General features: G+C 38.3%; 2 protein-coding genes and 1 pseudogene across 12 annotated transcripts; 1 reads left to right on the forward strand and 2 right to left on the reverse strand.

Moving 5' to 3' along the window:
- Window positions 1-18,581: 18,581 nt before the first annotated feature.
- Window positions 18,582-19,532, reverse strand: LOC125167396 (olfactory receptor 5AU1). Its single transcript, XM_047861489.1, has one exon. It carries the CDS (start codon window positions 19,515-19,517, stop codon window positions 18,582-18,584), a length of 936 nt encoding a protein of 311 aa, XP_047717445.1. The 5' UTR covers window positions 19,518-19,532.
- Window positions 19,533-31,335: 11,803 nt separating this feature from the next.
- LOC125167421 (small nuclear ribonucleoprotein G-like) lies at window positions 31,336-31,563 on the forward strand (annotated as a pseudogene).
- Window positions 31,564-45,641: 14,078 nt separating this feature from the next.
- Window positions 45,642-101,326, reverse strand: HNRNPC (heterogeneous nuclear ribonucleoprotein C). Of its 11 annotated transcripts, XM_047861503.1 has the most exons (11): window positions 101,173-101,325; window positions 100,500-100,545; window positions 96,984-97,147; window positions 96,628-96,653; window positions 74,455-74,732; window positions 68,879-68,993; window positions 68,235-68,282; window positions 47,168-47,328; window positions 46,514-46,627; window positions 46,111-46,271; window positions 45,642-46,011 (listed from the first exon to the last, which is right to left on the reverse strand). In XM_047861503.1, exons 5-11 carry the CDS (start codon window positions 74,693-74,695, stop codon window positions 45,928-45,930), a joined length of 924 nt encoding a protein of 307 aa, XP_047717459.1. In that variant the 5' UTR covers window positions 74,696-74,732; window positions 96,628-96,653; window positions 96,984-97,147; window positions 100,500-100,545; window positions 101,173-101,325; the 3' UTR covers window positions 45,642-45,927. The 11 variants fall into 11 exon arrangements, with proteins under 11 accessions (XP_047717459.1, XP_047717468.1, XP_047717466.1 ...); XM_047861512.1 differs by lacking the exon at window positions 96,984-97,147 and having other exon boundaries at window positions 46,111-46,268; window positions 68,918-68,993; window positions 101,173-101,326; XM_047861510.1 differs by lacking the exon at window positions 96,984-97,147 and having other exon boundaries at window positions 46,111-46,268; window positions 101,173-101,326.
- Window positions 101,327-118,983: the final 17,657 nt, after the last annotated feature.

A 118,983-nucleotide genomic window follows, 5' to 3' on the forward strand; every position in this document is an offset into this window, starting at 1 on the left:
AGCGCAGACCCCGATGTGGGATCTGAACCCATGAACCGTGAGATCATGACCTGATCCAAAATCGGACGCTCAACCGACTGAGCCATCCAGGTGCCCCCAGTGCATATATTTCTTTCTTACCTGCGTTATTCAAGCTGTTGTACCTAGTCCTAGCCCTACAACAGCCCTTCACAACAGCTACTGATCCTTAAAGACTCAGTTCCATACTCACCTACTTTGGGAAGCTTCCCTGACCTCTCCCACTAGCACCCAGACTATACTGTTCAATACTGCCTTAGTGCTCTATGCATAGTTCTATACTTACAACATTTTATTGTGAAGGGGATCAGAATATGCCACATCGGCATAAGGATTGTTTGGAGCTGAAGGCAAATAAGAAGCAGCAAACTCAGAAAGAACTCTCTGCCTTCCCCCATCTGCCTTAAAGTGGGATATAAAGTTCCCTTTGTGAAGGTCTTCCCCTCCCCTCTCTCCGAGCAGGAGGAGGAAAGACTAGCATTATCACTGCAGACGGAGTGCCACCACTGTGATGGGTCTGCACAAACAAACCTTACTAAGATAACCCTTATCTTCCATCAATTTCCCCCATATATTTGCTTTTCTACAATTTACCTCCCCTCGAAGCCCAAACCCCTTTCCTTTGTCTTGTCAATTATAATCTCAAACTTTTTTTTTAAAGTTCTATTTATTTACGTAATCTCTATATCCAACGTGCAGCTCGCACTCACAACCCCGAGGTAGAGTCCCATGCTTTTCCGACTGAGCCAGCCAGGATCCCCTAATTTCTGACTCTTTATTAAAATGGTATGTAATGGGGCGCCTGGGTGGCTCAGTCGGTTGAGCGTCCGACTTCAGCTCAGGTCATGATCTCTTGGTCCAAGAGTTCAAGCCCCGTGTCAGGCTCTGTGCTGACAGCTCAGAGCCTGGAGCCTGCTTTGGATTCTGTGTCTCCCTCTCTCTGTGACCCTCCCCCATTCATGCTCTGCCTCTGTCTCAAAAATAAATAAACATTAAAAAAAATTAAAAAAAAAAATTAAAATGGTATGTAATGCTTTGTATCTAATCTCCTCTTTGGGTCTCCATCTCTTCTCTATGAAAGCCCTCTGTGCACATAAAAATTAAAATATTAACATAAAAATTTGTATGACTTTTATCCTGTAAATTTGACTTATGTCAATCTAATTTGCAAACTCCAGCTACTAAACCTAAGAGGATAGAGAAGTTTTTTCTTCCCCTACAATTGAAAGTATCATTTATGTGTCCACCTTTGAAGTGAGAAACATTTTGTTTGTCCTTAAGACCTCAGAACTTAGCCAAGTGAATGACGTATAGGAGACATTCAATATTTACTGAATAAATAGACTAAGCCAGAAGGAACCTTAAAAGGCATTCTACTCAACATACAAGCTCCTGTGAAATATTCTGACTTATTCAGTCTGCTGAAACATTAACAATAATAATGCCATTGCAGAAAATCATTCAAATGTGGCAGCTGGTGCCACAACAAATTCGTGATCTCAAACTGCAACTAGATCTTAAAGGCTACACCATAATACTACTATTGGCAGCTGTCAGTTTCCACAGCCGCTACTTCAAGTTTTTCACTTTGTTCTCAATGGTTGCTGTAAAGTGCTTCTAGAAGAATAAACAAATGATCATGAAAAGAAGGAAGGAAGAGAGGAAAGGAAAGAGAAAGCTTCTAACAAAAAGTAATAAGGTGAGACCTGGTCTATCAGCTATTAATATATATTATAAAGATAAGGGGCGCCTGGGTGGCTCAGTCGGTTGAGCGGCCGACTTCGGCTCAGGTCATGATCTCGGGGTCCGTGGGTTCAAGCCCCATGTCAGGCTCTGTGCTGACAGTTCAGAGCCTGGAGCCTGTTTCAGATTCTGTGTCTCCCTCTCTCTGACCCTCCCCTGTTCATGCTCTGTCTCTCCCTGTCTCAAAAATAAAATAAAACATAAAAAAAAAAGATTAAAAACATTAAAACAGTGTGGTATTGGCGCCAGAATAGACAGATAGATGAATGGAACAGAATAGAGTAAAAAAAAAAAAAAAAAAAAAAAAAAAGAGCTCAAGTGGGTGTGCCTGGCTAGCTCAGTTGGTTGAGTATGAAACTCTTGATTTCAAGTCCCATGTTGGGTATAGAACTTACTTAAAAATATATATTTAAAAAGAGAGCTCAGGTATATACAGAGATTTAATATATTTTAATGGCACTATTTCTCAACAGTCAGTTAATTACAAACTGATTTTTCTCAGGGCACCTGGCTGGCTCAGTCAGTGGAGCATGGGACTCTTGATCTCAGGGTTGTAAGTGCAAGCCCCGCACTGGGTGTAGAGATTACTTAAAAATAAAATCTTAAAAGAAATGATTTTTTTCAATAAGTGATGTTGGAACAAATGAATACCCATTTGCAAATACATTAAGTTATACTTCTATCATCGACTTTACGCCAAAATAAACTCTAGATGATTAACAACTTAAATGAAAAAAATCAAAACCATAAAAATATGAGAAGAAATATAGGTATATATTTATATAATCTGGGCAGATGAGATCTTTCTTTTAAAAAATTTTAAAAGTTATTTACTTATTTTTGAGAGAGAGAGAGAGAGCATGAGCAGGGGAGGGGCAAAGAGAGAGGGAGACACAGAATCCCAAGCAGGCTCCTCACCATCAGCACAGAGGCCAACATGGGGCTCCATCTCATGAACTGTGAGATCATGACCTGAGCCAAAACCAAGAGTCAGACATTTAACTGACTGAGCCACCCAGGCACCTCCAAAAGGTAAAGTTTTAAAGGTAAATAACACCAAAGAATCTGGAAACTATTACACTGAAAATGGAAGAGAATATTCAGAAACAAGTAAGTACGTGCTTAGAAAGAAAAAAAATAAATAAACCTCTTGCATAGCTAACTCACAGACTCAAAAATGTCATTATTGTGAGGGAGAAGTACCTTTCAAAAAGGCAAAGGCAAAAAGAACGAGGATGCAACCAAATCATATTCAGTGCTGCAGAGGAGAAATTTCTTTTGGAGCAATGTGTGACAGACAGCACCCGGGAATTTCAAAACAAGTCAGAGAAGCAGTTAGAAACCTGTGGTCAAACTGTGACCTCTGACTACAGCTGGCCACTGGGTTGCAGGACAGAAGGGCTGCAAATGTGGTCTGTGTTCATGAAAAGGCCTTTGGAAGGGGCCTGAGAAAATAACAGTTATGAGCAATTATGTAGCATTTATACTACTGCTACTACTAATGATACCTAATACCTTCATTTCTTTTTTTTTTTTTCAGAGAGAGAAAGCAAGAATGGGGGAGAGGGGCAGAAACAGAGACAGAGAAAGAGAAGCAGAGAAGTCTAAGCAGTTTCCACACTTAAGGCAGAGGGCAATGTGTGTCTCAATCCCACAATCCTGGGATCGTGACCTGAGCAGAAATCAAGAGTTGGTCACTCAACCGACTGAGCCACCCAGGTGCCCGACCTACATTTCTAATAATAATATTCACATGTACCTTTGTCATGCTTACTACGTGCTTGACACTGTCTTAAGCACTTACAGTGTTTTAACTCACCTAATTCCCATAACATCGCTAAGAAGCAGGCACTATTATCCCTATTTTACAGATAAGGAAAATGAAGCACAGGAAGGTCGAGTAGTGTCACACACTGATGTCACCAGCTGGTAAGTGAAAGAGCCAATCATATCCAGCAGTCCTTACTCTAGAGTTCATGCACTTAACCACCATGTTATACCGCCTTGATGGTTAAAACATCCCTTCCAGCAGTCGTTCACTGAAAGTAGTCCTTTCAGGAAATCCTGGAGGTCAAAACTGTTTTCATAATAACCCTAATATTTTTTTTCTCATTCTTTTATGAGTACCTAGAGTTTTCCAGAGGCTGCAGGAAGTGCGATGACATCATCCACTTTAATAGCCAATAGAATATGTATTTGTAAAGTCTTGCATTTTTCTGGGATTTTCTAAGGCAAGTTCTTTGGGATCCTGACATCAAAATGTTTGAGAACCATTGCCTGACATAAGGTAAAGGGAACGTGGTTTCTGAAGGAATAATCACAGCCTCTTGCTGTAATTCATTCATTCACTCATTCACTCACTCCTTCATTCATTCACTCACTCATTCATTCATTCATTCGATAATTGTTGAGTACTACATTGCACGTATTGTGCCGAGTGTGGATATTACAGTGGTGGACAAGAGTAGCATGGTCCCTTGGCTCATGGATTTTAGTGCAATGGTCCTAAAACATCAGAGTGCATGGAACCCATTGCTAAATTAATTAAAAGTGCAAATTCTGGGGGCGCCTGGATGGCTCAGTCGATTAAGCATCCAACTTCAGGTCAGGTCATGATCTCAGGTCAGGTCATGATCTCGGAGTTTGCGAGTTCAAGCCAGGCATCCGGCTCTGTGTTGCCAGCTCAGAGCCTGGAGCTTATTTAGGATTCTGTGTCTCCGGCTTTCTCTGCCCCTCCCCTGTTCATGTTTTGTCTCTCAAAAATAAATGTTAAAAAAAAATTTTTTTTAAGTGCAAATTCTGGGGCTTTACCCCAAGAGATACCAATTCAGTCTTTAGAAGTTAGGACTCAAGAATTTTCTTTTTTTTAAGCTGTAAAGTTGATTCTGAAGTAAAATATCCACTAACCACATATTGAAAAACACTGGCTTAGTGGTTGTTTAGCCTGCAAAGAAAACTTGCAGAGATGAAAGTGATCACCATATATGAAGACCGGTGTGACTCCGGAAGTACCAGTGGTTCAAAGAATACCAGTGGTTCAAAGCTAATCTGGAGACAGGTTTTCATCTAATATTAGGTAGGAATGGTCAATCGGGGGAGGCAGAGTTCCCAGTCCACTGCAGGGTTGAGTTGGCTAGAGTGCCACACTGCTGACTAAGGATTCTCACATCCGGTGTGACTTTTTCTATATGACCTCTAAGCATGAGAGAACTTTATGAGAACTGGAAGGGAGGGTTGATAAAAGACCTAACTGATTTGGTGCACTATTTCAGTCACTTATTTTCCCCAACAAATTACGTCAACTCAGATGATAATACAAATTACAAAGTGACCACTTAGACTAGAACAGACAATGAGGGTTGGCCAAACTTCAAGGACTTTGAGGATGAGAGAATGAGGAAAAAGTTGGAGCAGATTCCCAGACCTTCCCTTGTTTCTCATGGGGCTGTGCCCAAAGTTCAGTGACCTCAACCGTAAGGGCCAGGAACAACAGAACTTTCTTCCATTTTGAAACTTGGGAGAGAATGTCAGGGCTCATCACCCCAACTAACACCTGAGTTCCAGGTTCATATAATCCATTCTATGCCCTAGAAATATAACCTAGTCACAAAATCCATAGGAAGCATTAGTTACTTCCAAGTGTCATTTCTTTTTTTTTTTTTATTTCCAATGTTTATTTATTTTTGAGAGAGAGAGAGAAAGAGCACAAGCATGAGGGGGGAGGGACAGAGAGAGGAGGACAAAGGATCCAAAGCTGGCTCTGTACTGACAGCAGTGAGCCCAATGTGGCACTCGAACTCACAAACCGTGAGATCGTGACCTGAGCCGAAGTTGGACACTTAACCGACTGAGCCACCCAGTCACCCCTCGAGTGTCATTTCTTGCTGTGCAATTAGGCCTCCTGGAGATTTCAGTACAGCAAACCTAGCCGTGACCTATATACTGTATGTGACCTAAATACATGAACATTAACCCTTGGAAGCAAGCAGTATTATCTCCATTTTACAGATAAACTATTATTAAAGTAACTTCATGACTCACTTCATATTTTATTGAGAAAATAGAAGAATCCAGTTGAAAACTACTTCCTCTTCCTCACCAAAGCTATCAAACTGCCTGGGCCTGTACTTGTCTGTCTTCTCTCCTTATACAATCTCAGGCCAATCCCCTCATCTGTGTATGGGACTCCAACTCCTTTTCCTTCCTCACTTGCTTTGCTCCTCTAATTATACCTTCTCTCTTCTACATCATCTTTTCTTCCTCTGTATAATTATTCCTATCAGCCTAGAAATATGTTATAGTATGTCCCCCCCTTTTTTTAAATAACTTTGTTTCTGTAGGGACATTGCCTCTTTTCTTTGCTCTCCTATGTCAGTGTGAATTAGGATTAGTCTCATATAACAGGAAACCTAAATTGGAGTCATATATAAAATAAGGTTTGGGGCGCCTGGGTGACTCAGTTGGTTAAGTGTCTGACTCATGATTTCGGTCATGATCTCACAGTTTGTGGGATCGAGTCCCATGTCGGGCTCTGTGCTGACAGCACAGATCCTGCTTGGGATTCTCTCTCCCTCTCTCTTTGCCCCTCCCCTGTTCGCACATGCACTCTCTCTCTCTCTCTCTCAAAATAAACATTTTTTAAAAAAAGGTAAGTTTTGTGTTCCTTTATGTGATGGAGGCTCAGTGGTAGATAGTATGGTTCCATGTTGTCACTAGGGACCCAGGGGCCCTTTGTCTTCCTGCTCCGAGATCTTTAGCACAAAACTTCCATTCTCAAGTGCATATAACGACCCAACAGGGCTACAGTAGCGTCAGGCATTTTATCTGCATTCCAGGTAGGAAGAAAGAGAAAGTTGGAGGGAGGGAAAAAGGAAGTAAAGCCCGGGCTTTTCTCCACACAACCGTATGAAAATGCCTTTGTCAAGTTCACTAATTATTTCTATCTTTTCATATCTTATATTAAATTTTCTGGATCCTCCTTCTCTTCCCAATATCTAAATATCAGTTGCCTCAGGCTTCATTTCATGGCCATCTTCTTTATATATACAATTTCCCTAATGATTCCATCCAGTCCTATGACTTTAAATACTCTATTTGCTGCTGATCCCATAAGCTTGTAGCTCCAGATGTGATTCTGTGTAGAACCCCAGGCTCGTATATCATCTCCGCGTGGACGTCTAACAGGAATCTGGAGTGGAGCATGACCGAAGCAGAACTTCCAATTTGTACCCTTAGGAAAACGTTCTCCCTAGGTCTTTCCCACTTCAATTAAATGGCACTACCAATCACAGAGCTGTGCTAGCCAAAAACCCAGGAGTCATCCTTGGTTACCTTATTTTCTTCCTCTTCCTTATCCAATCCTTTAGAAAATTCTGTCTCCTTTATATCCAAAATATATTCCCTATCCAATAATCTCTTATTCCTCCAACATTCTTCCCCACACCTTCATCACCTGGTTTATAATAATGACCTCCTAACTCTTTCCTTCCTTCCAGACTTGTTTCCACTAACAGTCAGGGTTAATAGTTACAAATATCAGAAACTAACTGGCTGAATTAAACAGAAAATGAAATAACTTGAGGGGCACCTGAGTGGCTCAGTCAGATGAGTGACAATTTGAACTCAGGTCATGATCTTTCAGTTCATGGGTTGGACCCCTGCATCAGGCTCAGTGCTATCAGCTCAGAGCCTGCTTTGGATCCTCTGTTCCCCTCTCTCCGTGGTCAACCCTGCTTGTGCTCTCTCTCTCTCTGTCAAAAATACAGTAAAACCTTATTTTATGAGCATAATTCACTCAGGAAACATGTTTGTAATCCAAAGCACTTGTATATCAAAGCCAATGTCAAGAACCATTGGCTCAGTTGTGACCATGTGACGTTTGACATCACATACTACTTGTATTGCAAGACATTGCTCGTTTATCAAGTTAAAATTTATTAAAAATGTTTGCTCCTCTTGTGGAACACTCAGGGAACAAGTCACTTGCAATCCAAGGTTTTACTGTAAATAAAACATTAAAAGAAAGAAAGAAAGAAAGAAAGAATTTGAAGGACTAGAATAGTAGCAGGGAATTTGGAGGCAAACTGGTGTGCAGCCCTGGTAGAATGGATAACAGAATAACAGATAAAATCATGGAGTATTGTGCAGTTCTTAGAGACAGCCCCATGAGTACCACCCTCAACGGTCTAGCATGTTGCTGTGAAGGGGCAGGAATGATTGTCAATCTCAAAACAACCCTGCAAAAAGACAAGAGAGAGCTTTTTTTTTTTTTAGCAAGCAAATATTTTAAAATTTATTATTGGACTATAGCTGACATACAATGTTATATTCGTTCCAGGTGTGCAACATAATGATTCAACAAGTCTATACATTACTCTGTGCTCACCACAGTAAGTGCAGTCACCACACAACCTTATCACCGTATTATTGACTATGTTTCCTCTGCTGTACTTTTTTTTTCCTCTCTGTGACTTATTTTATTTTATGTGTTAAAGTTTATTTATTTATTTTGAGAGAGAGAATGTGTGGGAGGGGCAGAGAGAGAAGGAGAAAGAGAGAGAATCCCAAGCAGGACTTGGTGCAAAACTCATACTCACAAACCGTGAGCTCCTGACCTGAGCTGAAATCAAGAGTCGGACACTTAACAGACTGAGCCACCCAGGTGCCCCATGACTTATTTTATTTTCTAACGGAAAGTTTGTACCAGAGAGCAGACTTTAGGAGGCTTTGCTCCACCTAATCTCTCACTGCTTCCCAGAGCATAGCCTGCTGACTCTATTACTCTCTTCCCCCTCATCTTCTCCCATCTCTTTGCACACATTCCAGTTCAAGACACTGTGGCTTCCCCAGCAGTGTCTCATAGAGGGTGTAGTTATGGTGGTTCGTTCCTGGATCCTGTGCTTTCCTCTTTATATTTTCTTCAGGATTGATTTTAGAGGAAAGAGCCAGGAACCTGAGCTAATTTGCCATCTGAGTAGTTACTAGTGTGCTCTGGCTCCCGTAGTTATTGGAGGCGGTTACTACATTGTTATTGAAAGGAGGGATTGGCATAGAGATATTTTTAACCTCCAAACTGCGCAACTTATAGAAGTCTGATTTACTGTCATCGATGCAATAATTAGCACCCTGGGAAGGGATCTGGAATGCATTGTTGATTAAGGTTCATCTTAATTAACTCAACAAATACTTGGGTGGTTAAGCCAGACATGGTGTTATGTACTAGAAATAAAAGTGAAAAGAAATTGTCACTACATTCTAGTAGAGAATAAACATTATTTTATTATAATTATAATATCGTAAATGATGATAATCACATCCCTTAGTAGAGATATGTACAAGGTTATTGAGAGTATAGGGTCCTTGGCAAAAGGAGCCTTCACAGAAAGGTGACATTTGAGTAAAGAACTTGAAGAATGTGTAGGATTTTCCCAAGAAAGCAAAGGGAAGGAAAATATTACAGGCAAAGAGCACAAGTATGAGGCCAAGAAAAAAGGTTTGAGGAAGCATGGTGTACTCTGGGATATTCAAATAGGTCATATTTCTAGAGCATAAACTGTGAATGGAAACAGGCACTCTAATTCATTGCTGATGGGTATATACATTAGTTCTTCAAGGGGTACCTGAGTGGCTCAGCTGGTTAAGCATTCGACTCTTGGTTTCAGCTCAGATCGTGATCTCACAGTTCATGGGATGGAGCCCTGTGTTGGACTCTGTGCTGACATTGTACAGCCTGCTTGGGATTCTCTTTCTCCTTCTCTCTCTGCCCCTCTCTCACTCATGTGCACATGCACTCCCTCTCAAAATAAACTTAAAAAAATTTAAAAAACAATAAATAAATTGGTTCTTCAACTTTTTAGGAAGGCCATTTGGCAATAACTACCAAAACTTAAAGTGTGTATACTTTTTGGTCAGGAACTGCATATCTCCCAGCATTGTTTGTAATGGCAAAAGATTTGCAACAACCTAAATATCCATGAAAGAGGGAGCTGGTAAAATAAATGATGGGATATCCAAACAATGAAAGTATAAAAAAGAACAAGAGATCTATAACGACTAATATGGACTAGGTTTTATTTTAATTATTTATTTACTTATTTATTTATTTTTAATTTCATTTATTTTTTAAATTTACATCCAAGTTAGTTAGCATATAGTGCAACAGTGATTTCAGGAGTATATTCCTTAATGCCCCTTACCCATTTAGCCCATCCCCCCCTCCCCACAACCCCTCCAGTAACCCTCAGTTTGTTCTCCATATTTAGGAGTCTCTTTTGTTTTGTCCCCATCTCTGTTTTTATATTATTTATATTTCCCTTCCTTTATGTTCATCTGTTTTGTATCTTAAAGTCCTCATATGAGTGAAGTCATATGATATTTGTCTTTCTCTGACTAATTTTGCTTACATAATACCCTCTAGTTCCATCCACATAGTTGCAAATGGCAAGATTTCATTCTTTTTGATTGCCGAGTAGTACTCCATTGTGTGTGTGTGTGTGTGTGTGTGTGTGTGTGTGTATATATATATATATATATATATATATATATACCACTTCTTCCTTATCCATTCTTCAGTCAATGGACATTTGGGCTCTTTCCATACTTTGGCTATTGTTGATAGTGCTGCTATAAACACTGGGGTGCATGTGCCCCTTTGAAACAACATATCTGTATCCCTTGGATAAATACCACATAGTGCAATTGCTGAGTCGTAGGGTATTTCTATTTTTAATATTTTGGGGAACCTTCATATTGTTTTCCAGAGTGGCTGCACCAGTTTGGATTCCCATCAGCAGTGCAGAAGAGATCCTCTTTCTCCACATCCTTACCAACATCTGTTGTTGCCTGAGTTGTTAATGTTAGCCATTCTGACTGGTGTGAGGTGATATCTCATTGTGGTTTTAATTTGTATTTTCCTGATGATGAGTGATGTTGAGCATTTTTTCATGTTGGTTGGCCATCTGGATGTCTTCTTTGGAGAAGTGTCTATACATGTCTTTTGCCCATTTCTTCACTGGATTATTTGTTTTTTGGGTGTTGAGTTTGAAAACTTCTTTATAGATTTTAGATATGAATCCTTTATGCAATATGTCATTTGCAAATATCTTCTCCCATTCCGTTGGTTGCCTTTTAGTTTTGCTGATTGTTTCCTTTGCTGTGCAGAAGTTTTTATTTTGAGGAGGTCTCAATAGTTCACTTTTGCTTTTGTTTCCCTTGCCTCTGGAGTTTTGTTGAGTAAGAAGTTGCTGTGGCCGAGGTGATGGAGGTTCTTGCCTGCTTTCTCCAAGGATTTTGATGGCTTCCTGTCTTACATTTAGGTCTTTCGTCCATTTTGAGTTTATTTTTGTGTATGGTGTAAGAAACTGGTCCAGGTTCATTCTTCTGCATGTCACTGTCCAGTTTTCCGACCACCAGTTGCTGAAGAGACTGTCTTTATTCCATTGGATATTCTTTCTTGCTTTGTCAACAATTAGTTGGCCATATGTTTGTGGGTCCATTTCTGGGTTCTCTATTCTGTTCCATTGGTCTGAGTGTCTGTTTTTGTGCCAGTACCATACTGTCTTGATGATTACAGCTTTGTAATACATCTTGAATCCCGGGATTGTGATGCCTCCTGCTTTGGTTTTCTTTTTCAAGATTACATTGGCTATTGGGGGTCCTTTATGGTTCTATACAAATGTTAGTATTGTTTGTTCTAGCTCTGTGAAAAATGCTGTTGTTATTTTGATAGGGATTACATTGAATATGTAGATTGCTTTGGGTAGTATTGACATTTTAAGAATATTTGTTCTTCCTATCTAGGAGCATGAAGTATTTTTCCATTTTTTTGTGTCTTCAATTTCTTTCATAAGCTTTCTATAGTTTTCGGTGTATAGATTTTTCACCTCTATGGTTAGATTTATTCCTAGGTATTCTATGGGTTTTGGTGCAACTGTAAATGGGATTGATTCCTTGATTTCTCTTTCTGTTGTTTCATTGTTGGTGTATAGGAATGCAACCGATTTCTGTGCATTGATTTTATATCCTGCAACTTCGCTGAATCCATGGATCAATTCTAGTAGCTTTTTGGTGGAATCATTTGGGATTTCCATATAGAGTAACATGTCATCTGCGAACAGTGAAAATTTGACCTCCTCCTGGCCTATTTGGATGCCTTTTATTTCTTTGTGTTGTCTCTTGAGGCTAAGACTTCCAGTACTATGTTGAATAACAGTGGCGAGAGTGGACATCCCTGTCTTGTTCCTGACCTTGGGGGGAAAGCTCTCAGTTTTTCCCCATTGAGGATGATATTAGCGTTGGGTCTTTCATATATGGCTTTTATGATCTTGAAGTATGATCCTTCTATCCCTAGTTTCTTGAGGGTTTTTATCAAGAAAAGATAGTGTGTTTGTCAAATGCTTTCTCTGCATCTATTGAGAGGATCATGTGGTTCTTGTCCTTTCTTTTATTGATGTGATGAATCACATTGATTGTTTTTGCAGATATTGAACCAGCCCTGCATACTAGGTATAAATCCCACTTGGTCGTGGTGAATTATTATTTTAATGTGTTGTTGGATCCGGTTGGCTAGTATCTTGTTGAGGATTTTGCGTCCATGTTCATCAGGGAAATTGGTCTATAGTTCTCCTTTTTAGTGTGGTCTTTGTCTAGTTATGGAATCAAGGTAATGCTAGCTTCATAGGAAGAGTTTGGAAGTTTTCCTTCCATTTCTATTTTTTGGAAGTGCTTCAAGAGAATAGATGTTAACTCTTCCTAAAATGTTGGTAGAATTCCCCTGGAAAGCCATCTGGCCCTGGAGAATCTTTTTGGGAGATTTTTGATTCCCAGTTCGATTTCTTTACTGGTTATGGGTCTGTTCAAATTTTCTATTTCTTCCTGTTTCAGGTTTGGTAGTTTATATATGTCTACGAATTTGTCCATTTCTTCCAGATTGCTCATTTTTTTGGGCATATAATTGCTCATAATATTCTCTTATTATTGTTTTTATTTCTGCTGTGTAGGTTGTGATCTTTCCTCTTTCATTCTTGATTTTATTTATTTGGGTCTTTTTCTTTTTGATCAAACTGGCTAGTGGTTTATCAATTTTGTTGATTCTTTCAAAGAATCAGCTTTTGGTTTCATTGATCTGTTCTACTGGGTTTTTTGTTTTGTTTTGTTTTGATTTCTGCTCTAATCTTTATTATTTCCCGTTTTCTGCTGGTTTGGGGTTTACTTGCTGTTCTTTTTCCAACTCTTTAAGGTGTAAGGTTAGGTTGTGTATCTGAGACCTTTCTTCCTTCTTTAGGAAGGCCTGGATTGCTATATGCTTCCCTCTTATGACTACCTTTGGTGTATTTCAAAGGTTTTGGGCTGTGGTGTTATCATTTTCATTGGCTTCCATGTACTTTTTAATTTCCCCTTTAACTTCTTAGTTAGCCCATTCATTCTTTAGTAGAATGTTCTTTAGTCTCCAAGTATTTGTTACATTTCCAAATTTTTTCTTGTGGTTGATCTTGAGTTTCATAGTGTTGTGGTCTGAAAATATGCATAGTATGATCTCAATCTTTTTGTATTTGTTGAAGGCTAATTTGTGTCCCAGTATGTGATCTACTCTGGAGAATGTACCATGTGCACTGGAGAAGAATGTGTGTTCCACTGCTTTAGGATGAAATGTTCTGAATATATCTGTTAAGTCCATCTGGTCCAGTGTGTCATTCAAAGTCATTGTTTCCTTGTTGATTTTCTGTTTAGATGATCTATCCATTGTTGTAAGTGGGGTGTTGAAGTTCCCTACTGTTATGGTATTATCAATGAGTTTCTTTATGTTAGTGATTAATTGATTTATATATTTGGGTGTTTCACATTTGGAGCATAAATGTTTACAATTGTTAGATCTTCTTGGTGGATAGACCCCTTGATTATGATATAATGCCCTTCTTCATCTCTTGTTACAGTATTTATTTTAAAGTCTAGATTGACTGATATATGTATGGCTACTCTGGCTTTCTTTTGTCGACCATTAGCATCATAAATGCTTCTCCACCCCCTTACTTTCAATCTGAAGGTGTCTTTAGGTCTAAAGTTGGTCTCTTGTAAACAGCATATAGTTGGGTCTTGTTTTCTTATCCATTCTGTTAACCTATGTCTTTTGATTGGAGCATTTAGTCCATTGACATTTAGAGTGAGTACTGAAAGATATGAATTTTTTGCCATTATGTTCCTTGTAGAGTTGGAGTTCCTCAGGATTTTCTCTGGTCCTTTCTAGTCTTTGTTTCTTTTGGTCTTTTTTTTTTTTCTTTTCTCCCCTCAGAGATTTCCCCTTAAAATTTCTTGCAGGGCTGGTTTAGTGGTCACAAACTCCTTTAATTTTTGTTTGTCTGGGAAACTTTTATCTCTCCTTCTATTTTGAATGGCAGCCTTACTGGATAAAGAATTCTTGTTTGCATATTTTTCTGAGTCAGACATTGAATATATCCTGCCACTCCTTTCTGGCCTGCCAAGTTTCTGTGGATAGGTCTGCTGCAAACTTGATCTGTCTTCCCTTGTAGGTTAAGGACTTTCTGTCTCTTGCTGCTTTCATGATTCTCTCCTTGCCTGAGTATTTTGTGAATTTGACTATGATATGCCTTGTTGATGGTTGGTTTTTGTTGAATCTGATGGGAGTCCTCTGTGCTTCCTGGATTTTGCTGTCTGTGTCTTTCCCCAGGTTAGGAAAGTTTTCCACTATGATTTGCTCACATAACCCTTCTACCCTTTTTCCTTCTCTTCATCTACTGGGACCCCCTATGATTCTGATATTGTTCCTTTTTAATGAGTCACTGATTTCTCTGATTCTTAAATCATGGTCTTTTGCCTTAGTCCTCCTCTTTTTTATCCGCTTCATTATTCTCCGTAACTTTGTCATCTATATTGCTGATTCTCTGCTCTGCCTCATCCATCCTTGCCGCCACAGCATCCATCTGTGATTGCAGCTTAGTTATAGCATTTTTGATTTCATCCTGACTAGCTTTTACTTCTTTTATCTCCTCAGAAGGGGATTCTAATCTATTTTTGATCCCAGCTCGTATTCTTATTATCATGATTCTAAATTTTGTTCAGACATCTTGCTTGTATCTGTGTTGATTAAGTCCCTGGCTGTTGTTTCTTCCTGCTCTTTCTTTTGGGGTGAATTCCTTCATTTCATCATTTTGAAGGAAGAAAAGGAATTAATAAGGTAAAAAATTAACATTAAAAAATTAGAAACAACACACACACACACACACACACACACACACACACATACACACACACACACAAATCAAATAAAATGATTCTAGATCCTAGGTGTGTTTTGATTTGGGTGTTGAAAGGAGCTTGATAGATTAAAGAAAAAGGAATTTAAAAAAAGGAAAACTTTTGAAAATTTGAAAAAAGGAATACAAAGAAATAGAATGAAATGAAATGATGGAAGTAAAATAGAATTTGAAAAATTTACAAAAAAAGTAAAAACTATAGTAGAAAAAATTTAAAGAAAAATATAAAAAAAATTTTTTTAAATGTTTATTTATTTTTGACAGAGAGAGAGAGACAGAGCATGAGCGAGGGAGGGGTAGGGAGAGAGGGAGACACAGAATCCAAAGCAGGCTTCAGGCTCCAAGCTGTCAGCACAGAGCCTGACGTGGGGCTTGAACTTACAAACCGTGAGATTGTGACCTGAGCCAAAGTCAGACGCTCAACCGACTGAGCCACCCCGGTGCCCCTAAGGAAAAATATTTTTAATAAAAATCAAAAACAGAAATAAATATTTTCTCTTTCTGCATTAAAGAAAAAGAAAAGAAAAGAAAAAGAAAAAAAAACAAAAATTGAATAGACAGACCAGCGAACAGACTTAAATATGATTGAAATTACATTGTTTTCCCCTAGAAGTCAAACTATGAAGCACTTTATAGTCCGTAAATGAAGCAGGCAGAGAGACGTGTTCCGAAGAGAGGTTGGCCCAGTTGGGTTGGGCTTAGTGTAACGGCTCCATTCTCCACTAGATGGCGCTGCTTAGCTTACTGGGGCAGTTTGTTGCGGCGCTTGTAGGTGCGTATGCGCATGCGCGGGAGTGGTCAAAATGGCGTCACGCAACTACTCGGTCTCTAGTATTTGAACTCCGTTCTCCCCGACCAGCAATCGCACAACTGTCCTTTGTCTCTGGCTTTCGTCCACTCCCCGCTTTTACACTGTACATGACCAAGCCGTCAGGTTGCTAGGCAGCACCTCCCTCCTGAGTTTTATCTCAGATGTGGCTGTGTTTCCCGACCCCTCACTTCTGAGGGACTGCAGTTTTGACCCGTTCTGCCCCTCTGTAGGAGGGTGTCAACGAGCAATGGCCAGTGCCGGCTGCACCCAGGAACATTTATGGGACTGTGCTGCTGCTGATGCCCAGAGACTAAGGCTGGGCTCCAGCCCGCCCCAGAAAAAGTTCACGCGATCGTGTAGCAGCAGCATTTCAGGGATTATGGAAAATCACAACACGCATCTGGCACCAGGCTTCACCGCCAACGACCTTGTTCAGCACCGGTGAATGTGGTTGTTCTCCCAGGCCCACTGGGGCCTTTTCCTGTGGGGGGCCACACATCTACCAGATGTCCTCCCAGCAGGGGAACCGCCTCTCCCCATGTGGCCTGAAGACCATTGGACTTCACTCTGCTCCTGGGGATTCGTCCTTCCCACCAGAGCACCACCAGGTATTGAGCTGTGGAGTTTCAGGCTCTGCACTCCCCGTTTATAGAGTCTTAATGGAACTTAAACCCTCTCCTTTCTCCTTTCTCCCTTTTCGGTCCCTGCGGCTGTTTCCACTTTTCCACTTTCTCTCCAGCTGATTTTGAGGGAGGTGATTTTCCTGTAATCTCCCGGGCGTCTCCATCCTCGATCTGCATGCAAAAACGCTCCCTGCCCCTGCAGCTTCTCTCCAGTTCATCTCTCTGTGCTGCATACCTGCTGATTTCTGTAGTTCAGGTTGTGCAGATTGTTGTGTTAATCCTCAAATCAGTTTTCTAGGTGTTCAGGATGGTTTAGTGTTGATCTGGGTGTATTTCATGGATGCAGGACACACACACACACACACACACACACACACACACAAAACTTCCATGCTGTTCTGCCATCTGGGCTCTGGACTAGGTTTTAAAACAGATACATTGTTAGGGGAACCTGGGTGGCTGAGTTGGTTAAGCATTCGACTTAGGCTCAGGTCATAATCTCATGGTTCATGAGTTCAAGCCTCACATCAGGCTCTGTGCTGACAACTTGGATTCTAGAGCCTGCTTCACATTCTATGTCTCCTGCTCTCTCTGCCCCTCCCCCACTTGTGCTCTGTCTGTCTCTCTCTAAAATAAATAAGCATTTAAAACAATCCATACATGTTGTTAAATGAAAAAATCTGGATGCTGAGCACCGGCTATACAATATTATCATTTTTGAGTGTGTGTTGGGGGTGTGATTTCCCAGAGATGCATAGAATATTTCTGGATGGGTTTGCAAGAAACAGGTAAGAGGAGCTGCCCCCTGCTTCTCCCCACTGCCCCCAGAATAGGCTCTGAGGCTGACAGCATGGAGCCTGCTTGGGATTCTCTCTTTGCCCCTCCCATGCTTATGCTCTCTTTTTCTTGAAGTAAATAAACTTTAAAAAATACTAGATATAAGTTACATAGATAAGCAAAGATATGAGGTCTCTGGATAGGGAGAAATTATGAACAAAGTCATAAAGCATTAATAAAAGACACTAAAGAAACCTAATAAGTACAAGGATAAAGCATGTTCATAAAAAAAATTCAGTATCCTAAAGATGTGACTTCTCCCAAACAAATCTATACATTTGGTACAACTGGAATTGGTACAATCTATACATTTGGGGCTCCTGGGTGGCTAAGTCGGTTAAGTGTCTGACTTCAACTTAGGTCATGATGTCACAGCTCGTGGGTTCGAGCCCCGCGTGGGGCTCTGTACTGACAGCTCAGAGCCTGGAGCCTGTTTCAGATTCTGTGTCTCCCTCTCTCTCTGCCCCTCCCCCACTCACATTCTGTCTCTGTCTCTCAAAACTAAAACATTAAAAAAAAAGTCAGTTTTTACAAAGAGGAGATGGTAAAGGAGGGGAGGAGTCAAAGTCTTCAACTTAGTTAAGGAGAGACTTTATTATGAGGAATATAAACATCAGTTTCTAATAATAAAGTACTCACACACGGAAATATGAGTGAAGCATCTGAACAAAGTCATGACTAAGTCTTGCCAATGGTCCAGTTATGCAACAAGCTGACACCCTCAGCTGTGTTTAGTCTCTATGATATCAACAATTCTTTGTGTGGAAGGTAGATGCAGAAGCACCGGCTGACCAGAGTGTATGCCGGTCATTCATAGCAGGGAGTGAGCAAATGTGCACAGGTTGGCACCACAACTGCCGACTGGTAAAGTTCCCTTGGCTTGCTTGCTTGCTTTTTTTTTTTTTTTTTTTTTGAGAGAGAGAGAGAGAGAGAGAGCAGGTGAGTGAGTGGCAGAGAGAGAGAATCCCACAAGAGGCAGAGAGAGAAAGAGAAAGAGAAGTGGGGCTCACCAGAAGCAGGGTGCTTGATGTGGAACCTGGACTCACAAACCATGAGATCATGACCTGAGCCAAAGTCAGATGCTTATTGGCTGAGCCACCTAGACTCCCTCCCTTGGCTTTCTAAAGGTATGTGGGAAAGAGAGAAAGAGACAGAGAGGGAGGGAGGAAGGAAGGAAGGAAGGAAGGGGGGAAGGAAAGAAAGAAAGAAAGGAAGAAAGAAAGAAAGAAAGAAAGAAAGAAGGAAGGAAAGAAGGAAGGATGTGGTAATGAGTTGAGAAGATCATTCCATTATTTTCCTGCCCCAAACCTTTCTTAAAGCTTCCTTAACATCTTTGTTTCTCAAAGAATAAATAAGGGGGTTCAACATTGGGATTACCACTGTGTAGATCACGGCCACCATGCGGTCTTGAGTCAAGGAGTAGCTGGACCTGGGGCGCAGGTACATAAAAAGTGTTGTGCCATAGAAGAGGCACACAGCAGTGAGGTGGGAAGCACAGGTGGAAAAGGCCTTGAACCTGTCCTGGGCTGAGTTCATTCTCAGGATGGTGATGAGGATTAGGAGGTAGGAGACCAAGATGGTGAGGGTGCAGCTCAAAAGGTTGAAACCAGCAAAAATGAAAAGCAAGATCTCACACAGTGAGGTGTCCACACAAGACAGAGACAAGATAGGTGGTCCATCACAGAAGAAGTGAGTGACCACATGGGCACCACAGAATTTCAGACTAAAGATACAGCTTGTGTGGATAAGAGAATTGAGAAATCCTGCACCGTAGGAGCCCACAATGAGAGACAGGCAGATCTCAGGAGACATAGTGAGTGGGTAGAGTAGGGGGTTACAAATAGCAGCATAGCGGTCATAGGCCATGGCAGCAATGAGATAGCACTCACTGGTGGCGAAACCTGCATAGAAGAACATCTGAGCCATGCAGCCAAAATAGGAAATCACCTTCCTCTTGGCCAAGAAGTTCACCAGGGTCTGAGGGACAACCGTGGAGGAGTAGCAGAAGTCCAAGAAGGAGAGGCTCTTCAAGAGAGAGTACATAGGTGTATGCAGAGGGGTGCTCACGTGAATCAGAAGGAACATGATCAGATTTCCCAGCAGAGTGATGGTGTACATGCCCAGGAATACCGTGAAGAGCAACCTTTGGAGTTGGGGGTCCCTGGTGAGGCCCAAGAGCTCAAACTCAATCTCTTGGCTCAGGTTTGCCCCTTCCATATTTCTCCAGTCCTCTGGTGTGTAAAGAGGGGACTACCAGAAATGATGTGGAACCCTCAGGGGCTCTCACTGGATTTAGTTCTGCTTTGGCTAAGGGCAGCCTTCTGAAGACTGGTCTCGCTGAAAAAGTCCTTTGTAGCTGGAACTCAGTCATAGAGAGGGTCTTCTGTACTTGGTTGATTGGATAGTCTGTAAGCATTACTAGAGCAGCAATGAAAAATAGAAAAGCAACATATACCATTTGGTCTCTCAGCGACCTTAAGAAGTTCTCAATAATGAAGCAGTTACTTACCAAATATTTGTTGACAGTCTTCCATATGCTTAGCTCTGTGTTCTTCTTGTCAGCAATACAAAAGTGTCTGACTTTAGGGAGCTTATATTCTAGAGATAGTATATTTTGTGTTAAAGCACTCAGGCTCTGGCATCAGACTGCCAAGTTTCCATGCTGGGACCTCACCACTAACTAGCTGTGTAATCTTGGGAATGTTACTTAACCTCTCTGATTTCAGTTTTCTCATCTGTAAAATAGGGATAATGGCACTAATCTTAAAAGACTGTTGAAAGAATCCAATGAACTAATCCATGCAAAGGCACTTGAACAAAGCCTGGCAGGCTAAGAAAGTTCAAAGAATGTTAGCTTTGATTATTCTCACAAGAGAGACAGACCTAGCACATAACTAAATATGATAAATAAAATGAAACAATGACAAAATTTGGTAAGAAACCCACCACCAAACAATACAAGACAGAGACACTTGTACTAAGCAGGAGTGACTGAACAGGCCTTCAGAGGATCCTGAATATTCTAGGGGAGTTAGGGGTGATTTCTTGGCTCAGCTATAAAATTGCCTCTGTGAACTTGGCACAAGCCAAACCCTACTGTGAGTTCTCACAGTGATGAGCGTTGGGGATGTGGAGACATGGGGATGACGTAGGGCTCTGAAGAGCAAACTGAGACTTTGCTCTTGGGAGCGTCCTTTACAAAGTCACCAGTCATTGCCAGGAAACAGGTTCATCCTGGACTCAGAAGCCTTTGGAGCCAGAGGGGAAGGAACAGCTCTGTAAAGCTCTGTAAATAAAATGCATTTCCTACTCAGAGAATGAACGAGGCCATGGGTGCACTACCTAAATAAACACCATATTATTTTCCCCTCCATTGGCTGCTCTGCCACCATGTTCCTGAATTACCTTTGGGTTCTGGAGTCAGTTAAGTCAGTTAAGAGCTCCATGGTCTTAGGTGAGGACACTCAGCTGTGAAGACTTTGAAGCCAGATGTAATTGGGTAAGACAGAAAAGTGCTTAAGTGAGCCCCCTCCTCCTGCCCTGAGGAGTGTATGTGAATGACACCACGGAAGATATTGGGAGGATTTGGGAGAGGAGAGCTGAATTCAGCAGGCAAAGATTCTAGTTTATCCCACTAGCAGAGTTCCCAGAATCATCAAACTACCAGGGCAGGAGAAGATTCTAAACATATGAACAACTAACTTTGACTGTCAAGTAGGTAATGAAGGCACTGTGGCCATTGATAGAGTACTGTGAATGGTGACAAGAAAGTATTGTAATGCCCAAAGAGGTCACACACTCTACTAAAGCTGAGATGCTCAAAATATAAGAGGGCAAATTTGAACACAGAGCATTGGTAACTTCTTTTAAAGCACATGGAGCATAACTCCATGATAGATTTGATGTCACTGAGGTGTAACATTCAGCCATTCTTAACCCAATAGCTGCTAGTTTGTAATATACCCCATTATTTCAGGAATGTGCGCAGCCCTAGATTTGGGTTGCAAATGTCACTGGCTCCATTGGTTTCAAAAGCCAACCCAGCTTCAAGGCAAATTACAAGGACTTCAGAGAAGTGACTAAAAATCTCAGGATGGAATAACTTACAGGAACTTCAAGGAAGTTGAGAGGTGGTTAAGAGTGGAATAGGACTTCTTGAGATCCAGCTTTGCATCTTTCCTCAATAGACTGTTTCAGTGTGGGTAACTGGTCAAGTATCTCTGATTCTGTGATTAAAAGGATGGACAAAAGCTAAGTCAAGTAGGAATGTGACCAATTATCAGGAGAGCATAGATGAGGTCCAGAGGTGGGATGGGATGGGGTAGGGTGGTAGGTAATACAAGGGATAGCTGATCAGAGGCTCCAGGTTTATTACTCGCTTTAAGTCCACTCTCTCTCTTCCCCTCTGCTTTCCCCTCTTATCTCTCTTCTCCACTCTGCACTAAATTCAAAATTATTCTGAACATAGAGAGTACACCAAGCGAGGGATTGTGAAGAAATTGACATCTCTGACAGTTTTTCAAAGGATGCTGTAATAGCCTCTATTTCTGTTGGCTACAGTTTGTACCTGTGAATGAAAACTAGGAAGAAAACTTAAGGGTGGTCTTATCATATGGAAATAGGCTGGGGAGGGGAGTGTCTAGGAGTGAGAACCAATACCTTGGGCCTGTAGGTGAGGGAGGAGTAGGCAAGAGGCTTTATTTACTTTTGCCTCTTTGCCCTCCTCCCTGGGATAGCAGAGCAGGAGCACAGATAGAGAAAAGGCTGCCAAAGGAAACAGCTAGTGCGTCTCTTTGAGCAATGATGACCCCAAACAGTGGTTCTTAAACATTAAGGTGCCCTTCCCAAGGTTCACTGGAGGAGCTTGCTATATGTGCAGATCCAGGTCCCAACCTCAGAAAATTTGATCCTGTGGGCCCAAATCTGGTGATTCTGAAACAGGTGATCTCTGAACCACACTTCAAGAAACACTAAACCATAGGGTACCTGCAGGAACAGACAGATCCTCCTGAGCCACATATAAATATCCTTTTCTAACCTACTGGAATCCTCTGTGTCCTGGAAAATCAGCCCGTGGGTAGGATAGTTGTCTTGGTCATTTTCTTCCTAAATGTGTATCAATAGTCATCAATTTCCAGAAATCGAAGTATTACCTGATGATAATCAAACACCAGAAGAATTTCCTCCTTCAAAGTTGCTTGACATGTTCTTAAGCAAATACTTTATTTCAAGTAAAGCATATGACTTGATGGCAAAGCTATTAATGCTCTGGGGGTCAGAACACAAGCCTTCAGTAGAAAAACCATAAAGACAAAACCAGATTTACTGGGTACATAGACTGAATCTGGAGATCAGAGATGCTACTGACTTTAACCTCTCACGTGGTGATGGGAGGAAGACAGCCCTGTTCCCCAAGGCATCCCCTCAACTGATCCTGTCCTGAGGAGAGACATCCCTTCCCCTGGGCAGCCTAGTAGCTCACAGCTGGGGAGGATGATGTGTTCACCAATGAGGGTTTAGGAGGCAGCTGAGGAAGTGAGAATAATTGGCCCCAGGTAGACCCATTACTGTGTTGGCAAAGTTAGTAACCTCTCCAAGAGCCTCTATCCTGAGGAATAATAAGGTGATTGGGAAACTGGGAATGGAGAGAATGGATCCACACGAGATCCCTACCAATATGTTCATCATTAGCCCCCAAAGACTGTTCTCTATTGACCCTAAACTTAACTCTTATGTAATTATTATCTGTACTTCCAGTACAGTGGAAGATGAAGTATTCTTGGTGTTCTTGTATGCCATTTTACCAATGTATACTGTAACCTAGACTACGGCTGAGGACCTTCCTGCCCAAGATCATAGTAAAATTAAAGATGTATACTAGTTTCCAAATATTTGGGGATTTTCCAGGGATCTTCCCATTATTGATTTCTAATTTAGTAGCATGTGGTCAAAGAACATACTTTGTATAACTTGAATGCCTGTGAATTTATTGTGACTCATTTTATGGCCCAGAATATGTTCCATCTTGGTGAACACTCCATGTTCACTTGAAAAGAATGTATATTCTGCTGTTCTTGGGTAGAGTGTTCTATAATCATCAGGTCAGCTTGCTTGATAGAGTTGTTCAAGTCTACTATATCCTTTTGGATTTTCTGCCTACTTGTTCAGTCAAGGATTGAAACGGGAGTATATTGAAATCTCTAACTATAATTGTGAGTTTGTTTATTTTTCCTTATTCTTTACTTTTTGCTTCAGGTATTTTGAAGTTTCTTTATTAGGTAAATAAACATTTAAGATTGTTATGTCCTCTTGATAAATTTACCCACTTATTATAAAATTACTTTCTTTGTGCCTGCTGATACTTTTTGCTGTGAAATACACTTTTTCCGATAGAAAAACTGTCACTACAGTTTTGATTACTACTAGAATGGTATATCTTTTTCATTACCTTTACTCTTTTTATTTGCAACTTTTCTGTGCCATTATATTTGCAGAATTTCCCCAAGCAGACCTGAAATCTGGGTCTTTCTAGGATGATGATATGCCTGGAAAACTGATTTCAGATGTACCTTGTCACACAGTAAACATTCAGTAATGTTTTCAGGCTTTACCAGAAAAGCTGGTATGGACTAGGCAAAAATCAAACAAACCCCCTCAAAGGCAACTTTGTGAAGAATGGGGTAAGATCCTCACCCCAATCAGATGCTATCATAGGCAGCTGAATACCTTAATGGAGACCTGAAAGCCAAGGATACTTGTCCCATTGATAGAGTGCTTCTGTGTCTTCTCTATGCAGGTATCATTTAATTCATTTCTCATATCCTTTATTTATGGTTAAGGAAGTTGTGTCCTTTATTTGAGTCTGTTGGCTTGTCACTCATTAAAATCATTTTGAGAACCAACACTCAAAGTTTTAGGTGTGGCCTTTGTAAACATCATATATCTGGAATTTTTTCTTTTAGCCATTCAGAGTATCTCTGTCTTTTTGTTGGTGAGATTGGGGGGTTTTGGTTTTTGTCTTTTTTTTTAGTTTTGGGGGCTTTTTGATATACATTGAATTTATTTTTACATCTCACTTTGATTTTTCTGTTTATCATACTTTTTCCAATTTGCTTCCCTCTCCCATTCTCTGACCTTATTTTTATTTCCTTTTGGGTTAAATTTTATTTAGTTTTTCAAGGTTTATTTTTATGTTTGAGAAAGAGAGAGAGCATGCGTGCAAGTGAGGGAGGAGCAGAGAGAGTGGGGGGCAGAGGATCTGAAGCAGGATCCACACTGATAGCAGGAAGCCCAATGCAAGACTCTAACTCACAAACTGAGATCATGACCTGAGCCAAAGTCAGACTTTCAACTGAATGAGCCCCAAGTGCCCCTCTTTGTTTTTCAGTGTACTTTTTCCCCCTTCCACTGATTCTTCTCTTTCTATTAGTAGCTATTCTTAAGTATTTAACAATAATATTTAGCAGTCTATCAGATATGCTTAAACCCATGAGTTTATAATGATATGTAAGTAAATTGGTTGATCACTGGGTTAGTTACCTATTGCCATACAACAAATTTTCCCCCAACTTAGTTAAATCAATAAATTTATTATTTTATGCTACTTGGGAGTGATATACTGTAATTTCCACAATATCCTATTGGTTACACTGGTTGGCCCTATTCACTGTGGGAGTGGACAACACAGGGGTATCAATACCAGGACGTGAAAATCTTTGGGGCCATCTTGAAGACTGGCTATCACAATCTGCCCTCTGGCCCTCAATGATTCATGTCCACCTTACATGCAAAATACACTCATCTGCTCTCAAGGCCCTCCACAGTCACATCTCATTACAGTGTTAGCTCAAGTCCATGATCACATCATCCAAATCAGGTACAGGTATGGATGAAATTCATTAGGTAGAGTTACACAGCATTTCTCCTGTACAATTCCTCTCAGTCATAAGACTGATGAGCTAAACACACAAGTTACATCTGGCTTCTACACTCACAACATATAATGGCAGGACAGAGATGGGATAACTACTATAGAATAAAGATGGGGGGTAAGGGAAGGTAGGTACACAAAAGTCATTGAGTCATAGAAATTCTGAAAGCCAGTAGGCACTTGTTGGCAATTCCTTGATTAGGATTCAAGTCCTGGGAAATTCTCTGTGGTTCCTGGCTCCACCTCTGAGATCACGGTTCTGCTCACTGAACTCTCCTATATATGAAAACTAGCCTGTGTTTGTGGCTGAGTAGTTTTCGTGGTTTGCTTCCTGGCTGAAGAAGTTTGGCAAATCAAAACACTTCGTTTTATTTTCTACTGTTCTACAGCTCAAGCTGGTAGTGGTTCTGCCACTATTATTCTCTTAAAAACTTCTCTGAATCTTACTAGGATTTGTCTGCTAGACAAAAATCGCATTAATACATGTCTTTGAGATAACTCTCTTCCTTGAGCCTCTGCTGAGACTGCTGAGGCACAATATCTGTGAGCTTTTTAGAAACCCTATTGTTTGACTGAACTAATCTCTGAGGTACCACCACCTTGGATCTTTATATGGTCTTTTTTTTCATTTAAGATAAAAAAATTTGTTATTATTTTTTCAGCTTATTTATTTATTTTGAGAGGGAGAGCGAGCAGGGGAGGGGCAAAGTGAGAGGGAGAGAGAGAATCCCAAGCAGGCTCTGCACTGTTAGTGCAGAGCCCAATGTGGGACTTGAACTCACAAACCATGAGATCATGACCTGAGCTGAAATCAAGGGTTGGATGCTTAACTGACTAAGCCACCCAGGCGTCCTGTATCTTTATATGGTCTTAAAATTTACTGTCTTCTTCAACTTCATCTTGAGACAATGCCGTCCTGAGAATGTCTTAAGTTTTACGTTTCCCACTTGCCATTTGTTAGTGTTAACTTTAAATCCTAAATAGGTATGGACCAAACAATAGAGGTCCAAATGCACAAATCAAAATCTGATAGATATGAAATAAGTAGATAAGTCCACAATCATAGTTGGAAATTTCAATATCCCTCTCTAAACACTGTATATATCTACTAGATTATAAACACGGACATGGAGGGACACCTTGCTGGCTCAGTTGATAGAGCATGTAACTCTTGATCTCAGGGTCATGAGTTTGACCACCACCTTGGGCTTAGTGCCTACTTAAAAAAAAAAAAGATATGGAAAATCTGGATCACACCATCAGCCAATAGGATCTTATTGAAATTTATACAGCACTCCACTAAACAACAGAATAGGCATACTTTTTAAGCATCCGAACATACACCAAGATGGATCATATCCTGCGTCATAAAACAAACTTCAGCAACTCTAAAATACTTGAGAGGTGTCTGGTGGCTCAGTCAGTTAAATGTCCAACTCCTGATTTTGGCTCAGGTCATGATCCCAGGGGCATGGGATCAAGCCTCATGTTGGGCTCCATGCTCAGCATGCAGCCTGCTTAGGATATTCTCTCTCTCTCTCTCTCTCTCTCACTCTCTTTCTCTCTATCCTCCCTGCCATTCTCCCCCACTCCTGTTCTCACTCTCTCTCTTTCTCAAATAAATCAAACAAACAAAATAATCAAAATAGTACAGAATATGTCCTCTAATCCTAATTGCAACAAACCAGAAATAAATAAGAGAACAGGAAATAGGAAAATATGCAAACACCTGAACTTTAAACAAAACAAATATGAATAATTTATGGATAAAAAAGAAGTCTCAAGGAGAATCAAAATTACATTGAACTGAATAAAAATTAAAATACAACATATTAAAATTTGTGGGAAACAGCTAAAGCAGAGCAGAAAAATACAGTTTTAGTAATAAATGCTTATATCTTAAAAAACTAAAAAAGAGCAAAACAAACCCAAAGCAAGCAGAAGGGAAATTATATGGGGAAAAACAGAGCTTTCCCCCTAAGGTCAGGAAAAAGATAGGGATGTCCACTCTCACCACTGTTATTCAACATAGTATTGGAAGTCTTAGCCTCAACAGACAACACAAAGAAATAAAAGGCATCCAAATTGGCTGGGAGGAAGTCAAACTTTCACTCTTCACAGATGACATGATACTCTATATGGAAAACCCCAAACATTCCACCAAAAAACCAAATGCACAGAAATCGGTTGCATTCCTATACACCAACAATGAAGCAACAGAAAGAGAAATCAAGGAATCAATTCCATTTACAATTGCACCCAAACCCATAAAATACCTAGGAATAAATGTAACCATAGAGGTGAAAAATCTATACACTGAAAACTGTAGAAAGCTTATGAAAGAAATTGAAGAAGATACAAAAAATGGAAAAAGATTCCATGCTCCTGGATAGGAAGAACAAATATTGTTAAAATGTCAATACTACCCAAAGCAATCTACATATTCAGTGTAATCCCTATCAAAATAACACCAGCATTCTTCACAGAGCTAGAACAAACAATACTAAAATTTGTATGAAACCAGAAAACACCCCAAATAGCCAATGTAATCTTGAAAAAGAAAACCAAAGCAGGAGGCATCACAATCCCGGACTTCAAGATGAATTACAAAGCTGTAATCATCAAGACAGTATGGTACTGGCATAAAAACAGACGCTCAGATCAATGGAACAGAGTAGAGAACCCAGAAATGGACCCACAAACATATGGCCAACTAAGCTTTAACAAAGCAGGAAAGAATATCCAATGGAATAAAGACAGTCTCTTCAGCAACTGGTGCTGGGAAAACTGGGCAGCGACATGCAGAAAAATGAACCTGGACCACTTTCTAACACCATACATAAAAATAAACTCAAAATTGGAGCACCTGGGTGGCTCAGTCAGTTAAGCGTCTGACTTCAGCTCAGGTCATGATCTCACAGGTCATGAGTTCGAGCGTCACCTTAGGCTCTGTGCTGACATCTCAAAGCCTGGAGCCTGCTTTGGATTCTGTGTCTCCCTTTCTTTCTGCTCTCCCCCTGCTCACATGCTGTCTCTTTCTCAAAAATAAATAAAGATTAAAAAAATAAACTCAAAACGGATGAAAGACCTAAATGTAAGATAGGAAGCCATCAAAATTCTTGAAGAAAAAGCAGGCAAAAACCTCTCTGACCTCAGCTGCAGCAACTTCTTACTCAACACGTCTCCAGAGGCAAGGGAAACCAAAGCAAAAATGAACCATTGGGACCTCATCAAAATAAAAAGCTTCTGCACAGCAAAGGAAACAACCAGCAAAACTAAAAGGCAACCAACGGAATGGGAGAAGATATTTGCAAACGACATATCAGATAAAGCGTTAGTATCCAAAATCTATAAAGAACTTATCAAACTCAACACCCAAAAAACAAATAATCCAGTGAAGAAATGGACAAAAGACATGAGTAGACACTTCTCCAAAGAAGACATCCAGATGGCCAACCGACACATGAAAAAATGATCAACATCACTCATCATCAGGGAAATGCAAATCAAAACCACAATGAGATACCACCTTACACCTGCCAGAATGGCTAACATTAACAACTCGGGCAACAACAGATGTTGGTGAGGATGCGGAGAAAGAGGATCTCTTTTGCATTGATGGTGGGAATGCAAGCTGGTGTAGCCACTCTGGAAAACAGTATGAAGGTTCCTCAAAAAACCAAAAATAGAACTACTTACAACCCAGCAATTGCACTACTAGGTATTTATCCAAGGGATACAAGTATGCTGTTTCAAAGGGACACATGCACTCCCAAGTTTATAGCAGCACTATCAACAATAGCCAAAGTATGGCAAGAGCCCAAATGCCCATTGAAGAAGATGTGGTGTGTGTGTGTGTGTGTATGTGTATATATATATATATGTATGTATATATATATATATATGTATATATATATACATACATATATATATATATATATATACATACATATATATATATACATACACACACAATGGAGTATTACTTGGCAATTAAAAAGAATGCAATCTTGCCGCTTGCAACTATGTGGATGGAACTAGAGGGTCTGACTTCAGCTCAGGTCAAAATGCTAAGCGAAATTAGAGAAAGGCAGATATCATATGACTTCACTCATATGAGGACTTTAAGATACAAAACAGATGAACATAAGGGAAGGGAAACAAAAATAATACAAAGACAGGGAGGGGGACAAAACAAAAAAGACTCATAAATATGGAGAACAAACTGAGGGTTACAGGAGGGGTTGTGGGAGGGGGGATGGGCTAAATGGGTAAGGGGCATTAAGCAATCTACTCCTGAAATCATTGTTGCACTATATGCTAACTAATTTGGATGTAAATTTAAAAAATAATATTAAAAAAATAAAAAAAGAGGAATAATAAAGATAAGAGCAGAAAAAATGAAATTGAAAATAGAAAACTATAAAAATCTGAACAAAATGTGGCTCTTTGAACAAATCAACCATCTTAATAAACCTCTATCAAGACTGACAAATTAAAAAGACACAAGTTACCAATATCAAGATTGAAACAGTAGATAATCACTACAGAGCCCACAGACATGAAAAGAATCATAAGAGCATAGGTCAAACAACTCTACCCATATAAATTCAACAACTTAGATAAGATGGATCAATTCCTAAAAAATAAAAACAATTATAAAAATCACTCAATACAAAATAGATAATAGGTAATTGGGTTCCTAGTGTTAAAAATCCTTACAAATAAATCTCTAGATCTAGATGGTTTCAGTGGCTAGTTCCACCAAATGTTTAGAAAAGAGTTACACCAGTTCTACATAATCTCTTCAAGAAAATAGAATCCTTTCCAAATCATTTAATGGAGCCAGTATTACCATGATATCAAAGCACACCAAACCCAAACCAAAAACCAGAACAACACACACACACACACACACACACACACACACACACACACCCTCATGAATATAGACACAAAAGTCTGCAACAAAATATTAGCAAACAAAATCTAACCATGTATATAAAAAGAATTATGCACCATGACTAAATGGGATTGATTCTGGGGATGCAAGATTGGTTCAACATTTGGAAAGTAGTCAATAGAATCCACCATATTAATAGGCTAAAGAAGAAAGTCACACAATATCATCTAATGCACAAAAAACACTTGACAAAATTCAACACTCATTCATGGGAGGAAAAAAAACAACTTCTCAAAAAGTTAGGAGTAGAGGAAAATTAGCCTAATAAAACCTACAGCTAACATCATACTTATGGTAAAAGACTGAATACTTTTCCCTTTAAAAGTAGGAACAAGGCAGGATATCTGCTCTTACCATCCTTATACATCATTGTACTAGAAATCCTAGCCAGTGTAAGAATGAAAGAAAAGGAAACAAAAGGCATCCGTACTGGAAAGGAAGAATTATAACTATCCCTTTTTCCAGTTGACATGACTATCTAGGCAGATGAATCCACAAAATTCTCAGTGAACTGAGAAATTTCCTTTCTCAAAGAAGCTACCAACAAATTAACCAACAAAACTCCTAGAATAAGAGTTCAGTGAGGCTGCAAGATACAAGATCAAGATATAAAAATAATAAAGTGGAAGGAATCATTCTAACCAATTTTAAGACAGTTTGACCCAATTTTACAGTTAACAAAAACATGGTATGGACAGGTGGATAAATACATCGATCAATGGGACAAAATAAATAACCCAGAAATAGAACTTACACAAATATGCCCAACTGATTTTTGACAAAGGTGCAAAAACAAGTCACTGGTAGAATGATAGTCTTTTCAACAAATGGTGCTGGAGCAATTGAATAACCATAGGTAAAAAATAAATTAAAAAAAAAAAAACTTCAATCTAAACCCTACATCTTATACAAAAAATAACAAAGTGGATCATAGATGTAAAAGAGGGGTGCCTGGATGGTTCAGTCGGTTATTTGTCCAACTCTGGGTTTTGGCTCAGGTAATGATCTCACAGTTTGTGAGTCTGCACTGACAGCATGGAGCCTGCTAGGGATTCCCTGTCTCCCTCTTTTTGTCCCTCTCCTGCTCAATATAAATAAACTTTAAAAAATGTAAATGAGGAGGCATCTTTGAGGTAGACACCATGAGCAAAGCTCACGCTCCCATGTTGGAAAAATTGATAGACAAGAAATTATCATTGAAATTAAATGGTGGCAAATGTCCAAGGAATATTGCTGGGGTTCGATCCCTTTACGAATCTTGTGATAGATCAGTGTGTGGAGATGAAACTAGTGGATAACAGAACAATATTGGAATGGTGGTAATTCAAAGAAATAGTATTATCATGTTAGAAGTCTTGGGACAAGTATAAACAATGGGTGTGTTTACCGGAAGAAACCAACTGCTTCCAAATGTCCCCTCTCCTAGCACCTGTTTTACTACAAAATAAAAATCAGGCTATGCATTTTCTTATTGAACTTTTTTTTTTGATAAATAAACGTTCATAATAGTAAAAAAATGTAAATGATAAAACTATAAAGTTTATCAGAGAAAACATAGAAGAAAATCATCAGGACCTAGTTCTTGGTAAAGAGTTATTAGAAATGACACTTAAAAGCATGATTGGGGTGCCTGGGTGGCTCAGTCAGTTAAGTATCCAACTTCAGCCCAGGTCATGATTTCACTGTTCATGAGTTCGAGCCCCGCGTTGGGCTCTACTGGCAGCTCAGAGCCTGGAGCTTGCTTTGGATTATGTGTCTCCCTCTTTCTGCCCCTCCCCTACTAGTGCTCTCTCTCTCTCAAAAAATTTTTTTTAAAAAGCATGATCCATAAAAGACAAAAATTGATAAACTGGGCTTCATCAAATTTAAAAACATTTGCTCTACAAAAGGCTCTGCTAAGATGAAAAAACAAACACAACTGCTATAAAAACAAAACAAAACAAAAACACCAGCAATCTTCACAGAGCTAGAACAAACAATCCTAAAATTTGTATGGAATCAGAAAAGACCCCAAATAGCTAAAGCAATCCTAAAGAAAACCAAAGCAAGAGGCATCACAATCCCAGACCTCAAGATATATTACAGAGCTGTAATCATCGAGACAGTATAGTACTGGCACAAAAACAGACACTCAGATCAATGGAACAGAATAGAGAACCCAGAAATGGACCCACAAACATATGGCCAACTAATTGTTGACAAAGCAAGAAAGAATATCCAATGGAATAAAGACAGTCTCTTCAGCAACTGGTGCTGGGAAAACTGGACAGCGACATGCAGAAAAATGAACCTGGACCACTTTCTTACACCATACACAAAAATAAACTCAAAATGGATGAAAGACCTAAATGTAAAACAGGAAGCCATCAAAATCCTAGAAGTCCTAGAGGGGAAAAACAGGCAAAGACCTCTTTGACCTCGGCTGCAGCAACTTCTTACTCAACACGTCTCCAGAGGCAAGGGAAACCAAAGCAAAAATGAATCATTGGGACCTCATCAAAATAAAAAGCTTCTGCACAGCAAAGGAAACAATCAGCAAAACTAAAAGGCAACTGACAGAATGGGAGAAGATATTTGCAAACGACATATCAGATAAAGCGTTAGTATCCAAAATCTATAAAGATCAAACTCAACACCCAAAAAACAAATAATCCAGTGAAGAAATGGACAAAAGACGTGTATAGTCACTTCTCCAAAGAAGACATCCAGATGGCTAACAGACACATGAAAAATGCTCAACATCACTCATCATCAGGGAAATACAAATCAAAACCACAATGAGATACCACCTTACACCTGCCAGAATGGCTAACATTAACAACTCAGGCAACAACAGATGTTGGCAAGGATGCGGAGAAGGAGGATCTCTTTTGCACTGCTGGTGGGAATGCAAACTGGTGCAGCCACTCTGGAAAACAGTATGGAGGTTCCTCAAAAAACTAAAAATAGAACTCCTCTATAACCCAGCAATTGCACTACTAGGTATTTATCCAAGGGATACAGGTATGCTGTTTCAAAGGGACACATGCACTCAAATGTTGATAGCAGCACTGTCAAACAAGATGTGGTATATAGATACAATGGAGTATTACTCGGCAATCAAAAAGAATGAAATCTTGATGTTTGCAGCTATGTGGATGGAACTAGAGGGTATTGTGCTAAGTTAAAATAGTCAAAGACAAATATATGACTTCACTCATATGAGGGCTTTAAGAGACAAAATAGATGAACATAAGGGAAGGGAAGCAAAAATAATATAAAAAGGAGGGGGACAAAACATAAGAGACTCGTAAGTACGGAGAACAAACTGAGGGTTGCTGAAGGGATTGTGGGTGGGAGAATGGGCTAAATGGGTAAGGGGCATTAAGGAAGACACTTGTTGGGATGAGCACTGGTTGTTATACATAGGGGATGAATCACTGGAATCTACTCCTGAAATCATTATTGCACTGTATGCTAACTTGGATGTAAACTTAAAATAATATAGAATAAAATAATAAAAAGATAAAAAAATTACAGAATGAGAGGAAATATTTGCAAACCATTTGACAAAGGATCTGTCTCTAGAATATATAAATAACTCTCCAAATTCAGCAGTTTTTTTTTTTAAGTTTATTTTTGAGAGAGAGAGAGAGAGCGAGAGAGCAAGAGAGTGCACACACACAAGTAGGGGAGGGGCATAGAGAGGGAGACACAGAGGCACCCCTCAGAAGTTTTTTTTTTTTTTTTAATTTTTTTTTTCAACGTTTTTTTATTTATTTTTGCGACAGAGAGAGACAGAGCATGAACGGGGGAGGGGCAGAGAGAGAGGGAGACACAGAATCAGAAACAGGCTCCAGGCTCCGAGCCATCAGCCCAAGAGCCCGACACGGGGCTCGAACTCACGGACCGCGAGATCGTGACCTGGCTGAAGTCGGATGCTTAACCGACTGCGCCACCCAGGCGCCCCAGAAGTTTCTTTTTTTAAGTAAGCTCTGTACCCAGTGTGGGGCTTGAACTCATGACTGAGATCAAGAGGCACATGCTTTACTGACTGAGCCAACCAGGAACCCCTCAAGATTCAGCAGTGTAAAAAAAAAACAAACCAATTATAACATAGAAAAAAGCCATTCACAGACAGTTCACCAAAGAGGATATGTGGATGGCAGACAACCACGTGAAAAATGGTCAATATCATAGCCATTAGGGAAATGCAAACAAGTAAACAAAAACTACAAAAAAATGAAAACAAATCCCCACTACATACCTATTGAAAAAGTGAAAATAGGGGCACCTGGGTGGGTCAGTCAGTGAAACGTCCACATTTTGGTTTCAGCTCAGGTTTTGTGAGTTTGAGCCCCGCATTGGGCTCTGCACTGAGGTGCAGATCCTGCCTGGGATTCTCTCTCTCTCTCTCTCTCTCTCTCTCTCTCTCTCTCCCCCTCCCATGCTCACGCTGTCTTTGTCTCTTTCACAATAAGTAAATAAGCCTGAAAAAAAAGTGAAAATAAAAACTAGCAACAATCCTGGGTCGTCTGAGTCAGTGGAGCATGTGACTCTTACTCTCAGGGTTGAGTTTGAGCCCACATTGGGTATAGAGATTACTTTTTTAAAAAAGCAAGTAGTGACAATCTCAAATCTTGCCAAGAATGCAGAGAAACTAAATCTCTTGTACTTGTTGGTGGGAATGTAAAATAACACAGCAACTCCGGGAAATAGTTTAGCAATTTCTCATAAGATTAAACATATACTTACCATGCCACTCATCAATCACCACACCCCTGGGCATTTATCCCAGAGAAATGAAAACTTATGTCCACAAAAAATGATACACAAATATTTATAGCAACTTTTATTTGTAATAGCCCCAAACTGGAAGCATTGCAAATGTCCTTTGACAGATGAATGGGTTAAACAAATTGGTACATCCACAGCAATAAAAAGGAACAAACTATTGTTACATGTAACAACTTGGATGAAATTCGAGGGCACTGTGCTGTGGGTGTCTGTGGGACAGCCCTTCTCAAAAGGTTACATAGTATGATGTCATTTATAGAACTTCTTGAAATGGCAAAATTATAATGATGAAGAACAGATTAGTGGTTTACAAGGGATAGGAACAGTTGTAGGAGGATGGGGGACACATAAATAGTATAAGAGTTCTTTTGTGGTGATGGGACAGTTCTGCATATTGAATGTGGTGGTGATTACATGAATTATATAGGTGATAAAATTGTGCAGAACCGCCCCCCGCCACCAACATGAGTGAATGTAGTAACTGCTGAAATCTGAATAAGGTCTGGAGTTTAATAGTAATGTGCCAGTGTTGGTTTCTTAATTTTGAAAAATGTACCATGGTAGCATTAAGATGTTAACATTAGGCAAAACTGGAGGGTGGGTAGACAAAAAGCTCTCTGTACTCTTTGCAACTTTTCTGTAAACCAAATGTTACTCCAACATTAGAAGCTTATTTTTTCTTAAACCTTTATTTATTTAAATAATCTCTACACCCAACATGGGTCTTGAACTCTGGGCCCTGAGATCAAGAGTCACATGCTCTTCTGACTGAGCCAGCCAGGTGCCTCTAGAAGCTGATTTTTTAAAAAGGAAAGAAAAAAAAAATTAAGAAAAAAATTTTTTAAATATTTTTTAATGTTTATTTAGAGAGAGAGTGTGAGTGGGAGAGAGGCAGAGAGAGAGGAGAGACAGAATCCCAAGCAGCCTCTACACTGTCAGTGCAGAGCCCAATGCGAGGGTTGAACCCATGAACCATGAGATCAAGACTGAAATCAAGAGTTGGATGCTTAACAGACTGAGCCACCCAGGAGCCCCAAGGGCGGAAAAAATTAATGTGACACTGCTAGGATACCTACTAGAATGGCTAAAATTGGAAAATAGCAGATAGGCAAGGGTATGGGATAATATTCTTTATTCTAGTGATTTCATTATTAGTTTTATACCCAGCAGAAATAGACACATTTGTTCAAAAAAAGACATGCTCTAGGATGTTCATAGCAGCTTTATTCATAATAGCCCAAACTGAAAACAGTCTAAATGCCTACTCACAGAATGAATAAATTGCAGTATATTTGTATAATATAATATTATACAACAGTATGAACGAACCACCTACAACATGCAACAATATAGATGAATTGAAAAGACATAATGTTGACTCAAAGAAGATAGACAAAAAAAACCCCACATAATATATTATTTCTCTTATTTGAAGCTCAAAAACAGCCAAAAAGAATCTATGGTGTCAGGATAATAGATGTCCTTTGGGATGGTGGTATAAGTTGCCAGGAGAGGGCATGCATGCATGGGACTTCTGTAGTGCTGGTGATTTTTCAATTCTTGATTTCTTGCTATTTTTTGTGAATGTGTTCCGTGTGTAACAAGTAACAGCTGTACACATGATTTGTGCACTTTTCTGTATGTAAATTATACAATAAAAAGTTTACCAAAGAGCAAACTGAGGCACACTCACACTCATTAAAAAAAAACTAGAATTATAAGGACTAACAATACCAAGTGCTGATAAGGATGTGGAGCAACGAAAAATTTCATTTACAGCTAGTGAAAATATCAATTAGTACAATCACATTGGAAAGCTGTTTGGCAATATCTATTAAAGCTGCATACACACATAACCTATGCCCCAATACCACCCGATTATATATATACCCAACAGAAATATGTACAAATGTGTACATGTGTTCTCATAAGACAGGTACAAGAATGTTCATGGCAATATTACTCAAACCAAAACAATCCAAATGTCCTTCATTGCTTTTGGAGCTGATTAAGATCAGTTACAGCCCAAAATTGCAGAGAAGTGAACCCCTGCTGTGGCATCCCTCTGTCAATGGGGAACAGGAGCCAGTGGATAAATATTCCAGCCTCCTGTTACCCCATCCTTCAGAAAACTCTGAGCATTATGTACCTAATCTCAGTAACACACCTTTATATTGGCTTTTTCTTCTTAACTGTCTCACTCTTCCACTTCCTCAGGAGTCATGTCTCCTGGAGTCATTCCCCACATAAACTACATCCAAGTGTTTCTCCCAGGGGAGCCCAAACTTCAACAGTACTATTCCATCTATGTATAGTTCACAAACAACACCTATCTATGGTGATAGAAGTCAAAATAGTGGTTACCTAGTGGGGTAATGGTTGGAGGGGGCATGAAGGTTGCTTCTGGGGTGCTGGTAATGTTCCATATCCTGATCAAGGTGGTGTTTAATTAAACAGGCATGTTCATTTTGTAAATCCTCATGAAGCTGTATGCTTAAAATGCATGCATTTTATATATGTATAGTTTAAAAAATTAAAGAATACAGGTGTTGGGTCAGAGAGCAACTCATTAAGGGTACAGTGGTCTTTGTAAGGGCAACTGGACTTACAGGTATTAAAAGAGGTTAATTTCAATTAGCATATGCATCTTTCTTGGATAATGCACTCTCTCATATCCTTGGCAACCAGACATGGATTATTAGGGATTTACTGGAGGCACAGGGAAAGGATTGTGAAATATTACAGTGAAAGCAGGGGCACTGAAATTCACCTGCAAGAATGCATCTCCTTGGGACAGGCCCAAGGCATCACAACATTCTTTCAGGTGTGTTGTACAGTCAGTTCTTCAACCTTGCTTGGCATTCAGGCTGTGTTTCCAATACTGCCCTACCCAGAGCTAACCTTCCCCCACTTCACGTTTCCACTTCCCGTTTTCATTCATTGAGCCTATTTCTAAGTTTCAGACACAGTGAAACACTTGAGATATATTGGTGAACAGTAACAGATGTGGTTCCTGCTCTGAGTGCCACTCTAATAAGAAAGCCGTACTAATTAAGAAATCACACACATTGATGAGTGTGACTGTAATTTGTGCTACCAAGAGATTACTGGTTCTCTGAGAGCCTACTGGTCTACTTAAGGCAGGGGAGGATTCCTGGAGGAAGCAACACTTGAGTTGAACTCTAAGGATGAAAAGAAGTTAACTAGGGACCCAAATGGACAAAGGTGTGGGGAGTGACCATGGGGAGTAAGAGGCACAAAAGAAAATTTGGACAAGGTAGGTAAGGAAGCACATGGTAGAGAGGCTGGACAGATGGCCAAGGGAGGACCATTTATGCCTGTGTAGACTGTAAGAAGTTTTACTGTTATTGTAAGGCAAGTGAAGCCAGAAGGGCTTTTAAACCAAGAAGTGCCATGATTATAGGTGTGTTTTGAAAAGATCGCTATGGCTGTTGTGCGGAAGTGACTGGAAAAGGATCACAGTGGCTGTGGGTATACAGGAGGGTACTGCAGTAAACCAGAGGCAAGGTGATGGTAGCTTGGACTGGAATGATGGTAGGTGAAGGTGGAGAGAAAGGAAAATGGATTGAACAGACATTTATGAGGCACATGAGTTTTACCAGTAGCAATAAAATACGGCATTTATTTCTAAACAGCAAATAGAACCATGTGTTTACCTCAGCTGGATACAGGGATATGCATTTTGTTAAACTTGGTTATTTTTGTTTCACTAGCATATTTCTTCTTAGGAAAAGTGGTATGTGATCATGTTGCAACTGAATTGTGCCTAGGAGATTCTGAAGCTGCTGTTATTCTGAAGCCAAGTACAACTATTCCTCAAGGGGAGGACTGAAGACTACCAAAGTTGCAAGAGGGCAGGAGTGGGGAAATGTGGTAATGAAACCAGTGACATCCAACGGGCATTGCAAGGAAGGCAAGAAAAATTAGTGTATAAAGGGCAGGCAGGAGGCTGCCGTCTTGGGTGGGAAAAGTTAAAACAGGACTCCTCAGATACACCAAAGCTGAGACAAAGCCTCCCAAGGTCTGTAGAGATCGAAGGAAAATAAACCTTTGAGCCATTTGTGTGAAGACTGCAGACTCCTTCACAAAGTGAGGGACTGTGCTGGAGGGTTAATATTTTAAAAGGGAAGATGTGTATCCTTACACTTAGGTGAGTGCTTAAGAGGACAAGACAGGTTAAGCTTCAGAGAGGTAGGGAGATGGCAAGGCCCTGGGTATGTAGCCAGGTAGTTCCTGGGTCCCACCAGGGGAATGAATCAGGATTGTTTGCCCAGGTGAGAGGGAATGAAAACACTGACAGCAAACACTGAAGCTATCTCCACAGGTGGTCAAATAACAGTGAGCAAGTGAGGATGCTTCTAGACTTCCCACAAGGGAGTAGATTCTAAGAGCTGCTCCTCCTTCCCAAGACACTGAGAATCTATCTGGAAAAAACGCTGAGGGTCAGTCCAGGATGAAGGACCTGCTAAGGACAGAGCAGACCACTGCAGTATTTCCAGCAGTTAAGCAGACAACCTTCTGGCAACTACACCCCGGCAGCTTCCAGGACCCTGTGAATGACCTAGCTGCCACTATAGAACAGCTTCTGTGGAGTCCAAGTAAAGTTCTGGGGAAAGGGCAGGTTTGACCGGATGAGGAAACTAACAAAATGTAGTATCATGGGTTCTGAGTAGGGAGAGGAATACTGTGAGAGAGGGTGGGCTGGCAGCTGGCTCTAGCTCATCTAGCAGACCACCTGGCTCCACTACAAGCCCTCTGGTAAATCCCTCCAGGAGGGCCAAGAGGGTCTTTAAGTGTCTCATCTCTCTCTAAAGCAAGTATCCTTTAGGGCAGGGACAAAATAGGCAAAAGGTTATCAGACTCCAAGACTTTATGATCCATGGGAAGATTTTTTAAGTCTGGATGGGAACTAGTAAAGCTGTTAACCAAGCTGGAAATGGGCACGGGGTTTCTGAGTCATTGAACTCGACAGGTAGATTCTCAGGCTCAAACTTTTGCCAGGCGGGGGAAGGGGGTCCCTTATGTCCCAAATTCACACCAGGAACTCATTATTGTGGCTTATAAGTTTGCAGCGGTACCTCAGCCTGTGTCACTGAACACCATTTCACATTAATAAATCTTTTGGGGTAAAGATCAAGCCTTTTTTTAAGGACACTCTTGCAATGACACTGCCAGGTGCTTCTAATGGACCTTGCAGGCATAAAGATACAGGGTCAAAGTTGTATAATCAGAGTGTTATCCTGAAGAAAATAATTTTTACAAGATATTTGTAAAGTTTGTTGCTTGAGATAGAATAGTTTAAAATAGTGCCTCTGGGTTACCCAAGAAGAGCTAAGGAAAACGGGTGAGAGAGACCATATTCTTAGCCAGGTGTTTTTCAATAAGACGTGTTGTAATTGTTAGGTCTATGAATCCCTCCTAGTATTCAGTGTACAGAATCGAGAGAAAAATTGTAAGGATATTTTTCTTCTTTTGTTAAATTTAAGAAAGGGAGTGCTGGGATCCTAAAGTCTGTTATCCTGGTTTGGTAACAGTTGTCAGTTTTTGGGATTCAGGATGTAAGCTCAAAGATACCATTTCCTCTCCTAAGGCCCAAAATCCTTGGTCAAGTCAGATCACAGGTCGAAATGTTGGCGCTAACATAATTATGGGGCATTCAACAAGGCACTTAATCCGAAACTCTGAATTACTTCTATATATATATATATATATGGAATATAATCCTATATATATTGGATTATATAATCTAATCTAATGGGATTGTGTGAAAATCAGTAAGACTGTGTTAAATGCTTGCCCAGCATCATGCTTGGATGGATGCCTTGGGCCCCCCTGACAAGATTATATCTTGCGAGAAGCATTGCTAAATGAAGTTGGCAGACTAAACTTGTAGCTGTGGATGTCCTCATACTCTTGAATACTGTAGGGCTTAGGGCCTAGAAATATCTTCAATGAACTCAGGGCATGAAACAACTTGGAAAGTCACATTTGTTCACTAAGTCATCTGTACTTGTTTGAAAACTGCTCAGTATTCTCTAGCACTACACTATCCAATAAACTGGCCACATGCTACCTGTGGCTATTTAAATTAAAAATGAATAAAATTTGGGGCGCCTGGGTGGCTCAGTGGGTTGAGCATCCGACTCTGACTTCAGCTCAGGTCATGGTCTCAGGGTTGTGGGATCAAGCCCCTTAAGATTTTTGCTTTCTCTCTCTCTGCCCATACCCTGCATTGTGCTAATAAAAAAGTAAAAATCAGAATCCAATTAGTCACACTACCTACATTTCAAGGGTGGCAGCCACAGGGCTAGCATATTGGTCAATGCATTATGAAATAATTCCATTACAGAAAGTTCTACTGGACAGTGCAATAGTTTTAAGAATGGTGGATGGATAAAATTGGGCTTACTTTAACATGTGTCTCTCTTCCGGCCCTAGCTTTTCTCAACTTATAACCCTACCCAGACACCTCCCCCTCTTCAGTGATTTCTATGCTTTGGCCACAGATTTCAATGCAGGTACACTCTCACCCCTTCACCTGACACTTTCATTTTTTAAAATAATGCGTTGCCACCATACTTACTGTAAGCACTTCTCTTAATCCACTTAAGTCCCACCTGAAGAGATTTAATTGGTCTGGAATGCACACCTGGGTGTCAGGATTTTAAAAGCTCCCTTGGTAATTTTAATGCACAACCAAGGTTGAGATCCACTCAATAATTATTTTAAAACTGTTTGTGAAGAGGCCAGCCTGCAGGAGTCATTTTGCACAATCAAATCTTGGGCTTCTATTATGTAACTGCTTTGCCTTTTTGCACTCCATTATACTGTCCCTTCTTTCTATTGTAGTTCTGACTTAAGTGCGGGGTGGGGGAGGCTGACTAGCTCTCAACAGGGCTTTAAACAGGTTTGCTTTTCCAAATTGGGATTTTAAGTTTTTGGATTAACTTGAAAGTTACTTATGAACCATATATTGTTTTGAGGCCTTCTTTATTAGGACTAATTTGATTAAAATTCAAATAGGTATTTCCCAACACTCCTACTTTAGTCTCCCCTCTAAATATTTGGAATTGTCATCCCAGTCACCATATATAGCTAAAATCTAGCCTTTCCTGTACAGAAAAGCTGGGCAGATTTTCACTTTATCCTAAGTTCTTTCCAAACACTAAAAATTCTCCAACATAATGCCCCATTTGTCAAACACAGTGTAAATGATACCTGTTCTCTATGAGATTCAGCATTGATAAGGCAAATGAAGTTCTTTATAGTTACTTACCAGCCCATACTCTGCACATTATATGTAGCTCATTTACTGGTCGCTCTCATTTTATGTCTTATCTGTGTGTCTACTATTGTTAACTGGCTTCAACTCATCACAGTGTCTTTTTTCCTTAAATCTATCTAGAACTCCACTGAATTGCAATTTTTGGTGTGATCTGAACCAGGGTCCAGAAACTCAAACCCCATTTGACACTGGTGCAGCTGAATTTCCCTCACATTCAATAAAAAGGTCAACGGATAGGGCTAAATCCTTCATTCTCCTAGGCCACACAATGATGAGGCTTTCTGGTTTTCCTAAAAATAATATTCATTAGTTCATCATTAGTCAGTCAATGCTGTCACAGGTCAGCTACATGTGCTCAGAACTAAGTATAGCTTTCAATTGATCTCATTAAATACACAGCTATTTCCTATTTCCCAACTACTTCCATAACATACCTCATCTAGGTTGTCTAAAACCATGTCTCATCAGTTCTGTTTCTTTACTTTGCATATCATATCCATGGGCTTTACTTCTCCTAGCTACTTATTCTTTTGAATAAATCTGCTAGAAGTCATCCAGTAGACTCCTTTTTGCGACCTTCTGGTTACTGTATGGCTGGAATGATGCCTATTTTTCTATTCCTTCCATTACATTTTTAATATTCACTTGACTTGTTTATTCCCTGGTTCCAATTTACCATAATCCTGTTGTTCTTGTTTACATTTTCCTATTTTGTTATGCCTAGTTCCCTCTGTAAAACAGAGGCTTTAAAACAAGTACTGAATAGTACTAATAATCCTTGCAGTTTTCAGATGAAACTTGAAACTACCTTAGCCAGTCAACTCCAAAGAAGTTTCTCCATTAAAAATTGGGTATCAGGTATGTTTCAAAGCCTAGGGGGCTCAGTTAAGCATCTAACTCTTGATTTTAGTCATGAGATAGAGCCCCACATTGGGGTCCAGACTGGGTGTGGAGCCTGCTTGGGATCCTCTCTCTTCCTTCCCCTGCTTGTTCTCTCTAAAAAAAATTAAAACTCTTAAAAAAAAAAAAAAGTTTCAAAGATTTCATTTTAAGTCATCTACCTTCTTAATCCATTCCTGGCTGGCAACCATTCTTAAAAGCTTCCAAGCTATTTTTTCTTTTATTTCTTGGCATATTGGGGGAAAAAAGGAAAACATTATTCTGAATTTTATACCCAACAAATACATCACCATATTTTACGGTTTTAAATCTTACTTCTACTGAATAGCTTAAGGTCCTGGAATTTGAGATTGTCGTTACCCAGAATTCCCTCTAAACAACAATTAGCTGAGTCTGAAACTCAAGCTTTTCATCCTTACCTGCACTGCTAACCAAGCCCACCACTTGCTCTGCCTAGATTTCTATTAAAACTACTCCAATCTCTTTCCTGGGGCCCAAAGTTAAGTAACATAACAGTGACTATAAACCTTCATTAGATCGGTGGTAAGATGATGGCCTCTTTTTTTAAAAAACAAGTTTGTAATCTATCCATTTCATCAGATTGCAAGATATAGAACTATATGCTATTTCAATCATGTTTCCTTTACTTTCGTACAGTTTTGGACTTGGAGCCTGAATTTCAAAGTATTACAAAAGTACACCTATGACTATAGAATTCTACAGTATTGTTCTAAGAGAATCTTCAAGTATGAAATGATTCTTCCCCATCAAGATAAACTAGAGGTCTCTTGGCATTATATCAATAACCCTATGTGTATATGTTTTCTAACAGCATATGATCATTTCTCTAAGCTTTCTGCAGTTTCTTTCAATATTTGGTTTCATACAAAATTATAAAAGTAGGTATTTTTAGGCCTGGCCTGACTAGTCTATTATCTTTTAAGTACTGATGGCTAACATTATAACCTTAAACAGGTTTTATTAACATTTTAGAACCGTGTCCCTTTCTTCTAAGCATCCAATTTATTTTCTTGTTGGGAGTTATGTGCCGAAAGGGAGTTTGTGTAACATGAAATCATGTCAGATCAGAAACAGGGTGGGTAAAAAGCTACTTTCATACTGTGGACATGAGGTCCAAAGGCAGTCCATAGTTCAGCTCTTCTTTCTTTTCTGCTTTGTCACCTGTTACATAAAACGATTTATGGAATTCTAATAAATAGGACAGGACTTCTGGTAGGCTGGATACAAATGCCTTGTTGCAACAACTTTTCTGGGGAATCCAAGGTTTGTGTGAATGATAGTAGCCTAAACTAACCATGTTTTTGTCCTGTTCGGCTGGAAACTGAAGTATAAAACATAAATAAAAACTGGACCTTTCAGGATTAGGCAAACATCACAAATCTAGAAGCTGTTTAATAAATCTGTCCTTAGAAGTTTGGGTGCTAATTAGTATCGTGACTAAAAATCACAACAATTTAATCATATTGGCAAAGGCGCAAAAATTACTTACAGGGATTAAACCAATTTAAAGTAAAATACATGTTCTCAGTAACCTTGCAAGGTTATTATATACTATAGAAGAGAAGTAAAGAAAGAACTTTCCTATTTTTAGTAACAGTGAGGCACAGACTCAATCCAGGAAGCAACTGGGACTATATCAATTAAAAGGATAAAATGGGAGAAAAAAAGAAACTTCGTTCTCCAGTTGTTTCAATTTTCCAAAAATCTTGACATGTCTGAGCCTCATGTATTTAAGGAGAAAACAATTTAGCACACAACAAAAATCTCAAAAAGGGTGCCAACTGGACCACAAAACATTGATGAAAAGGCTTAATGTAGTTCCCAAACCTTTTCATTTGGAAAGAAGAGCCATTCTGCAAAAGAATTTAAGTAACTTGTCTCCTTAACACAATACCCACCCCAATGATACATCGTTTGAGTAGTGTATGTTGGTATGCATAATGACTATGACTCAAAGAAAAATATATTTAGTACATTTTAAGGGTTTTGTGGAAGCCGCTGTGAAACAAAGAATTGGAAGTAAACAATTATCAACTACAAAAATAAAAAACCAGGTTCTTTTTTTTCTCCAAATTCCTGGTTTAATAAGGACTTGTTTATTTTGAGAAAAAAGGGTCCCAAACATCAGGCTGTTCACAAAAATAACCCACAGTATCAACTTTAGAAAACAAATCTTAAGACTATTACACTAATTTTTCTAGAGGATGCATTTGACATGCCAACTCTCATTCACAAAAATACATTGTTACATTTGTGTTGAACATCCCCACATAAGCACTCTTATGTGGGGTATAACACACATACCTCTAACTCAAAGCTGCTCTCAGGTGCTACTCAACTAAAGCGATTGCCTTTGCAGTTAGGGAAGCACAACTACTGAGCTCATGTATGAATGGAAATAACTGCACTCCCTGCATAACAAGAGATTATTTTGGAGACAGTTGATAAAAACCACACATCCTTTTTATTGTTAAGTCATAAAGAGGTATCAAAATTAAAAGCAAAAATTACAGGGTAAGACTTAACATAACTACTAGGAGCGTCAAAGGAAGTGAAAATGGGACTAGGCGCAGGGCAATATGAATTAATGAACATGGGAAGGACAAGGATGGGGAGAACAGTGAGCATGTGCTGAAGATACTAGGGGAGAGGATCTGGTGAAAATTTTGATCTTAGACAAGCGCCTAGGTAAAGAAATAATGGGACAAGATTTCTAAACCCCACTATGTGCTTAAGAGTCATCCTCGCCATTGGCGCTGTCTCTGTCATCCTCTCCTTCCTCAGCCTCTTTTTCATCATCCTTGATCAACTCCAGCTGTGAGAAACAGACACAAATAGGATGGAGTTAGAGGCACTCCATGTGTCCCTGATCCCCCCTCCACCACCTCTTTCTTTCCTTTCCCGTGGTTTTCACCTGGTCATCCCCCCGATCTTCATTATCATCATCATCCAGTAGGTCCCCCTCCTCAGCAGAGTCATCTGCACCCCCCTCAGACTCCATCTTCACATTAGTCTCATCTTTCTTCAGGGAGCTGCTGCTCTGCTCCTCTTCTGACTTATCATTCTTCATCTCTACTGGGGATGAGAAGGACAAGTCTGTCTAGGGGCAAGTAATGTCCACAGGATGTAGACAATCCCCACTAATGATCATAGAACTGCAGCACAAACCTAAATCCTCCCACACAAATGCCCTTCCCAATTCAAACTCCCCAAGTTTCATATTCAATTGCTTTATATCCCACTACTCCAACATATACCTTCAACTATCTTAGGTGGCTAACCCAACTTTATACCCAACAAGCAGGAAAACCATTTACCTCCTTGTTTGCTCTGTTCTTTCTCAATTTTTTCCAGGCTTTCCAGTAGAGAATCCACTTTTTGCTTTATCTGGGTCAACTCCTTCTTAATGGTCTGAAGGTCATCGCCTTTCACTTTAATACAAACAAAACTCTAGATTAGAATCAACTATACCAGAAAGCTACCTGTTGCCAAACTCACCCCCAGCTAAACCATATGGCCGTAGCCACCAGAAGATCACTGGGGAGAAATGGAGCCAGGACCATATTCTCCCGGTAATGTGGGGACCCTCGGTTTTATAGCTGGTAGCTAAAAACTAAATCTAATGTGCCTGCTCACTTAGCAGCAGAATCTTACTTTTGTAGGCCCGCTAAAGACCTCAATTATATTTGAAAGCATTTTTTGTACTGTTTTTACTGACCTACACATTTCATAAATTTATAAATGCTTAGTTAGCTCCCTAAAGTCTAACAACTTTTTTCAAATTACCAAGGCCTTGTAATTTATGTAACTTATAGAACGCAGTCTAAATTAGCCCCTGAATCACTGCCTTCTCCTCTTCCACTGTTTTGATAATGCGGAGCTATTTGTATAAAAATTGACTATTGGCTGCACTAATTTCCCTATTTCAACACAAGAAAATAGCAGAATCACAAAACTGCAGTAATACATACACTTTCCAGACTTGGACGAAGATCCTCGCTGTCCACTCTTAGAATTAAAGCCACTTTTGCCTCTTCGTGAGGTGTTTCCTGATACACGCTGGCGTTTTGAGGGAACTACAGCCCGAGCAATAGGAGGAGGAGGAGGAACGCGTGCCGGGTAACTATACATCCTATTGGATAAAAAGAAAACAGAATTCCTTCACAACTAAAATTAAGTCAGCAAGACCCAACAGTGATCTTATACAAGAATAATATTCATTGTCTGTTTCTTTTGGCTAATTTCATTCAAAAGTCCACTTCAAACCTTTCTTCTTTGCTGCTTTGAATACTGCAGCTACTCCAAGAAGATGCATACCCAAGGATAGTTGGTTGATCTTAAGGGATGGACATAAAAATCTCCTTTGTACTAGGGCAGTATCAGTAAAGCACTGCTTTTTATAATGAATAGTCTATATTGATCTTTTTATACGTGTTACAATACATAGTAAAACAACACATAATATATAACTCAAAAAACAAACATAAAAACAATCCCAAATAAAGTTCTCACAAGAAGGGATTGCAATTACTGGTGTCTGCCAACAGTGTTATATTTACTGTTAGCTAAATCCCTGATTTTTATTATCCACAGAATTATACAGATAAATCATTACTGCTAACTAGTTTGTGATAATAGACTGAACCACACAAAACTGCCAAGATTAACCAGCTTAGGACTATAAAAACAAAGAGCCATTCAAATGTGTTTGTTGTGTATAAAAAGCCATGATCAATTCTAACAACATTTAAACATAAGATGTACTCATAGTTACAAAAAGATGGAGAATACTGTCTGTCTTATTTGCTATTCACTAGTGCCTAAATCCAATGCCCAGCATGCATTCAGCTCTCAAATACAGACACTGGTTGCTCAGTTGGTTCTTCCATTGGGGAAGTATGGCTCTACAATTTGTAAAGAGAAAATTCAAAGCACAACAAAAAGCTTCTTCCATGGGTATCAGTTTTAGAAAATCTCTACATTCCATGTCATTTTTACAAAATACTGTGGCAGCATAAGAAGGTAAGACATAGCAGTAGGAAAAAAAATCTTACAATTCTAGTTCTGCACCTTTTTAGGAGCTAACTTAATTTCAAGGCCCAGTTTTCTACGAAAACTACCCACACCAAGTGCTGCTCTGCCTAACTTCCAAAGTTTTAAGGAGCAAATGTGATGTATTAAAATTATGTAATTTATGTATGTGGACTCTCCCTCTAATATACTTCATTAGTAGCTAATCTCTGAATCTCTAAGGTTTCAATCCTCCTGGTAGTGAAAACAGTGATTTTATATGGTCTCTCAGAGAATTTTCTTCTCCTCAACCCAATTTAATATAAAATGTTTCCACTATACTTTAACATAGTAGTATTTTAGTTTTTCCTAGGAGTAGCTATCACAGGAACATTTTCCTAAATTAAGAAAGAGCACATGTACATTGCCAAACAAGTGAGGGCACAACTAAATTTTCACTTAAGCAGTTTTCAGTCAAGACCACCCTTGAAACACAGCAGTTATTGATTTGCCAAGTGAAAAATGATGTTAAGAGTTACTGAAGTGCTCATAATTGTTTTTAAGCTCTATTAAAAAATTTTTTTATTCGAGAGAGAACGTGAGTGTGAAAGAAGACGAGTGGGAGAGAGGATCTTAAGCAGGCTCCACACTTAGTGCAGAGCAGAGTGCAGGGCTCAATTCCAAGACCCTGGGATCATGACCTGAGCTGAAACCAAGAGTGGGATGCTCAATTGACTGAGCCACTCAGGCACCCCTTAAGGATCACTTTTATGTTTGAGCTCCAGGAAATAAGAAAATGTATGATTTAGAAGGTAGGGAGGTATTGGTGCTTCTACAGAGGTTGTTGCTCAGTAGACAATTTTGTTAATGAGGAAGAAGATACTTTAAAAGCAGTTTCAGTCAATGATGGTGAGTTAATCCATTATCTTTGGGCATGGAACAACTCATGGCCCAATCCTGTTGGATTCAGAGATCTAACCTACCCCTCCTAACCAACCCACTCACTGTCATTGGCACAAGTCTCCAAACCAAAGACCTTGCCAGTTCACATTCCTTATACTTCACCGCACTGGAAATACACAATTTCACTCAATGCAGGTAAATGGATAATGAAAATAAGGCAAGAAATGCAGTTTTCAAGTCAAATGCTCCAATTTTCAGAACAAAAGTGTATTTTGGAAGATAAACTGTTAGTGCTGAATGGCTTTTAGTGCCATGGAACTTAACTGCTACTCAAACAAAAATGAACTCTTGAAAAACTCTAAGGAAGAAGTTTAAGTAGACCTTCCTTGTAAAATCTCAAAGTGTATGACTGAAAACATGAGAAGAAAACCATACCTACTATGATAACCCTCAAGGTCAAAGGGATAGGAAATACAAAGCTGAGTATGACACCTTCAAAAACCAGCTACAAATTTAAGTAACCATTTTCCCCACAAGAAAACCTTATTAAGATGAACATCATGTGCTGATCCCCTACTGATAATTGATAAAGCCCAAGTCCTTAAAAAGCCTTCACACAAGTTTCACTATTACCAAAGGAAAAAGCACTAGAAACCCTAAACGGGTTATGACTGCCCCATAAACCAGCAATCTGGACATTAAGTGTTGGTATAAAATCTAGCCAGAGGGGCGCCTGGGTGGCGCAGTCGGTTAAGCATCCGACTTCAGCCAGGTCACGATCTCGCGGTCCGTGAGTTCGAGCCCCGCGTCGGGCTCTGGGCTGATGGCTCAGAGCCTGGAGCCTGTTTCCGATTCTCTGTCTCCCTCTCTCTCTGCCCCTCCCCCGTTCATGCTCTGTCTCTCTCTGTCCCAAAAATAAATAAACGTTGAAAAAAAAAAAATTTTAAAATCTAGCCAGAATAAAAAGGTAATTAAAATACCGTAAAAAAAAAAAAAAACAAAACAAAAAACCTAAATTACTTCTGATCACACACGAGCCAGCTAATTATCTGAACAGATAAGACAAAGGAACTCTGTCCTAATCTCTAAGCAAAACATACGCCTAACAAGTCATTTATTAAAAATAAAAGTTTAGGGATGCCTGGGTGGCTCAGTTAGTTAAGTGTCTTGACTCTTGATTTGGGCACAGGTCATAATCTCCGTTCATGAGTTCAAGCCCTGGATTGGGCTCTAGGCTGGGATTCTCTCTCTTCCCCCTTCCCTACTCTCTCAAAAATAAATAAATAAACTTTAGAAGTTTACAGAGGCGCCTGGGTGGCTCAGTTGGTTAAGTGTCAGACTTTTTGTTTTGGCTCAGGTCATGGCCCCAGGTCCAGCCAGCTCTGTGCTGGCAGCATGGAGTCTGTTTGGGATTCTCTCTCTCTCTCTGCCCCTCTCCTGCTCGCTCTTGCTCTTTCAAAATAAATAAACTTTAAAGAAATAAAATAAAAATAAAAGTTTATAGAGGCGCCTGGCTGGCTTAGTCTAGCGTGTGACTCTTGATTTTGGGGTTAAGTTCAAGCCCATGTTGGATGTAGAGATTACTTAAAAATAAAAGTCTTAAATAAATAAAGTTTAGAGAGTCAAGCTTGTTAAATGCTTAGATGTAAAAGTGATCTTTGGGTCTCAAAAACCCTGATTAATAGTATTAAATTTCAATCACTACCAAAGCAGAAACAACTAGAATATATTAGTAAATATCTATATTCTCCTGAATTTATTTAATGTACCATACCTGCCTTCAGGTCTTAAAAATTTAGATAGATTAAAAATGATGGTTTAGGTTAATATTAATTATCAAATGATCAATTCTGGAAATAACTGCCAGATATCTTAGGCCCACAAATATGTTAAAAAAGTCATTCAAGTGTTAGGTATTTTCTTCTGCTTCATTATGATCTATAATGGGATTTCAAGATGGTGCTTCTTCCTGCTTACCTTTGATTTTCCTAGGATTGATTTTATAGGCTACCATGTTGTTTGGGCTTTGGAATGTGTAAGCATCTCTGAAACTGCTAAAATTCTACAAATGTACCTATTCCCAATAAGGTTAAAAATCACTGAGGCAGAATTGAGAGGAATCTTCCATTCTACTTAAGCAAATCAGGACCAAATCTAAAATGACTGCTCATTTCTAAGAAATGTGCTCTAATTCACTAAAAATTTTTTTAGGTAATCTACACCACACATGGAGCTCAAAATCATGAGCCCAAGAGTCATAACGCTCCACTGAGCTAGCTAGACACCTCAAAACGTGCTTTAATTTAGAGAAATACAGGGGAAATTATGTACAATCCATGTTATACAAAAGGCATGATCTTAAGAAAGTGACAGGAACAAAATCCTGATGAATAAATAGAAGTAATCTATTGGATAGATCTAGATGAAACCATGGAAATCAATGTGACACAATAGCAAATATTATGTATAGAGTTTAAGAGCCAAAAGAGATTTTTTCCATCCTAGTTCCAGTAATTACTAGTTGATGACAGATACCTCAAACTCTGTACCCACAATGACTCTACACAGAAACTAGCACACAACAATTCACTTAGTTTTTTTTAAACTAAAGCCCTAAGTGAAGACCTATTAACTGTCCTGAGTTTGATTCTTGTCAGTGTACTCTCCTATGACAATCTACAACTTTAACTACAGGTTTCCCAACGATTTATCCAGGGTAAACCTTCAGAATACACACCTTACATTACATTCTGCATGGTTTTGTAGAAAAGGACTTTACAAATTTTACTTTATCTTTGGATGGTGTAGACTGAAGCTAAGCGTTGCACTACACAAGACGACTGATACTAATGAATACCAGAATCTTAAAAACTATTCAAGAACCAAAGCCTTCAGCAATTGGTATCTTTGAGAATTTGAAAAGAATATTTCTTTCTCACTTTTTTTCTTAAAAATTTTTAAATGTTTTACTTTGAGAGCACCCAAGCAAGCAGGGGAAGGTCAGATAGAGAGGGAAACACAGAATCTGAAGCAGTTTCCAAGATGTCAGCAGAGACCTACCCAGGGCTCAAACTCACGAACCATAAGATCATGACCTGAGCGTAAATTAGACACTTAACCAACTAAGCCATCCAGGCACCTCTATTTCCTACTTTTTATAAAAGCTTCTATGGGGGCGCCTGGGTGGCTCAGTCGGTTGAGCGTCCGACTTCAGCTCACGTCATGATCTCACGGTCCGTTGAGTTTGAGCCCCGCGTCGGGCTCTGGGCTGATGGCTCAGAGACTGGAGCCTGCTTCCGATTCTGTGTCTCCCTTTCTCTCTGCCCCTCCCCGGTTCATGCTCTGTCTCTGTCTCAAAAATAAACGTTAAAAAAAAAAAAAAGAGCTTCTATGAGAACATATTTGAATGATTTAGGTTAACTATTTTCCATTATCTTTAAGACTACCAAAACTTTTTCACTAGACTACAGACAGTGCAACCCCTCAGACTTTTAAAATCATGTTATTAAAAAATAAATAAAATCATGTTATTCATTTTTAATGTGCTAGAATTAACATAATCAAGTTACCTTAAATGCACAATTAAACACTGTAGCATAAAATTCATTTTAACATGTACACAAATAACTAAAAACCAAAATTTTTACTCAACATCCTAATGGCTAACACACACGTGAAAATATATTCAACATCACTCATCATCAGGGAAATACAAATCAAAACCACAATGAGGTACAAACTCACACCTGTGAGAATGGCTAAAATTACACAGGAAACGAAAGATGTTGGTGAAGATGTGGAAAATGGGGAACCCTTTTACACTGCTGGTGGAAATACAAACTGGTGCAGCCACTCTAGAAACCAGTAAGGACATTCCTCAAAAAGTTAAAAATAGAACTACCTTAAAATTCAGCAATTGCACTAATACGTATTTTTCCAAAGAATGCAAAAATACAAATTCAAAGGGGTACATGCACCCTGATGTTTATAGTAGCATTATCAACAATAGCCAAACTATGGAAAGAGCCCAAGTGTCCACTGACTGATGAATCAATAAAAATGTGGTACACATACACACTGGAAGATTACTCAGCCATCAAATAATCCTGGGGTGTCTTGGTGTGAGCACTCAGTTAAGTGTCTGACTTCTGATTTTGGCCCAGGTTATGATCTCACGAACCATGAGACTGAGCCCCGTGCTGGACTCCACACTGACAGCGGGAAGCCTGCCCTGGGATTCTTTCTCTTCCTCTCTCTACCCCTCATCCACGTGCGTTCTCTCTCAAAATAAACAAACAAAAATTGAAATCTTGCCATTTGCAATGACATGGACAGAGACCGTCAGAGAAAGAGAAATACATGATTTCACTCATGTGGAATTTAGGGAAAAAAGATGAACACGTGCAAAGGGGGAAAAAAAGAGGGAGGCAAACTTTATAACAATAGAGAACAAACTGAGGGCTAATGGAGGCAGAGTTTGGGGGGTAGGCTAAGTGGGTGAGGAGTATCAAGGGTACTTGTTACAAGCACTGGATGTTATATGTAAGTAATGAATTACTAAATTCTACTCCTGAAACCAGTATTACACTGTGTTTAACCAACTAGAATTTAAGAATTTAGGAAAAAAAATTTTAAGTTCATCCTAATGTAATTTCAATAGTATATATTTATTTAAATCTCACAGACTTATGAGTAGGCTACTGATAGGGCACCTGGGTGGCTCAGGTGGTTAAGCATTGGACTTCAGCTTATGTCATGATCTCAACAGTTGGTGGGTTCGAGCCCCATGCTAACAGTGCGGAGCCTGCATGGGATTCTCTTTCTCTCTCCCTCTCTCTCAAGAATAAACAAACTTAAATAAATACATGAGTATGCCACTGACTTTGCTTTATGTAAGAAATGGGGGGGGGGGCGGCTTAAAAATGTATCTGTAACGCGTTTAATTCAGATTTACATTAAAATGTAAATATGAAACTATGTCATACCAAAAACAGATCCCAAAAATCCTTTCATGTTGTAAGAATGCTTGCTTTTGTGCCTAAAAATAAATCAACTAGCTAAATTTTTATAACTTGTTCTATTTCTAAAGTAAGATAATTTTAAAATCATTTTTATGTGTATTTATTTTGAGAGAGAGAGAATGAAATCTCAAGCAGGCTCTTCTGCACTGTCAGTGTAGAGCCTAATGTGGGGCTTGAACTAACAAACTGTGAGAACATTACCTGAGCCAAAATCAAGAGTCAGATGCTTACCCAACTGAGCCACCCAGGAGGCCCAGTAAGAGACAATTTCTAAACCTTAGTAGCAAGTAGTTTTTCCACAAATATGCTGCCTTAGTGAGTCTTCTTCAGAGAAGGACTGAAGTGAATGCAACTGTTAAATTTGTTTCCCTAATACAATTTATGTTTAGAGTGCCAATTACCAATATAAATTTGCATGGTTGTACTTTGTATTCCTTAACTTTCTTCATGTTGCCTTTATCCAATGGCCCATTAAGGATACAGATTTGTAGGACAGTGGAAAAACAGCAAGCCCTACTCATATTAATGGTAAAGGGACTTAAGGACAAACCAGTATGCTGCACAGGATCATTTCATATATAATGGCTGGGTGGCTCAGTGGGTTAAGCGTCCAACTCTTGATTTGGACTCAGGTCATGATCTCATAGTCCTGGAATCAAGCCCCAAGGGACCAATCCCCAAACAGGTTCCCCACTGACAGTATCAGCCTGCTTGGGATTCTCTCTCCTCTCTATCCTTCCCCTGCTCACGCAGGTATGCACTCTCTCTCAAAATAAATAAACGTTAAAAACTTAAAAAAAAAAACAACTATTTTAGGGGCGCCTGGGTGGCTCACTCGGTTAAGCGGCCGACTTCGGCTCAGGTCATGATCTCAGAGTCCGTGAGTTCGAGCCCCGTGTCGGGCTCTGGGCTGATGGCTCAGAGCCTGGAGCCTGTTTCCGATTCTGTGTTTCCCTCTCTCTCTGCCCCTCCCCCGTTCATGCTCTGTCTCTCTCTGTCCCCAAAATAAATAAACGTTGAAAAAAAAAAAATTAAAAAAAAAAAAAGAAAAAAAAACTATTTTGTAATTAAAGGAAAACAAAGATTACCTAACTACCTTTTTTTTAAAGAACACTACCCAAAGAACAATGATCAAGGTTGAGAACACCACATGCATTCCTGCTTACAATATAGACATATACATAGACAGCCCCTGTATACGTAGAACCAAAGTTGTCAATGAACAACTGGCTCTACAATCTTCTTTCACAAAGAATTGTTGGTTTAACACTTACGAGTATTTTTGCAAATTCAAAGATACATTTGATTAAAAATTGCTTGACTGATTTATTTGCAACTCTCAAAGAGAAGGAAAAAATTAATTGCACATACTCATTTCAGGATGCATCCAGTTTTATATATTAAAAAAAGTAAAAAGTTGCATCTTAAAATTACAGTGATTTGTCTTGACAAATTCATTTGGAAAGCTGTTAACACAAAACCAGAGGTTTCCAGGAAAGACAATTTGAAAATTCATCTCAAAACTTTCTAAATGAAAAATAATCTGAGCAATATGTACGGTTGCTTTGATCAATCCTTTCAGAAACAGTACCGGATCCAAGACTATGTTAAGAAAAAAAATTTTAAGGGCGCCTGGGTGGCTCAGTCGGTTAAGCGGCCAACTTCGGCTCAGGTCATGATCTCACACTCCGTGAGTTCGAGCCCCGCGTCGGGCGCTGTGCTGACAGCTCAGAGCCTGGAGCCTGTTTCAGATTCTGTGCCTCCTTGTCTCTCTGACCCTCCCCTGTTCATGCTCTGTCTGCCTCTGTCTCAAAAATAAATAAACATTAAAAAAAAAAAATTAAAAAAAAAAAAAGAAAAAAATTTTAATCTGTCTTTGCTTCTGCTTATGAAGCTTTATATCCAGATGACCATCTTTAATTGACACAATTTCCGCCAAAATTACAACATTATTCATTTGTCATAATGTTAACACATACACTTCCCCACATATCACTTTGGGTCTTTCCCAAAGATAATAAACTGTAGGTGTTGTCAAATTTTTTTTTAATAAAGCTGAAATTACAAAACAGTATTTATGACAAATATTGTTTATAAACTGTATGTTAAGAACATGGAAGACCACTCATTCCTATATTCTCAATTTACATCCAGGTCAAAGGGTACACTTCTTTTGCTTACAATGAAATTTCCTTTAAAGAGTTGTCTGAGAACAGACTTGTGGTTGCTAGGAATAGGGTGGAGAAACCGACTAGAAAAAAGAGTTTCATGGTGAATTTGTGAGAAGCATGATCTATCTGTATCTTGATATCCTGGTAGATACTGTAACTTGAATATACTATGTTTGTTAAAATAATACACTGAAAGAGTAAATTCTGCTATATATAAAAAGGTATCATATTGAGGTCTTCAATTTCTTTCCATTCTCGAAGTTCTTTGTAAAATTTCTGCCCCTACCATTACCCAAACCTACCCTTGTCAAGTCACCAATGATCCCCGCATTTCTCGATCTTCATATTACTTAACATTTGTAGTTCATCCTTCTACTCTTTTAATACATATTCACACAGCTGGGACACTTCATGCTTCTGGTTTTTGTCCAGCTTTTTAAAATTGTTTTCTTTTTTTTACATTTTCTTTATTTTTGATAGAGACAGAGCACAAGTGGGGGAGAGGCAGAGAGAGATGGAGACACAGAATCCGAAGCAGGCTCCAGGCGCCGAGCTGTCAGCACAGAGCCCAACATGGGGCTCAAACCCACAAACCCCAAGATCATGACCTGAGCTGCAGTCGGACACTTAACCAACTGAGCCACCCAGATGCCCCAGCTTTTTTTTATGGCATTTTTCAATCACTTGAACTCACTCCTCATCTCCCTAGTTTTTAATAGTTGCAGTGCTCTAATGATCTCTATTTTCTGTCTCTACTCACCCAGTATTGTGGTTTTGTGACCTACGAGCAGACAACTACTATCTCTCCACATAAACAACTGCCTATATAACATCTCTCAGTAATAAACATGTCAATGGCCAATCTGTGATAGTCACTCCTCAACCTAGTTTCCCCTATGCTCTTCTATCACTATTTCTGCAAATTCCAAGTCGCTAGTTGCGCAGGCCAAACTTTGGTGACATCTGATTCCTCTCTTAGCCTTCACAGTGATGTGTAAGTGAATTGGTCTTTATTAACTTCAAAATTCACCTACTACTTACCATTTCCAAGTCTACCTCCCAGGGTCCTTTCCCAAATGACTGTTTATCTAGATAATTCTATCAGCCACTTATTATCTACAACCAGACTAATCCTGTTACAATACAAATAAGATCCTCTCACTCCTCAGTTCAACTCTCCCCACTGTCTTCTCATCTCATTTCATAAAAGCTAAAGATGCCTTAACATGCTTTTATGTGTTCAACCTACCTTCTCTGAGACCATTTATTTTCCACTATAGTATCCCTGGTGAACACAACAATGCCTCTCCTAAACTAGCCTCTAGGAAAGATTTGTCACAAATCACACTATCAGCATGCAACAAATCAAACCTATCTTTATAGCTGGAAAGCCAAAAGCACTAATCTGCTTTTCCCCCAGCTGTATGAAAACTACTGGAAAAGCTAAATAATATACCCCAAAATAAAAATCAGATCCTGTGCCTATAATGGGATGTGATGAGACTATCAGGTCATACCTGCTGTTAAGGAATTTACCCGCAAAAAAATTCCAGTAGTAACTTTCTCTTGCAATTATATATGTTTTTTACAATATTAACCTATTTCCCTTCTTAAGCCCCATCAATCTCACAATAGTAACACATTTATTACTATAAAGTAATAAAGTCCTGGGAAAAAAGTTGATCTGCCTGAATAAGCCAAACTATATTTGGTGGACCTTTTCCTCTTATTCCTGGGATTACAGTCTTTAAGAAGAGATTAAATTATCATCTTATCCTATGTATCAATGGGTACCCTCTCTTTCTTTCCCTGAAAGACTGATTTCCTGGATATTCCTTCAAATTCCTTGTAGCTTTATTTCAAAACTGCAGTCTGGGTTCTCTAACTTCCTGCCTGAAAAGCAGTCCTCAGTCATTACAATTCTCATATTGAAACACTGCTCAAAATTCATTTGTGGGGTACCAGAGTGACTCTTGATTTCAGCTCAGGTCATGATCTCACCGTTTTTGAGATCGAGCCCTGTGTTGGGCTCTGCGCTGACAGCACAGGGACTGTTTGGGATACTCTACACCTCCCTCTCTTCCTGTCCCTCTCCTGCTCTCTCAAACTAAATAAACCTAAAGGTTCCTTGTATAAAACGGTAGTTAACACATCTCCTGTGATCACAAAGCAGAATCGTGAAACTATAAAAAAACTAAAAACAGTAATAGTATCAAAAATGTCAGTATTGGATGTTGTATCAAGACTTGTATCTTTAATATATGAAGCCTTACAACTCAGTAAGTAAACTCAATATAAAAATAAGCAAAAGATCTGAATACATTTTTCTAAAAATAGATATCCAATAAGCCCATGATTACTCACCATAATTTTTTTTTTTTTTTTTTTTTTTAGTAAACACTACATCTAATGTGAGGCATGGACTCACAACCCAAGATCAAGAGTTGTGTGCTCTTTCTTTTGACCAAGCCAGCCAGGTGCCCCTCAACGTCATTAGTTTGTAAGAAAATGCAAATCAAAACCACAACGGGATAACATTATTCAAACTTGAACTACTATAGTTAAATAACAAGGACAGGTAATAAAGTAAGTGTTGGCAAGGATGTGAAGAAAAGTGCAACCTTTATACATGGCTGACAGGAATGCAAAATGGTACAGCTGCTTTGAAAAGATAGTATGGCAGGTTCCTCAAAAGGTTAAAAATGAAATACCATTACAGCCAGCAATTCTACTCTTAGTATGTACCCAAGACAGATGAAAACACATGTCTATGCAAAAATGTACATACAAATGTCCACAAAAGCATTATTCAAAATGTAGAAACATATCAAATTATTCAGCAACTGATGAATGGGTAAACCAAATGTGGTTATCACCCATAAAAATGGAATATAAAAAGGAATGATGTACTAACAAATGGTAAAATATAGATGAATTATGAACTATAAAGTATAAGAAACCAGCCATAAAAGACAAATATTATATGAATCTATTGATATAAAATGTGCAGAATAGGCAAATCTATAGATAGAAAATGGATTAGTAGTTGGCAGGCCTAGGGATAGAAGAATAGATATGACTGATAATAAGTAAGGTGTTTATTTTTGGGGTGATGCAATGTTCTAAAATTAAATCATGATCGTGACTGCACAACTCTAAATATACTAAATTGAATTGTACACGTTAAAATGAATTTTATAATGTTATATATTATACATCTGTCTCAATAAAGCCACATTTTTAAAAAAGAAAAAAAAACCGATGTCAAGGAGCTTGACAAAGTCTACCTGGATTAAGAATATCATGAAGTAGAATCCTAAAACAGCAGTGGCTAATTTTGCATTAGAGGTCATAACCACAATACCACTTAATTCAGAGCCATATAGCAGATTCTCTGACCAAGTCAAATGCTTCCCCTGCAAAAGAAATACCTCCCACCTAGTTATTAAGAGTCCAAGACACAACAAACATAAACAACCCGAAATGAAAGCGAAGTGTAATAAAGAATATACTGTCAAAATTTTAAGTCAGTAATACCAGGTTTATGTTGAGAGTATACTTGTACTAATTGATGTCCTCAACTAAAATCTTCCTGGCAATGAGATTTCCATGCAAAAGATAAAACCAACAGAAGGGCTCTTAGCAAATGCAAAATTTCACCTTATGCTTAAAATCACATCTACAGAGGTGTCCCTTAGCTTTTCCAAGTAGCTAAGAACCCTCTTATCTCTGAATCACATGCCTTTCCAAGCAGATGGTCTAAATCAGTTCTTCAAAACCTAAAATATTTCAGGTGTTCTTCCTTCAGGTCTAGTGTTACTCAGGAATATCAGAAAAATGGAAAAAGGGAGGGAGGCAGGATGACAGCCCCACTAATCCCAAGAACATGGGGGGGGTGGGGTGGTGGAAGTATCCTTTAATCTGTGGTATTTTTTTTTTTAATGTTGATTTATTTTTGAGAGAGACATAGACCCCAGAGCAGCAGCAGAGGAGGTGCAGAGAGGGACAAAGGCACAGAATCTGAAGCAGGCTCCAGGCTGAGCTGTCAGCACAGGGCCCAATCTGGGCTTGTACCCATAGACCAGGAGATAATGACTTGAGCCAAGTTGCCGCTTAACCTACTGAGCCATTTGGGTGCTCCTGTAGTCAGTATTTCTTTAACTTACTAACCAAAACCTAAAACTGGGTGCTTAGAATAAGGGGTAAATATTAGTTTAATATGACTGTTAGCCGCTTTCACCTGTCTTGCATTTCCTAGGAAACTCCCCTAACAACTGTACTTAACCTCAACTGCTGTTCTACAGTCTACCAGGATACGTTCCTAAAAAAGAGCTCTAGGGGCGCCTGGGTGGCGCAGTCGGTTGAGCGTCCGACTTCAGCCAGGTCACGATCTCGCGGTCCGTGAGTTCGAGCCCCGCGTCAGGCTCTGGGCTGATGGCTCAGAGCCTGGAGCCTGTTTCCGATTCTGTGTCTCCCTCTCTCTCTGCCCCTCCCCCGTTCATGCTCTGTCTCTCTCTGTCCCAAAAATAAATAAACGTTGAAAAAAAAAAATAATAATAAAAAAAAGAGCTCTAACATAAATATTAACAGTAAAATTGTTCCCCAAAATTCAAACAACTTAAACCCTCCAACATCCCTTTCATGTAACCTTTAATGGCATAACTGTAGTCATAAAAGATCTCTGCTATACATCATTTTTTCTCCCTACAAAACATTTAACTTTAAACTCAATAAATTATACCAAGACCAGTCTACCCCAGAAATTCCTGTACCTCCTTCTCCATTCCAACATTTACAATGTTAATTACTTAATACATCTTTTTTTTTCCCTCCACTTTCTCTTTTCTATCCATGAAGCAGTTTCTAAGACCTCTCTACCTACAGGACACAACTCCCTAATAGACCATAAAAGGCTTTTACAACAACCACTCTTTCCAATTATACCAGGCTGTTTCTCCAAATACAACCAGGGATATTTACCACTGTACCTTTACTCTATCTGCCTCAAAACCTTTGATACTTAGTATCAAAGATAAGTTCAAAAATAGCACTTTGTGAAACTACCTGGGGATCTTTAAATGTGAAGAGAGCTCAGAGCTCCACAACGGGAAACACAACTCGTCTTTCTATGACACAATCCTGTACAAATGCAGGACACATAGCAGCCAATATTAATTCCACATCACTGTCTTCACTGTATAATATTGTGCTTCCTACAAGAGCTTCTTCATTGGATAACATACTGCTTGTCATCCATGTGTTGTATTTGATGTGAGTTGATGTACTCCATTCCTCTTTCTATTCATGGTGCGAGGGCATATTTAATATATTTAGATATGAAGCAGTATTAGCACTCTGAAAAAGCTCTCATGTAAGAACTTTTACAGTCCAGTCACTTATACACTTTTTACATTATTATTCATGGCCCATACGTAATGTGTGATAAGTTACTTATTACCATATCTTTTGCTACTAGGTTTATTGTGTCTTCACTTTTATACTGTAGCCTACTGTCAAACCTAATAAACCCTTACTACTTTCTGTGCTCCCAAGTTTCTATAGAAGAAATGACTGAGAAAGAATTACTTGGCTGTCCATAATGGAGTATTTTTTTTTCCAATTTATATTAACATATGATTCACATACCATAGAAAAAACACCCTCCACACACAAACTTCTGCAATCATTACCACTATGTAATTCCAAAATCATTTCATCAGGGATCTTGTAAGGGAAAGAAAAGTGGGACTACAACTGACAAAAATCTAAAGAATTCCAGAATTTTTCAAAAAATGGATACGGTTTTATACTTAAGAAAACACTAAATCTTTGTGACACAAATGTAAACCTTAAAATTAAAAATAAATTTTAAGAAATTAAAAAACAGGGCATCTGGCTGGCTCAGTCGGAAGAGCATGCAACTCTTGATCCTAGAGTTGTGAGTTCGAGCCCCATGTTGGGTGTAGAGATTATGTAAATAAATAAAACTTAAAGAATTTGAAAAATCACTTCTAAGTATTTCAAAGCAACTGCTCACATAAGGAGTCCTTTAGCAACAATTTTCCTAGAAGCAACATGATTCTCAACAGGACACAACAAAAACTGCATCTCTGCTAGAATCTTACCGGTTCTCAGGATTAAAAAAACTTTTTTTAAATGTTGATTTTTTTTGAGAGACCAAATACAACGGGGGGAGGGGCAGAGAGGGAGGGAGAGAGACACAGAATCCGAAGCAGGGTCCAGGCTCCGAGTGGGGCTTGAACTCATAGACTGTGTGATCATGACCTGAAGTCAGAAGCTTACCCAACTGAGTCACCCAGGCACCCCCAGGTTTTCAGGCTTTCAAAATCAACAAATAGTATGTTCTGCACACAGGCAAGACTTATGTAATTCCCTTTGTTTTATACATAGAAGCCCACGAATAGTCATCCTAAAACAAAAAGCTACTTTTGGGCTTCTATCCTACCAGAAAAATGTGTTGGTTAATGAATTTCTAGGTAATTCTAAACTATGTATAATAGAGTTTACAGCATACATGAAATAGTTGACAGTGTCTGTCAAACATTAATACATCTATCTAAAATGGTAGTTCCACATATATCAGTAATTTTATGTTAAAAATTCATCCCCAAACTTCCAAAACCTATAAAATTAGGAATGGTCTTAAGAACAAAAGACAGACCGGGGCGCCTGGGTGGCGCAGTCGGTTAAGCGTCCGACTTCAGCCAGGTCACGATCTCGCGGTCCGGGAGTTCGAGCCCCGCGTCGGGCTCTGGGCTTATGGCTCAGAGCCTGGAGCCTGTTTCCGATTCTGTGTCTCCCTCTCTCTCTGCCCCTCCCCCATTCATGCTCTGTCTCTCTCTGTCCCAAAAATAAATAAAAAACGTTGAAAAAAAAATTAAAAAAAAAAAAAAAAAAAAAAGAACAAAAGACAGACCAAATATTCAGACCTACCTAATGAAAGAGGTAACTTTTGGGAAAAAAACTAACAATAACAATAATAATAATAATTTCATCTTAATGATGAAAAATCTGGGGGTGCCTGAATGGCTCACTTCAGTAAATCATCCAAGTCTTGATTTCCCCGACTTGTGCTCTCATTCTCTCCAAAAAAAAAAAAAAAAGATGCAAAATCTGATAACTGTAAAAATGCTAAAATATTAACAAAACACATGTAGTTAACGTTGGAAGAACAGCAGCATTCCTGTTATGCCAACAGCAAAAAATGTACTAAGAATTCATTCACACTACAGTAAGCTTTAATGATCACAGGTAGGGGTGCCTGGGTGGCTAAGTCGGTTCAGCGTCTGACTTCAGCTCAGGGCATGATCTCGCAGTCCGTGAGTTCAAGCCCCTCGTCGGGCTGGGCTCTGTGCTGACAGCTCGGTGCCTGAAGCCTGTGTCTCCCTCTCTCTCTGCCCCTCCCCCATTGGTGCTTTGTCTCTCAAAAATAAATGTTGAAAAAAAAATTATCACAGGTAACAATTTTGCATTTTTCCACCCAAACCCTGAATTAAAATCAGTAATATTACTGCAGTGCAGGTGGCAGCATTAAGGCTATAGAATTTGATCCTGTTGTCTCCCTCAGGAGACAAAATACTAAAATATAAGTAACTTGGTTTAAGTTTTAAAGTTTGATTGCCCCCCAGTTTTAAAGATAAAGAGTATTTTACAATCCTTGGGTCTTGATCACACATCCCCAAACGAAATACAACACAGGTTGGAGAGGGCTCTCAAAACAAAACAATAAAAACCAAGTGACTCTAATTCTAACAAAAGTGTTAATTATCTATTTCCTGTTATCTAAAGTGTTTCTTCTTATAAAACACCCAATGCCTCCTGTATTCTTAAAATTTCTGCCAAATCAGGTTAATGATTAAAGTGCACAATACCTCTATGAAGTATTCTGGGCTCCTTCCCCACTACTCCCAACATACTCCCTCATGTGGGGGGGGGGGGGGGTGAGAAAGAAAAAGAAGATAGAACCTGAAATCTGATCAAGCCTGTAGATCTATCCACCAGTTCACAAATACAGGTGGCACTGAAACATGCTTAACAACACAAAGTATAACCCACAAAATGAGATCTATGAAAAACTGATGAGATTAATATTAAGTATGGTGGTGTGATTATGTTTATAAAAGCAATCTTTTAACCATTAAAAAGAGGTCCAGAAAACACTAGAAAATACTAAGCATTTCAATATGCATTAAAGTTGAGAAGACGGTTGTCACACCTAAAGAGAACTGGAGTACGCTAGAGATGTTAGTTTTCTGGGGAAGAGGATTGGAGGGGTATCCACAATTCCCTTCGTTCTGATAATCCAGAAGTGTAACTTGCAGCAACTTTGCATATAAGAAATGTGAAGATCTTGATAATTAACAGGAATGAATCCTCATGCTCTAAAGACTGGGAATTCTATTGATTGGTTGTAAACAGTTATGATATTTGTGAGTCATCACATTTATAATGCAATTTCTAGTCTTTCATGTTTCCATTAGTCTTCACAGCAACTCTATTAGATTATTTCCATATTAGGGATAAGAAACTTGAGATTACATAGGACTTCAGTCAAAAATTTCTTTGCTAGGGGCGCCTGGGTGGCGCAGTCGGTTAAGCATCCGACTTCAGCCAGGTCACGATCTTGCGGTCCGTGAGTTCGAGCCCCGCGTCAGGCTCTGGGCTGATGGCTCAGAGCCTGGAGCCTGTTTCCGATTCTGTGTCTCCCTCTCTCTCTGCCCCTCCCCCGTTCATGCTCTGTCTCTCTCTGTCCCAAAAATAAATAAACGTTGAAAAAAAATTAAAAAAAAAAAAATTTCTTTGCTAAATATTAGGTCTTTGGATTCTTCAATTGTTCTTTTTTTATAGGCTCCAGATCAGCTACCTCTCTACCATAAAAATAAGTAGAACTCAAGATCCCAGAAAGCTAATTAAGAAATGCCGATTTTAGGTCTTGAAATATTTGTGTGAATCTTATGTTCTTAAAGGTATGACTAAAAGGTTTAAATAAACACTGATTTAACCCATTTACATAGGAAGATTCAGAGCTTTCAGCTCATCTCAGAGCCATTATCAATAACCTATTTCAATAAAGAATCCAACATAGTTGATTTAGGACCACTATGTTGTTATGACAATTAATACAAATCTTAACTTTCCAAATAAGTATCTTCAGAATGACTTCTCAGTGTGATTAAAAAAAAATTTTTTTTTAATCCTTATTTTAAGTTTTGAGAGAGAGGGAGAATCTGAAGCAGGCTCTAGGTTCTGAGCTGTCAAAACGCAGCTTGACACGGGGCCCAAACTCATGGTCTGCAAGATCATAACCTGAGCAGAAGTCGGACGCTTAATCAACTGAGCCACCCAGGCGCCCCTCAGTGAGATTTTCTAATGCAATTTTCCTGACTAGTTTCTCTATGCCTGACTAAATGTATTTTCTCATTATAGACCTCAGTACTATACTTGAATCCGCTCTTTACCAGCTACTACCTGGCTGCTCCATCAGTCATCATAAGGCTTTTTCCATTGGCTGAGATTAGAATGGAAGAAAATACTACTTTTCAGTGAAACTCTATTAATACCAAGCAAATACACCAGAGTAATTAAAGGTATTCTCTTGCCTCTTGAAAAACTGAAGAATGAGGTCAACAGTGACACCACCACTAATTTTTAGGATCAAAGAGCAGTGGCAAGAAATTTGAAGGTATTTCTGCAAACATCTAAATTTCCTTACTATTCCTTGCTGTTGATACCTTAACTCATCCAAAATTCCTCACTCAAAAAAATCTTTTCCAAACATACTTATAGTGGCATGATAGAAATGGTGAATGTTTTGCTGCCTCACCAAGACAACTAAAAGTAAAACTTTAGAGGACTACTGTCATGAAGTTAGGATTGTACACGTTAATTCTCTATGTACTAAATTTAAAACAGGAGTTTTTTGTGCCAGAGTCCAGGATACCCCAGAAATTATACATACATATATAAATGTATTAGAATTTTTCTAAAGAGATTCATAGACAAAGAAATAGGGTAAGAATCAAAGAAACAAAACTACTTCCTCATCCTTTAATCAAGGATTCTCAACCTTTTGACATCAAAATCTCTTGAGAAGTATTACGAAAAATACACCAACACTCAAGCATCTATCTAGACCATATGTATAAGAATCCCTACAGGTATAGTTGGGCATGAGTATTTTTTTAAGAGAGTAAAGGGCAGCTGCTTCAGATAAACTCATTAGGTCTCTCTCTGTCCCTTGAAGTCACCCAACCATTGATCACATTTTTAGGAGCAAAGAGATGCCCAGATCTCTCAACTGCCATCTTTTGTATTTTACTATTTCCAAAATATGAAAATCATCATGGTTTTCAAAACATGTGTTCAAACATAAATAGACATAAAAATATGAAGAAATCACTAAGGACAAATGAAATAGCTATACTGATGATGCACAAAGAATACTCGCACAATTTTAATATGGCATTCAAACACTTTTAACAATGTAGGCCCAAACTATGTTTCCATTCTTAATTCTTTTTGGCCTATTAATGACTAGCTTACCGCAGCCCATATATTTCTCAAACAGAAAAAACATACACGCTCAGATCTTTACACAGGTGTTAACTGGCTGACTTGATAATCCTTTACCCAACTGCCTTAGCATGACTCATCAACTCAGTTCAAAAGTTTTTCATGTGTGGAAAAAAAGCTATTCCCAAATCAAGAAAGCTATTACTTTTACTCCCAAAGCAGAAATTTAATTAATTTTCTTATATATTAACATTATACTAATCGTTGGAATACTGAAATCCTAAGATGAAAAACACCAAAGAAAAATTTATACTAGATCAAGTCCAATGTATCAGCATACACCATACACTTCCATATGATGCATAATTTTAAAAGCAGGAAACCAAATAAAACTAATATTTTTTAATGTTAATGAAAACTGTTATCAGAATGCTAGTATGATACTGATATCTTTTGTGTATTATATCATTCCCCAAGAACTAATTCCTGTATCAGCAGGTCTAAATCATTCATAACCTTCCATAACCTATGCCTATCCACATATATTCCTATTTTATTTCTCAGCATGCTCCAACAAATAATACTGCTTTTCTAAAGGTATGTGCCCACGCACGTGCACGTACACACTCCTCTCCAACCATTATTCCAACCTCCTTGTCTTTTAGAAAGGTGTTACCACCATCCCCAGTCTGCAAGTCTTCAACACCTTTTACCTCCTAACACATATTCTTAAAATGTCCTTCAAGGAGAGGATTTTTTTTTTTTTTTTTTAAGTTTAAGCGGTCAGCAAAGAGCATCACACAGGGCTCAATCCCATGAACCATGAGGTCATGACCTGAGTGGAGATCAAGTCGAATGCTCAACCAGTTGAGCTAACAACACAGGTGTCTGGAGTGCATATTGTTAATTCATTTACGTATGCTCACTGTATCCTGTTTTGTATTAGTTGGTTTACTCAAGGGAGACTTAGGGATCTTTAAAAAAAAAAAAAAAATTTGTTGTAATCCCCTACAAAGCAAAGCCAAATGGCAAGTATGTGACAGGGACAAAATGAAGAGAGCATGGAAATGCTAATTAAGTTCTATTTCCTCATTTAGCAGTCAATGAATCCTTACTTCTCTATCTGGCATACATATTCAAACAAAACAATGGACATGTCCCTATATGCCCAGACCATATATAAACTGATTCTTTGAAACTAACAAAAACACCACCCTCATCTACCTCTGACAATTTGTAAGAAAGTATTTTTCATTTTGTTTATAAAGGGGGGACTCTGACAACCTGCTTATTGCTCATTACTACAAAAGGGAATGTTTGTTACAAAATTGAAAAATAAAATGATTCTTACTTAAATGGCTTTTAACCAGAATAGACAAAACAAAACACCTTTAACATACCTGTCATAATAATCTCGTTGAAAGTCATAGTCCAAGTCAAAAGAGGAGCTGAAAAACAAATACCAAAAAGGATTAATTTGGAGGTGCTGATGTATATTTACAACAGTAGATGGGAAAAACAAAAACAAAAACCATGCAAAACCAATCATAACAAACAGATCAAGAGATTAGCATGGAATAATATCCAATCATTCAAACAAATCACTAAAATTTCAATCATTTTAGAGGCCACTGGACATGCAGCAGCCAATCTGCAAATTTAGGCACAAGTATGCTACAATTTCAACATACAACATTAACAGCTAATACAGGAACACTGAAAAATACAACAATAAACCAAACATTCTTATGCTACCCTCCTTCCCTTTCTTATTTCCCAGCTTCTTAAACTAAACAATTCCACTTGAAGGATTTCATTTTATGTTAAAAATATCAAACTGCTCTTTAGTAAGTAAAAACCTCAGGGAATTCTAATAATTCTCTGGGAAATGGGCGAAAAGGAGGTATACTAATACAAGATTAATAAAGCATCACTTTTACACAGATAAAACATACTACAGTTAACCCTCCCCACATCCAGAAAACAGATAGAGAAGATGCCCACTGATGGACACAATGCAGTTATAAATAATAAAGTTCCGGACCTGAGTAGAGGGGACGGAGAAGGGTGTTCTGGTACTGACCCGTACATCTCCGCTGCAGATCGTTTCACACCTGCTTTTCCTCGGTTCACTTTTGGCTCTGCAGCCAGATTAATATCTGAAAAAGCAAAAACAAAGACAAAAACTTTAATGACAACTCTGGGTGGGGTAGGGTATATCTTAAACTAGTTTTAAAATGCGTACACAGTATATAAGTCAGCAAAGGACTAACACCGTATCTCATCTTTCCTTAGATAAAAGGGGCTCATGAATTTTTATAAGGCTAAGACTTAGTCTTTCATTCCTTTGTCCTCTGTTCTGTAACAAAGTATTCATTACACATAAAACATTAGGTTTGTCTTTGGTACCTTCTACCCTCAACTGCCACTAAAACTCACTATTCAGAGCATATATTAGGAATGAGTGAGTGACCTCAGAGACATAAAATATACAGCAATTCATGAATATGGAGTATGGTGCCCTCAGATTCTCATTCCCCTTCCAAACAGAATCAGCTGTAAAGATGAATAAAAATTGGTTAAGAAATACTACGCAGGGGCACGTGGAGTTGCTCAACTGGGTAAGTGTCGAACTCTTTACTTTGGCTCTGTGCTGGACGTAGAGCCTGCCTGGGATTCTCTCTACCCCTTCCCAGCTTGCACTCTCTCTCTCTCTCTAAATAAACATTAAAAAAATATATATTATGCAGACTAAACTGCCTAGCAACTGTTACATGATCAAAAAGAAAAGGGAAATAAGGGAACAAAGGAAAAGCCCTACTTTCCATATGCCTCGTCATTTTTAAAACACATATTCCAACATGGCCAGCTGTTTACCGTTACCCACTAACAAAAGAATTAATGATTGCTTTCTTATTCTAATAAGAATACATTTGCCAAAAACCAGCTCTCCAAAACTCAGTTCATCAAATGACCAACTGAAAAACAGAATTTCAGTACACTATCTGCTGAGCACCACTACATTTATGAATAATCTTCAGTTCTTAGTTCACTAAACTCATTTTTAATTTTTAACATTTATTGTTGAGAATGTAGTTTTTAAAAATTTTCTAAAACAAAAACAATAAACTATGTATCATGCTAATTACACAACCTTATAGAAGAATTATTTCAAGTGATGATTTAAACTATAGTACTGTGTCGATATCCAGAATAGGATATATACTAATAAAAAGAAACTAAAAGCTAAAATTGCTTTTAATAATCTTAATTTTGGTAAAAACAACAACAACAAAAAAAACAGAAAACAAAACCTAATAGGCGTAGTTATTTTATAACTGTGGCACAATGCATAAAATTATGTTTTGTTTTCTAAAAACCAAGGTGCTCCTATTCTTCCCGCTGAAACTAGACAGAAGCTATTAAAAATTCAACAATAATAAACACTCTCAGTGTACAGATCATGGTTTCTATGTAAGTGCCATTTAAAGGAGCCAAGGCTCCTAGAAAAAAGGGGCAAATCGAGATTTAGGTCAAGAAATCTATCAGATGACCTGAAATATCTTGTGATGCCAGAAAGTTAAAGATACAATAAAATATTACAAGAGTAAGGTGTCTCAAGGACATACAAACCAATTTGAAGGTGATCCACTGGCCACAGAAGAAATATTTTAAGCTCTAAGGAATGATTTGCAATGCACGAAAATGTATCAATTTAAAATATAAGTTTATGGGTATGCCTGGCTAGCTCAGTTGGTAGAACATGCAACTTTTGTACTTGGGGTTCCAAGTTCTTCAACCCATGCTGGGTGTAGAACAGAGCTTACTTTTTTATTTATCCACTTTGAGAAAACAGAGAAAGAATCCTAAGCAGACTCCACACTGTCAACCCAGAGCCCAATACAGGGCTCAAACTCACGACCATGTGATCATGACCTGAGCAGAAATTAAGGAGTTGGAGGTTTCACAAAGTCATCCAGGCACCCCTTAGAGCTTTTTTTTTTTTTTTTTTAAAAGGCTAGGGGTGCCTGTGTGGGTCAGTGAGTTAAGTGTCCAACGCTGGTTCAGGTCATGATCTCACGGCTCTTGAGTTCAGAGCCTGGAGCCTGGTTCGGATTCTGTGTCTCCCTCTTTCTCTGCCCCTCCCTGCTCCTGTGTTCTCACTCTCTCAAAAAGTAAACGTTAAAAAAAATTAATAAACTAAAAATTAAAAAAGCTAAAATATAAGAGTTTATATTATTAAGCAATGATTATATTTAATGATTGCTAGATATCAGTTTAGAAAAATTATTTTGCAAGCCCTAATGAAATACGCAGGCAATAATCATCAATGGATAATCACCATTAAAGTTAAAAACTGATGGGAAACCTTATCATTGATGTGTCAGGATGTAAACTCAGAACCCACAAATTATCCTTAACATCACTAAAAATGGGACCATATTAGGTCACCTGATGTGGTATAATATAAAACACAGAACACGGTCCATGTAATATTTTCACCAAATAGTATCTGAATTTTATCAAGCCTCTAGAGCTGCAGTCTAAGGAAGTAAGCTGCTAGTCTGAATTCAGATGTGTTTTAAGTATATATTCTCTTATACATCTATTGGACAGCACTGCTCTAGATGTAGCAGTATTACACAAACAGAGGTAGAAAACAACAAATTAAATGACACCACAAAGAATCAATCAGTACACAGTGTGGAACACATTTTCTTCAACAAACTAAATGTCATACATTTTTTAAATTAGAAGGACAGGAAAACTCAGATTTAAAAACATCTAAGAGGGAATTAATCAAACACACATACAGACACATGAACTGGATCTTGATTTGAATTAATCAAGTTATTTAAAAAAAAGTTTGAGGGGCACCTAAATGGCTCAGTCAGTTAAATGTCTGACTTTTATCCCTGCTCAGTTAATGAACTCACAGTTCGTGGGTTTGGTCCCACATCAGGCTTTCTGCTTTCAGCGCACAGCCTGCTTCAGATCCTGTCCCCACCTCTCTCTGCCCTTACCCCTTGCTCTCTCTCAAAAAAATAAGAAGTAAAAAAACAAAAACAAAAACAAAAAACCAACCACAAACCACAAGACAAAAACTTAAAAAAAAAAAAAAAAAAAGTTTGCAACCAGGGACCAGGGATGCTTGGAAAGCTCAGTCAGTTAAGCATCCAACTTTGGCTCAGGTCACTCATCTCATGAGGTTCATGGGTTTGAGTGGGGTTCTGTTGCTGACATGACAGCTCAGAGCCTGGGGCCTGCTTTGAATTGTGTGTCTCCCTCTCTCTCTGCCCTTTTACCCCACTCACACTGTTTCTCTCTCTCAAAATAAACATTAAAAATAGTAACAATAAAAGTTTCAGACTCTAAAGGAAGAAATCTAAACATGGAATGAATTATTTGATGACATTAAGGAATTTCTGGGAGGCTTTATTTTGGTATGTGATAAGGGCAGTGTGGTTTGCATTTTGTTAAAAGTCCCAGTCTGCTGAATATATGCTGGAGTCTTAAAAAGAGACTTGACTCTAACAAAATTTAAGAGAAATAAGGGAAAAAAAGAAACAACAGACGAAAACAAGATTAGTCAAATGTTGGTATCTGGTTGGTAAGACAGGTGAGATGTACATACACACATGCTCATTAAATTCTTCTATTTTCGTATTAGTAAATTTCCATGACCGGTAAAAAATAAACAAGTATCATAAAAAAACCTGACTTCATTTTATGATAGAAAACTGTTTTAGTTCACTTTTGCCACCACACCCCTTTTACAGGTATCAAAGTTTTCCTATACTTTGAGTTTTCCTATAGTTTGAATATAGGACAAGTGGGTATGGAAGTTTCTTATGTATTCTCAATTAAAACTGTTACTTTCATCTTCAATATCAAGGATTACAAGGTTCTCTAACTTCCAATATTTTTCCTTCCCAATCCATTGTGGTTAAGATTTCTAAAACAGCATTTGAAAAGGGTTTACAAGTGAAATACAAATTACACTAAACTTTTATTCTAAAATCAAAGAGCTTTCATGAAATAGCCACTGAAAAACCATAAACATCCAAAATAGTCTAAAAAGCTGTTGAAGCTTTACAATAAATCACGATATAAAGTATTTATTAAATGCTACAATCATTATGAAATGCTCAAGTTTTATCTAGTATTAGAGGGAAAATCACCAACATGAATACACTTAAGGAGGAAAGAACCCACTCCAACCTGGAGAGGAAGGCAGTTAGAAATTAAAATGTTTAAATTGGAATTCAAATTTGCACATTATACAACTGAATACAAAGTCCTGAAAATGCTGAAAACAAAATGAAAACTTAAATAAGCCTCTACAGGAATCATCAGAAAACTAAGTTCTCAATTATGAATTGCTATAAACTTTATAAACCTAAATAATTGTTAAATTGATAACCACAGTATCATCAACAATGCCACCAGCCATTATGTGGCATTCAAAATATATGTGCTTATTCCTTTTTATTCATAAAAAAACCAAAGAGAAATTGACTTCTCTTACTGAACCCTTCAACTTCCCTAATATTATTCACACCCAAGAAAATATAAGCTATATAAAATTACTATGATTCTGACAGCAAATCTTAGCAACTGGTAAGTTGTTAGAAAACTATTCAAGGAGATGAAATTCTGTAAGACTTATGTGCTAAGTCTTAATATGTAATGAAATCTTCTGACGTTTAGAATATAAACTATTATTAAATAGGGCTTAAATCTCATTCTAAAATATCTGAACATACTAGATCAGAGCAGACACTTACTGGGAAAACTAACACCTACGACAAAACCACTTTGTGCTGCTAATGCCGAAATATATTTAATAATAAGTACCTTTTATTAAGTGTAACATGCTAGACTATACTTGAAGCTTCTCATGAATCATCTCAACTAAGACAAATTCCTGATAACACCGAAGTACTATTACCTCAGGTAAGAATAGATAATAAACTCTGAGGCACAGTTTTTAAAAACTAAGAAAATTTAAGGCTCAGCCAAGCTATGCAGACTGCCCAATACACCGTTATGAATCGCCAATGCAGAGCCAAGCACCCGGCTCCACAGCTCAAGAATGACTAAGCTATATATATTGTCTTCACCTCATCCCTCCTGTGAATGGTAGGACACAGTTATTAGGCAGCAACTGTTCCTTATGTAACACGTCATTCCTATTCTCCTGACCTTACTCAAGACTGCCAACTGAAGCTTATCCAAACTCTGCTACACAAAATGGAATAAAATCCTTAGCCAATTATACCTACAACCCTAACATTTTTTGACTGTTAGCTTAATGGAAAAGGGACAGAAAAACAGAAGCTTGAATAGAAAAATCTAGATCTGGGGGCACCTGGGTGCCTCAGATGGTTGAGTCCAAGTCTTGACTACAGCTCATGAGGTCATGACATCAGTTTGTGAGACTGAGCCTTGTGTCAGGCTCCACACTATCAGCATGTAGCCTGCTTGGGTTTCGCTCTACCAGTACCCTACATGCACATGGGTCTGTTTCTCTCTCAAAATAAACATTAAAAAAAAAGAAAAATGACTGGTATGTGAATTATACAATCAATGAAAAAATTAATTCAATCCAGATCTTACCTAAAACCTGGCCAGCAATCATTCTTCCATCCTCTCCTGCCACAGCAGCCCGGGCATTTCTCTCATTAACATACTGAACGAAGGCAAAGCCCTTATGAACAGAGCAACCCACAATTTTGCCATATTTTGAGAAGATTGCCTCCACATCAGATTTCTTGACCACAAGAGTGTTGAGATTCCCGATGAATACACGGGAGTTCATGGAGCGGGGATCTGTCTTGTTGGTAACATTGCTTGCCATGGTCTTTGATGATACGGTTGTTCACAAAGCCGAAAAGCTGGAAGGAAAAAAAAATGCGTTCAGGTGAAAAGGAGATAAAAACAAAATACTCCTCGATGAACCTTTCTACTCCTTATTTTGAACCACTGTGACTAGAGTATCAGTCAACCAAAAGGACTGTCATAGCAGCAAGTTATCTGACTGTTTTAGAGAGGAGAGCTCCTGAATATATGTATTCTTATAAAAATTTAGCTCCCTCTTCCCCAAGTCTATCCCATGAGGGGCTGGGGGGGGGGGGTCCTCTTCAGACTACTAGTAACACAATCACGGACATTATTAATTATAAGTGACCATCTCTGTTCTAAAGTCCTGAAGCAAATTCGAAATCCTTAAGCTTTCTACTACAAACTCAGATTTGTAACCTTACCCCTCATACTAACCTAACCATTCCTTGCCACGTATAAAGAACTCCACCTTCTTGCACAGTGCTATTACTAAAACGAGTCTCAACTATTCCAAAGATATATAAAACTCTGAATTCTGCCCACAAACAACCATTCTTTAGCTAGATAAATGTGGGCAGCTGACACCCTCAAGTATAATTAACCTTATTATACTAAAGCAATATATAGCCCCAACTCATTCACTCTGGAACTATTGCCAGGTACTTCAATTGACTTATAATATGCCAGAGGTATCTCCAATATCAGTACTAGCACTTTACACAATGTACTGACTCTTGACCTACTTTACTTTTTATGTGATAATCTACAAAATACAGTTGGGACATTTACTACTAGATGATGATGATGATAAAACTAGTAAGTAGAACACTGCATGAATCAAAAGGGAACCAAGAAAAATACTTTCCTCAGACTTTTTCAAAACAAAAATTATCTTTATGTATGTTATAAAGGTTCAATCACAATTACATGGAGATTCATGATACTACCATCTTAGGTCTTTTTTTATGTGAGAAAAGTTTTGACATTCTTTAAGCTTTTTTATCTGCTGCCCCTTCCCACTCCAACTACCAAACTGAAGATGAACCCACTTTAGATTTAGAGTAACATTCTTAAGATTAATTTTTCCCCATTCATCCTTTTGAAACTCAAATCAGATATCAGTCTCTTTCCAATCCTCAGGAAAAATCATGACAAACTAGTTCTCATGGATTATGTAAAAATATATTCTATATATGTATGTTAACAAAATAGTACAACATCATTTATACAGACCACTGGTATTTTTTTTTTTTTGGACCACTAATATTCTGACCCTTAAAACACCTAGTCCTTTCAAACAGTACTGATTTGTTTTAATTTTTTTTACATTTATTTATTTTTGATAGAGACAGAGCACCGGTGGGGGAGGGGCAGAGAGAGGAGGAGACACAGAATCGGAAGCAGGCTCCAGGCCTCGAGCTGTCAGCACAGAGCCTGATGCTGGGCTTGAACTCACAAACCATGAGATCATGACCTGAGCCAAAGTCGGACGCTTAACCGACTGAGCCACCCAGGCGCCCCACAAACAGTACTGATTTTAAAGCTGCCAAAACCATTTTTCCCTCCTAGCCATTCTAAAATTCAAGAAATTGTCTTTATTTGATTTTGGTTTCTAAATTATAGCTTTATAAACAGTTCTTAAATTTTAAGACTAAGAAATAAAAATTTATCAAACAGCAGTCACATTTTCAACTCTAAGTGTGAGTGCCAGAAAGCCTTAGAACACCAAAAACAAAAATGAAATGAAAGGCGTAACTGGTTTCAAATGTTACTGCTGGCCATTAAAGTTTCCTATTATTGTAAATGGGGACAACTTAAGCCAGGTTTCTACAAATGTTTTTCATGAGAAACAAACATATATTCTACATGTTATGGTAAATAATAATAAATACAGGAAAAAATCTTCCTGGGTTTAATTAGAAATTACCTGTAAGGGAAAAGAGGATGGTTCTACATGCTATCAGTATACTGAACAAGAGGGTAAACCACCAAACAATGGACATTAATGCCTGCTTCAAATATACTCCTTGGAACCACAAAACAAATGGACTTATAGGACTGTTTTTCCAATTTTCACAAAGATGGTAGGTATATAGCTTGTACCAATCTAGAAATATAGAAATCATTATATATAAAGAATGCCACTGGGCATTACGGATTAATTCTTAAGCAACTCCATTTGGAAAGGCCAGTAAAGAAACATCCAGACACAAATAAGAAGGTGGTAACTTTGGGTGCCATCTCTGAGTTTAAGAATATGATTTTATCTTTTAGGTGATTATATATGGTTTCTAAATTGGCTACAAGAATCACGAATTGTTAACAGAAAAATAATATATTGACCTCAACTTCAAAGGCTTGGCTAAAGTGAATGGTATAGCTTTCAATGCCCATACTCACTGTAAGGATTTAATCAAAATATGAGCAATAGTAAAGACAAATGAACCCACAACGATCCATTAATCCCGGTTCAAGGACAAACACATCTTCCTAAAAAAAAAAAAGGGTTAGTACAAATAAATACATTTTTTCACTGAAAATGTATCTGAGAAGTACGAGCCACCAAGGCTACTTCAGAGGAAAAACAGCAACAGCTACAATTCTTCAGAGTTTACATTCTAGTAATACTACTGTTTAATATTTTACTGAAAGGGCCCCGGGTAGCTCAGTCAGTTAAACATCCAACTTTGGCTTGGGTCAGGATCTCACAGCTCGTGGGTTTGAGCCCCATGTAGGGCTCTAGGATGACAGCTCAGAGCCTGGAGCCTGTTTCAGATTCTGTGTCTGTCTCTCAGATATAAACAAACATTAAAAAAAAAAAATTTATTGAAGAGAGGAACAGATTCCCCCAAATTTTACAAATACAAATTATCTCAGTTCACATTTCACCCTACCTCTAATCCTTAAGGTACCTTAAACCTGAAATCTCTGTTGGGGAGGTAGGGATGGATAGTGACCAATATCCCAAATGCAAAGAAACAAAAACAGATTCTCAAAAGAAAGCACCAACAGCAGAGCATAGTTTTTGATCTTTCTGAATCCCCAGATAAAAACAACTAGATAGTGAGCTTTAGTGTCAAGGTACCCCAATGAAAATGCCAAAATGCAAGGCTGGTAAGGAAGCCAACGGCCCATGCAACAGCCCACGTGGGGGAAATAGACTCAGGAATTGAAGAATCCCCAAATATCCATTTACTGGATAGCCAAGGGAACCAATTTTAAGAAAAGCAGTTGAAACAGTGTGTTTCCTGTTCCAAGTGTGGGTGAGTACAAGGCACTATTGTAAAAATCTCTAGGTACCAGAGCCTCTACAAAACCTCAAAACTAAGAAGCCCTCTATGTGCACCATTCCATTCTCAATCCCTTTCCAACCTCCAAAAGTTAACTATCGCTTTTGTGTGTGTGTGTGTGTGTGTGAAGGCTTCAAGCCCAGCACAGAGCCCTAAGCAGGGCCCGAACTCAAAATCCTCAAATCAAGACCTGAACTGAGATCAAAAGTCAGATGCTCAAAGGACTGAGCTACCCAGGTGTGCCATAATCACTTTCTTTTCAAAATAATTCTATCACGTTGATGTATATCCCTAGTTAGTAGTCTTACCCATTAAAGCGAATTTGATGTGTCTTTTATGGCTTCTTTTAGATATGTTCCCCTTCCATCCCTTTAACTCAAAACAACTTCTTTGAAGAGTACAGGGTATTCAACCTCAAGTTTCCCAGTCTGGATTTCCCATAATTTCATACTCTTAGTGCAATTACACACACACACACACACACACACACACGTCTTTTTTGTGATATTACTGCTTAAATTCTACCATGACTTAAAATTATAGTATCTCAGGTTTATCTCTAACGTATTACTCAGAATTCATGAGAATATTTTCTCAGTTCTTACATGTTACTAACATTTGGCCTATGTGGTCTATACTTGTCAGTTTTGCTGGGTATGAAATTTTATCACTGCATTTTCTTTCCTTAAATATGTTGTTTCATTTACTTCTCAACTGTCACAGGTCATTCCAAGGTGCAACCCTTGTTGGCAGAGTTGTATTTTTATGGACTTTAGTCATTAGAGGTTTTGCTTCCTAATTATTTATCTCGACCTAACAGAAATGGAACAGATGTAAATGAATTTATTTGAGGCTACATTATGGGTCATAAAGGTTTACACTTGAGTAATTTTTCCTCATTGGGCAGATTTCTCCTAGCTTTTTAAAAATAAGTGCTAGGCAAGAAGATATGGGTGGAAGTGCTGCCTCGCTTAAATAATCAGATCCAAATGCTACAGTCTTCAAGACATACATCAGATTTCAGTATAAAAGCAGTTGCAGAACAAGTTAACTTTTGTTTTACCTTACAAATATCTATAGCATGTTATATTCTACATGCATTTTTGTACAGCAGATTTTTAATTTTTAACTCAGCATTCTAATTACCAGCAATTACAGTCTTTAGACTAATCTGCATATCACTTTAGGTGTGCCTGGCTGGTTCAATGGGGTAAAGCATGCAACTCTTGATCCCAGGGTGGAGCCTGAGCCCCTCATTGGGTGTAGAGATTCAACAAAAACAAACAAAAAACTTAAAGAGAAAAATCTGGCAATTACTTTAAATAATGTGGGGAATTATGATTAAATGTTTAGGTCGAAAAGCAACATATATAACTGTATGGTAAAAGGAAGCACATATAAACTATTCACATAAAAGTCACATGCTTACAAAAGATAAAGCAATAATATTTTAAAATGTTGTCCAGTGGGTACTCTGCTTTCTGTTAATGCTTATTATGACCTTCATAGTCTAGTTTCTCAAGCTAGTTTATAAATTCCACAACTTCTCCCATTTTTCTGACAACCAGAAGTTGCTAGCACATTCTAAATGTTCTGTAATTCCTCATAGATGAAATTAGTCTAGTAACATCCTTAAAGTTTTCTCAGAGAGGGGCTCCTGGGTGGCTCAGTCAGTTAGGCATCCCAACTTCAGCTCAGGTCATGATCTCACGGCCTGTGGGTTCGAGCCCCACATGGGGTTCTGTGCTGACAGCTCAGAGCCAGGAGCCTGCTTTGAGTTCTGTCTCTCCTGCCCCACTCATGCCCTGTCTTTCTCTCAAAAATAAACTTAAAAAAAATTTTTTTTAAGTGTTCTCAGAGAAATCATTTTTTTAAAGTTTTATTTTATTTCTAGTTAGTTAGCATATAGTGTTGTATTAGTTTCAGGCGTTATCAGAAAAAAAAATTTTTTTTTAAAGTTTATGTATGTAGGTAGGGAAGTAAGTAATCTCTATACACCATGTGGGGCTTGAACTGACAATCCAAAAATCAAGAGTCGCATGTTCTTCCAACTGAGCCAGCCAGGCGCCCCACAGAACTCATTTCTAAGTCAAATTCATTCTTTCTTAAACATCTAAATAAATAAAAGTTACACAGAATAAAAAAGGTTCTTTCCTAAAATTAGTTTCAAAGAGTAAAAAATGAGGGGCGCCTGGGTGGTTCAGTCGGTTGAGTGTCTGACTTTGGCTCAGGTCACAATCTCACAGTCCGTGAGCTTAAGCCCCACATCGGGCTCTGTGCTGACAGCTCAGAGCCTGGAGCCTGCTTCCCATTCTGTGTCTCCCTCTCTTTCTGCCCCTCCCCCATTCATGCTCTGTCTCTGTCAAAAATGAATAAAAACATTTAAAACAATTTATATAAAAAAAAAGTAAAATGAACAGGGTAGACTTCTGAAATGATTATGTTCCCTGGATACTCTGCATCCTGTGTAATTCACTGCTGAAGATTTAAATAGATCTTGTTTCCAGAAGAGCAGAATTCGAACACAGTAAATACAATGGAAGGAAAGAATGAACGTTTTCCTAAAGGTTATCTGGGTTGTAGCACTCAAAACTAGCACAGATGCACATGCACGCAGGTGTTTGCATACTACATACTTTACATATATATTTTTATCCCAAAGAATCTAAGGCATGTTTTATCTGTAAGTAAATCTAAACTAGGACTACTCAGTTACCTTTATTGCATTACACCAAAGGATCTATGTGTCTGATCATAGGCTTTATGCTGAAGCAATAAAACCAAGAGATTTTAGTGGCAGTGATGGACAAATATTTAAGACTTGTGGATATAGAAATGTTTCTATTCACACTCCTGCCATTCCAATTATATCCTAAAACCAAAAAAAAGGTAAATAAAATCTCTATCTGTTTGGAATGCAAACAAACCTGTCAAATTTTATTTCAACTGTTCATTCTCAGGTTTGCACTATCCCGATTCTTTGCCCTCGAGACCAACCTAACTTGGGACTGCCAATCTAACTAAAAATTTGGGAGATGTTTATAATGACTACTCCATCTCTCAAGTTCACATTAAATGTCAAGTAAATTCTGCTGGGAAGACGGGCAGCAAGGGGAGATGCAGATTACACTGATTATGAAGAGTTTCAAATGGCCCAAAAACATAGGTTATGAAAGTCCTTAATTTTGCTGGGAGCTGGCCCAAAACAAATTTATAACTGGAACCAAGACTTTAGCTCCCTTGCTTTTACGTCTGGGACACCAGAACTGTACCTTTAGTGGAAAAGGACTGGAAAGATAAATGCTTGACAAAACTGTGCCACTCATTCAGACTGTGTTTAGTATCACAGTAGTAATATTTAGGCATATTTACTACAAACAAAAATCCCAGCAGCAGAAAGCTAAGTACACAAGCCATAAGGTTTCTACTTAAGATTTCAGCCAATCCTCACTTTTGAATGTCCCCTCTCTGTAAAGAGAGCTTTCATACTATTTTCTTCTTTTCCCATCTTATATTCTAATAAACTTTTGCCAGCTGCTCAAAAAAAAATTTTCAGCTAAACCTCTACCTGCTTACCCTATACACCTAGACTAATCACGTTGAAACTTGCTCATAGCACATTACCTTTTACTCCAGAAAAAAATAAATCAAAGACAACATCTGTATGGCTTATCAGATGTCAAATCATACTAAGAAAAATAACTTGCCTCAAACTAGAAAATTCAGAACTCTGCCTTAAAATTTTCTTTATTACCCTTTAACTACCCTATACATCCAATTCAAATTAGATACATGACTAATGTTATTTCCCATCTTTCTTTCAATATAAAAAGAAAGTATCACTAGATGGCAGCAATGAGTTGGCATTTTTAAAAATACATGACTAAATCTGGAGTGTAAAGATTTTCTACTTCACACCGCCTTTCACAATTTCTTGACAAAGTTTCTTTTTCTGATACTATAAATTTCTCTGCCCAATTAGAGTGTCATCATCTGCACTAGGTTGTCCTCCTTTAACAATCCTAAGCTCTTATTTTGCCCCTTTATAAATCACTTGTCCCTCTTGGTTCCCTCTTACTCAATCTGGCCCCCTTTCTTTGTTCTCTGCCTGTTATCTTTATTGCATTCAATTATTTCCCTCTGGCCAACAATGAACTGTCCATCTGTCTGCAAAAAGAACAGTATACTTTATTTTTAAGGCATTTTCAGGTCACAAAAAGGGACGCTAGCCATTTTTAGATAAGCTATTCTAACTGCTATGTCTAAGAATTAAACTAAGAATACTCAAGATATTATAAATTATAGGGAGAAATAGATAATTCAATAAATGGTAGCACACAGCCATCTAAAAACAAACTCAGTACACCAAAATAAATTATAAATGGGTCAAAATTTAAATGTAAAAAATTATATATGCAATTGTCAAAACCTCAACACAAAACATGCAACAGTCCCAAAAAGTATGAAGAGAAAATAAAAGGCAGGAAACTCAAATCATTTAAAATCAAATGTTTTAAAGAAAAACATACTGAAATGAAAAATTTTAAAGATACTTCTTAAAACTGTTAGATTGGTAAAGATTACATCAATTTAAGAATTGATTCAGACGACTATTGATGTATGCTAAAATCACTGGGCAAAAGCTTGTTGAGTAGAAACAGGATTTACATGATCTCAAAGTATTACCAAAAAGAATACGATTTTAACAGGAAAAATGTACTTTTACAATGGGAGACATAAATGCCACCACTTAAACCAACTGATCTGACATATGCCTGCTGATGTAACAAACACATCACCTATGCAATATTCTTGGTAAAATACTTGAACCTATACATACGGAAACAATCAATTTCAAGTTTGTAGAGACATTATACAACAATACAAATGATTGAAACTCCTCAAAAATAAATACATACATACAAAATAGGGAAAAGGAAGGACTTTCCTAGATTAAGAAAGCAATGTATGAACCTTGACTGGATAGGGAACATTTTTTGGTGACAACTAGAGAATTTTATTATGGACTGTACACAAGAGAATATTGAATATTATATATTATTTTGATAATTATGTGATGATACATACTATCTTTCTTCTTACAAGGTGAAGCCACGTTCAAGTTCCTAAGTGAAGTATCATGCCTAGAATTTTAAAATTATTCAGTAGCGGGAAAAAAATGCAAATAGAGAACAAACATGGCAATCTAAGAAGCAGCTACCAGAACCAAGCACAAGGCTGGAACACAGATGGTGTATTTTACATGTGTAACATTACCTGTTCCAAAGTTTCTTAAAGCTAGTTTAGGCAAATGGGAAAATGATATATACAAGGTCACACACTTTAACAAGTTCCCAGAAGATAACAAAATTACATTTTTCTTAGATTTACTAATATAACAATGATCATCCAATTGGATGAAGAGAAATGGCATTTCCTCTGCTATAGCTAAGTAAACCAGTACATGTTTCTATAGGTTCCTTTGAAAATACTTTATTATTTAAAAAAAAAATTTTTAATGTTTATTTTTGAAAGACAGAGACAGCATGAGCCAGAGAGGGGCAGAGAGAGAGGGAGACCCAGAATATGAAGCAGGCTCCAGGCCCTGAACTGTCAGCAAAGAGCCCGACGCGGGGCTAGAACTCACAAGCCGCCAGATCATGACCCGATTGAAGTCGAAAGCTCAACTGACTGAGCCGCCCAGGCGCCCCTGAAAATTCTTAATTAAAGTTAAGTGCCAAGCAACGGGTAGGTCTATATACTTGCATTAATTAAGCAACTGACAATGTTAAATTAATTTCAGGTCATCCTATTTGGAACGGAAAATGAGAAACTTTGACGCCTGTAATTTTTATAGATCCCTATAACAAAAAACATTAGATAACCCCCTAATAAAAACATGTTGTAGAAAACTAAGCGAAAAACACAAAATAAATGCTCTAAAACTACATATGGTAACAATTCTACATTGCTAAAAACCTATAAATATATAAAATACATACTATGAAAAAAATATAGAGATGTCCAGGTACACCCATAGCTAAGAGACAGAAAAATGGACGAAGATAGCAAATATTAATAGTGATTATCTTTGCTGATGCTTTAAGTATTTTCTTTACATGTTTCCTTCAAATTTTAATAAACATTTTTATGATTGTTCCTGTCAAAGTATAAATAATGAAATACAACAACAAATTTTAAACTGTAGGTTTTAAAAATATTCCCAGAATCTCTAAGATGAAAAAACTAAATCATGTAGTTCAACAGCCTCACAATTCTTCAGAACATGTTAAAATCCCCTAACATCCTTGCTCACTCACTAATTATCTAGCTTCTTGAACTGCCACCAAAGTCAAGGAATCCACAATTTAAAGATACTCAACTCTAAAACCTAACTGGCTTTTAACTAATTTCTTTAGTTCCTTCTTCCCTTGTCTCTTCATTAGCACTAAAATTTTCTTTTTAACATAAATCATCTTGTTCAAAGTGTTGTCTATCCTCACCATCTGTGAAAATAAGAAGTCCCATGCAACAATTTAATCTGTCAATGTCCCTTTGAACATAGTAGCAGCCCAAATTTGGTTGCTCTTTCAAGAATGGAATATACTCTGGATGCTATCCAGATGCTAGTGCTTCTGCTAATAACTTTTGTATTGTCAACATATGCAGAATTCATAAAGTAAAACCTAATTCTTACTCATTAATATAATGCTAACTTCCTATTTGTATGACTATAGAGTTGGGTCTCTTTACATCTAGTACACGGTTTTACACTTTGAATACCATTTCATCCTCTTTATTTAAAAAAAATTTTTTTAAACGTTTATTTTTGAGACAGAGACAGAGCATGAATGGGGGAGGGTCAGAGAGAGGGAGACACAGAATTCAAAGCAGGCTCCAGGCTCTGAGCTGTCAGCACAGAGCCCAACACGGGGCTCGAACTCATGGACCGCGACATCATGACCTGAGCCGAAGTTGGCCGCTTAACCGACTGAGCCACCCAGGCGTCCCTCATCCTCTTTAGACCTATTTCAATGACCCTTGTTCCAGCCTGAAGTGTCAGATTCGGATTTTAAGTATTAAAATATTAACAGTCACTTACAATTACATATCCTTCCTGATTTGTTCAACATACCCTGAGGAATCTTGCCCAAATCACTTAGAGAAGTTTAATAAGATTAACACAATTTTCCTTTGATAGCACAAGATTTTTTCTATGTCACATTAGTTTTAAAACAATGACAACCAAAAGTCAATCTCAACTGACAAATGCTTCTGCGTATTTTCTGTATTCTGATCAGCCCTATCCTGGTTTAGGTTTGAACAGGACCTGAGTCAGTAACTTTAAAAATTGCAAATTAAAAGTTTAGGTAAACACTGTTTTCAAAAAAAAAATTTTTTTAAACCAAAATGGAAGATACCTATCCCCACAAGTTCAAGCCATGGCCACCATGACCAAATTTCACTTGCAATAGTGACTAACGAAAACTTCCTAAATAGAACATAAAAATACAACACATTCCCACACTAAAATACAAAAATAACGAAAAATAAAAGTTACAAAAAACTGTAATGTCTATTTGTCCACAACTCAAGTTCTTAATAACATACACAAAAATGCATGAAAAGAATACATCCTAATGGTCAAGAGCTCTGAGACTAGGGTCAGACTTGTTTCACTTTCAAGGTCAACCCCTTTGAATAGTGTACACCACCCTTTGGGAAGCCAATTCCTCCAAAAACCAGACATTTCAACAGTAAAATCAGTATCATTGATAGTATTTGTCTCATTGGTGAGGCAGGAGGCATAAACAAAGTACAGAAAACATTGACATGGTGCTTGGCACACAGGAAGTGTTGTTGCTGCAGCTGCTGCTACTACTACATCATTTACTATTATTGGTAAATACCAACAACAACAAAAAAATGGGCCAAGGACACAAACAGGTTATTAGCAAGTACTACTAAAGGTTTAAGGAGATTTTTTTAATTCAACATCACTATAATGAAAACATAAATGAAATCAATTACCATACTTCATTTACCAAATAAGGAAAAATATTTTAAACTTGGAATGGTCATATTTATACATTTTTTCTATGAATTGGTTCCATTATTTTCAGCGGACAATGGGACTTTTTTTTATCAAAAGCCTTAAACCTGTACACATTCTTTGGCTCAATCTCACTTTTGAGAACTCATCTGAAGCAAACAAGGATTTGGACATATTAACAGTGAAAAATTAGAAAATAAGTGCCTGACAATATAGGACTGGCTTAATGAATTTCAGTACATCAATCTGATTAATACAAGCAGCAACAATTATTTAAAAATGACAACATACTGACATTGAGAGATGTTCAAGATGCTAAGGAGCACACATGATATACAGCTGTCCCATGAACAACACAGGAGGCAAGGGGCACCCAGTCCCCACTGTGCAATAAAAAAGCCAAACGGAACTGGACTCCCCAAAAACTGCTGACTGGAAGCCTTACCAATGTTTATTAACACGTATTCTGTGTATGTTATATACTGCATTCTTACAATAAGCAAGAGGGGCACCTAGGTGACTGTTTGTTAAGCTTGATTTTGGCTCAGGTTATGATCTCATGGTTTTGAGATCCACTCCTGCCTTAGATTAAGATTCTCTACCTCCCCCCATCCCCCGTTCACATGCTCCTTAAAAATAATAAGGAAAAGAGTTACTAAAATCCTAAGAAAAGGGGCGCCTGTGTGGCTCAGTCGGTTGAGCATCCGACTTTGGCTCAGGTCATGATTTCACGGCTCGTGAGTTCGAGCCCTGTGTCGGGCTCTGTACTAACAGCTCAGAGCCTGGAGCCTGCTTCCCATTCTGGTCTCCCTCTCTCTCTGCCCCTAATCCACTTGCATTCTGTCTCTTTCTCAAAAATAAATACTAAAAAAAAAATTTTTTTTTAAACCCTAAGAAAAATGCTTACAGTACTGCATTTATATTTTAAAAAACCCACATGTAAGTCGAACCATACAATTCAAATCTGTGTTGTTCAAAGGTCAACTGTAGAACTTATCTAAATTACTAAGTATTAGACATCTCAGGATGTAGTAATATTCTTAATTTTTTAAGTACTTTTTCCTTGATTTTTCTTCAACAACCACATTGCTTTCATAATTCGTCATTCTGCAAAGATAGCTTAATGCAACATTGCAATTCAAGGATTATAATGCACAGCTTGGCCTAGAATAAGCAAATATTTCTATAACCCACCCTCCCCCCACAAACAAGTTGTAATGGTTGAGTGCTTCCCTTCCACAAAGAGCAATTCAAAACTACATAAAATTTTAGGAAATGGGCATCTCTCAACCAAATTTTTCACTGGATATTGTGTTTCACAAATTCAAGGTATCTCATTAGTAGTCCCAACAGAGACAGGTACTTCTCTCCACATTTCAACCTTCATAATCAACTGTTGGCATTATTAAATAGTTACCTGTCAGTTTCAGTCAGTTACATCAGACTTAAGGAAATAAGGGGGTAAGGTAATGCCTGGCTGGCTCAGTGGGTAGAGCATGTGACTTGATCTGAGTTGTGTATTCAAGCCCCATGCTGGGTGCAGAGATTACTTAAAAATAAAAGAAAAAAAAAAAAGCAAACCTCAGCATTTTAGAAGTGTATTGTATTGTTCTTAAGTGTTTTTTCATTTATTTTTGGGAGAGCCAGAGCATGAGTGGGGGAAGGGCAGAGAGGGAGACACAGAATCAAAAGCAGGTTCCAGGCTGAGCTTGTCAGCAGAGCCTGACACAGGGCTTGAACCCACAAGATGTGAAATCATGACCTGAGCCGAAGTCAGATGCTTAACCGACTGAGCCACCCAGGCAATCCCGTTTGTTTTTCCTAAAAAAGGGAAGGCTGCTACTTTCATTTATTTTTGAGAGAAGGGTGCCTGGGTGGCTCAGTCGGTTAAGTGTCTAGCTCTTGGTTTCAGCTCAGGTCATGATCTGGTTCATGGTTTCAAGCTCTGTGCTGACACTGTGAAGCCTGCTTGGGATTCTCTCTGCCCCATCCCCACTTGTTCTGTCTCTCACAAAAATAAACAAAAAATGATCTGAGGGAGAGAGACAGTGAGAGAAAGAGCTCGCGCACAAGAGTGAGGGAGGGGCAGAGAGAGAGAAAGAGAGACAAAGGAGGGGGAGAGAATCTCAAGCGTTCTATGCTGTACAGAGCCTGATGTAAGGCTCCATCCCATGAATCACGAGATCATGACATGAACCAAAATCAAGAGTCCGACCCTTAACCTACTGAACCACCCAGGCACCCCAAAGCCTATCATATTCTTTTTTTTTTTAATATATGAAATTTATTGTCAAACTGGTTTCCATACAACACCCAGTGCTCATCCCAAAAGACGCCCTCTTCAATGCTCATCACCTACCCTCCTCTCCCTCCCACCCCCCATAAACCCTCAGTTTGTTCTCAGTTTTTAAGAGTCTCTTATGCTTTGGCTCTCTCCCACTCTAACCTTTTTTTTTTCCTTCCCCTCCCCCATGGGTTTCTGTTAAGTTTCTCAGGATCCACAAAAGAGTGAAAACATATGGTATCTGTCTTTCTCTGTTATAAACCTAGCATATTCTTAACTAGACTAGCTTCTACATAGCAAAACTCCCCTTCAACAAACATCTACTCATTCTGGGAATTTTTTTTTAAATCTTCTTATTCTTGAGAGAGAGACAGAGTACAAGTGGGAGAGGAACAGAGAGAGGGAGACACAGAATCTGAGCTGTGAGCACAGAGCCCAGTGGGAGCTTGAAGTCACAGTTCAGTTCATGACCTGAGCTGAAGTCGGACGCTTAACCGACTGAGCCACCCTGGTGCCATTCTGGGGATGTTTTAAGCCATTTCAAAAAAAGAGGTTCCCAAATCTACAAGTATCAAACAAGTATTAGGAGTATGTAAAAGAATGCTTTTCACAGGAAAAGAAATAAGAGCGACATTTCATAATTACTTCAGTAAAGTCAATAAACCTTGACCAAACACTAAAACATCAAGGACACATGCAATATATAAAATAATTAAAAAAAAAAAAATACAGGAAGTACTTATTTCTAGTATCACTGAAAACCTATGTGCATAATAGTGACAAAATGGTTAAGGTGCACATGAACTCTTGATCAAGAGAACAGTATCTTTATACTTGAGATTAATGCTTTAAATATTAGGGATCTGTCTTAAATCAGCAATTTCCCTTAAGTGGTTCAGTAAATAACACTCAAAGAAAACGGTAACATGGCAATCTAGGTATATATATAATATATAATATACAATACTGTTTTGTATATCTGAATATTCTCTTTAAACGTGGGGAAAAGGTAAAAATGTTCATAAGTATTATAGTCACAGATCCACATTGATAGGCAAAATTATGTTTTTCAAACATTTCTCTTTTCAGCTATCATTTATCACCAACAAATATTTGATTACTAGCTTCAGTGGTATCCACTACTTATCTACCATTTATCAAATTACCCGTCTGAATTACTTGATTCTTAATCCTATTTGAGTCATTATTTCAATTTTTACATTTATATTGTATTACTGCAAATTCACATACCGTGATCCCCAACTTTCCCCTCAAACACCAAAAAACCCTCTTGCCACAAAGCCCATCAAAATGTCTACATCACAAGTAAGCAATAATAAGGGAATGCAAGTGGTCTAGACCAGTACTCTTCTTTGATGTGCCCATCAGTTGTAGGATAGGGCATAAAATTCTGTATTTCTATGAAACTTCCAGGTTATGATGATGATGATGATGACAATGATGATGATGATGATGTTGCTGCTGGAGCACAGACCATATTCTGAATAGCAAATAGAAAGTGTCAGTGATACTTATTCACAAGATTTCATTTCTTTTTTATCTTGCAATTGAGTTCCAACAAATTATACTTTTCAGTTATAAAATTTATACTATTTTATTTTACTTATTTTTTTTAGAGAGAAACAGAAAGAGCATGTCGGGGCAGGGGGGAAGCAGAGAGAGAAAGGAAGGCTTCATGCTCAATGCGGAGCCCACACGGGACTCAATCCCACAACTCTGGGATCATGACCTGAGCCAAAATCAAGAATTGGATGTTCAACTGACTGAGCCACCCAGGTGTGCCCAAAATATACTTTTTAAAGTCTACCATGGAGACAAGTGTTTGGAAAATCAGTATTTTTCAGTATTTACCAATACTGTGCCTTTTTTTTTTAATGTTACACCCCACCTGGATCTGGGGAACCACTCAGCTGTCAAATCAAATGTATTAGTTTTTATCCAGTAATAGATATACATAATCACAGTCACTTAATGTAACAGACTGTAAATAATCAAATCAATAGAAGTCAGGCTGTCACCAAATGAGTTTGTCAAACTAATAATATTTGTCATAAAATTTTAATTTTTTATAATGAAGTAATTTTTAATAAGGAAATGAATTAAAGTTGCAACATTTTCCATCACTCAGACCTAAGCAGCTAGAACATGGGATTATACCTAAATTTGAGAACTGACAATAAGATGACCATCTTCTGTTACTCTGAACTCAATTTTATCACCTATGAGAAAAACCATGCCAAGATTCACTCAAATTAACAAAAAACTTTTCTCTAATAAAAGAACTTCTCTAAGTCCAGAAAGACCAAGCAAAAAAGTAAATCCTTGATTTACTTCAAAATAATGTGAAGCAGAGGGAGTAGATGCAGGTATAGGTGAAACAAGATTACACAAGGACTGTTAAAACTGGATCAAGTTCATGGAAACTGATTATATCCCTCTTTGTGTAAGTTCAAGAATTTTTCACAAAATTGAAACAGCATCAAATATCCACATACATATATGTAAAAATATAAAGCACTTATAAAATTTTAGTTTTAGGACTGTTCAATTGTGTATAAAAGGGAAAAATGGCAAGAACCTAAGTGCCCCAAATAGTTTTAAGTAAAATATTAAGTATGCAATGTATGCAGCTATTAAAATTCTTAGATTATCTAATTTTATGTTAATATTATATTCACATTAAGAAATTTTTTCTACTTGAATGTTATGTGCTGTATGTATGACATGACTTTCTGAAAAGCCTATGTATGCATATTCCTGGAGAATAACTTTTTAAGAAAATGACAAAGTTCTTCCAAATTTTGTCTACAGCCCCATTCCAGGAAACACACAACCCATGTCCTCAAATTACAACTCAACTCATTCCACCACAGCCAAACCTATTTCTTTAGTTTTTTTTCTAATGTTATTTATTTTTGAGAGAGACAGAATTCAAGTGGGGGAGGGGTAGAGAGAGGGGGAGACAGATTCTGAATGAAGCAGGCTCCAGGCTCTGAGCTGTCAGTGCAGAGACCAGTGCAGGGCTCAAATTCTTGAACCACAGGAGATAAGTGACCTGAGCCCAAGTCACTTAACTGGATGACCCACCCAGTTGCCTCCAGCCAAACCTATCTTAAAACTGCATTTCAATTTAACTACAAAACTGTTTACTAAACCCCTATCATAGGCCTTAGCTATTTAACTTCAGTCACAGAATCTGAAGAATTGAAGCATTTCTACAAAAGGAGTTTTAAGTTTTTAAATTAGAAACGAAATAGTGTTGCTCATTATACTCCTCAGTCTAGGCACACAATAAGTTTCCTTCCAACCCTAAATCCCTCCTTGCCCAGAGGTAATCAATGTTTTTTCACATGTAGCTTTCCAGATATTTCTCTCATACCTTTACGAAGAAGACAAAGTTCTTAATACGTGTGCTGTCAAAAAGTGCTCGAGTATTTAGTGGGGGAAAGCCTGAAGGGCCAAGAGAGGGAAAACACCAGTGAGGAGATGACCTTTGAGTGAAGTGAGGAACCTAATATTAGGAATGTCTCAGGGAAGAACATTCCAAGGAAAGGCTCTGAGACAGGACCATGTAGTGTGTTCAAGACTCAGTAAGGAGGCAACGTGGCTAGAGCATACTGTGTGTATACTATTGGTAAAGAGGAGCACAACAGATCATGTACTTTGTTAAATCACAGTGAATTTTTAACACTGAAAATAAGGAGCTATTAGTTGAGTTTCAAGAAGAAACTCCTTCAGGCAATACATTTTTCAAGCATTACATTTCAGTAGGACCAATGCAGCTACCACAACTGGTGGGAGGGGCAAAAAAAACCTAAACCTATTCCAATTGTGCACCAGACAATGACAGCTTGAAACTGGACCAAGGAACGGCAGTATGGGTCAATTCTTTTATTTTAAAGGAAGCACTGACAGTTATTTCACAAGGCCAAAGATAAGGTATGAGAGAAAACAGATAAGGATGGCTAACCAACATCTGACCTAAATTGACAGAAAAACTGGAGTTTCATTAACAGGCAACACTGGTTTGAGAGGATTGCAAGAGCCCAGGTTTGGACTTTTAAGTTGATACACTTAAAGGGAGTAGTCAGCCAGGCAGTTAAACAGATTGATTGGCAAGTCATTCAAAAGAGGCCGAGGCTGGTGATGGAACCATGGGAATAATTAGCTTATAAACGGTATAGAAAATCATCCGACTGAATGAAATGACCCAGAAACAGAACAAAAACCGGGAAGCTAAGTAAAAAAACGTTTCAAGGAGGAAAGTGGCTCCACTGGTTAAATCATACCAACTGGTCAAGTGTGATGAGGACTGAAAAAGACTGCTGCATTTGGCAACACAACCCTCTAGGATGTGTATTTTTTTAAACCATAAATACAATTATTTATTTGACTAAAACTCACTTTTAAAGTGTATTTACTTCCTCAAAAGAATACTGTCACATGCAAATATTTTATAAGATTATACCACAAAGCTACATCTAAGTAATTCATTACCTTGGACACTTCATTATGCCATTTAACATAAGTTAAAATATGTAACGATATTTAGTTGGACACTGTCTAAAAATGGAGGTCCAACACAATTGGGTGAGGGTACTTTAACCCAATAAAGATTTGTTTTCCATAAATACTTCAATATGTCAAGTAAAGGTCAACCTAGTATGATTAAGAGTTGAAATCTGTAGGCCTAACTGCCTGAGTTAAACCCATGTGTCACCATTTACTAAGTATGTCTAACTGGGCAAATTTTAAAAATTCTGTGCTTCAATATTCTCATCTCCAAAATGTGAATACTTATACAAAGATTACGATGATGATTAAAAAAGTTCACACAAGGGTGCCTGGGTGGCTCAGTTGGTTAGGCATCTCACTCTTGACTTTGGCTCAGGTCGTGACCCCAAGGTCGTGGGATCTAGCCCTGCTCTGTGCTGAGCATGGAGCCTGCTTAAGTTTCTCTCTGCCCCCTCCCCCTCTAAAATAAATTAAGAAAGGTTACAAGAACTTTAACACTGATGAACACAAACATGGTAAAGTGTCCATATTATCGCTTCCAAAAGGAAAAAACTGTGTGTCTACTTCATTTTTCTTTTCAAATAGGGAAGCAATCCTATCATTTCTGAACCAAAGGGGTTGTCAGAGAAGTAACCAGTTAATTCCTACAATCTGATCAACCTGCCATCTTCAAACAACTTACATCTGCTCAGTAATACATGCCCCAAAAAAACTCATTTGAAAAACCTGGGCAAGTAGGATTATGTGCTTTTTTTTAAGAGATTAACCAGATAGTGACCATTCTGATTGGCTACTCTGGTAACTCTTCTAATTTATTGTCCTCTTTGAACTTTGTCCTCATTACTAACATTCCCCATACAATAGCCAGAAGGAAATTCCAAAGAAATAGGATCTCAGCATTCTCAAGTTCCTTCAAAAGACTCCTTTTCTTCCCAAAATAATCTAGATATTAAATGTGGCCCTACAAGGACCTATATACTATGCTTGGTACTTGCCTATCTTTCCAATTATTTCTTGCTCTGTAGCCAAGTTTTTTCTCCCAATAATCTGTGCTTTTAGGTAGGATAATCCACTTCCAGATCTTAATTTCAACACTAATTCCTTTAAGGTCTCTCACTGGCAGCACCCTCCCACCTCCATATTCTAAATTTGGTTCTCTTCCTATCATCTCACTCTGTTCTTTTCCTTCTAGATTATAAAATGCTCAATGATCTATAATAACAAAGAGGGCTAGGGAACAATGTTTTGTTCATCCCTATATGCCCCAGCCTAACAGTGATTTTCAGAATAAGCACTCAAATGTCTACCTCACAAAGCAGTATTTAAATTGCTTTCTCCTACTCTTAACTCTAATCTCCTTTTGTTTACCCAACATCTATCAGCTCCTCTCTAATCCCAATTACACTGCTTTTGAGGAGGCCAGCTCATTATTTTTCTGTGTACTTGAATATCTTATCGCCTACTTCTAATCTCACTCTCCTCTAAGCCATTTCCACACTATTAGATTTCTAAAATGAAAATCTGATCTCACTCCCCAGTTTAAAACCTCAATAGCTCACCAATGGTTTTGGATAAAATAACAACTCCCTAGCATGGCATTAAAATTTTTATAATCTGGCATTATTAATTCTAAGCTTCACTTCAGTTCCTTCTCTTAGAAGCATTTCTTGACTGGGGCACCTGGGTAGCTCAGATTGGTTGAGCACCTGACTTTGGCTCAGGTCATGATCTCATGGTTTGTGATTTCGAGCCCTACATGGGGCTCCCTGCCCAGATCAGGGAAGAGGCTGCTTCAGATTCTCTATCTCTCTCTGCCCCTCTCCTGCCTGCACACTCTACCATTAAATAAAAAAAATTTTTTTTAAAGCAGCATTTCCTGACCTTTTAAGAGTCAATGAGGTACTCATTTTTGCATGCTTTTTATAGAATCTATGTTTCCCTCTTAATCACATGGTGACATCTCATTCACCCATTTCCCTCACAAGGTTATGAGTCCCTGAAGAACTACACCTTTTTGTGTCTCCCAAACTGTAACACAAGATAAATTTGTAGCATGAACAGGAAAGAGCATATAGCGAACAGAAACCACACAATGACAATGACAGAGAGTTAACAGGTAAAAATAGCTTTCCTACAATAAAGGCCTTCAATAGTACTTGGACCTATTAAAATTTTCCATTCCTGTTCCGTATAACCTCAGGACAGTTCATAGAACTTTCTCCCATTCTGGTTTACTTTGAGGATGTCTTCAGTGTTCACTTTAATTGGACTTTATTCTTTTAGTACAAGCAAGGGATGTATGTTAATGACCCTAGTACCACACAGCATTCAATAATGCCTTTAAAAACCATTTTACTTTTTAACCTCAGTTCAAAATCTACTAGAGCAACTCTAAAGTGAGTTATCAAAATATTCCACTGTTGTCAGTAAAATACTAGACGATGCTAAATTTCTTAAGTCTTTAGGTTCTCATTCCTTCCTAGTACTCTTGGGAACACACCAGATTCCCCAACATTTAGCTGGGTCCCAAGTTATCACTGAAAGAGGTCAGCCCCAGATCTTTCCTCATTTGGATACAGGTTAGATTTCACTTTCTGAGATTAAAAAGCCTAGCTATCCTTTTTTAAAAAAACTCCCAGTGAGACAGCATTTATTATTACAGGATGTTTCTTACAGCTTGATTCACGTTAAATTTTATTAAGAATAAACAGAATACAATCCACAACCCAAGGAAGATTACTCCGAATGACACTAATTTGCAATAATCTAAGGAAAAAAAAACCACGTAGTATGTCCACGTCTTGTTGCTAATAAAAACAAGCCATTTTCATTCTAAAGTATATGTAACCTTCAGCTGCTCTTTCCAAATACCAAAATTTCTCAGCCCAATTACAAACTCATAATTCCATCATGGTTTACAAAAAACTGAGATGGCATCCCTTGGGAAACATCTGAGATACACAAAAATCTCAACCTAAGCACTTCCAGAAGCTACCACCTACACCGTATCAACTAGACTTAAAGGGGTGTATTTCCTAGTCTTTGCAATGAAACCAAGTGGACCTCACACCTCTTACCATCACCCAGGAAGGGTGTGCATCTGTTCCGAAGGCCCCCCTGGCTCCAGGTCATCCTGGCTGCTGCTGTTCCAGGCTGGGCATCCATGTTGCTGCAGCTTGTGGTTTGTGAGGGGTAGTAGTGTACAGGAAAAGCAGGATGGGATTTCAAGGGAAACAGGAGGAAGATGGCTTTCTGGGAAAATGCCATCACCATTATAGGTGTTAAGTAGTACCACACACATTTTATTGCAGCACAGTTTAAAAATTTAACAAATGAAAGATTAAAAATAAAAAAACAAAAATAAAAAATTAAAAATACAGACGTCCAGAGATGCTCTAAAACAGTTAAGTTAAAGATCAGGAAAAATAAGGTCACAGACTTAACAGCCAGTAAAATTCTTTCGAGCGTGGGGAAGGGGATGAGGGCAAGGGTGGGGTTGGGAGAGAAAAGGTTTATGTGAACAATCCACTTAAAAATGCTAATGCCTTCACTTTCTCTCCCAAGATGTAAAACTCCAAAGTCAATCAGGAGGCCGGAGAAATTCTTATGAACATTCAGAAAAACTCGATTTTAATCCGGTTAAAAATCATCAGTGTCATCATCATCATCATCATCACCATCATAAGTATAATAATAATAAATAATAATAGTAACTAGTAACAACAATAAAAAGGAAATCAGCGGAAAGTCAGGAAAAATGTAAAAAAAAAATTGGAATAACTTACTGTAGCTGAAGATCAAAAAAATCTCACTGTAAAAAAACAAAAATAAAAATAGCCCAGATTAGAAAAACGGGAGGTGCAAAAATGTCAAGTCAGTAAAGTTCATTTCTTTTCTTTCTCCAAAAGCAGTTTCCACAAAAACCGCAAGGGTAAAGTTCTCAGTAGCAGACAAGCAAAGCCCTTTCCACATCATCAATCAATCTTAAAAATACACGAGGAAGTAGAGAGGTCAGTTTATGAGAGGCTAAAAGGCTCCTCCTCCTCTAACCCAACTGCTGCAGAAAAAATAGAAATAGAAATTTTAAAAATTACATCTTAAATCCAAGGCCCGTTTTTGGAAACAATTAAAAAAAAAACACCTGTAAATTTGCCGTAGTGCACACCAAGTTGCATCATTATGTTTAAAATGTCTTTATAAAATCAGTTTTGGAATGGGAATGTGTGTGTTCTGGAAGGGTGGGGAAGGGAGGTTAAAAATCAAAGCTGAGCTCCAGTGAGTAGGGATGGGGTTCGCCTTGCTGCCCTGTGAAAGGAGAAGGGACAGATTGAGTCAGAGTTCCTCAGAAATGTTGTGCCCTAAACCCCCAAGACAGAAACATCTGTCCACTGCATCTAAAACATTTTGGTAAAGCATAACATTACACTGGGATGGGAAAGCCTCTACAGAACCATCCCCTCTTCCAGTGACTGTCTTCACAATTCTTCAATTATCAGTAGGTGACTAAAATTTACTAAATATATGCCTATATTCCCAAAAGGGTCTAAAAAAACAAAAATCTACAACTGAATGTTCATCTTGAACATCAGCAGTTTGGGCAAAGAAATTATAGAAAAACCAGGCCAAAAGAGATGAAGAAGTGAGCATAAGTCAAATGTCAAGATTATGAAGGGGGAATGGTCTACCATGAAGATACATACTAGAGATGACATCTATTCTCAAAACTAGTAAATGATCAAACTACAAGACCTGGTAGATTCTACAAAAAGGGGAAAGATGTTTTAAATAAGAAGCACATCATAAAAATAAATAAGGAGCTCATCATTTCACTCACTGACAATAGAAAAACCACAAATGAAGGACAAGATTATTAGAGCTACTGAATATTTAATGTCATAAAATGGGTGAAAAATAAATTGTGGTCCTTGAGGAATTTGTTTCTGTGGTCCCACTGTTTATAAGCCAGTATACATAGCTAATTCCAAGATATGAAATCCAAGAATCTGATACATGACACCCACTGAAACATACATGACCAGATTGGCTGTTTCATCAGGTAAGATTTGAAATTAGATTGTAGATCTTCTGACCAAATAAGGAACTGGTTGCCCTCACATTTCAGTATTCAGCCAAATGTCAGTAAACTAAAACATCTTATGCTGAGCTTTTAAAGTGTTCCTTACATCAATTATGTGTCAATGACTACAGCAACAGAACAGATACTAAACCTCTAAAATTTTAACTTTTTCAAAGCAGACTAGTTGAGGCATGACAAGGAAGTTACTTTTATACTTGGACTGATGTGTTAAATTGTACAAACTACAGGGGTGTGTGGCTGGCGCAGTCAGAGGAGCATGTGACTCTCGATCTCAGGCCTGTGGGTTGAAAACACCACATTGGGTGTAGAGATTAAAAATAAAATCTTTTAAAAAAAATTACACAAACTATGAAAACAGAAGTTAATATGAAAAGCATTCACAATTCTGAAAGTCTTCCAAAATGTTATGTTAAATAGATGAGCTATCAACACATAAAAAAATAAATAAATAACTTTAGTGCCTAATTATACCTAGAGAATACTTTGTCCAACCTCTGGGAGGTTTGGATCCCTTCTTCTAAAGGACTATTCTCAAAGTGAGGGCTGCGAACCAGCACCAAGTGGCACTTATTAGAAATGCAAATTCTCAGGGCCCACACCAGACTTAATTAGAAACTCTGGTGGTGGAGGCCTTGAAAACTATTTCAACTGTTCTTCCCCTCGCTAATTCTAATGTCAGTTCACATTTAAGAACCACTATGAGAGCTTAATGGGTACCCCTTTAGGTATGAGCACTATAAAATAAATCTAAGATCATAACCTATCATAGTAATTGCACCAAGAGAATTAAAAAACTGTATAGTAATCCTTTTCCCCTTAACACACCCCAACTTTCTATTACCTAAGAAAATACATGCAGTTATACTACATCTAATAACTAATAGTACTAGCAGTTCTCACCAATTCTCTAATTTATCTAATATGTACAAAATCATCATCTTCCCTGATCCCTATGAGTATACTTATTAAGCATGAGTAATGCACTCCAGATAATTAACAAAACTCTTTCAAGACAAAAAAAAATGTTAGTAAGGTAGAAAACAATTACTAATATACAAAAACTGCTTTTAATAAAACCTTCTGTACACTTTTCAGCCTCCATACAACAAATTACGAGTAGAAATCAGACATGAAAATAGGTAAGATGTCTAAGCCCCCTTGTTAAGTATAAAACTGAAAGCCATAAGGTTTAAATGATTTGCTAACGCAATAAAGAGGGTGGGGGAGATAGGGAATAAAGTCTAGTTCTCTTAACTATGTCACTCCCCAGTTAACACATTAGACAATAACCACTTAATGTAATCTTTAATATTACAATAATGAACTGTTTTGGATTTATACTTTTGTTCTTACAGCAGTCCCATTCAAAACAAAGTCGCATATGAAACCCAGTGAAGACCTCCTCACAAATAACAAGGAATATTTAAATTCTCTACAGAAGAAAACAGCAACCACCACCAAGCATTCCCCTGCTATGGGCATGGGAAACACCAGACGGTCAGGAGAACTGCAACTTAGTCACCCTTCTTAAACCCTTCCTCTTTAGCCATATGAAAATGCTACTAAATCCTACGAATCTAAAAACACCTCTAAAATTGTTTCAGACATGAATTCTGGGGTCAAATCTTCCCAGCTGGATACTAAAGTAATTGCTTCCTTGGTACATGCTGATCCTAAGAAACCCCATATTTCTAACACCTCAAGGCAAGAAAAGAGCACTTCAATTAATTTCACTTCTTACCAATAACTGCTATTAAATATTCTTCACATTTCTCTATTTGTCAACGACTTAACCAATCACTACCCTTATCTCATTTCTAACAGTTCTGCAGTGATAAACTTTAGTTTTAAGCCCATTTAATATACGTTTACGTTTTTAATGGGCAATGCTTTTAATCCCTATTACAGTATCTACAGAGTGAGGGAATTAACAAATGCATCATTATTCCTGGTAAAAGTACTTTTACCTCCTGTCTCCTGAAGGATTAATTTACCCTGCAGTATTGGTTTAAATTTTGCTTAGTAAGTTTTTGTAACACATCATAAAAAATAAAATCAACTAAATCTTCCCCTTCCCACAGGATTAAGACAAAGTGGTTTCTTGGATAAGTGAATGTGATACCTAGAAACTTAGGTAATTTTTATAAATTTTGTGAACATTTTTAGTAAATTTCAGGATCTAAAAAGTAGGCACTATAATAGTTTCTTAATAAAAAAGATTTCGATATTTGGGAAAAATTATTGCCAGAATATCCTGAAAATCAAATTTTAAGTTTATTTTAGAATGTTAAATTAATAACAGCTGCAATTCTCGTAACTAATATTTTCCCCAAGTGCAGTTTGGAAATTTCCAGTTACCGCTAGTGGTTGCTGTAATTAGTTTCTTGTAAAGATTCAAATATAGTACTTTTAATACCTACTATTCCAATAGCTAGGTAAAGCCACTTGACTAACCAACCTAGTGGTCAAATTCCTTAGTTCCGCTACTGACTTAGTATGACCCTAGTAACCGACACTCTAGAGCCTCAGTTTCTGTCTGAGAAAGATAGTAGTACCTACCTCAAGCAAAGTTCCACTAACTTATATATTTCAAGTGATTTGTAACCTGCAGATAAAAAGTAAGCCAGCTTTAATTATTACTGTTAATATGCAAACGATCACAATTTAAAAAAAAATAGAATTGAAAATAACTACTTCGAGGTCCGCCATTGCTCAGAGAGGTGTAAAAAAGTAATCGGCAAAACGTTAAATCTATTGTTATATTTACTACTCATACCCTGCGGCACGCTCCAGAATTTAAAGGCTTGCGGTACAAGATTTACTCAGTAACCCTTACCCATCCCCCGCCCAATTTTTAAATTTAACAGGAGGCAGCGACACTACAGGAACTTCCACTGCAATAAGAAGCATCTCGATCTTCCCTTTCATATCTCTCCTGGAGTCCTCATGGTCGTAGAAAATGAAAGGAAGCAGCCGTTAACACAAAAAGAGCGAAAAAGAAAAAGGACATTTCCCCTGCCGATCGTGGCCCAGAGGACACCAGGTTAAATCTACGCAAGGGCTGAGGCCTATAAAACTCGGTCTTGCATAAAACCTAATGGCCCAACGCAAACTGAATAAATGGGGGCCTAGTTACTCTACCGAGGGTAGGGTTCCCTCGTCTTCTCTCCCACACCCCTTCGCGCTCCGGGAGGATCCCAGCATCTGCCCTGCTTCCGCCCCCTCCACTTACCAGGAGGGGGGAGGGAGAAGGGATTCGATTCTGAATCTCCTACTCCCGAGTTCTACGTGGAGAAGCCAACTGCTGCTCGAGGTCGACAACGCGGCCGCAACCGCTCAGTCTTCGTCTCTTCACAAAATGGCCCCCGAGTCTCCTCTGCCGCCGAGGCGAAGGCCTAGCCCCCGCCCCGCTCCCGAGAATCCTGCTATTGGCTGCGACTTTTCTCGCTCCCGCTTCTAATTAGACAGTTCTACTGCTCTTCACAACGCTGCCCAATCACAACCAGTAGTGGGTTAGACTATTCGGGAGAATTTCCACATGCGTGGGAGAAACTAGTTTGTAAATGGCTACTTTTCCTGTCATTTATCACCTGAGAAGTGCTTATTGGTCACTGTACCTGACGAAGCGCTGGGTGGAAACTCGTCTTTGTATCGCGCACCGCTTCACATCCGGGTATCCGGGAGGTCTGATTGGCGGCCGCATTCTCCTATCTCTGCTCCTTAGATCTCCAAGTAGAAGGCCCGCCCAGATCTCGGAATTCCCGCGGCGTGGGGGCGGGGAAGGATTGAGGGATTTTTTTAGATAGCAGGCTGGAAGGAAGTGCCCTAGCCTCGGGTCAAGGAAAAAGGTGACGCACCTACTGAATCCTCCACCGAATGTGGGTAAAGAGAGGACTTTTCTTAGAGAGGAAAGGGAGCAATGAGGACCAGCCTGCCGAAAACAAACCAGCCCTGCAGTTTTTCCAACCCAAGTCCCTTCTCAGTTCTAGACCCGAATGTCAGCCCTTTCCTGGACAGCTCCACTTGTCAGCCTGTCAAGCCTTGCTTCAGACAACCCATATCTCAGCCAAACCAACTAACTTCCTTATTCCTTTCCCCTACAAAAAGTAAAGAAGTCCAAAGTGCTGGCCTGGAATACTAGGCCCACCCTCTGGCCTCAAGTCATCCTGCTGATACCCTAGTGCCAACCAAATTGGCTTATCCCTCCATCTCCCCTCACCATCCAAATCTGGTCCCTCAAGTCCCCTCATCCTGAAATGGCCTACCACCTACTCCCTGGGGTTACTGCCTGCCAGTCCCTCTGGTTATATTATAGCAGCCATGAACGCAATCAAAATAGCTCCAGCTCTACCAAGAATGGGGGAGATTTCTTTACACAGTTAAGGAAAGGAGGATGCAGAACACCTGATAATGTGATTTCATCTGTATCCATCTTAAGGGGTAAATGTATAAGTGAATGCAGTTTTATGCATTAGTTTTGAATTAATTCTGAATTGCAGAGAGATTCACAATGAAGCTAGCTGTTAACCTGTCAAATGACAAAACAATTTATTAACTAGCTTGATGTCTTTCCTTCAAGAGAAAACAATCCACGGATTGGGAGAATACGGTGCCTCACAAGCAATGTCTACCCTGGACGTTTGTTTGGGCAACAGCGACTTTTACGTAGAGGCAACTCAGAAACAGGATTGGGGTTGCATATCTGACCTTATTTAGAAAGGTCAAGGAAAAAGAAACAAGTTTAGAGGCCAGAGCTGGCTTGACGTTTGGGGATTGGCTAACAGAGTATATAGCGTTTCCGGTCAAGCAGAATTTATAGGGTACACCTGGAAGGAGGGACTCCATCTTGGATCTAGAAATTTATTTCAACATGCCCTTGGGGAGCAAACTTTATCTTTTTCAGTGGTATGCCTTGTTATACTGCTTGAATTTTTTGGCTATATGCTTTTAAGCAAATTTGGAAACAATCTAAGCATGTAAAAAAACATAATTGTTAACATAGTTCTCTTCCTGGTGGGAGAATTACAGGCACTTTTTGTTTTATTTGTTGGGTTGTTTGTTTGTTTTACTTGTTCTTTTCTGTATTTTCCAAATTGTCAACTTTAAACAAGTAACCAGAGGAAAACATCCTACAAGTGCTTGAAGCCTCAGCTCAAGCTGAGGTTGCCTTTGAAACTCTCTCATAGTGCTGTGGTTAATTTTACAGTCTTGTCCTGGATGGTAAGTTGTTTTGTTTTGTTTTGTTTTTCTTAATTTTTATTATTGAAGTATAATTGACAATGTATTCATTTCAGGTGCACAACCTAGAGATTTGACAGTGCCATACATTATGCTGTGCTCACCACCCACAATAAGTATAGTTACCAAACAATGTTTTTCCATTATGGTAGCCTGTATTCACTATGCTGTACTTTTCAAATCTCTGGCTTATTTCTTTTATAACTGGAAGTTTGTATCTCTTAATCCCATTCACCTGTTTCACCTATCCTACCTACTCCCTCCCCTCTGGCAATCACCAGTTCTCTGTATTTAGCAGTCTCTTTCTATTTTTTATTTTTTAGATTCCACACATAAGTGCAATCCTATGATATTTGCCTTCTCTGTCTGATGTATTTCCCTTAGCATAATACTCTCTAGGCCCAGCCATGTTGTCGCAAATGACAAGATCTCATTCTTTTTAATGTCTTATAAATATTCCATTGTGTGTGTATATGCATACATATACCTTTATCCATTCATCTATTAAAGAACACTTAGGTTACTTCCATATCTTGGCCATTGTAAATAATGCTGCAATACACATAGGGGTGCATAGATCCTTTCCAATTAGTGTTTTTGTTTTCTCTGGATAAATACCCAGTAGTGAAATCACAAAAGTTTAATTTTTGAGAGAGAGAGAGAGAGAGAGAGAGAGAGAGAGAGAGAGAGAACACGCACACAAGTGGGGGAGGGGCAGAGAGAGAAAATCCCAAGCAGGTTCTTTACTGTCAGCACAAAGCAGAGTGCTACACAAGGCAAGGCTCGATCCCAGAATCCTTGAGATCTTGACCTGCCTTGACCAGGCACCCCAGGGGGTTTTCTTTTCTTCATATCCTCACTAACACTTACTTCTAATCCTTTTGAAACTAGCCATTCTGACAAGTATGAAATGATAGCTCATTGTGGTTTTGATTTGCATTTCTCTGATTAGTGTGTTGGACATCTTTTCATGTCCATTGGCCATCTGTATGTCTTCTTTGGAAAAATGTATATTTAGGTCCTCTGCCCAATTTTAATTGGATTTTTTTTTTTTAGTGTTGAGCTAAGTTCTTTTTTTTTTTTTTTCTTAATTAAATAGACTCCATGGCCACCATGGGGCTTGAACTCAAGACCATGAGATCAAGAGTCACATGTTCTATTGACTGAGCCAGCCAGGTACCCCTATAAGTTCTTTCTATATTTCAGATATTAACTCCTTATTGGATATATATTGCACAAATATCTCCTCCCATTCAATAGGTTACCTCTTTTGCTGATGGTTTCCTTTGCTGTGCAAAAGTTTTTTATTTTGGTGTATAAATAGTTTACTTTTGCTTTTGTTTCCCTTGTCTGAGGAGGCATTATCCATAAATATGTTGCTAAGGCCAGTGTCCAAGAGATTACTGCTTGTATTTTCTTTTAGGAGTTTTATGGTTTCAGGTCTCATGTTTAGGTCTTTAATCCATTTTTATTTTATTTTTGTGTATGGTATAAGGAAATGGCCCAGTTTCATTCTTTGGCACACTGCTGTCCAGTTTTCCCAGTACCACTTATTAAAGAGATGGTCTTTTTCCCATTGTATATTCTTGCCTCCTTTGTCATAGACTAATCAACCATATACGTGTGGGATCATTGTGGAATTTTCTATTCTGTTCCGTTGATCTGTGTGTCTGTTTTTATGCCAGTACTATACTGTTGCAATTGCTATAGCTTTGTACTATATCTTGAAATCTGGGATAGTGATATCTCTAGTTTTGTTCTTTCTCAAGATTGCTTTGACTAGTTGGGGTTTTTTGTGGTTCCATACAAATTTTAGGATTATTTGTTCTAGGTCTATGAAAAATACTATTAGTATTTTGATAAGGATTGCATTACATCTATAGTTTGCTTTGGCTAGTTTGGACATTTTAATAATGGTAATTCTTCCAATCCATGATCATGGCATATCTTTCCACTTGTTTATGTCTTCAATTTCTTTCATCAATGTCTTACAGTTTTCAGAGTATAGGTCTTTCACCTCCTTGTGTAAGTTCATTCCTAGGTCTTTTATTCTTTTTGGTGCAATTGTAAATGGGATTGTTTTCTTAATTTCCTTTCTGCTAGTTCATTGTTAGTGTATAGAAATGCGACAGATTTCTGTATTTTTAACTTAGTATCCTGCAGCATCGCTGAATTTATTTGTTCTAACAGCTTTTTTGGTGGAGTCTTTAGGGTTTTCTCTATGTAGTATCATGTCATCTGCAAACAGGGACAGTTTTATTTCTTCCTTACAAATTTGGATGCCTTTTAGCTCTTGTCTGATTGTCACAGCTAGGACTCCAGTATAATGTTGAATAAAAGTGGTGAGAATTGATATTCTTTAATTTTTTTTAACATTTATTTATTTTTGAGACAGAGAGCATGAACAGGGGAGGGTCGGAGAGAGAGGGAGACACAGAATCTGAAACAGGCTCCAGGCTCTGAGCTGTCAGCACAGAGCCCGATGCGGGGCTCAAACCCATGGACTGCGAGATCATGACCTGAGCCAAAGTCGGACACTTAACCGACTGAGCCACCCAGGCGCCCTGAGAATTGATATTCTTGTCTTGTTCCTAACATCATCCTTTATGATGTTAGCTATGGTTTCGTCATATATGTCCTTTATTATATTTAGGTATGCTCCCTCTAAATCCATTTTGTTGAGAATTTTTTGTCATGAATGGATGTTGAATTTTGTCAAATGCTTTTTCTGCATCTACTGAGATGATCATATGGTTTTAATCCTTCATGTTGTTATAGTGATGTATCACGTTGATTGATTTGTGGATGTTGCACCATCCTTGTGCCCACAGTCCTACTTGATTGTGGTGAATGATTTTTTTTAATGTATGGTTGAATTTGGATTGCTAATATTTTGTGGATGATTTTTGCATCTATGTTCATCAGGGATATTGGCCTGTATTTTTTTTTTTTTCTTTTGTGGTGTCTTTCTCTGGTTTTGGTCTCAGGGTAATGCTGGCTTGAGTTTGGAAGTTTTCCTTGCTCTTCTATTTTTTTTTTTTTTTTTGGAATAGCTTGAGAAAAATAGGTATTAACTCTTCTTTAAACATTTTGTAGAATTCACCTGTGAAGCCCCTGGGTCAGGGACATTTGGTTTTGAGGAGGGTTTTGTTTTGTTTATTTTTTGTGAGAGGGAGCACGGGAGGAGGGGAAAGAAAGAGAGGGAGAGGGAGAGAGAGAGAGAGAGAGAGAGAGAGAGAGAGAGAGAATATGAGAGAGAATCCCAAGCAGGCTCCACGCTGTCAGCACAGAGCCCAATGTGGGACTCAAACTCAAGCCATGAGATCATGCCTGAGCTGAAATTGAGTCAGATACTTAACTGAGCCACCCAGGGGCCTCTGGGGAGGTTTTTGAATACTGACTCAATTTCATTACTAGTAATCAGTCTGCCCAGATTTCCTGTTTTTTCCTGATTCAGTTGTGCAAAATTATATATTTTAAGGAATTTATCTGTTTCTTCTAGGTTGTACAATTTTTTGCATATAAGTTTTTGTAGTATTCACTGTAATCCTTTGTTGTTCTTTGATGTTGGTTGTTGCTTCTTCCTTTCATTTCTGATTTTATTTGAGTTCTTTTTTTTTTTCTTGAAAAAAAAGTTTTCTTTTTTTTCCTGGCTGTTTGAAAAGGTAAAATTGATAAAGAACCAGCTTTTGGTTTCATTGCTTTTTTTTTTTTTTTTTCAGTCTCTATTTCATTTCCACCTTGATCTTTACTATTTCCTTCCTTTTATTAACTTTGGGCTTTGTTTTTGGATGGTAAGTTTTTTTTTTTGATAGCAGAGTTTCATATTACTCTCTGTATTCCCCTGGCTTACTGCATATTCCAGGATCTTACACAAAGTGTATTTGAAATTTGTATTAATCAGTAACTTTATCAGGAGAAATTGTTATTTTCCCAGGACATACAGGTAGACTGTCTTTTCTTCATTATATATTTTATATAGCATTTACTCAGAGGGACCCAGAGGCTGTGAGGCTTCCTTGGTCTGCAATGCATGTAACTATTGATTTAAGTAAATAAAAATAATCACTGTTTAAAAAGCAACAACAGTCCCCGATGGAATCACCTGTGCTATGCCCACACTACCAAAGTGAAACTTAATACTTTACCTAATTGCAGTTTGATTCTCTTCCAGGAATGTAATCTTAACCAGTCCCTCTGAAATTTCCTGATCAGCACCAGTGAGGTAATCTGCCTGATAGACCCTTTTGTCCTCCATAGGAAGGTGACCTTGTCTGAAATAATCCTTCCCCCCCCTCCCCCCCATTTACGTCTTCCTTGTCTCACCCTCTCTCTGCCTTTGAAAACCTTTCCTTCCTATAATTCTTTGGAGCTCCTTTCTATTTGCTGGATATGGTGCTGCCTGATTCATGAGTCATTGAATGAAGTCAATTAGATCTTCAAATTTACTCAATTAAATTTTGTTTTTTCACAACACTAACATGTTTTATTACTCATTGTTCTCATAGAATAAATACATCCATAAAATGTTAACAAAACCTACTTATTTTCATTTTACCAGAAATCTGTTTTAGTGCATTATCTTTATCACGACCTACTTATTAACCACTGTATATGATGCAAGAGAAGTACTTAAGAGACCATTTATGTTTTCAAGGAGTTCATCCCTTTGCTAGGTGGGGTAGAGTTAGAAAACCCAGGAAGAATTGACAACCAGTCCCTCCATCAAGTAACTTAGAATTTACTAACGGTGAGAAAACAATGCAAAAATAGCATAATACAAGGCAAACTACTAAGCACAATGTGAAGACACACATTTATGACTCTGGTTTTAAAGCTTTGTAAACCTAGGTAGGCGAGATGAAAAGTAGGAAGCGCCCTTGATCTCTTCTGCTTACTCTAAACACCTTATAGTTCTAAAGGTGAATGCTTCTGTTGGTAGTGGTGTATAGTAGAAAGCAAGCCAGGAGCCAGACTCCAATAGTGGAGGAAGAGTTGGGGAAGAGGTAAGGAAACAAAGTAGTAACTCCTTACCTTGGGCTAAAGAGAAAATAAAACTGAACTTTTTTTTTTTTTTTTTTTTTTGGTTTATTTACTTTTGAGAGAGACAGAGTACAAGCAGGGGAGGGGCAGAGAAAGAGAGGGAGACACAGAACCTGAAGCAGGCTCCAGGCTCTGAACTGTCAGTACAGAGCCTGACACGGGGGTCAAACCCAGGAGCCATGAGATCATGACCTGAACTGAAGTTGGACAGTTAACTGAGTGAGCCACCCAGGTGCCCCTGAACTTTCGTTTTCCATTCAAGAAGTAATTCTCTTTGAGGAAGGCTTTATGTGGCTTGGAGTTATTATCAGAGTAATATATCCCCTGCAACCGTCCTACCTCCCAGTTCCAAGCCACCTGCCAAGAAGAAGGAGGAGAAAGGAAAAGCAGCAACATCTGTGAAATGCCTAATTTACTTTTTACCTAAGTAATTAGCTGAATGTTGTACTCTATGTCTATCATATTACATACCCTCGTTGTACTTCTCTACCTTATTATATTCAACAAGTCAAACAGGAATTTACTAGTCAATCATCATTGCTTCTCTTCCTCTGCATCCTCCATCATCCAAGGTTGTCATAAGCATTTCCTACTGGAGAGTGAGGACATGGTCTCTGAAGAATCCAGACAAAGAATTTAATTTAAACTTCACAGAGGGGTGCCTTGGTGGCTCAGTTGGTTGAGACTTCACCTCAGGTTCGTGGTTTAGAGCCCTGTGTCAGGCTCTGTGCTGACAGCTCAAAGCCTGGAGCCTGCTTTGGATTCTGTGTCTCCCTCTCTTTCTGCTCCTCCCCCATACATGCTCTTTCTGTCTCTCAAAAATAACCATTAAAAAAAAAAGTTTAAACTTCCAGAGCTCCCTGATTTACCTAACACTACTTTATAATTCTTTACACTAATTTGGAAACCTTTCTGACTGTTCACAGTGTATCTTATACAGGCAACTTTAGTCTATACGAAAAATAAATATGATAAAGATATTACACATCACTTTCAAGACCCTTCCTCTTTGGCTGCATTCTGTTTCTCCCACATTGAATCTGTCCCCCAAGCTCATTCTGCAAATTACTGTCATGGTAATCATCTAAAAGCATTTGCTTTTTTTGTGTGACTCCCACACTAAAATCCTATAATAGCTCTCTATTTCAGTCCTACATTTTCATTGTTTCATTCACAGCTCTTCCCTGACTGAGCCCGCCTTACCTGTCAATGTTATCCCCTCCACAAGACCCTATGCCTAGGCAGCCCCTGCAGTCCTTTTTCTCCAACAGGCCACGTTGCCATTCTCTTTCCCCATAGTCCCAACTATTTTTTTTTAACTTTGTAATTTAACTTTATTTTTTATTTTTTAAAATTTACATCTGAATTAGTATATAGTACAGCAATGATTTCAGTAGATTCTTTAATGCTCCTTACCCATTTAGCCCATTCCCCCTCCCACAACCCCTCCTGCAACCCTCAGTTTGTTCCCCATATTTATGAGTCTCTTTTGTTTTGTCCCTCTTCCCTGTTTTTATATTATTTTTGTTTCCCTTCCCTTATGTTCATTTGTTTTGTCTCTTAGAATCCTCATATGAGTGAAGTTCTATGATTTTTGTCTTTCTCTGACTAATTTCACTTAGCATAATACCCTCCAGTTGCATCCACATAGTTGCCCAACTATTTTTTAAAACAGAACTCAAGGGGCGCCTGGGTGGCGCAGTCGGTTGAGCGTCCGACTTCAGCCAGGTCACGATCTCGCGGTCCGTGAGTTCGAGCCCCACAACAGGCTCTGGGCTGATGGCTCGGAGCCTGGAGCCTGTTTCCGATTCTGTGTCTCCCTCTCTCTCTGCCCCTCCCCTGTTCGTGCTCTGTCTCTCTCTGTCCCAAAAATAAATAAAAAACATTGAAAAAAAAATTAAAAAAAAAAAAACAGAACTCAAGTCCCAATTAATGCTTTTAAAGAATATATTTATTCTTAAAAAATAAATATAATTTATTTATTATATTCAATTCAATATTGCTTCAATTGATTGATTCAATTGCTTATTCAATCACCCAGTACCTCATGTATTTTTTAAGTGTTTTCTGTGTTCAATGTATTGACATCACAAAACCAGATATAACAGTTTTTATCCTCAATCCTTGTACCCCTACTCAAACTCATTTCAGTTATTATTTACCCATAACAAGATAGCACTCTTATGTTGTGTAATTCTTTTATTAATGGACCTCATTTTGTACTTGGTATGTATGTGTGAATCACAAAATTTTATAGATTGATGGCTTGACTATCTGTCATAGCATCTTGTCATATCTATTTGTTTTCATTGCAAATGCCTTTGGCAGTGGGTAAAATCATACTAAGGGAATTTGGAATATAGACTCCAGTGAATAGATTATTGATGATCTGGCTTCTGAATTCTACAAAAAAGACTTCATGCATGCTGATAAAATTATTGGTCACTTTAGTTGGATATATGCCTTCTTAAGGCTTCCAGTGTTTTCTCCCCTATCTTATTATTTTAAAGCTTTCCATATGGAAATAAGCTTTTTTCTTTTTTCTAAGAATATGTAATTTTTGTAAAACTTTGAAATACAGAAAAAGTTAAAGTTTCTATTTGATCCATCCTCTAAAAGCATCCATTCCTAATTATTTGGTATGTCTCTGTACAGATTAAAGAAAATGTATGTATGAATTTATTTTTACCTAAATATTATCATAATCTGTAATCAAGGACTTGTTTTTATCCTTTTTTAAAATGTATTAATGCTTTATTTATTTATTTATTTATTTATTTATTTTGAGAGAGAGAGAGAGAGAGAGAGAGAGAAATCCCAAGCAGGCTCCACGCTTTCAGCACAGAGCCCAATGTGGAGCTTGAACTCACAAACTATGAGATCATGACCTGAGCTGAAACCAAGTCAGACGGTTAACTGACTGAGCCACCCAGGCACCCTCACCTTTTTTCTTAACAGGCAAAACCCTGAGCTTAAAAATTAAAAAAATAAACAAGGAAAAATGTTTACTCATAAAGCTTGAAAAAGTTAGATTAAAGAAATTTTGAATCATTACATCCACTTTAGTGTTTTTGAGGTTGAGTAGCATTTGATTTTGAGTGTCATTGGCTAACTTCAAATTAAAATAATAAAAGATAGCTTTTATTGAACAGATACCATGTGTCAAGTACTTTTCTAAGTGTTTTACACAAATTAATTCATTTGGTGATTTTCTTATCACCATTTTTTAATTTTTTTTTTTTTAATTTTTTTTTTCAACGTTTATTTATTTTGGGGACAGAGAGAGACAGAGCATGAACGGGGGAGGGGCAGAGAGAGAGGGAGACACAGAATCGGAAACAGGCTCCAGGTTCTGAGCCATCAGCCCAGAGCCTGACGCGGGGCTCGAACTCACGGACCGCGAGATCGTGACCTGGCTGAAGTCGGACGCTTAACCGACTGCGCCACCCAGGCACCCCTACCATTTTTTTATTTTTTAATGTTTGTTTATTTTTGAGAGAGGGAGAGGAGGAGAGAGAGAGAAAGAGAGAGAGAGAGAGAGAGAAGGAGTGGGGGAGGGGCAAAGAGAGGGAGACAGATCTGAAGCAGGCTCCAGGCTCTGCACAGAGCAGAGAGCCCGCCGCAGGGCTTGAACTCATGAACCAGAACTCATGAACCATGAGCTACTGACCTGAGCCAAAGTCAGACGCTTAACTGACTGAGCCGCTCAGGTACCCCTTCTTTAAAAAAAAAAATAATAATAATAATGTTTATTTATTTTTGAGAGAGAGAGAGAGACAGTGTGTGAGGGAGGGGCAGAGAGAGAAGGAGACACAGAATCCAAAGCAGGCCCCAGGCTCTGAGCTGTCAGTACAGAGCCCAACGTGGGGCTCGAACTCATGAGCTGTGAGATCATGACCTGAACCCAGGTGCACCATCTCATATCCGTTTTAAAGATGAGGAAACTAAAGAGAGGTTATGTAATTTGCCTAAGGTGGCACAGCCAGTTTTTGTTGGAACTAAGGTTCTGATGCTAGCAAGTCTGATTCCTGAGTGTGTGCATACAACCATTATACAGTTATTCATAGTTTGCCAAGGTGGAAAAATCCTATCCATTTATTCAACAAATGTTTATGAAGTACATGCTATGTAATAAGCATTGTGCCAAGTACTATGCCAGGTCATAAGAACACAGAAATAAATAAATAGTTGTGGTTCCTGACCTACAGAACAGAGTCAAGTGTTACATGAATAATTAATTACTTATAGTAAATTGTATTAAGTGCTACTAAAGATAAGTATGGGGTGCTTTGGAACCTGTGTAATATAGGCCCTTTGCCTCTTCAAGGAGATATTGTGAAAATATTTTCACTTAAAAAACTTCCTTAAAAAAAAACTTTATATTTCTTTGTTTCCTCAATTTGTTTTTTCCCCTCCTACCAAATGTTTTTCTCCATCTTTTCCTTTGTCGTCTTTGCTCCTCTTGTAATTTTCATCCCAGCAATGACCTGAATCTGGTTTCTTGTAGGTTAAGCCTTCTTTAAACACACTCGCCATCTGTTCTCCTTCTGGCTCTGAAGCACAAGACTTTATCCTCTGGTAATGTTTCATTAGGCTAGTCTTTATACAGCGTACAGAGTACATTTCAGTTGACAAGCCTTACATTTCATCATTAGTACTTATTTTACTATTAAAGTAGAAATTAACATTGTGAGCACCCATCAAAATGTTATAAAAATACCATGTGAACTGGCCCACATCCTTTCAGTTATGAAATTATATTTTACATAGTAATTATCTTTCACACTACTGACCACTTTAAAGTTTACCCAGGGATTTTTAAAAACACAGTTTGAGAGATGTCTCTTAATGCCTGAGGAACGTTTCCAATAGAATGTGTACTCTTATCTTTGAGTACTACCTATTCCACAACTCCACCCCCAGAATCCTGCCATTTTCATCATTTCCATTTATGCTCAGATGCCTAAAACCTCAGAACACCCTCCCCTGCTCACTTCTTCATTGTCCAAAGAACCCTGACTGCTGCTCTTTTCTAAAGAGTGGTGAAAATAGAATAGTAGGAGTTAAAAAATGGTAAATTTTAGAAATAAAAAGCTGAATTTGGGATTATATATATATATATATATATGTCTGTATATATATATATATATATATATATATATATATATATATATAACATAAAGATAGCATGAATTTGAATTGACAGATCTGAGCAATGGAGGAGACATTATTAAAGTCCCTTCCCTTTTTGTGGTGCCTGGGTGGCTCACTTAGTTAGGCATCTGACTCTTGGTTTTGGCCCTAGGCGTCTGACTCTTGGTTTGTCTCAGGTCATAATCTCACAAGTTTGTGAGTTCAAGCCCCGTGTTGGGCTCTGTGCTGACAGCTCAGAGCCTGAAGCCTGCTTCAAATTCTGTGTCTCCCTCTCTCTCTGCCCCTCCCCTGCTCACGTTCTGTCTCTCTTTCTCTCAAAACTACATAAACATTAAAAAAAAAAAAGTTCCTTCCCTTAAAAATATTTTTTATTTAATCCTACTGTAGTCAACATACAGTGTTATATTAGTTTCAGATGCACAAATAGTGATTGAATAGTTCCATGTATTAGTGCCCATTAAGATAAGTGTACTCTTTTTTTTTTTTTTCCCAACGTTCTTATTTATTTTTGGGACAGAGAGAGACAGAGCATGAACGGGCGAGGGGCAGAGAGAGAGGGAGACACAGAATCGGAAACAGGCTCCAGGCTCTGAGCCATCATCCCAGAGCCCGACGCGGGGCTTGAACTCACGGACCGCGAGATCGTGACCTGGCTGAAGTCGGACGCTTAACCAACTGCGCCACCCAGGCGCCCCAAGGTAAGTGTACTCTTAATTCCCTTCACTATTTCACCCATCCCTCACATCCACCTCCCCTCCGGAAATCATCTGTTTGTTCTCTGTAATTGAGAGTCTGTTTTTTGATTTGTATCTTTTTTCCCCCCTTTGTTTGCTCTTTCTTAAATCTCACAGATTTCACAAAGTGAAATCATATGGTATTTGTCTTTCTAAAATACCTAGGAATAAACTTAACCAAAGAGATGAAAGACCTATACTCTGAAAGCTATAAAACAATGATGGGGGCACCTGGGTGGCTCAGTTGGTTAAACATCCAACTCTTGATTTAGGCTCTGGTCCTGATCTCAATGTCCGTGAGATAGAGCCCCACATTGGGCTCTGCACTGAGATCACAGAGCCTGCTTGGGACTCTCTCTGCCCCTCCCCAAAACACACTCTCTCAAAAATAAATAAATAAACTTAAAAAAAAAAGATGAAATAAATTGAAGATGACACAAAGAAATGGAAAGACATTCCATGCTTATGAATTGGAAGACCAAATATTGTTAAAATGTCCATAATACCCAAAGCAATCTACACATTTAATGCAATCCCTATAAAAATACCAACAGCTTTTTTCACAGAACAAGAACAAACAATCCTTAAATTTGTATAGAACCACAAAAGCCCCCGAATAACAAAAGCAACCTTTTTTTTTAATTTAATTTTTTAAATTTACATCCAAGTTAGTCTATAGTGCAACATTGATTTCAGGAGTAGATTCCTTAATGCCCTTTACCCATTTAGCCCATCCCCCATCCCACAACTCCTTCAGTAATCCTGTTTGTTCTCCATATTTAAGAATCTCTTATGTTTTGTCCTCCTCCCTGTTTTTATATTACTTTTGCTTCCCTTCCCTTGTGTTCATATGTTGTGTGTCTTACAGTCTTCATATGAGTGAAGTAATATGATATTTGTCTTTTCTCTGACTAGTTTCACTTAGCATAATACCCTCTAGTTCCATCCACGTTGCAAATGGCAAGATTTCATCCTTTTTGATTGCTGAGTAATACTCCATTGTATATATATACCACATCTTCTTTATCTGTTCATCCATTGGTGGACAATTGGGCTCTTTCCATACTTTGGGTATTGTTGATAGTGCTGCTGTAACTATTGGGGTGCATGTGTCCCTTCAAAACAGCACACCTGTATCCCGTGGATAAATGCCTAGTAGTGCAATTGCTGGGTTGTAAGTAGTTCTATTTTTAATTTTTCGAAGAACCTCCATACTGTTTTCCAGAGTGGCTGCACCCAGCTTGCATTCCCACCAGCAATGCAAAAGAGATCCTCTTTCTCTGCATCCTCACCAACATCTATTGTTGCCTGAGTTGTTAATGTTAGCCATTCTGGCAGGTGTGAGGTGGTATCTCATTGTGGTCTTGATTTGTATTTCCCTGATGATGAGTCATGTTGAGCATTTTTTCATGTGTCAGTTGGCCATCTGGATGTCTTCTTTGGAGAAGTGTCTATTCATGTATTTTGCCCATTTCTTCACTGGATTATTTGTTCTTTGGGTGTTGAGTTTGATAGGTTCTTTATAGATTTTTGGTTACTAATCTTTTATCTGATATGTCATTTGCAAATATCTTCTCCCATTCTGTCGGTTGCCTTTTAGTTTGCTGATTGTTTCCCTCACTGTGCAGAAGCTTTTTATTTTGATGTGGTCCCAATAGTTCATTTTTCCTTTGTTTCCCTTGCCTCTGGAGACGTGTTGAGTAAGAAGTTGCTGCAGCCAAGGTCAGAGAGGTTTTTGCCTGCTTTCTCCTTGAGGATTTTTATGGCTTCCTGTCTTACATTTAGGTCTTTCATCCATTTTGAGATTATTTTTGTGTATGGTGTAAAAAAGTGGTCCAGGTTCATTTTTCTGCATGTCACTGTCCAGTTTTCCGAGAACCACTTGCTGAAGAGACTGTCTTTATTCCATTGGATATTCTTTCTTGCTTTGTCAACAATTAGTTGGCCATATGTTTGTGGGTCCATTTCTGGGTTCTCTATTCTGTTCTATTGATCTGAGTGTCTGTTTTTGTGGTAGCAAAAGCAATCTAGAAAAACAAAGTGGAGGTATCACAATCTTATTCTTTAAGTTACATTACAAAACTGTAGTAATCAAAATAGTATGGTACTGGCACGAAAATAGACACTTAGATCAATAGAACAGAGTAGAAAGCCTAGAAATAAACCCACAATTATATGGTCAATTAATCTTCAACAAAGCAGGCAAGAATATGCAATGGGAAGAAGACTGTTTCTTAAACAGTGTTGAGAAAACTGGACAGCTAAATGCAAAAGAATGCAACTGGACCACTTCCTTACACCATACACAAAAATAAACTAAAAATGGGTTAAAGGCCTAAATGTGAGACCTCGAACCATAAATATCCTAGAGGAGAACATAGGCAACTGCCTCTTTGACATTGACTATACCAACTTCTTTCTAGATCTGTCTCCTGAGGCAAGGGAAACAAAAGCAAAATAAACTATATCAAAATAAAAGGCTTCTTCACAGTGAAGGAAACAATCAATAAAATTAAAATACAGTCTACTGAATGGGAGATGTTTGCAAATGACATATCCGGTTTGGGTTAGTGTCCAAGATATATAAACAATTTATACAACCCAACACCAAAAAATGAAGTAATTCAATTTTTAAATTGGCAAAACTCCCTTCCCTTTTATTTGAGTCCTCAAAAGAAAAAGAAAGACTTACAAAGTGTGTGCATGGGGTGCCTGGCTGGCTTAGCCAGTAGAGCATCCCACTTTTATTCTCAGGGTTGTGAGTTGGAACCCCATGTTGAGTGTGAAGCCTACTTAAACAATGAGTAAGTGGGGCATCTGGGTGGTTCAGTTGGTTAAGCACCCAACTCTTGATTTCAGCTCAGGTCATGCTTTCACAGTTCATGAGATCAAGGCATGCATGAGGCTCTGTGCTGACAGCCTGGAGCCTGCTTAGGATTCCCTCTCGTCCTCTCTCTGCTCTTCCCCTGCTTGTGTGCTCATGCTCACTCTCTCTCAAAAGACAAAAAAATTTAAAAGATTTTTTTTAAAAAAGTAAAATAAAGCCTGTGTGAGTAAGGTTTCCGATAACTGAATCATGTGTCACTTTTCAAAATTAAAATTAAAGCTTATTTATATATGTATGTAAGTAAATATTCTCTACTCCCGACAGGGGAGTAGATCCTGAGATCAAGAATTGCATGCTCTTCTGACTGAGCCAGTGTGGTGCCCTTTGAATTTAAATTTAAAGTAGGGGGACCTGGGTGGCTCAGTCGGTTGAGCATCTTACTTCTCATAATCTCGTAATCCATGCGTTTGAGCCCCTTGTCGGGCTCTGTGCTGACAGCTCAGAGCTTCTGGAGCCTGCTCTGGATTTTGTGTCTCCCTCTCTCTCTTTCCCTCCTCAACTCGCACTCTTTCTCTGTCAAAAATAAATAAACATTTAAAAAATTGTTTTAAAAACATCGTATTTTACATCTGAAGTAGCCATGTGTAAACTATACCTCAATAAAGTTATTTTTTGAAACTAGAAGGAAAAAGGGAAACAACATTAAAGATTTATTCCCTTAGTCACATTAGCTACACTTCCAAATACCTAATAAGCACGTGTGGCTTAGTGAGTACCGTTTTGAACAGCATAGATCTAGTACATAAAACTTTTCCATGATTTTATTTTTATTAATGTTCATTTTTGAGAGAGAGTGAGAAAGAATAAAGAAGGGAGGGGCAGAGAGAGAAGGGGACCGAGGATCCAAAGCAGGTTCCGTGCTGACAGCAGACAGCCCCAATGGGGCTGGAACTCATGAACTGTGAAATCATGACCTGAGCCAAAGTCCAACGCTTGACTAACTGAACCACCCAGGCGCCCCTCCGTGCTTTTAAAGAATACATTCTTAAATCTGTTTCAAAATACTTAAACTTAAAACAAATAACCCAAGCAGAAACGTGCAAAAATTTAGTATCCTTAATACATCAGGGACTCTTAAACATAAAATAGGAGGGATGGGTTAAATGGGGGAAGGGAATTCTGAGAAAAAGGTTTCCAGTTATGGAATGAGTAAGTCACATGAAAAGAAGGTGCAACATAGGGAATGTAGTCAATGGTATTGTAATAGCCTTGCATGATGACAGATGGTAGCTATACTTGTAAACATAAGGTATAGAGATGTCGAATCAATCACTATGTTGTATCGTTGAAACATGTAACATTGTGTATACTCAAAAAAATATTTTAAAAAAGAAATAAACAGTAATAATACTTTTAAAGTTCACATTAAAGAGCAAAGAAATGCAAATTAACAGGACAGTGAGTTCATATTTTCATCTATGAAATAGATATATTTTTTTAAAAATTTATTTTTGAGAGAGAGCACAGGAGAGGGGCCGAAAGGGAGACAGAGGATATGAAGCAGGCTTTGCACTGACAACAGCATGCCCGACGCAGGGCTCAAACCCATGAACTGCAAGATCATGATCTGACCTGAGCTGAAGTTGGATGGTCAATGGACTTGAGCCACCCAGGCGCCCCATAAGTAAGATCTTCAAAATTTACTCAAATTTTGTTTTTTAACATTATTTAACACTATTGAACTGTACGTTTAAAACCAGTTAAGACTGTAAATTTTATGTGTATTTTATTACAGTTAGAATTTTTTAAATATTAAAAAAGATCCTATTTTTATTTTAAATATAATGTATACTTTTATACATATACTAACTAAAGTGATAACAGTGATTATCTTTGGGTGATAGGATTATTAGTATGTTGCAGTTTCTCCTTTTTCTGTTCATGTCTACCATGGACACATAGTACTTTTGTATTGAGAAAAATGTCTGTCCAACTCCTTTGTGATGACTGAGATTCCTTTAACAACAAGGCTTTACGTTCCACTTTT

The sequence above is a fragment of the Prionailurus viverrinus genome, chromosome B3 (assembly GCF_022837055.1).
Source record: "Prionailurus viverrinus isolate Anna chromosome B3, UM_Priviv_1.0, whole genome shotgun sequence".
In the NCBI taxonomy this organism is placed as follows: Eukaryota; Metazoa; Chordata; class Mammalia; order Carnivora; family Felidae; genus Prionailurus; species Prionailurus viverrinus.

Excerpts from the sequence above, each read along its gene's own strand:
- LOC125167396 (XM_047861489.1), bottom strand. The coding sequence starts at position 19,517 with ATGGAAGGGGCAAACCTGAGCCAAGAGATTGAGTTTGAGCTCTTGGGC.
- HNRNPC (XM_047861507.1), bottom strand. The coding sequence starts at position 74,695 with ATGGCAAGCAATGTTACCAACAAGACAGATCCCCGCTCCATGAACTCC. Across the intron at positions 46,628-47,167 it reads TTCGTCCAAGTCTGGAAAGT|TGAAAGGCGATGACCTTCAG; the intron begins GTATGTATTACT and ends TTTGTATTAAAG. Across the intron at positions 46,012-46,110 it reads AAGATCGGGGGGATGACCAG|CTGGAGTTGATCAAGGATGA; the intron begins GTGAAAACCACG and ends TGTTTCTCACAG.